General features: G+C 63.8%; 20 protein-coding genes and 1 long non-coding RNA gene across 33 annotated transcripts in view; 14 read left to right on the forward strand and 7 right to left on the reverse strand.

Annotated features, from left to right (window-relative positions):
• Window positions 1–5,568: 5,568 nt before the first annotated feature.
• LOC309593160 (membrane-spanning 4-domains subfamily A member 15-like) lies at window positions 5,569–7,585 on the forward strand (the record flags this gene model as incomplete). The annotated part of the gene is made up of 6 exons (XM_082317315.1): window positions 5,569–5,736; window positions 6,074–6,193; window positions 6,447–6,503; window positions 7,016–7,171; window positions 7,295–7,414; window positions 7,577–7,585. The coding sequence occupies 6 exons, from the start codon at window positions 5,569–5,571 to the stop codon at window positions 7,583–7,585; spliced, it is 630 nt and encodes a 209-aa protein (XP_082173441.1).
• A 530-nt stretch (window positions 7,586–8,115) lies between these two features.
• CCDC86 (coiled-coil domain containing 86) lies at window positions 8,116–11,667 on the forward strand. The gene is made up of 4 exons (XM_082317014.1): window positions 8,116–8,307; window positions 8,775–8,904; window positions 9,511–9,585; window positions 10,306–11,667. The coding sequence occupies exons 1-4, from the start codon at window positions 8,120–8,122 to the stop codon at window positions 10,423–10,425; spliced, it is 513 nt and encodes a 170-aa protein (XP_082173140.1). The 5' UTR covers window positions 8,116–8,119; the 3' UTR covers window positions 10,426–11,667.
• On the forward strand, window positions 10,852–13,931 carry LOC309592964 (acyl-coenzyme A amino acid N-acyltransferase 2-like; the record flags this gene model as incomplete). 2 transcript variants are annotated; one of them, XM_082317013.1, is made up of 4 exons in its annotated part: window positions 10,852–10,932; window positions 12,036–12,505; window positions 12,657–12,859; window positions 13,344–13,931. In XM_082317013.1, the coding sequence occupies exons 2-4, from the start codon at window positions 12,043–12,045 to the stop codon at window positions 13,929–13,931; spliced, it is 1,254 nt and encodes a 417-aa protein (XP_082173139.1). In that variant the 5' UTR covers window positions 10,852–10,932; window positions 12,036–12,042. The 2 variants fall into 2 exon arrangements, with proteins under 2 accessions (XP_082173139.1, XP_082173138.1); XM_082317012.1 differs by lacking the exon at window positions 10,852–10,932 and having other exon boundaries at window positions 11,804–12,505.
• Window positions 13,932–15,536: 1,605 nt separating this feature from the next.
• ZP1 (zona pellucida glycoprotein 1) lies at window positions 15,537–19,367 on the forward strand (the record flags this gene model as incomplete). Its single annotated transcript, XM_082317652.1, has 11 exons — window positions 15,537–15,696; window positions 15,943–16,064; window positions 16,140–17,343; window positions 17,487–17,630; window positions 17,769–17,953; window positions 18,037–18,134; window positions 18,305–18,432; window positions 18,512–18,701; window positions 18,788–18,938; window positions 19,081–19,165; window positions 19,261–19,367. 11 exons carry the CDS (start codon window positions 15,537–15,539, stop codon window positions 19,365–19,367), a joined length of 2,574 nt encoding a protein of 857 aa, XP_082173778.1.
• Window positions 19,368–20,116: 749 nt separating this feature from the next.
• PRPF19 (pre-mRNA processing factor 19) lies at window positions 20,117–25,303 on the reverse strand. Its single transcript, XM_082317633.1, has 16 exons — window positions 25,149–25,303; window positions 24,859–25,008; window positions 23,911–23,987; window positions 23,665–23,806; window positions 23,461–23,534; window positions 23,280–23,342; window positions 23,129–23,170; window positions 22,954–23,028; window positions 22,595–22,670; window positions 22,245–22,354; window positions 21,882–22,037; window positions 21,733–21,802; window positions 21,469–21,554; window positions 20,708–20,878; window positions 20,412–20,517; window positions 20,117–20,253 (listed from the first exon to the last, which is right to left on the reverse strand). Exons 1-16 carry the CDS (start codon window positions 25,165–25,167, stop codon window positions 20,156–20,158), a joined length of 1,515 nt encoding a protein of 504 aa, XP_082173759.1. The 5' UTR covers window positions 25,168–25,303; the 3' UTR covers window positions 20,117–20,155.
• A 111-nt stretch (window positions 25,304–25,414) lies between these two features.
• On the forward strand, window positions 25,415–28,138 carry TMEM109 (transmembrane protein 109). Its single transcript, XM_082317634.1, has 4 exons — window positions 25,415–25,551; window positions 26,562–26,838; window positions 26,937–27,039; window positions 27,150–28,138. The coding sequence occupies exons 2-4, from the start codon at window positions 26,590–26,592 to the stop codon at window positions 27,518–27,520; spliced, it is 723 nt and encodes a 240-aa protein (XP_082173760.1). The 5' UTR covers window positions 25,415–25,551; window positions 26,562–26,589; the 3' UTR covers window positions 27,521–28,138.
• Window positions 28,139–29,392: 1,254 nt separating this feature from the next.
• TMEM132A (transmembrane protein 132A) lies at window positions 29,393–35,809 on the forward strand. The gene is made up of 11 exons (XM_082318612.1): window positions 29,393–29,497; window positions 30,420–30,625; window positions 30,718–30,984; window positions 31,076–31,458; window positions 31,549–31,698; window positions 32,092–32,284; window positions 32,355–32,498; window positions 32,590–32,792; window positions 33,155–33,431; window positions 33,909–34,100; window positions 34,187–35,809. The coding sequence occupies exons 1-11, from the start codon at window positions 29,425–29,427 to the stop codon at window positions 35,306–35,308; spliced, it is 3,210 nt and encodes a 1,069-aa protein (XP_082174738.1). The 5' UTR covers window positions 29,393–29,424; the 3' UTR covers window positions 35,309–35,809.
• Window positions 35,810–36,713: 904 nt separating this feature from the next.
• Window positions 36,714–39,458, reverse strand: SLC15A3 (solute carrier family 15 member 3; the record flags this gene model as incomplete). The annotated part of the gene is made up of 8 exons (XM_082317316.1): window positions 36,714–36,871; window positions 37,002–37,160; window positions 37,289–37,447; window positions 37,526–37,694; window positions 37,825–37,920; window positions 38,007–38,166; window positions 38,242–38,531; window positions 38,922–39,458. 8 exons carry the CDS (start codon window positions 39,456–39,458, stop codon window positions 36,714–36,716), a joined length of 1,728 nt encoding a protein of 575 aa, XP_082173442.1.
• A 1,648-nt stretch (window positions 39,459–41,106) lies between these two features.
• CD6 (CD6 molecule) lies at window positions 41,107–46,640 on the forward strand (the record flags this gene model as incomplete). Its single annotated transcript, XM_082317317.1, has 13 exons — window positions 41,107–41,301; window positions 42,667–42,735; window positions 43,512–43,583; window positions 43,741–44,049; window positions 44,165–44,464; window positions 44,609–44,677; window positions 44,799–44,939; window positions 45,103–45,231; window positions 45,325–45,426; window positions 45,511–45,591; window positions 45,713–45,907; window positions 46,324–46,419; window positions 46,543–46,640. Exons 1-13 carry the CDS (start codon window positions 41,247–41,249, stop codon window positions 46,638–46,640), a joined length of 1,716 nt encoding a protein of 571 aa, XP_082173443.1. The 5' UTR covers window positions 41,107–41,246.
• Window positions 46,641–50,719: 4,079 nt separating this feature from the next.
• Window positions 50,720–57,271, forward strand: CD5 (CD5 molecule). The gene is made up of 10 exons (XM_082318317.1): window positions 50,720–50,858; window positions 52,057–52,095; window positions 52,476–52,769; window positions 52,850–52,912; window positions 53,137–53,445; window positions 54,316–54,600; window positions 54,872–55,003; window positions 55,419–55,472; window positions 55,795–55,917; window positions 56,102–57,271. The coding sequence occupies exons 1-10, from the start codon at window positions 50,807–50,809 to the stop codon at window positions 56,185–56,187; spliced, it is 1,437 nt and encodes a 478-aa protein (XP_082174443.1). The 5' UTR covers window positions 50,720–50,806; the 3' UTR covers window positions 56,188–57,271.
• Window positions 57,272–57,693: 422 nt separating this feature from the next.
• Window positions 57,694–62,701, reverse strand: VPS37C (VPS37C subunit of ESCRT-I). Its single transcript, XM_082318836.1, has 6 exons — window positions 62,616–62,701; window positions 61,713–61,822; window positions 60,730–60,845; window positions 60,459–60,630; window positions 60,011–60,093; window positions 57,694–59,742 (listed from the first exon to the last, which is right to left on the reverse strand). Exons 3-6 carry the CDS (start codon window positions 60,820–60,822, stop codon window positions 58,999–59,001), a joined length of 1,092 nt encoding a protein of 363 aa, XP_082174962.1. The 5' UTR covers window positions 60,823–60,845; window positions 61,713–61,822; window positions 62,616–62,701; the 3' UTR covers window positions 57,694–58,998.
• Window positions 62,702–62,756: 55 nt separating this feature from the next.
• LOC309593113 lies at window positions 62,757–66,328 on the forward strand. The gene is made up of 3 exons (XR_014228721.1): window positions 62,757–63,326; window positions 64,041–64,585; window positions 65,543–66,328. It is a non-coding gene; the product is annotated as an uncharacterized lncRNA (long non-coding RNA).
• Window positions 66,329–72,246: 5,918 nt separating this feature from the next.
• Window positions 72,247–75,370, forward strand: LOC309592868 (pepsin A-like). Its single transcript, XM_082316793.1, has 9 exons — window positions 72,247–72,345; window positions 72,481–72,628; window positions 73,379–73,496; window positions 73,733–73,851; window positions 73,949–74,148; window positions 74,369–74,485; window positions 74,602–74,740; window positions 74,892–74,984; window positions 75,070–75,370. Exons 1-9 carry the CDS (start codon window positions 72,290–72,292, stop codon window positions 75,217–75,219), a joined length of 1,140 nt encoding a protein of 379 aa, XP_082172919.1. The 5' UTR covers window positions 72,247–72,289; the 3' UTR covers window positions 75,220–75,370.
• Window positions 75,371–76,723: 1,353 nt separating this feature from the next.
• On the reverse strand, window positions 76,724–82,906 carry VWCE (von Willebrand factor C and EGF domains; the record flags this gene model as incomplete). The annotated part of the gene is made up of 20 exons (XM_082317535.1): window positions 76,724–77,118; window positions 77,291–77,381; window positions 77,478–77,560; window positions 77,659–77,749; window positions 77,929–78,011; window positions 78,201–78,297; window positions 78,490–78,575; window positions 79,019–79,136; window positions 79,300–79,385; window positions 79,508–79,595; window positions 80,099–80,181; window positions 80,246–80,339; window positions 80,418–80,743; window positions 80,840–80,999; window positions 81,175–81,287; window positions 81,367–81,483; window positions 81,571–81,699; window positions 81,955–82,044; window positions 82,125–82,219; window positions 82,797–82,906. 20 exons carry the CDS (start codon window positions 82,904–82,906, stop codon window positions 76,724–76,726), a joined length of 2,535 nt encoding a protein of 844 aa, XP_082173661.1.
• Window positions 82,907–85,408: 2,502 nt separating this feature from the next.
• On the reverse strand, window positions 85,409–102,602 carry DDB1 (damage specific DNA binding protein 1). Its single transcript, XM_082317894.1, has 27 exons — window positions 102,418–102,602; window positions 101,167–101,315; window positions 100,930–101,046; window positions 99,458–99,679; window positions 95,995–96,109; window positions 95,786–95,883; window positions 94,279–94,437; window positions 93,783–93,866; window positions 93,487–93,603; window positions 93,010–93,112; window positions 92,769–92,844; window positions 92,580–92,688; window positions 92,226–92,404; window positions 91,961–92,124; window positions 91,761–91,868; window positions 91,188–91,395; window positions 90,853–90,948; window positions 90,391–90,502; window positions 89,685–89,808; window positions 89,169–89,333; window positions 88,670–88,764; window positions 88,337–88,507; window positions 87,541–87,650; window positions 87,191–87,360; window positions 86,745–86,847; window positions 86,286–86,409; window positions 85,409–86,118 (listed from the first exon to the last, which is right to left on the reverse strand). The coding sequence occupies exons 1-27, from the start codon at window positions 102,476–102,478 to the stop codon at window positions 86,035–86,037; spliced, it is 3,423 nt and encodes a 1,140-aa protein (XP_082174020.1). The 5' UTR covers window positions 102,479–102,602; the 3' UTR covers window positions 85,409–86,034.
• TKFC (triokinase and FMN cyclase) lies at window positions 102,561–106,982 on the forward strand. Its single transcript, XM_082317895.1, has 18 exons — window positions 102,561–102,676; window positions 103,180–103,370; window positions 103,471–103,660; window positions 103,729–103,839; window positions 103,920–104,101; window positions 104,209–104,287; window positions 104,458–104,547; window positions 104,682–104,716; window positions 104,795–104,879; window positions 104,954–105,043; window positions 105,146–105,262; window positions 105,443–105,562; window positions 105,672–105,809; window positions 106,040–106,146; window positions 106,250–106,353; window positions 106,433–106,466; window positions 106,576–106,665; window positions 106,767–106,982. The coding sequence occupies exons 2-18, from the start codon at window positions 103,365–103,367 to the stop codon at window positions 106,917–106,919; spliced, it is 1,731 nt and encodes a 576-aa protein (XP_082174021.1). The 5' UTR covers window positions 102,561–102,676; window positions 103,180–103,364; the 3' UTR covers window positions 106,920–106,982.
• Window positions 106,983–107,558: 576 nt separating this feature from the next.
• On the reverse strand, window positions 107,559–110,940 carry CYB561A3 (cytochrome b561 family member A3). Of its 4 annotated transcripts, none has more exons than XR_014228870.1 (6): window positions 110,780–110,940; window positions 109,221–109,426; window positions 108,947–109,155; window positions 108,723–108,877; window positions 108,306–108,458; window positions 107,559–108,166 (listed from the first exon to the last, which is right to left on the reverse strand). XR_014228870.1 is itself a non-coding variant. In XM_082318283.1 (6 exons), exons 1-6 carry the CDS (start codon window positions 110,839–110,841, stop codon window positions 108,143–108,145), a joined length of 813 nt encoding a protein of 270 aa, XP_082174409.1. In that variant the 5' UTR covers window positions 110,842–110,940; the 3' UTR covers window positions 107,560–108,142. The 4 variants fall into 4 exon arrangements, 3 of the variants coding, with proteins under 3 accessions (XP_082174409.1, XP_082174410.1, XP_082174411.1); XM_082318283.1 differs by having other exon boundaries at window positions 107,560–108,166; window positions 108,306–108,462; XM_082318284.1 differs by lacking the exon at window positions 110,780–110,940 and adding an exon at window positions 110,557–110,632 and having other exon boundaries at window positions 107,560–108,166; window positions 108,306–108,462.
• Window positions 110,917–113,704, forward strand: TMEM138 (transmembrane protein 138). 2 transcript variants are annotated; one of them, XM_082318286.1, is made up of 5 exons: window positions 110,917–111,003; window positions 112,016–112,245; window positions 112,326–112,497; window positions 113,387–113,462; window positions 113,567–113,704. In XM_082318286.1, the coding sequence occupies exons 2-5, from the start codon at window positions 112,118–112,120 to the stop codon at window positions 113,677–113,679; spliced, it is 489 nt and encodes a 162-aa protein (XP_082174412.1). In that variant the 5' UTR covers window positions 110,917–111,003; window positions 112,016–112,117; the 3' UTR covers window positions 113,680–113,704. The 2 variants fall into 2 exon arrangements, with proteins under 2 accessions (XP_082174412.1, XP_082174413.1); XM_082318287.1 differs by having other exon boundaries at window positions 110,941–111,003; window positions 111,949–112,245.
• A 564-nt stretch (window positions 113,705–114,268) lies between these two features.
• Window positions 114,269–115,491, forward strand: TMEM216 (transmembrane protein 216). Its single transcript, XM_082318288.1, has 5 exons — window positions 114,269–114,355; window positions 114,543–114,644; window positions 114,758–114,850; window positions 115,006–115,207; window positions 115,330–115,491. Exons 1-5 carry the CDS (start codon window positions 114,343–114,345, stop codon window positions 115,343–115,345), a joined length of 426 nt encoding a protein of 141 aa, XP_082174414.1. The 5' UTR covers window positions 114,269–114,342; the 3' UTR covers window positions 115,346–115,491.
• Window positions 115,492–117,231: 1,740 nt separating this feature from the next.
• On the reverse strand, window positions 117,232–127,130 carry CPSF7 (cleavage and polyadenylation specific factor 7). Of its 8 annotated transcripts, none has more exons than XM_082317942.1 (10): window positions 127,101–127,130; window positions 126,295–126,413; window positions 121,416–121,634; window positions 120,724–120,827; window positions 120,233–120,378; window positions 118,270–118,678; window positions 118,064–118,182; window positions 117,810–117,978; window positions 117,505–117,678; window positions 117,232–117,356 (listed from the first exon to the last, which is right to left on the reverse strand). In XM_082317942.1, exons 2-9 carry the CDS (start codon window positions 126,346–126,348, stop codon window positions 117,510–117,512), a joined length of 1,389 nt encoding a protein of 462 aa, XP_082174068.1. In that variant the 5' UTR covers window positions 126,349–126,413; window positions 127,101–127,130; the 3' UTR covers window positions 117,232–117,356; window positions 117,505–117,509. The 8 variants fall into 8 exon arrangements, with proteins under 8 accessions (XP_082174068.1, XP_082174067.1, XP_082174069.1 ...); XM_082317941.1 differs by having other exon boundaries at window positions 127,062–127,125; XM_082317943.1 differs by lacking the exon at window positions 127,101–127,130 and adding an exon at window positions 126,908–127,035.
• Window positions 127,131–127,165: 35 nt separating this feature from the next.
• Window positions 127,166–127,290, forward strand: part of SDHAF2 (succinate dehydrogenase complex assembly factor 2) — a 4,092-nt gene continuing 3,967 nt past the window's right edge. Inside the window, exon 1 of the mRNA XM_082317370.1 lies at window positions 127,166–127,284. Within this exon, the coding sequence (XP_082173496.1) occupies window positions 127,270–127,284 (15 nt within the window). The 5' untranslated portion in view covers window positions 127,166–127,269. The remainder of the gene's footprint in view (window positions 127,285–127,290) is intronic.

The raw sequence follows: 127,290 nt of genomic DNA on the forward strand, positions 1-127,290 counted from the left end.
TAAGCAGTTGGATGAGGTGAGTAAAGGATGGCCTGCTTGCCGGAGAGCTGTTGCTGCAGCAGCGATTTTGATTGAAGAGGCCAGAAAACTGAATTTTGGACAATGTATAACTGTGTTTGTACCCCATGCTGTCGTCTCTCTCCTAGGAAATAAAGGACACCCTTGGATTTCTCCTAGCAGGTTGGGTGAATACCGGGCTGTCTTGCTGGAGTGGGACGATGTCACCCTATCACTATCTACTACCTTAAATCCTGCGACTTTACTGCCAATGTCGGAACAAAATTAATTACAGCATGATTGCTTGACAGCAATGGAACAAGTTTATCCTAGCAGACCAGATTTGCAAGATACTCCTCTTTCGGATTGTGATTTAGAGTTATATACGGATGGGAGTAGTTTTATGTCGGAAGGAAAGCGATGTGCTGGGTATGCAACAGTGACTAAAGACCGTATTCTGCAAGCTGAGTCTTTATCTTACAATACTTTGGTTTTGGGGGATTTGCTGGTGCCTGGTGAGACCCCGGGGAGCCCCGGTTTGGGCAAAGCCCTGGGATGCCTGGCAGGAGGTGGCCCGAGGGCTCACACGTGGCTACTGGGTGGTGTTAATCAGCCTCGGACGTTAACGGGAAGGGCTGGAGGACGCCGTAGCTGATGCCCACCGCGAGCAGAGGCGGCGATGGTCCCCGTTTCCATCCAGCTCAGCTGCTACGCGAGGCTCAGGTGGGAACGGAGCTCCCCTGCCCGCGACATCGCTCCTGGGTCTCCTCTGTGCGTTCGCCCCACCGGGACAGGGCAGGGACCTTCTCAGGACAGAGCTTCCTCGCCCTGCCGAAACCCCGCGGTGCGGCAGTGAAGCCCTGGAGACGCGCTGGAGCTTTTCTGCAGTATCAGGAGTTTTACTGGGAGCGAACCCATCAAAGGCTGGAACGTAGCGGGAAGGGGACGACGGACGCATCTGGGATGGGCTTTAGGAGTGACGCTGCTGCGCCCCAAATGACGGCGCAAACCCCAAAAGCCTTTAGGGTGCTTCGGTGGGGGTTTCAGAGAGCTGGCACGGACGCCGGCTCTGCCTGCGCCACGCGTGGCAGCCCCTCGTTCGAGGGGTTTTCCATGGTGCGCTCCCTGCTCCGAAAGGTTGGCTCGGTTGTGGTTTGAGCTCCCTTCTGGCGATGCATTTCCCTCCCTGTTGTGTTTCCTTGGGGCAGGTGAATTCCCTAAGGTGCCAAAGGGCAGAAATGTCCCACCACGGCTATTCCCACCAGCGCTGGAGCAGCCACCTTGATCAGCCCAGCACCACAAAAAGGGTAAGGACCACCCCAGCAGGCAGCGATGCTCCCCCAGCCTCCCTCCCTGCCGCTGGCTCCAGATTTCCTAAGCCGGGACGGACACCTCGGTGTTTAACGCCCTCAGAGAAGGTTCCCTCCATGGGTTTTTGGGACACAGAGAGGGGACAACACAGACCACAACCCTGGGATTACAGACCAGGGTGTTTGTCTGCAGTGAAAATAGAAGGGTTGGCATCATCACCGCCCAGGGACTGCGACGCCTCCCGGCGAACACGGCACAGATAAAAGCCAGCTGCTTTTTTTAAAAAAAAAACCAACCTGAAACCTGTCCCAGAAAATGTGGCTTTCTCATTCTGGAACCAGTATCGTAACAGCCCTGTGAGAACCAGAAACATTTGGAGGCAAAGCAAAATGTTGACTTTTGGTATTTTTATGGGGATATAAAGTTTTTCACAGGAAGCAGCAACTTTCTGTGAAAAGCATTTCTCCATCGCAATCTATTTTCTTTGGAAAAAAGCAGAGCTTTTTGGGTTGGAAAAAGACTTTCAGTTCCACCAGGCTCGTAAACTTGTCCTGCGCTGGGGGGAGGGGATGCTGGGGGGCTTTTGCTGACACTCCCCCCCCGAATCTGAGCACCCAGACAGGCTTGCCCCATCCGTCCCGTGACATCCTAAGGGACACCGGACCGTTGTACCGAAGCCATCGACGTGGGAGTCCCCAGCCACCAGACCAGGTGCGTTTGCGCTCCTCCAGCCGTGCCGAAAGCCACGCTCGTGGGGCAGACGTCTCACCCAGCCCGTGCGTGAGCGGCTCCTGGAGATTTAAAAGGAAGAATAAGCAGCGAAGAAAAGATTTCCAGCTGTTGGGAGAGCAAAACTCGGCCTAAAAAAAAAAATAAAAATCCAAGGAACGTGTTGTATATATCAGCAAAGCCAGAAATTCCTGCAAATAAAGGGCTGGAAAGCTCCACCGACCAGGCTTGCCACTTCCCCGCATCTGCTCAGCCAGACGCTTAAAAGCTTCACCTCCTCTGGCATCTGTTTCCAAAATAAATCGTAACATCCTACCTTGGGCTCCTGCCATCCCCAGCTGGACCTGGCTTTATTTAGAAAGGGAAGAGCGCTTTTTCCACGGATACCTCGCTCGGAAAGGGGTTTTGCTCAGCCGCGTCAAGCCCGGCTGCTGGGCCGAGGACAGTCACGGCTGTTTCTGGCTGAAAAGCTGAAACTTCAGGAATGCTTTAGGAATCTGAAAAGGCGGATTTGGGAGGAAATCCACCGTAGCAGGCGGTTTCGGCTGGGAACACAAGCCATCGCTTATGCTGGAGGACACCCTGCCTGTATAAAGGCTAAAGAGGGGATCCCAGCATTTCCACGGGTGCTAAAGTGTTCCTTATCCCTCGGGTGCTGCCGAGGCCGGAATGAGATCCCAGCCAGCGCGGGACTCGTTAGCATCGGGGTGTCGAGAGGAGATCTGCCTCCGGAGAGACACGCTGACGAGTTACCAGCAGAAATTAAAGACTAAGAGGCATCGGGAGTGCGATGAACAGGCGCGGTTGAATCTCATCCATCTCCGTGTTTTTCCTGGAAAGCCGTGCCGCCAGTTGCAGCCCTTTACAAGGCCAAGTGCTCGCTCCCCCGTCGGGGCTGCGGGATGGAGGAACGCCATCGGTGGGATGGAGGAACGCCATCGGCACCTCCTCCCCAGCAGGCAGGGGCTGCGAGTACCCGGCGCTGGCGGCAGCAGCTTTTCTCCGCCTGACGTTTTCCACCGTGGGACGGGGGATGCGGGTGGGCTGCGGTGCCCGGTGAGCCCCCCGTGGCTATGGGCAAATCCTCTGGGGCCGGTGCTCAGCCGTGCTCTGGGTTTACCAGCTAAACAACTCCTGCTGCTGTGCTGAAAATCCTTCCGTTCCCCGGTGCGGGCGAGCATGGGGAGGGCAGAGACCGACTGTGCTCCCTCTCGTTAGCCAACGGACAAGGAGCTTGGGAAATGGGCTGTAAGGACCCGAAACGGGACAGGGGAGAGCTGAGACCCCGCAGCCCCAGCTCAGGGTGCCAAGGCTTGCCCGGCGTTCTGCTCCCTCCTCTGCGGCACCACCCTGCTCCCAGGCTTGTGGCCATCGCCCCAGTCAGCCGCTGGTCGGTCCCCTGGCTTCCAGCCCGCGCAGCAGGGATGCAGAGAAAGCCTTCGGAAAAGTCCCCGGAGAAACATAGGGTCTGCGGGGATACGTGGCCAGACAGCTTCACTCCAGTGTCTCTGCAAACTCGAGAGCCAAGGACGTGGCCGTGCTGCTGGTCCCTTTGCTCTCCCGGGAGACACCGAGACGTGGCCACCGCTCAGGTTTGGTACCACGGATCCCCTGGTTTCCCCTGCTCACCCCTCGCTGGGAATCGCGCCCCACTGCTGGCCCCAGCCCTGGAAACCTCTGCCGAGCTCTGGAAGCCGTGTGCCTCCAAACCAGGCATCTCAGCTCCCTCTAGGGCCAAAGGAAAGGAAAAGACACTTCCAAAAGTTGTTCCACCTGCTCCTAAAATCCTCAGCTGGAAGTGGGCTGTGGAGGGTCCTGGCCCTCCCTGGGTCTGCGGTGAGAGACAGGGGCGGCGGGGCCCCTACCGCTGGCGATGCCGGTGGCTGCCAACGTGGTGCGAAGCCGTGGCCAAGCTCAGAGATGCCAGAACCCTGTACCTAAATATTCCTGTTCCACCAAGAAACAGCTCGGGTAAAGCCTCGGGCGGTGGTCAGGCATCCACAGCCTTCAAGGGAGGAAAAAGCCCAAGCCGGGTCCCAGAGCCATGTCCGCCAGTCCTGCTCCCTCCCGGAACGAGACCAGACCATGTCCGGTCTCACGGGTGGCCGTCGAGTCAAACCACGTCCCGTTTGTCCCTTGTCCCCTTCTCCCACACAGCAGCCCCCCAGGAACGAGGGGCTTTGCTCCCTCGTGTGCTCCCCGAGCTCTCTGCAGCGCCCAGTGCTGGGGACTTTACTGAGCACAGGGGAGGATGAGGGTGAGAGGGGCCGGGACCAGCACCCAGCATCCCACCCCACAGCATCCCATCGGACGGCCAGGAAGCCCGGGGGGTCCTCGCAGGCCGGCGTGGAGGACCCCGGCCCTCCTGGCGAGCAGATGGGGATGGTGGCCACGAAGGAAATAGCTGTTTTCTGGCAGACCTGGAGACCGGTGGCCGGTGGAGGGAGGAAGGGGCCTCCGAGGTTGCCCCTCGGGAGCTCCTCGCCATGTGCGGTGGCTCCGTTCCCAGGCTGAGCTCTCATTTCCTATCGGAAACAACCGCATCTCCTTTCCCTTCGGCTCCCGCCGGGCCCGTGCCGGAGCCGTCCGGCACCGCACGCCGTGCTGCCGCCCACCCTGGCTCGCTCCTGCGGGTGGGCTGTCCTCACCGGGGACAGACCCACAGGGTCAAGGCGCTCGTGAAGGAAGGAGAACCCCAAAGTAAATAAAAAACGCAATAAAAGAGCTTCCTTGGGACCTTTATAGACTAACGGAGTTTATGTTTGTGCAGTGTCTTGTTTCACTCATTTTTATTTCCCCCCTGTAAGGGAAATTGCCAGGGCTGGCTGTCTCATAGCGGCCCTAACGAGGGCAGCCAAACGAGCACCTCGTTAGGACCCTGCCAGGGCTGGCACGCTGCTAATTGCGGAGATGATGCCCGGGCAAAGCATCCACAACTGGGGATGGAGAAGACTCGGCCGAGACCGGGCAGCGGGGGGGTCTCCTCCTCGAAGCAACCCAAAGGACAAGCATCCAACCCCTTCCCCAGGCTGCAGTGAAGCCCTCGGAGCAGGTGCCCGCCTCGGGCTTGCGAAGCCCCTCTCCCTGCCTCCCTCTCCCTCCACCTCGTGCGTGCAGGCAGGCGCGTGTGGGGTTTTTTTTGCTCTCTCCCCTCCGTTGGCAAAGCCGCCTCGTTGAGCAAGAGGGGCCTGACGAGATTTCCATGAACAAACTTCCTGCAGGGAGCAAAGGGCAGCGGGACCGCGTCCCTGCCCGACCACCAGCTCCTGGGGAGGTTCGGCCAGTGAAGGGACCACTAACGGCGGCTGTGAGGAGGAGGAGGAGGGCAAGCCCAGGCTGAAGGAGGTACCGGGGTGGGGGGCGAGGTGTGGGGTGCAGGATGGGGTGTGGGACATCCTTGTAAGAGGATGGCAGCGCTTCTTGTGTCACCGCTCACACGGACGCGTCCCATGTGCTGGTCCCTGGGCAGGGTGGGAGCTGGCCTGGTCCTTCGGCTTCGCCGGCTCCCCAGCCCCGTTCTGCCCACAGGCGATGGCAGCCACCACGGTGACCGATTCCAGCGGCGTCAGGATCATCACGGAGGTTATCCCGGCCACAGATCCCCGAGCGGCCCAGCTGGTCTCCAGCTCCAAGCCGTCCGCGTCCGCTGTGTCATTTCAAGTCAGAGGCTTCAGAAAGGCTCAGCCCAAGGCGCTGGGGGTGAGACCGCGGCGTCCCGGGGGGACGGGGCACCTTGGGGACAAAGCGGGGACTGAGTATCCCCTGCTTGAGGTTCTTCTTGGCTGGGGCAGAGGTGACATTCGGGACCAGCTCCCTTTGCTGGCTCGCGCCGCTGCGCCAAGCGCCAGCACGGCCAGCTGTGGCGAGTCCCTTCTCGGCACTGCGGGGCGCAGCCGGGACGCGGTGCGACAGTGGGATCGGGGTGGGACGCGGCTAACGGCAACGGTGATATCCATCCTTTGCCGGTGCTGGTGGACAGGCAGCGCTTTGGGCTAAGAGTGACCGGGGGGGATTCCTCTCCTCCATCCTTCCCCAGACCATCCACATCTTCACCGGGATCATCCACATTTGCTTTGGGATCATCCTGACGGTGTCAGAGTACGAGAACCCTTCCCTCCCTGTGGCCAGCGGGGTCCTCTTCTGGCTCGGGCTCCTGGTAAGCAGGGGCATGCAGGGCCTTCTCCTCCTCGCCGTCTGATGAGGACAGGGGGATCTCAGTGGATCGAGGGCCAGATCCTCTCGTCACCAGAGCCGCCTCTTACACCCAGATCTTGCAGCTGTCCCCTCTGGGGACGGAGGGTGTGTGCGTGCAGCCCTGAACACCGATTTGCAGCCAGAGGGGTGCCGGGATGGGTGACAGGGAGGGGTGCCTTGCTGCTGACACCCTCCTTCCTCTGTTTTTTGAGCAGCTCCTGGTCTCAGGCTCTCTGCTGGTGGAAAGTGAAAAAAGAGATAACATCTTGCTGGTAAGGGGGTTCCCCGCAGCCAGGCTGGGAGGGACAAAGCACCTCCCCATTGCTTCTGCGACTTCTGCCCCTCTCAGCAGCTGGCAGGACCCCTCTGCAGCCTGGATTCACCCCGCGGGGTCTAGAGAGAGGCACCTAAGACCTGTCTCGCCCTTGGGAGGTGTCCAGCTCTCTCCCCATCGACCAGAGGGTGGGCGATCCTTCACGCTTCAGGGCCTCCGCAAGATGCTTGGGGCCTGGTGGAACAAGTCTTGGATGATGGGGAGAAAAGGTGTCACGGAGGGTGGCTGCCCTGGGTGGCTTTTCCAGGAGTTTATTTGACCTGAGTTGAACAATCCAGCTTGGAGGTGCCCCTGGTCAGGCAGCTCAAACAGAAAGCCCCAGGCGGCCGCTCCCTCAGCTCTGTGGCACCTCACCGGGGTCTCTGGCCGGGTGGGCTGTCACCTGCACAGCTCCTGGCAGGAGCAGAAGGGACAAAGCTGCTGCTGGTTGACGCGAGGTGACCCACACAGGTGAAGACCTGCTGCATTGTCAACATGGGGGTCATCCTGAGCACGCTGGTGGCCACTCTCATCCACACCACGGCCATCACTCGTGACATCCCCAGCTGCGAGACCAGCATGCCATACCAGCTGAAAGGCGAGTGGTGCTTCAGAGCTGAGAACAAGGTAGAGCCTCAGGCGGTGGAGCTGAGGACAAGCAAACAGGGCGGCTGCCAGGCAGGGGAGGGGGACGAGGGGCGATGCCAGCGAGCGGGACCCTGCGGGACCCTTCCACTCTCCTCCTCGCAGATGCTGAGCAACGGGCTGGATTCCATAGTCGTCATCTTCTGCCTCCTGGAGTTCTGCGTGGCGGTGGCGGCCCTGGCCTTCGGCCACAACGCCATCAAGCAGCACAACTACAGGCCCATGGTGAGGGAAGACTTGGGGCCAGCTCCCACGTTTTGGTGGGAGCGGGGAGGCATCGCCCACCCCCTTCTTTCCCCTGAGGGGCCTCCCTGGGCCAGTGGCCCATGGTGGGGTCTCTCTGAATAACCCCAAAAGCGGGATTTCCCCCCTTTTTTCCTCTCCCAGGTGCTGTAGCCACAGCCAAGCCCACCGCCAGCCCCTGTTAAGAACCACTGCACGCCCCAGCCCCGCTGCAGCCGAGGTTTTGGAGCCATGGGGGGCCTCCCTGGTTCCTGACGGTGGAGCCGGCCGGAGCCCGAGACCCCTCCGCACCCCGGCCCTGGGCCTGGCCCCGGTGGGGAGGCCGCTCCCCTCCATGGGTTCGGCCCCCAATAAAGGCCTCTCCCCGCTCCCGCCCAGGCCACGCGTGTCTCCGGGGCTCGCTCAGGGGTCGGGGAGGGCCTCCCCGGTCCCTCGCACCGGGTGGGAGTGAGGGGATGGAGAGCCGCCGCGACGACGGGATGATGGGCACCGGTACTCGTCTGCCCGGCACAAACATGGCGGCCTCCGCCGGGCGCCGTTGGGGAGGCGGGAAGTGCTGCCCGACACCAAAATGGCGGCCGGGGGCTCGGCGTCGCCTCGCTTCCTCTCTGAGCGTGCGCGCGGTGCTGGCGCGGCGCCTCTCTGACGTCATCTCACGGCGACATCGGCAAAGGGGACGCGTGGAGCATGGAGGGGGAGAGCGGGGCGGGCCCGGGCCCCGAGGAGCCCAGCGGGGCGGCTCCGACCCCGGCCCCGGCCCCGGCCCCGGCCCGGCGGCGTCGGAAAGCCGCCAAGAAGCGAAAGGAGGCGGCGGCGGCCATCCCGCGGGGCAGGCCCAAGTCGGGGCGGGTGTGGAAGGACCCCGGCAAGAAGCGGTGGGCCCGGGGTGGGGGCGGTTAGGCCTCGGCGGGGATGGTGTCTCCAGGGGGGATCTGTGGTGGAGGCACGGCGGTGTGGGGAGTTTGGGGCTGGGGAGAGGCTTTGGGGGGAGGCTCTGGGGGGGACGGGGCCGTTTTAGGGCTGGGTTGAGCGGGGAGGGACGTGCGGTGGGCAGGGATGCTTTGATGGGGCCATGGGGGTGGTTTGTAGGGGGATTCCGGAGCTACCCATGGAGTTGAGGGAGGACAAAGCTGTTTTGGGGGAGCCCGGAGCTGGGAGGAAGGTTTGGAGGGGATGTCCAGGGGCTGAGGCTGCTGCGGGAGGCTCTGAGCTGGGGGACTGTCACAGAGTTCTGGTCTGAGGAGTTTCTGGAGAGGGGCCCAGCTGTGGGGGGTTTCTGTGAGCCCTGGGGAGCTCGGCTCTGCCTCCTCCGGCTGCTGACCCGGCACGTCTGCCTGCTCAGGTTCTCACACATGATCCAGGACAAGGCCCTTCGCTCCTCCTGGGCGCGGAAGATGAAGGAACGGCAGGAGAGGAAGCTCGTCCAGGACCTGGCGCGGCAGCTACAGGAGGGGAAGCAGAGAGAGCGAGAGGTACCGGGACTCGGGAGCTGGGCCTGGGGCTCAGGACCCTGCAGGCAGCGTCGCCCAGCCCCTCCGTGCCTGCTGTCCCTGTGGGGCAGCGACCGTGCTTGTGACACCGGCACCGCGTGGGGCAGGTTTGCCGGGCAGCCAGGGGCTCTGCCCGCTCCCTTCGCTGGGGCAAGCGTTGCAGAGTCAGGCTGTGATCAGTGGCTTTCCGCTTCTCTCCACACACAACCCTGTGTCTCTGCCCGTATCCTGGGCTTCGGGACCGTGGCATTACTGTGGCAAAGCCCTGCGGGGTGCCTGCTTCACCCTTCTCGCGGGCAGCTGGGACAGTGAATTCCCTGTCGTCCTGCCAAATCCAGGCTGCGACAGTCACATGCTGCAAGTCACTGACTCGGAATAAACTTGCTCGTTCAGTTCAAGCCTCGTGCCGGGGGGGAAAAGAGCTGCTGGCTTGGCTTTGTGCAGCGGATTTCATGCTTGGGCAGGTGTCGCTTGTAGCCGTGCAGCTCCCTGAGTGGTGTCTGTGTCAGCCGCGGGTCGATGCTGGTTTGGTTTGAGCCCGGAGGGAGGGAGGGACCTGCAGGGAACGTTTTGGTGCTGCTCCCACAGGAGAAGAAGCGGCGGCGGGAGGAGAACCTGAAGCGGCGCCTGGAGAATGAGCGGAAAGCGGAGATCGTCCAAGTGGTGAGTGGCAGCCCCGCTCCTGGCTGGGGGCACCGCGGTGGCCTGGCAGACTCGGTGCCCTCCAAACCCCGGACACTGGGCTCCAGTTCTTCTCCCTGGCTCCTTCTTTGAAGGATTCTGTGGGCAGCACTGGGAAGATTGGGGAAATCCAGCCAAACCCAGCTGTACCCGGAGGGTGTCTCCTCTGCTGAGCAGGCAGCCGGTGTCCTGCAGGGTGGGGTGGGGGCACAGCTTCTCTTTCAAGCTTGAGAAGACCTGGGAGGGGGTGACCCTGGGGATCCCTGGCACACGGGGTGATAGAGCAAGGGAAACTCGGCATCGACGGGGATCCAAGCACACTGGGCTTTGTGGTGGGCAAGTCAGGGCTTTTCTGTCTGGAAGAGACCCCGGAGCTCGGGGTGGGAGTGGTGAAGACCTCATGGTGATGGTGAGGATGGAGTTATTGCCTGTCCCCTCTGACACAGGAGCTGGGGCAACTTGGAGATGGTCCCAGGGAGGAGTTTTAGGGTAAATCTGATCAGGAGCCGGACGGCTTCGTGTACAGACTTTGATCATTGCTACGTCCGCTGCTTTGGCAGCGGGAGGAAGAAGATCCCATCCCGCAGCTCCCTGTGGAGGGACCTGGCTCCAGCTGGGGCTGTGCCCTGCCGTGCCCGTCCCTCCCGGCTCCCCCCGGCGCCATCTCTGTGCCTGAAAGCCCCCTCTTCCTCCCCTCCCCAGATCCGGAACCCGCTGAAGCTCAAACGGGCGAAGAAGAAGCAGCTGCGGCGGGTGGAGAAGCGGGACACGCTGGCCCTGCTCCAGAAGACACCCGTGCGGCGCAAAACGGCCACAGATTGAGACGGGAGACGGGGAACCACGATGCCCGGCCCGGGCAGCCGGGATTTCTGCGGGTCCTGCTCCTCTCCAGGGGTGCTTCCTCGGCTCGGCGGGCAGGAGTCGCTGGCCAGGCTCTTGGTGTTGGACAGACAGCGGGACAGAGCTGGGGCGGGTTGCGCAGCGCCGTGACCTGCAGGAACCAGCTGCTGGATCCCCCCTGCCCTGTGAAGTCGGGGTGTTGCTGGGGACTGGAAGGAGAACTGCTTCAGCTGCCCAAATCTGCTTTTTCTTTATAAAAATGAATAGGAACTGACCCAGCCTCGCCTCTAACAGCTCGGGGGGGCTGGTGGCTCCAGCTCGGGGCCTTCTCTCTGCCGAGGCAGATCTCCCTCAGCCTTCCTGGGATTGCAGAGCGCCGTGGCCCCTCACCCCTTCCTCGAAGAGGGGTCTTTTCCCCAGGGAATGAGCCCTGGAGCCTGTCACGAAGGGAGGATAAGCCCTTGCTTGCAGCAGGGAGCCCTGGCATGGGTGGGCATGGTGGAGCTTCATCCTGGGGTGGCAGCTGGAGGGGGGGGACGAGGTTGTGGCCCCAGGATGAGCAGTGGCCATGGGGGGAGCTGGCCCTGTGCCCCCCCCGAGGCAGAGCAAAGCCTGGACGTGGGTTAATCACAGGCTGGGGGCATCTCAGGGGACCCCAATAAGCTCCCTGTTGCCCCCATTGAGTAAGAATTAGGGTGGGGTTCCCACCGACACCCAGGGTAGCCCCTGTTGGGTGCTGCAGGCAAGGGGTGCGGGCCCTGGCAGGAGCTGTGGGGTGCAGCAGGGCGGCTGCCAGCCTGGCTGGGGTCATGGGACGGGAGGGCTTTGCCCTCGTCGCTTCCTGGGTTAATAATTGCTGAGGCAATACGAGAGCCCTGCCTTTCCCATCCACTCCCTCCCCAGAGCTGCAGCACCAGCTTAGCCTTCGCCCCGGCTGGGTAAGAGCGGGGACGTGGAGCCCATCCCCGTGGCTTCAGGGCTTGCAGGTGCCCAGGGTTTTTGGGGGGCTGCTTTTCCGGCAAGGGCGTACGTGGGCGAACTTGGCGTCTCCTCCCAGGGCTGGACCGGGGCCAGCACCTTGCCTGCTGCCGCGGCCTGCCTGGCCGCCCTGCTGCACGGAGGGGAAAACGGGGGCTGCAGGGGACCGGGGGGGGCCCTAGCCCCTGCCCCCAGCTCGCCCCTGTCCCCTGACCCCCTACCCTGGGCCGGGCCCCGGGTGCAGAGGAGGAGGAGGATGGGGAGAGGGAATGGTGGGTGCTGGGGACGCCGGGAGGGGGTGACAGAAGAAAAAGGGGTGTCCCTGCTGCCAGGCAGGTTTGGGGGGGCTGCTGGAGGGGGGCTTGGGGTCGGAGGGTGGGAGGTGCTCATGTCCTTGGGGTGGGGGGGACAGGGACGCAGGAAGGAGGGGGATGCCAGCGGGACCGGCTGGGCTGCAAACCCCATCGTGTGATCGCCAAATCCCGTGGCCCCCTCCTTAGGGTCCCTGGGGACAGTCCCCTGCTGCCAGCCCGCGGTGGGCCACCAAGGAGCCCCCTCCCTGGGCAGGGCGACCGTGGGGGATGCTTGGGGGTGATGCTTATCCCTGTCCCCAGGTGCACCATGGTGGAGGTGACGGTGACACCGCGGTCCTCGCTGGCCGACCGGCCGGTGGAGGTGCAGGTGCGGGGGCTGTCCCCCTCCCAGCTCATCACCCTGCGGGCATCGCTGACGGACGAGCACGGCGAGTGCTTCCAGGCGCGTGCCTTCTTCCGCGCCGACGAGGCGGGCGAGGTGGATCCCGGCCGCCACGCCGCCCTGGGTGGCAGCTACACCGGCGTCTGGCCCATGGGGCTCTTCTGGTTCCTGCAGCCCGACACCCTGTTCCGACGGCTGGTCAAGCGGGACGTGGCCGGCAGCCCCTACCGCGTCCACCTGGAGGTCTTTGATGGCCTCTGCCTGGTCACCGGACCCCAGGACCAGCCGCTGGCCTCCTGCGAGGCTGAGCGGTGGTACGTGGGTCCCGGCATGCAGCGGGTGCCCATCCGGGAGGGCAGGGTCCGCGGGGCCCTCTTCTTGCCACCCGGTGAGTAGCGGGGCACGGGGGACCCCGGGATGCCTGGCCTCGGCCCCCCCCCGGGGACACCCCCAGGGCCAGGCGGGACCCCCGGGGCGTGGGGTGGCAGCGGTGGCTCCTCTGCCCCCGGCAGTGACGGTCTCTCTCTGGCTGCCCGCAGGACCGGGACCCTTCCCGGGGGTGATCGACCTGTTCGGGGGCGCGGGCGGCCTCATTGAGTTTCGTGCGGGGCTGCTGGCCAGCCGGGGCTTTGCGGTGCTGGCGCTGGCCTTCTTCGCCTATGATGACCTGCCCCGCACCCTGACCCAGCTCGACCTGGAGTATTTCGAGGAGGCGGCCGAGCTGCTCCTCCGGCACCCCAAGGTGAGCCCTGCAGCGCAGTGGGTGGCCCCTGCAAGCCAGGGGGGACAACTGGGGACATCCTGGTGAGTGGGAGGTCCTGTTGGCCAGGGACATCCTGATAAGCAAGATGTCCTGGTGACTGAGGACATCCCAGTGTGTAGGACGTCCTGGTGACCAGGGATGTCCTGGTGATCTGGGGAATGTCCTGGCAAGCAGGAATGTACTGGTGACTGGGAACATCCCAGTGAGATGTCCTGGGGACTGAGGACATCCCAGTGAGCAAGATGTCCTGGTGATCAGGGATGTCCCAGTCAGTGGGATGTCCTGGTGATCTGGGGATGTCCTGGCAAGCAAGGATGTCTTGGTGACTGGGGACATCCCAGGGAGCAGGATGTCCTGGTGACCAGGGATGTCCCAGCCAACGGGTTGTCCTCATGACTGGGGACATCCCGGTGACGTCCCGGCGAGCGGTGCTGCCAGCTGGCTCCGTTTCCCCCCGCTGCAGGTGCGAGGTCCCGGCCTGGGCGTCGTCGGCGTCTCCAAAGGAGCAGAGGTGGCCCTGGCCATGGCCAGCTTCCTCCCACAGGTGGTGGCCACAGTGTGGATCAACGGCACGGCCTTCCTCCACGGCAACCCGCTGGTCTACAAAGACCTCCGCATCCCCCCCATCCCCTACCGCACCGAGCGTGTGATCTTCGCAGAGCTGGGGGCCTGGGACAACTCAGCCATCTTCGCCGACCCCCGGGACCCCGCGTACAGCACCTCAGCCATCCCGGCCGAGAAGATCCGGGGAAAAGTCCTCTTTGTGGTGGGGGAGGCCGACCGCAGCTTCAACAGCAAGCTCTTCGCCGAGCTGGCCATGGCACGGATGCCGCCGGAGAACTGCCGCCTCCTTTCCTACCCCGGGGCCGGGCATTTGATCGAGCCCCCCGGCTCCCCGCTCTGCAGCATCTCCAGCATTCGGGGGACCCCCCGGCCGGTGGTGTGGGGAGGTGAAGCCCAAGCCCACGCCAAGGCCCAGGAGCACTCGTGGCAGGAGATCGTCCAGTTTTTGGAGCTCCACTTGGGCCCCACTGCCACCATGAAGCTGTGATGGCTGTGGGGAGGTGAGGGGAAAGGGGCTGGAGCTGCCCCCGGGCTCGTTGCCCCGCTCAATAAAGTGCCCGCTGCCAGTTGGCGCTGCCTGGTCCTGCCTGCATTCATGGGATGGGGGCACCGGGTCCTGGCAACGGCACGCGGGAGGACCCCTATGTGTATATAGGTACATATACAGGCACAGCCACGGCTCAGGGGGTGTTGCTGTAGCTGCTACTGCTCTTTAATGAGGCGGTTAAGGTTTTAGGGGGGGGGCTACGGCCAAACCCTCAGCTCCGTGCGCCTTTTAACCATGAGCCCGGGTTCGGTGCTGTGAGCCGGTGGGAGCTGGGGGTGGGTTTTCCCCTGGGAATGCCGAGGACAGCGGCTCCCACAAGGCAGGAGGGTTTTAAGCACCCAAAACGCTGAGGTTGGCACCTGGGCTCAGCTGGAGGGTGGCAAACAGGCATCTGGGCACGTTCACGCCCAGCATGTGCCGGGGCAGGGTGCAGGAGCCGGCCGTGACCGGCGCCCCGGAGGGTGGGGGTGACTCAGTCTAATCTGCAATAAAGATAAGACCCAGAAGGGAAACTTCTGGTGAGGGAGGCAGAGGGAACCCACAAAACGCTGCGCTCAGCGGCCACCCGAAGGGACCAAGGTTCTTCTGCCCCATCCCGGGGCGCCGGAGAAATCCAGCTCCGGCTTCTTGTTGCATGCCTGCCCATCGCTTGACCGCAGCGGTTGGCCTTCAAGCGGGGACCTCGGGGGACGAGCATCCCATGGCACAGCTGGCGGGACCGCGACCACCCTAGGGTGAAGGCAGCACCCAGCCAGGCATGAGCGGGGTGCCGGGGAGCACCCCAGAGCAGGGGAAGGTGCCGGCTGGGCCGAGGGGCGGCCTGGGGACCCCTGGCCCCGTGCCATGCTCAGGGCGGCAGTCTCGATTGCCTATTTGCTGGAATGGTTTCTCCCGACTCCTCGCCGCCGTGGGACAAAGTGCTCTTTGAAAGGACTTTGGGTTCCCCGTGGCGCTGGCAGCGGGGCAGAGCCGGGGCGTGATTTGGGGACAATTGTCCCCAGACCTCACCGGGGACGTGCCACCGTCCCTCCGCAGGCTCCCAGTCCCACAGCTGCCCTGGCAGTGGGGTGTCCATCGGGGAGCCAGATGCCACCGCTGTCCCCACCGGCTTGTGGCAAACCCTAAGGCTGTGTGGCAAGCGGGGAGGTGGCCACACACTAGCCCCCTCCTCTCGCCCTGATGGCTTGGTCCAGCTGGGCACCCCAGCCGGTGCCATCTCCTTTCCCGGTCACAGGGCCAGTCTCTCCTGCTGCAGGACAAACTGTTTCTTTGAACAGCTTTCGGTTCCTCCCCGGTCACCCTGGCGTGGCCACGGGAGGTGACCACAGGGCTGGGGGCAGCGAGGTCGCTGGTGGCAGGGGAGCGAGGAGCCCTGGGCACAGCTCGTCCCTCCGCCACGGGGCAGGAGGCACCGTCCCGGCACGGCCCCACCGGTCATCTGATCCCCCCCCCACCGCGTCCCAGCCGGCCGGGTATAAATCCGTGGCCTCAGTGCTGATCCACGGAGATCCCCGTGCTCCGGCCTCGCTCACCGCTGCTGCCGCCATGGGCCGGAGCTGCTCCTTCCTCCTGCTGCTGCTCCTCCTGCCCCCGGGGCCGGGAGCCGCCTTCTCGCTCCTGCGGTACCGCTACGATTGCGGGGACTACGGCATGCAGCTGCTGGCGTACCCCACCCGCGGCCGCACCGTCCGCTTCAAAGTCATGGGTGAGTGGGGGGCAGGGCGGGCGCGAGCCCCCCGGCTCTCCTTGTGCCGGATCACCCTGCGGTTACCCCAAAACCCGCGTGCCCCGGGGTGCTGGTGCTTTGATGGGATCAGCCCAATGGCTTGAATGAGCTTTCGGTGCGGGGCCGTGGGGCCGGGGAGGGTTTCTGTGTGCCTGCCTCCCCGGGGAGCATCACGGCACCCGGTTGTGCCACCTCACTTACCCCGTCCCCACGGTGTCACCACAGACGAGTTCGGCACCCGCTTTGACGTGGCCAACTGCTCCATCTGCCTCCACTGGCTCAATGCTGGGGCGGACGGTGCCGTTATCTTCTCCTCCGGCTACGAGGGCTGCCACGTCCTGGTGAAGGTGAGGGTCCCATCCCCACCGCCGTCCCCCCGGCGCCGGCGGCTGGGGGTGACTGTCCCTCCCGCCCTGCCGCAGGAGGACCGCTACGTCCTGAGGGTGCAGCTGGAGGAGATGCTGCTCAGTGGGGTCCTGGCTGCCTCCTACGAAGTCAACATGACCTGCCCGCAGCCAGGGGACTACGAGATCCTCACCGATGGCAACGCACGCACCGAGCACCGGGGCAACAATGTCCACCAGACCCAGACTGACGTCCTTGTCCCCCTGTCCCAGCCTGGCCTCCTGCACCACATGTCCCAGTCCGCTCTCTCCGTCCCGGGACCCCAGCTCTCTCCCCAAGCCCACTCGGAGCAGGTTCACCCCGTGGCTCGGACCCAGCCTGTCCTGGTGCACCCCGGGCTGCAGCCCCAAGCCCAGCCCAGCCTGGTTCGCCCAGGGCTTCAGCCCCAGCCTGGCATGGTTCACCCCATCGCCCAGCCCCAGCGGGGCTTAATACGCCCGGGCATGCAGCCCCCAGCCCAGCCTGGGCTGCTGCACCCCGGAGCTCAGCACCAACCAGGTCTTCTCCGTCCAGGGGTTCAGACCCAAAACCAGCCCGGGTTGGTGCACCCTGGAGCTCAGCACCAACCAGGTCTTCTCCGCCCAGGGGTTCAGACCCAAAACCAGCCCGGGTTGGTGCATCCCGGAGCTCAGCACCAGCCAGGTCTTCTCCGCCCGGGGGTTCAGACCCAAAACCAGCCCGGGTTGGTGCACCCCGGAGCTCAGCACCAGCCAGGTCTTCTCCGTCCAGGGCTTGTGCGCCAAAACCAGCCTGGGCTGGTGCACCCTGGTGTCCAGTCTGGCTTAATGCACGCTGGAGCTCAGACTCAATCAGGCTTTGTACGCCCAGGAGCTCAGCCCCAAAGCCAGCCGGGCTTAGCTCGTCCCAACCTTCAGACCCATTCCCAAGCTGGTCTCCTGCGCCCTGGGCTCCAGAGCCAAGCTGGGCTGCCTCACCCCGGCTCCCAGTCCCAGTCCCAGTCCCAGCCAGGCCTGGTGCGCCCGGCTCTCCAGAGCCAAGCCGGGCTGGTGCATCCCAGCCATCCCCGACCCAGTTTAGTGCACCCAGGACTCCAATCCCGACCGGGTTTGGTACGCCCTGGCCTTCAGGCTCAGCTCCAGCCGGGTCTGGTGCGCCCAGGACTGCAACCCCAAGCCCAGCCTGGCTTGCTGCGTCCTGGGCTTCAATCCCAGCCCAGTCTGCTGCAATCCACGGCTCTCTTCTACCCCTCGGCAGGGGCAGGTAAGCCAACGTGGTGGGATGGAGGGGTGCAGCTGGGGCTGGGTGTTCCCTCGTCCCCGTCACAGCCGTGAGGGGGTGCTCGGGGCGGGCAGGGGGATGCTCAGGGTGGTGCTGAGGGCAGTGTCCCCCCTCTGCCACCCCAGGCACCCAGCTGACACGGGAGCAGTGCCAGGTGGCGGCGGGGAGGATGCCCTGTGTGGCCCCGCAGGGCCGGGAAGCGTGCCTGCAGGCGGGCTGCTGCTACGATGACATGGACCGCATGGCGCCCTGCTATTACGGCAACACGGGTAGGATGCCGGGCGGGGGTCCCTGGGGACCCCCCCATCACTGACCGCCATGGCCGGCACCTTGCTGGGGTGGCGAAGGGGGACCCGCAGGTCCCGGCTGCTCAGGCTGATGGAGTCGCTCGCTCCTTTGTGCCGCAGCCACGGTGCAGTGCCTGCTGGACGGGCACTTTGTCCTGGTGGTGCCGCGGGGCATCGTCACCCAGCCCTACAACCTGGACAGCGTCCGCCTCGCCAGCACCCAGGCCGGCTGCGAACCCGTCAGGGTGACGGAGGCCTTCGTGATGTTCCGCTTCCCCGTCACGCAGTGCGGCACCACTGTCCAAGTAGGGATGTGTCCCCCCGCCTCTCCGAGATCCCCCCCAGATCGCAAGTGGGGACCCTGACCCCATGTGCGTGTCCGCCCCAGGTGATCGAGGACCGGCTGATCTACGAGAACCAACTGATCTCTACCATCGACGTCCAGGGGTCCCCCCGTGGCTCCATCACGCGGGACAGCACTTACATGTAAGGGGAGGGGGGGGAAGCCGGGCAGAGAGGCAGGACCCTCCCTCAGCAAAGCCCACCCAGCTCCCCCTCCGCCTGCTGGGAGTGGGGACCCCGGCGGCACCCACCCCTCCTTGGGCTGGGGGACCTGAGGGCGCGGGGGGCATCCAGCTCCGCTCTGCTCCCCGCAGCCTCCAGGCTCGCTGCATCTACAACGCCAGCGACCTCCTGCCGCTCCGCATGGAGGTGGCCGTGCCCCCCACGGCCGCCCCCATGGCCGTGCTGGGGCCGCTGGGGCTCCAGCTGCGCATCGCCACCGGTGAGCAGCCCATCCGCCGCCCCCCACCCCGCGCCACCCCCGCGCCCTCAGCCCGCTCAGCCTCTCGCCCTTCCCGCAGACGAGAACTACAGCTCCTACCACCCCGACGGCGACTACCCCCTGGTGAGGGTCCTCCGGGACCCCATCTACGTGGAGGTTCGCCTCCTGCAAAAGACGGACCCCAACCTGGTGCTGGTCCTGCACCACTGCTGGGCGTCCCCCAGCACCGACGCGGCGGCCGAGCCCCAGTGGCCCATCCTGGTGGACGGGTGAGCACAGGGGGGACGCAGGAGGATGGAGGGGCTGGCGGGGGGGGCTCACCCGCACCAACCGAGGGTCCCTCTCGCACGCCCAGGTGCCCCTTCGCAGGGGACAACTACAGGACCCAGCTCGTGCCCGTGGGGCCGGCCTCGCCGCAGCTGCCCTTCCCGAGCCACTACCAGCGCTTCGTCATCTCCACCTTCACCTTCGTGGAGCCTCCCTCCATGGCGGTGCTGGAGGGAGAGGTGAGGGGGGCGGCCCCGGGGGTTGGTCGTGGACTTCAGAGGTCCCTTCTGGTCCCCCTGAGCCCCCCCAGTGTTGTCCCAACACCCCCAAACCCACCCCAGCACCGCTGGCCACTGACGCTGGCCCACCGGTGGCTTCCAGGTGTACATCTCGTGCAGCGCTTCCGTGTGCCACCTCGCGCAGCCCGAGCCCTGCCGGCCCTCCTGCCAGCTGGGAGTGCCCTCACGTAAGTCTGGGTGCCACCAGCTCCTGTTCAGTAGCCGGCCGCGGCGGGACCTCCGCTTGCCCCAGCTTTCCACGCCGACCCCCTGCCCCTTCCAGGAGCGCGTCGGTCTCCGGGGGAGAGGAGGACAGCCGGAGCCGTGGGCACCGTCACCTCCCAGGGAGGCATCATCTTCCCAAAGGTCCCCAAGCTGCCGAGAGGCTGAGGCCGAAGGTGCTGGGTGAGTCCCCTCCACTCCCTAAACTGCCCCTTCATCCCAGCTCCAACTAACTCTCCTCCTCTTCCTCCTACGCAGCTCCTGCCTCCAGCCAGATGCCGCCTGTCATCTCCGGGCAAGCTGGAAAAATAAACCAGTGCATAGCACGGCTCAAACTGGAGGCTGTGGTGGTGGTTTGTCCTTAGGGGTCCCCTGTCCCCATCCCGGAGCTGGCAGCACCCACAGCTCCCCCCTCAGCCCCCCGATCCCACCCCACGCTTCTGCCTGCTCGGTCGGAGCCTCCTCTCCTCTGAGCTCCACCCCAGCCCATCGCAGGAGCCTTCCTCACCCCCGGGACGACAGGCGCTGGCACGCACCACTACGGTGAATAGTTCTTTATTTCCATAACGAAACTAGATAACTGCTTACAAAACCTGCACGATCTTCCCCTCCCTCCCTCCTTCCGCACATCCCCGCCACGATCCCGGCCACAACCATCCACCAGCGCCGGGCTTGAAGCCTTTTGTTGCGTCGGTTACAAGCACAGAAAACAGAATCTAAAGCCAGAAAAAGACACACACGAAACTGAAAAAGAAGAAAAACTAAACCAAACAAATCCATAAAGCACAGGGAAGGCGACATCCAACTTCTCCTCTGCCAACAGCTACCGCAGGGGAGCCCGGAGAAGTAACGAACCGCTTGCCTCCCTCCCTCCCTCCCCGCCGCCCCGATATTCCCTCCCGCCCTCCCACCCCGAACCCCAGCACGGCAGCGAGACCTCGGCCCCACGTGCGGGGCTACAGGCTGTAGAACTTCAGGCTCCGGTCCATGCCCGTTGAGGCAATGAACTTGGCGTGGTGGCCAAAAGCCACTCCCGTGGTGAGGCCGCTGTGCTCTGGGGAGGAAAAACGCGGTTACGGCACCGAGCGCCGATGGGGTGGGCGGCGCTTTGCACCCCACGGCTCGCTCTGCAGACCCAGGAGAGCGTTTTCTCTCCCCAAAAAGGGACCTACGCGCCTCCCCTCTCACCTCCGCCCTCCCACAGCCCCTCACCTGTGAAGTGGAGGATTTCCGTCCACTGCTTGCAGATGTAGATCTGGACGTCCGTCCCGCCCAGGGCCAGGTAGGTACCGCTCTGGTCGAAAATGAGAGACTTCACCTGTAGAGGAGAAGGGCAACGAGGCTTCAGACAAGGTCAAGAAAGCTCCAAATGGCTTTTCGGGGTGCTGGCGGGGCAGCACCTCCGCTTCAGGCTCCCCCAAAGCAGAGCATAGGCAGGAGAAGGCCTGGGACAGCGGACGCTGGGAGCGGAGCCTGCCCATCGGGGGAAAAATGGGGCAGTCACGCACCTCAAAGTTATTGTCCAGCTGCAACGTCTTGAAATTCTTGAGCTTACGCAAGTCCCAGAGCTTGACAGAGGAGTCGTCCGCTGCCGTGGCCAGGTAGTAGCCGTTCTCGGAGAAGGCGATGCTGGTGATGGGGCCCGAGTGCCCCGGGAAGTTGGCCACGTTGGTGCGTTCCTGGGGATAAGGGCAGTTAGAGAGAGGCTGCCGGCAGGGAACCGCAGCGCCCTCGCGGCCGGGAGATCCGAGAGCAGATCCTTGCAACCGCAGCTGGGCGGGCAGGCGGCCTATGTGGGTCTGTATCATCAGTCTGCTTCAGAGTTAACAGGCAGATAGGGGAACAGAGACTGAGCTGCTTCCACGCGCTCTTTGCGGCCCTGAACTACAGCTCGACAGGCTGGTGGGGGACGATAGAGCCAACCTGCTGACAGCTGGAGCTGCTCCTGCGCTGCAAATTCACAGCCGTGGGCCTGAGCAAGGCCCACGCACACCCAGCACAGACTCATCCCGCAGCAGCGGCCGGCCTGCGAACCCTCCTGTTCCTCACCGATTCTCTTGGGGATGCAGCAAACGCCCCCTCGTCACAAGATAACGCCCCCCATCACCAGCTACGGCGCCAGAAGCGGCCGCTCTTGAGCTGAAGCTTTGTATTTTTGGGGAAAAACTGCGCCGCGCCTTGGACTGAAGGCTCTGCTGGGCACCAAACCGAGCACACCCCCGCCACGCTGCCTCCCCGTCGCCCCCCACGCACCCAGGGCCAGCCCTACCTTCAGATCCCAAATCTTGATCTGAGAGTCCATCGTCCCTGTTCCAAAAATGAGCCCGTCCGGGTGGAACTGAGCGCAGGTGAGAGCTGCAGAGACACAGGGGGAGAGTTTTGGAGAGTTAGGGAGACTTTCTGACCCTGTTAGCAGGCTCCCCGCAGAGTTCTTCTGAGCTCCAGGAGCCCAGGGACCCACAGGCAGAAAAATCCCTCCTCTCCATGCTCGCAGCGGCCCCGCAGGGTGAGGATACTCAGCCGTAAGCCTTACCACAGCCGGAGCTCTCATCCGTCACCTTGGTGAGGACACGGCCTGTCTGGATATCCGAGAAAGCCCAGTACTGGAAGAGAGGAATGGCACGTTGAGTACAGAGAGAGAAGAAGCAGAGGAGGGGTCTGCGGCCCGGGGCTGGCTCTCACCTGGTCATCAGAAGAGCTGAGGAGGTAGTCGCCGGTCGCGTGGAGGCTCAGCCCCGTGACAGAGCCCTCGTGGGCACGGATGACCTGGACGCACGAGGCGTTGGGCACAGACCAGATCCGGATAGTTGCATCGGGAGAAGCTGAGAACACCAAGTCCTAGCCGAGGAATGGAGAAGGGAAATTAACATCAAAAGAGCTTCGCTTCTCCATCGGAGAAAGGTTTCTACAGGCAAGAACTGGCCCAGCACCAGGCTGCACGAGGCGGAGAGCCCACCAGAACAGAACACCAGAAGACGGCCCAGAAAACCCAATCTGGGGCAGCCTGGCTATGAGGGAAGAGGCTGAACACGGGCCTGTGCGCACCTGAGAGGGGTGGAAGACAACACTGGTAACCTTCTTGGAGTGTCCCTTGAGTGTCGCCAGGATCTGCTCCGAGCTCTTGTCAAAGACGATGACGTTTTTATCAGCCCCACCTGGAAAACAAAGCAGGGAGCGGTGAGAGATGGGAATCTGTGGCCAACCAAGTTCAAATCCACCCACCTTTCCTGGGGACCGCTGTCCTGAGGAGCTCTGCCATCAGGTGAGAGAATCCCTCGTGCCCCTTGCTCCACCTCTATCCCGCAAAAGCACAGAGATAGGGTCCCGCTCCCAGGCAGCTGCGGGCTCTGAGCTGACACCACACAATCCCCAGCAAGCGGAGGAGGCTCCCTTACCGGTGAGGATCTTGTTGGTGTCAGAAGGACAGAGGTCCAAGGCAAGGATCCCTGGGATGCTGGCGCTGTGCAGCCCCTGCGCGAGGTAGGAGGACGCCAGATTAATGCCGCAAGCAAGAAAACGCCCCCAAAGGGAATTAAGAGGCCCTTGAGGGAGGCCAGGGTGTTTCATTCCAACAGCAGGAGCCTGTGCCGCATCTAATCCCTGTGGGCTGCGGCACGGAGAGTCACGGCCCTCTCCTCGCTCTGCCCAGCAGTAAATCCATCGCTCCTTGAGGCTGCGAAGCGGCACAGGAGAGGCCCGCGTGCCCAGCTACACCGGGGAGTTTTGGAGCCCCTGCCCGCATCATGGCACTCACCACATGCGAGGCGACCTGCCGGTACTTGCTGAGTTCCTCCGGCTTCACCAGCTCCTCCGGAACCGTCTTGCCTCTCTGCAAAAGGAAAACGGTGTGGAGATAAACATCGGCCTCGCTCGGAGCACGGCACGTCCTGGCTGCCATGGTATCTTCAGAGGGAAACGGGGCCGCTCACCTTCTTACGCTCCGTGGTCAGCACCGTAGCCTTGTCTTGAAGCTGGAAAAGAAGAGAAGGGTGGTCACAGGCTGACTGGGGCTCCCACGAGGGGAGGCTGGAGAAAAGGTGCTGCCGAAGGCTGCGGCAGCGCAAGTGGGAGACCCTTTACCTTCTGGATGATCTCGGGGGTCATGCCCGCAAGCTCTCCCAGATCCATCGACTCCCCAGCTCCCTGCACGGGACAGAGAAAGGAGCTGGTTACAGCCAGAGGAGGAAGAGAGGGGACAGGAGCGGAGATTGGCAGTGGGGGATCGAGGGGAAAAGCGCCGAGAGGGGCAGCGGGGACTCACCGCCACGTTTGGCTGGGAGGACGGCACCGTCTGGGGCACGATGAGGCCAGCCTGCGGCTTCAGAGTCGCCAAAGCTGCGGAGGCAGAGAACGGCTGTGAGTTTAACAATCGCTCGAAGGGGAAAGGTGACGGCGTCCAGTGCAGCCATCGTTACCCAAACTACCCGCTGCTGGGCCACACGTTGCTCGCCCCACCCCCCGTCACCTTCTCTGGCGGCGGTGACCTCCTTGGTGAGCCGAGCGATGACGCGGCAGGCGGCGTCGTGCTGGTAGAGCGCGTGGGACAGCTCCTGGCGCGTAGTCTGCAGCTGCTGGCGGAGGGTGAAGCTGTGCAGCATGACGGCATCCTAACGGGACGAGGCAGAGTCAGGCAGGCAGGGAAAAGGCGTTAGCCTCAGCGCAGGCAGCTGCCAGCGCTCAGCTCCGTTCCCTGCCGTGCCCCAGTGCTTACCCACTCATCCTGGAGGGCTTTCAGGATGGCTGGGATGCTTGTGGCAGAGGGAGGCTTGGGCCGGATCGGGTGGGCGACTGCCAACGAGACAGCGTGAACACATCAACCGCATCCTCAACGCTCCCGTCAACCCCTTCAGACAACCGCATCGCTGTCTCTGCACCCCCCAGCACCCCGAGCCCCTCGGCTCTGCTTTCCGGCCGCGTCAGGCTGATGGTTTGGCTATTGGGGAGAGCATTGCTGACCAACGGAATCGTAGAATCGTTTAGGTTGGAAAAGACCTTTAAGATCATCGAGTCCAACCGCTAACCCAGCACTGCCAAGTCCACCACTAAACCATATCCCCAAGCACCACATCTCCCCGGCTTTTAAATCCCCCCAGGGATGGGGACTCAGCCCCTGCCCTGGGCAGCCTGGGCCAGGGCCTGACAGCCCTTTGGGGGAAGAAGTTTTTCCTAATACCCACCCCAACCCTGCCCTGGTGCAGCTTGAGGCCGTTCCCTCTCGTCCCATCGCTTGTTCCTGGGGAGCAGAGACCGACCCCCCCGGCTCCAGCCTCCTTTCAGGCCGTTGCAGAGAGCGATGAGGGCTCCCCTCAGCCTCCTCTTCTCCAGGCTGAGCCCCCCCAGCTCCCCCAGCCGCTCCTCCCCAGCCTTGTGCTCCAGCCCCTGCCCCAGCCTCGCTGCCCTGCTCTGGCCACGCTCCAGCCCCTCCATGGCCGCCTTGGGGTGCGGGGCCCAGCGCTGAGCACAGCATTCGAGGGGCGGCCTCCCCAGGGGGGCGACCCCTTCCCTAGCCCACTAGCCACACTATTCCTGATACAAGCCAGGAGGCTACGGGCCTTCTTGACCACCTGGGCTCGTATTCAGCCGGCTGCCGACCAGCTCTCTCCCGGTGCGGGGGGATCCCGCTGCCTCCCCCCCGGGATCACCGGCAGAATGCCGGTACCTTTGATGTCGATGAGCTGCTCCTCGGAGAGGGGTTGGTTGTTAACGGGGTCGGTGCCGTTCTCCGCGATGTACTTCTCGATCAACCGCCGCTCGTAGACGTGGTTGGAGACCGGGGAGACGCAGGGGTGCTCGGGGACCTCGTTGGAAACTGGGAGAACGGGAGGGGAGCGGGTTACGGTACCGAGGAGCCCCCCCCCCCCATCGAGCACCGGGGACGCCACAGCCCGGGGACCCCCCCGGTAACCGCTCCCCCCGCCGCGGGGCCTCCTCCGCGGCCTCCGCACTCACTGGAGCAGATGAGGGCCATGGCGGACACCGGGTGACCGCGACGTTCCGGTTACGAATCTCTCCGGTTCCGGTTCGCGTTTTTCGGTTCTGGTTCCGGTTCCGGGCGGCGCGAGAAGGCCGCCGCGAGCCTCCTAACGGCTCACGCGGGCGCCGCCGTTACCGGAAACGGAAGCGCTCCCGGCATGCACCGCGCCACGCCCTCCCACCGGGAACGGCGCCTCCCGCCACGGCCCCCCCACCCGCGTTGGGGGGCGTTGCCATAGCGACCGGTTCCCGGCATGCAACGGGGCGCGGGGCGGCTCCGGACTACAACTCCCGTCGTGCCCCGCGGCGGCGGGCGGATGTTAGGGCTCGTCCGCGCGCTGCGGCCCGCCTAGCTCCGCAGCGCCCCCGTGCGGTGGCGGTGAGCGCTGCTCCGCCGAGGGGGGACCGGGGGCGGGGGGGGGGACCCCGGGGGGAGACGGCGGGGGGGGGGGGGGCGGGTTTGGGGGGACCCGGGGGGGGAATAGGCGGGAGGGGGGGGCCCGGAGGGGAGGGATCCTGGGAATGGGGATCCGGGGGATGGGGGGGTCTCGGGAATGGGGGGTCCTGGGGATTGGGGGGTCCTGGCGATGGGGGGGGTCCCGCGGGTGGGGGTCCCGGGGATGGGAGATCCCGGGAATAGGAGCGTCCCGGGAATGGGTGGATCCCGGGGGTGGGGGATCCCGGGAATGGGGGTCCTAGGGTGGGGGGTCCCAGGGTGGGGGGTCCCGGGGATGGGGGGGAATCCCTGGAATGGGGATCCAGGGGGTGGGGGGGGTGCTGGGGGTGGGGGGTCCCTGGAATGGGGGGTCCCGAGGGTGGGGGGTCCCGGGGAGATTGGGGTGGGGGCAGTCAGGGGGAGAAGGAGGGAGGGAGGGGGGGTCCTAGGGACCGGGGGGGGGCAAGGGGAGCCCCCCCCCCCCCCTCCCCGGGGTGTGAGGGGTCCCCAGCGAGAGGGGGAACGGGGCACCGGGGACTGGAGAGGGCGCCCGGGGGGGGCCGGGGGGAGTGGGGTGCCCGGGGGGGGGGGGTTGGGGTCTCCTGGGGAGGGACAGCGATGGCTGAGCCCCATCCCCGAGCACCCCGCTCCCTCCGGGGGTGCCGGGGTCCCCCCACCCCGGCCTGTGCCCTTGGGCAGGGCAGGCGCCGCGGCCTCGTCCTAAAGATAGCCGCGGTGGCCCCGGGCCAGCTCAGCCCCGGGGGGGGACGTCCCTCCCGCCCGGGGGACCCCAAAGGCCAGCGGAGGGGACCCCGCTGCCTCCGGCCCCCCCGGCCGTCCCCCGGCGACGGTTCTGGGCCGGTGCCAGCGCTGCCGCTTACGGTTGGCAGCACGGTGGCCCCGGCACGGAGGGGTCCCGCACGGCTCCCACCCCGCTCTCCCTCTCCCCGCAGAGACCCCAGGTCGCAGGCAGGACCCAAAATGGAGGGCGACGCGGGGCGCCGGGCTCTGCTGGCCGTGCTGCTGTGGGTCCCCTTCCTCATGGCGGTGGCGGGGGACCGGGCGGAGGACGGCCAGGACGGCTTTCGTGGCCAGGACGGCTTTCGCGGCCAGGACAGCTTTCGTGGCCATGCCGCTGCCGCCGATGACCTGCTGTCGCGGCTGGGCCGAGCCGCCTGGGAGACCCTGGAGAGCTGGGTGGGCTCCCAGCCCCTGCGGCTGGTGGCCGAGGTGAGGTCTCAGCCATCCCCGGTGTCCCCCTCCTGTCCCACGGGGGCTGCGTCCCACTCACCGGCCGCCAACCCCCCCGGCCCTGTTTCTCCCCGCAGAGCCTCGCCGCCACTCTCTGGGTCGTGTCCTCGGGGATCTCGGTGGCCCTGACCACGCTCTGCAGGATCCTCGGGGATCTCCTGGCCGCCTCTGGCATCAGCGGTGAGCTGGGGGGTCGCGGAGCGGCGGCCCGGCTACGGGACGGGTTTGGCACCCAGCCCCAGCGCCACCGCCGTGGCCGTGCCGCCGGTGACACCCGCCTCCCTTCCCAGGGGACCGGCTGGTGCGTGCGGCGGCGCTGAGCCCCGGCGAGGTGCGGCGGGTGCTGCTGTGGGGGCTGGCCGCCCTGCTGGGCTCCTGGCTACTGTCGTGGCTACGGGGGCTACTGCTGCCCGCGCTCCGCTGGGTGAAGCTCTGCTGTTTTCTGGGTGCCTTCTTCCACGTCGCGGCCTCCCAGGAGAGCCCCACGGTGCAGGCGGGGATGCTGCTGGGGCTGTGGGTGCTCTACGCCCTTCTGGGGCGTCTGGTGGGGTCCCCCAGCCCCAGCACCCAGCTGGATGCTGCCGTTCGCAGCCTGGAGTGGAAGGTGGAGGAGCTGCGGCGACGGCAGAAGTGGGGGGGCCCCCGTAACCGGGAGGAGTGAACCCCCCCCCAGGGGACAGCCCACCCCGCTGCAGCGTCCCCAGCGCACCCTGTCCCCCCCAAGCATGCGTCCTCCCTGCTGAGCCCCCACGTCCCTTCCGCCGCCCCCCACCGCTGCCCCGCTTCTTCCTGGGGGCCCTGCTCCCCTTAGCCCCCTGCCCGGGGGTGGATGCCAGCCTGGGAGCCCCCCCGTCCCACTGGGGGCACAAAGGGCCCCCCCTTCAGTGCAGCACCCCCAAAACTGGAGCCCTGCTCCCACGCCACAGTGCCTTCGTGTGAGCCAAGACTGCCTTCCCCCAGGGAGGGGGTCCCCCCATGGCCCTGGCAGCCCCCAGCCCCAAATCCAGGCCCGCCACGGGGCGGTGGGCGAGCATCCCCGTCCCTCCTTGCCCAGCCTGGTGGCTGCTGTGCCCGTCCAGCTCCGGCGGCGGCGGCAGCTCGGCACAAAGAGGGGAACCCGCTCCCCGTTCCGGGCATCTCCCCAGCCCAAAACGGGGGCTCTGCTCAGGCAGGGGGGGACGCAGCCCCCCTGGGGCCCCGCGCTGTCAGTCCTTGGGTTTTAAGCTGCTTTTTAAACTGTTTTGATATGTGGTTCTGAATAAATACGGTTTTATCCCGGCCTGGCTCGGCTGTTCTCCCCGCAGGGAAGGGGCACGGCGAGCAGGCTGCCCGCTGCGAGCCGGGAGCCTGGGGGCTCCCCTCGGGGGGCTGCCCGGACCCCTGCACCCCACTCGGGCTGGGCAGGCGTGGGGGGCACGCGTGGCTCGTTTCTGGGGCACAGGGAGGGTGCCACACGCTTGCCCTGCGCCTGTCCCTCTCCCTCTGTTTGCCGAGGCCGGTGCCAAGCACGGAGGAGGAGGAGGAGGAGGAGGAGGAGGAAGGGGGGGGTTTATCCGTGCCAGGATCTGGCCCCTTCTCCATGTCCCCATCGCCCTCCAGCCGTCCCCGCTGCCCTGCGGCCGGCTGCTGTACCTCCCTCCTGCCGGCTCCATGCCCCCGGCCACATCTGCCCTCCTCCAGTCCCTCTTGTGTTCCCAGTCCCTCCCAGTGCCCCCCAGTTGCCTTAATTGGGGTGGGACAGGGAAGGATGGGCACCAGGCAGTGTGAGAGCCCCCTCCCTGCTCGGGGGTCTCTCAACACGGCCCATTGTGCCCGGCGCTGTGCCCTGGAGCAGGGAAGGGGACGGGGAGCGGGGATGGGGATGGGAATGGGGAGCAGGGGGGGGTTTGGGGAGCAGGATGGGGAGCAGAGATGGGGATGAGGAGTGGGATGGGGAGCCAGGATGGGGAGCAGGGCTGGGGAGCAGGGACAGGTTTGGGAAGCAGGGATGGGTTTGGGGAGCAGGGATGGGGATAGGGAGCAGGAATGGGGAGCAGGGCTGGGTTTGGGGAGCAGGGACAGGTTTGGGGAGCAGGGCTGGGACTGGGGAGCAGGGCTGGGGAGCGGGGCTGGGTTTGGGGAGCAGGGACAGGTTTGGGGAGCAGGGATGGGTTTGGGGAGCAGGGATGGGGATAGGGAGCAGGAATGGGGAGCGGGGCTGGGTTTGGGGAGCGGGGACAGGTTTGGGGAGCAGGTATAGGGAGCAGGAATGGGGAGCGAGGCTGGGTTTGGGGAGCGGGGACAGGTTTGGGGAGCAGGTACGGGTTTGGGGAGCAGGGATGGGGATAGGGAGCAGGAATGGGGAGCGGGGCTGGGTTTGGGGAGCAGGGCTGGGGCTGGGGAGCGGGGCTGGGGCCGCAGCGGTGCTCGGCGCTGCGCAGGGCGGGCAGGGCCGGGGTTTAGGACCCGGCGGGACGAGGCGGCGCCGGTGCCGGTCCCGCCCCGGCCCCATTGTCTGGGCGCGGAGGCGGAGGGACGGGAGCGGCGGCGGCGCTCGCACGGACGCGCCGCGGAGCCCTCCCGGCCATGGCCCCCGCACCGGCCCCGGCCCCGGGGCCCCGGCTGGCGCTGCTGGCCGCCGCCCTGCTCTGCGCCTCAGGTGAGCGCACCGGCACCGGCACCGGCACCGGCACCGGCACCGCCGGCGGCCCCGAGCCCGGCTCCGCACCCGATCGCGGGGGATCCCCCGTGGAGCCGCTCCCGACGGGATCCCGCATTCGGGATCGCCGGGATCCGCGACCCCCCCACCCCGCCGCCGCGACCCCCTCCACCGCGCGGGATCCCCCCGCGATCCGGAGGGGATCCCCCAAGGATCCGCCGTGATCTCGGCGGGGGGGGGGGGGAGGAATCTCCGCCGCGTCCACCCGGGATCCCTGCAGTCCGAGGGGATCCGCTTCCCGGCCCACGGGAACCCGGGATCTGCCTCGGTCCTCTCCCCGCTCACCGGATCCCCCGGGATCTGCCCCGGGGATCTGCCCCTGCCCATGCCCACAGGGAGCTGTGGATCGGGTGGGATCTGTCCCCGGGCTCGTGGGTGAGCCCTGCCCGGGCATCCTGGCGGGATCTGTTCCGCGAGCACGGGGATCCCGGTGATCCGGATGCCCTGATCCTGGATCCCACCCTGCGGGACCAACCAGGGGAGCGGATCCCCGCGCCGCTGGCAGAGCGGGGCAGCCTGACGAACGCCGCTTCGTTAGTGGGGAGCAGCCAAGCCTGGGGGGAACCGTGCTGGCACCCGTGCCGGACCCCCAGCGCTGGCCCTGGCTCTGCTGGGGTGCCTGGGGGGCACAGGGGGCCGTGAGGGGGCCACATCACCCAAGGGACAACCTCCGGGGACGCGGGGGTGACCCTGTCCCCGAGGAGGGCTGCGTGGTGCCGCGGCAGCGCCGAAGCCGGCTTTCTTCTGGAGGCACCAAGCCTCAGAGCCGGAGGTGGGCACCGAGACCCCCGCTCAGCCACCCCGGGGCAGCCCTTTCCCTCCGTGGCCACCGAGGCCGGTGACACAGCCCCTGTCCCCGCAGCGAGGGACCCCCCCGACCCCGTCTACCTGCCGGCGGACCTGGAGGTGCTCGGCGTGCCCGAGTACTACCGGCTGCAGCGGGCAGACCAGGACCTGCCCGCCAACGCCTCCCTGCACGCCCGCACTGAGACCTTCCTGCTGCTGCGGCACGGCTCTGCCGCGCAGCCCCTCTTCCAGGCCACCTACCCGCCCTTCAGCACCCGGCAGGTAAAATGGCCCTCGCCACCCCTGCCGCCCGGTTGTGGGTGCCCCCCACCGTCCCCTGGGCCCCCCCTGCCACCATCCCTGTCTCTTTGCAGGAGGTGCCCACCGAGAACCCTCCGGGGAGGGACGGTTCGGCAGCCTGGGCCATCCGTGCCGTCTCCCTCGAGAGCGCCGTGTCCCCAACCGAGCCCTTCGCCCGCGTCCTCTTCCACCTGCAGGGTCCCGACTGGCTGCCTGGGCAGCGGGACCACCCCGGGGAGCGGGACCACCCCGGGCAGCGGGACCACCCTGGGGAGCTGCCCTGCGTCACCCTCCACGCACACCACCGGGGCCGGGTGGCCCGTGGGACGTGCCGCCTGCAGGTCAGTGCCACCCACCGGGGATGGAGCCCTCCCCGCTGGGGGGTCACCCCACTTGGCCCCCCCTGAGCTGGGGCCCTGCTCTCCCCTCCAGGCACCCCTGGGCGTCTGCGTGGTGGAGCTGGAGATCCCCCCGCGCTGGTTCTCCCCGGCATCCCCAGCCTCACGCAGCCGCCGCCGGGCGGCCGAGGCCCCCGGGCACCCTGAGCCCCCCGAGCCGGCCGAGCTGCACTACGGTGTGGTGGGACCGGCAGAGTGCGGCCGCGCCGGGGGCCGGGAGCGGAGCCGCGGTGGGGAGGCACCATGGTACTTGGGCACACTGGAGCTGCGGGCGGCCGAGCCGGCGCGGCGGCAGGAGGTACGGCTGGATGACAAGGTGCTGCTGCGGGTGCCCGATGCCACGCTACGCCCGGGACAGCGTTTCACTGCCACCCTCGCCGTACGGCACAACTTCACCGCCGACCAGCTGACGCTTCGGTGAGACCCCCCCCGGGCGGGCAGGGGACCCCCGCGGAGGGTGGCGGGTGCTGGGAGGGGGACGCTGTGTGACGGGAGTCCCGCTGGCAGGATCAAGGCGAAGAAGGGGCTGCAAGTGGTGGGCGCCCGCCCTGGGTCCCCCACCTCCTGGACCGCCCAGCTGGAGCGCAGCCGGGGTCCCAAGCACTCGACGGCCGTGGTGACCTGCCGGCGGAGCGGGGACGCCCGCGGCGGCTGGAGGTAGCTGCCCTGGTCCTTGGGGACCCCCGGTATGGGAGGGGGCTTCTGCATGGGGGCCCAGTGCAGCCCAGTAGTGCCCAGTCAGAGCAAAGGGGACCTGTGCATGACACTGCCCCCATCCCAGTATGACCTGGTTGGAGCAGGGGGACCTGTACATTGCATCACCCCTGTCCCAGTATGGCCCAGTTGGAGCAGGGGGACCTGTGCGTTGCACCACTCCCATCCCAGTATGGCCCAGTCAGAGTAGGGGGACTTTGGTGTTACACTGCTCCCATCCCCGTATGGCGCAGTCAGAGCAGGGGGACCTGTGCATTGCACCACTCCCATCCCAGTATGCCCCAGTGGGAGGGCTGGGGGGCACGGGGCAGCCCCGACCCCCGTGCGGTGGCACAGGGCGGCCGACTCCGCCGCGTTCCTGCACCTGGACCTGGCGGTGGAGAACGGGACCGGGGGGCTGGCGCCGGCGCGGCCCCTCACCTGGCAGGTGGAGTACCCCGGCCAGGACCCTGAGGCCCAGAAGGACAAACTGGTGTGGGAGATCCAGGTGTCGGAGCGGGACGTCCGTGCCCTCGTTCCCCTGGTGCAGGTGGGTGCCCCCCACCCCGGCTCCCCCCGGCCCCACGGGGCCATGTGCTGAGCCCCGCTCTGCCCCGCAGGAGCTGGAAATCTTGAACACGGCCCCGCTGACTGGGGTCCCCCGTGCCATACCGGTGAAGCTGGTGGCGGTGGAGGCGGGAGGCGGCGTGGCCGAGCTCACCGAGCCGCCGGGCTGCGAGTCGGCCGACAAGCAGGTGCTACAGGTGAGTGGGGCCCCAGTGTCCCCCCGGTGTCCTCCCTACCCTGCCCGGGGGCTGCCCGCTCCCCCTGCTCCTCTCCGTGCCCCCCACCCAGGTCTCGGATGCCTGTGACGCTGTGTTCGTGGGGGGCAAGGAGAGCCGGGGGGCACGGGGGGCACGGGTGGACTTCTGGTCCCGGCGCCTGCACGCCTCGCTGCGCTTCACCGTCTGGGCACCGCTGCTGCCCCTGCGCGTCCAACTGGGCGACACCGCGCTGGAGCAAGTGCGGGGCTGGCGCCTGCCCGGCGGCCCCGAGAGGTGAGCCCAGTGCCCCGGGGGGTCCCTGCCACCGCGGCGGCGGGTGAGGAGGGAGCCGGCAGTGGGTACTGAGCCCCACTGCGCTCGTGACGTGTGCCACCGCTCCGCTGAACTGGCGTTCCAGTGTGCATCCCTGCCCCGCTAGCCCCGTGGCACCCATGAGATGCACCCCTGCCCTGCTGAGCCCCACGGTACTCGTGACACATGTCCCTGCCCCACTGATCCCCACCATGCTTGGGGTGGGCACTGCTGCCCCCGCTGAGCCCCCACGCATTCGTGACACATCCCCCCGTGGCACACACCCCAGAAGCCCCACTGAGCCCTGCAGGTCCGGTGACACCGGTGTCCCCGTCACCCCGCAGCGCCCCGGCAGAGGCGGAGGAGCCCGGGGAGGAGGCTGAGCGGCGGGCGCGGGGCTGCCGGCCCCAGTACCAGCGGACGGCGGTGAGGGTCCTGGCACACTTCGTGGCCCACCCGCTCGACGGTGGCCATCACCTCGCTTACCTGCCCGGCCCCGACTGGCTCCTGGATGTCACCCACCTGGTGGCCGACCGGACCCGGGTGCAGGACCCTCGCGTGGCTTCGCTGGAGGGGGGCACCGTGGTGGTCGGCCGGGAGCCTGGCGTCACCTCCGTGGAGGTAGGCTTGGGGGCTCGTCTTTTGGGGGGAGATGCAGGGGGTGGAGGGGTGTCCTAGGGGCAGAGGGGAGCTGGGGGGTCCTGGGGGGAGTTGGGAGGGTGCGGGGGCAGAGGGAGGGAGATGAGAGGGGCTGGAGGGGGTCCTGGGGGCAGAGGGAGGGAGATGAGGGGGCTGGAGGGGGTCCTGGGGGCAGAGGGAGGGAGATGAGGGGGCTGGAGGGGGTCCTGGGGCAGAGGGAGGGAGATGGGGAGCTCTGGAGGGGTTCCTGGGGGCAGAGAAGAGATGGGGGGATGCAGGGGAAGGATGGAGGGAAGTGGGGGGCTGGAAGGGGTCCCAGGGGGAGCTGAGGGATGCAGGGGCTGGAGAGAGGGAAAAGCAGGGCGGGGGGGCAAAGACAGGGCAGGTAGAGGACAGAGGCATGGAGGCCATGAAGTTTGGGGGCTCACAAGGTCTCTCCGGTGCCCCCCGTGCCCGCAGGTCCGCTCCCCGCTCTCGGACTCCATCCTGGGGGAGCAGATGCTGGTGGTGTCGGAGGAGAAGGTGACGGTGACGGAGCTGCACGCCCAGGTGGTGTCAGAGCTGTCCCTGACGCTGCGGGCAGAGCCGGGCCACCCCAGCGTGGTCACCGCCACCGCCCAAGGGACGGGCACCCTGCGTGCCCCCAAGCAGGTGAGAGGGGTGCGGGGGGCTGATCCTGGGTGCTTGGGGGGGTGCCCAGTCCCCCCCAGTGCCATCTTGCCCGGCATCCTTGACAGGAGGCGACGCTGTCCGTCTGGCTGTCCTTCTCCGACCACACGCTGGCCCCGCTGGAGCTGTACGGTTGGCAGGACGCGGCGTTGACCGTGACCTCGCTGGACCCCACCGTGGCCACCGTCGGGGGCTCGCCCCGTGTCCCCGCTGCTCGCCCGTGGGTGGTGGCGGAGGGGCTGGGGCGGGGGGCTCTGCTGCAGCTCAGCCTGCACCCCCCAGACGCCTGCCGCCGGGGCCGGCACCGGGCAGCCGCGCTGGCCACTGGCACCGCCTGGCTTGAGGTGGGGTCTGGCCGGCGTGCCCCTACCCCTGGTAGCCCCCGGCCCCGCGGTGGCCGCCTCCGGCCCAGCTCACCCTTCCCACGGGCCGAGGGGGCCATGTCGGGGGAGGCGGTGACGGCGGCCAGCGAGCCGCGGCGGAGAGACCCTGCTGGCGTAGGACCTGCCTCCACCAAGCTCCAGGGGCTGGGGTCTTCCTCAGAGGAGGAGGAGGAAGGCTATGGCCACAACCGCGCTGGCAGGGACGAAGAGGAGGAGGATGAGATGGTGAAGGCTCCTGAGCGGGTGACTGACCTGGAGATCGGCATGTACGTCCTGCTGGGCGTCTTCTGCCTGGCCATCTTCATCTTCCTCGTCAACTGCATCTTCTTCGTCCTGCGGTACCAGCAGAAGGAGCTGCCGGACGCCGGCGCGGCCCCCTCGGCTCCGCAGCCCCACAACTGGGTCTGGCTGGGCACCGACCAGGAGGAGCTGAGCCGGCAACTGGACCGCCAGCAGCCCGAGCCACCGGCCCCCGAGGCAGGCACTGAGGCCAAGCGCTGCTGCTGTGGGGTGCCACCGGGCACCGCGCCGGGCTCCGACGCTGGGGGTCCCCCCAGCACCCCAACACCCGGGGGTCCCCTGCCCCGCAAGGAGAGGGGTACGCCGGGGGGCGGCCGGAGGAAGCGGGTGGAATTTGTCACCTTCGCGCCCCCCCGGGTCCCCGAGGAGCCCCCCCAGCCCGCCCCCAACGTCCAATCCATCCTGGTGGCCAGCGAGGATGACATCCGCTGGGTGTGCGAGGACATGGGGCTGCGGGACCCCGAGGAGCTCAGGAGCTACATGGAGAGGATCCGGGGCAGCTCCTGACCCCGGGGGGCGGCCCCCGGCCCCCCAGCCCCGGGCAAACCAGTAAGGGACCGACCTTCTCCCCGTGCCACCCTGGGGGGACATGTCCCCCCTTCCCCTGCCTGTGGCGGGCTGTGCTGCTCCCGGGGACCACTGCTTGTCCCTCCTGGTGGCCTGAGCCCTGCCCCAGCGGGGCCACCCAAGGGACCAGCCCCAGATGCCCACAGAGGGGGGGTCTCCACCCAGCTCAGAGCATCCCCCTCCTGGGGGTCCGTGGCAACCCCCCCGCCTCAGTGGCACTGGGGAGGAAGCCGGGGTGCCCTTACTGCTTTGGGTCTCATTACGACATTGTGTTCATAGTGATGATGATGATGAGTCCTGTGGTCTGATCCCAGGGAGGGTCCCGTACCCCCCACCCCACCCGCGCCACGGGGAGGAGGGGGGCGCGCGCCCTCCCCACCTTCACCCTGGCCACGCATCCGTTTTGTACGACTGGCATTTTCTACCTGTACCGCCCCGGGAAAGGGGCTGCTGTGAGGGGCTGTTATTTATGGAAGATTTTTAATTCTGACGTTGTTACAAAAATAAAATATTTAAAAAAGCTGGGCAGCCCCCACGCCATGGTGTCTGCTCCCACCGCCGGGTACCGGCAGGTCGCATCGTGCCGCCGTTGGGCGGGGGCGGCAGGGATGGCGGAGGGATGGAGGATGGAGGCATCACGGCGGTGTTGCCAGCAGGGACCAGCTCTGCCAGGCACGGCCGAGCCCGCTGGGCTTCTGGGGACGGGCACATGCCCTTGACGTTGGTTCCACATGGGGACGAACGTGGGAGCTGGTCACGGGAAGGGCTCGGGGGCCGGTCCTGGCCCTAGCCCAGCTGGGTGACCTTGGAGGAAGGAGATCCCTCACGCCCTGTCCTGCCATGGGGAAGGGGCTGCCGCCTTCCTCCTCCTCGGCCCGTCCAGCACCCAGGACCAGGGAGCAGCCCGTCCCTGCCTGGTCCTGCGTGTCCCCCCCGCAACGGCTTTGTCCCCCCAAAGTGTCCCTCCTGCAATTGCAGCCACAGGCAATGGGCCAGCAGGTCCCTTTATTCAGGGATGCCATGGGGATTTCCACCCCTCCACTACCCCCCTAGCCCCCCAATCTGTCCCGAGAGACCCCTAAATCACCCTGGGTGACAGCAGGAGACACCCCTCCCTCTGTCACCCTGCTCCCGGCTGGGCTGGCACCCACCCAACCTTCCCCCTCCCTCTGCCCCACACCAGGGCTTGAGCCATCCCCGCAGCTCCCCAAAAACCCGTGGGGCCACAGAGATGGGGTGACCGCTCCTGGCTGCCTGGAGTCCTGCCTGGCCAGCACTGGGACCAGCATCCCTGTCCCCAGGGAAGAGGGGTGATGCTCTGTCACCCCCGCCCCGTGACACCATGTCAGTCCTCCTCCGGCTCCGTGCAGAGGTGGGGGGCACCTGGCCACGGCGGCTGGCTCTGGTAGCGCCTGGAGATCCAGGTGAAGAGCAGGCAGGTGACCGACTGGATCCCCGCCAGCAGGAAGAAGTAGTTATCCATGCGGCAACTGTTGATGCTCCCTGCCAGCAGGAGGGTGGTCAGAGCCGGGGGGTGGCCCTCAGGACACCCCCGTGTCCTGCACCCCATCCCCGCTGGCCACAACGGCACCCAAGCAGGAGGTGACACCCGTGTCCCCATGCCAGCGCTCACCGTAGTCCTCTGGGCAGCGCATCCACCTGCGGGCGGGCAGCGAGAGCAGGGTCAGCAGCCCTGAGCCCAGCAGCGAGCCCACCCCGGAGATGAAGAAGAAGAGACCCATGATGGCTCCTTTCATGGATTTGGGGGCCTCGGTGTAGGCGAACTCCAGGCCTGCGGGAAAGCAGAGAGAACATGGGGAATGTCTTGAACCCTTCGGAGATCCTCCGACAAACCCACCCGCTGCGGCGGAGGGGCTGCGGTGGATGCCCCGGGGCCAGGGAGGGGTGGGCACAGCTCACCGGGGATGCTGGCAAAGAGCTCGCTGATGCCGATGAGCAGGTACTGGGGGACCTGCCACCAGATGGGCAGCGTGGCAGCCAGGTAGCGGTCCTTGCCGATGAGCTGTGACACCGTCTGGTTGCGGCGCACGTACTGCAGCCGCTCCCGCTCCAGGATGCCTGCGGGATGCGGGCAGGGGGCTGAGTACCCACCGAGTCCCTGCCCGCGGCAGCATCCCACCCCAGCCCGGGTCCTACCTGCCGCGAGGATGGAGGCGAGGCTGAAGAACATGCCCAGGGCCATCCGCTTGAGTGCCGAGGGCAGTAGCCTCCGCCTGGCTAGGAAGGGGTCGATGACGTGGTCCTTCAGAGGCACCAAGGCCAGCAAGACCACCACGTTGGCCAGGAGCAGCCAGGCATCCGGGAACTGCAGGGCAGAGGCAGGTCAAGCCCCAGCCCTTGCCCGCGGCGGGGAGTTCAGCATCTCATGGGATGCCCCGGCTCCCACCGCAGCCTTCACCCATCAGGTCCACGCAGGTGCCGGCCCCATCCCTCACCGTGTAGCCCTGGAGGGTGCTGGCGCGGTCCTGGCTGTGCTGGAAAATGCTGGGGATGTGGAGGTGCAGACCTTGAAGGTAATACGTCGACTGCATCTGAAAGGCAGCGGGATGGTGGCTCCTGGATAGACCTGCCACCACCGATGGTCCCTGCCTGATGCAGAGCCCACCCCGCACCTCACCTGGAAGTAGACCATCCAGTAAGGGATGAAGGTCAACATCACGGGCAGGATCCGGGCCAGCACCTGGAAGTTGGCAAGGTCCTCCTCGGGCGAAGGGGCTCCAGGCTGGGCTCTGCTCTTGGGGAGAGGGTCCCCGGACTCCCACCGGTGAGCGCTCAGCCTGGGGAGAGGGACAGCTTGGGAAAAGCCAGGGCTGGGAGGGTTCAGCCCCCCGCAGACCCCCCATCCTTCTCACCTGGCCCCAGTGCCCGCCAGCCAGGAGCAGCCGCAGCTCTGCAGGGCCAGCTTGATCATGGCAGAGACCTGGCTGCCCGTGGGGGGCTTGGTGATGAAGGTAGGGGTGGCCAGGAGGAAGATGAGGAGTGCCAAGGCCAGGCAGGCAACGGGGATGAGGTAACCAGCCAGAAAGCTGATATTCTGCTGGATGAAGGCCACCACCAGGAGGGAGAAGACAGCCCCGATGTTGATGCTCCAGTAGAACCAGTTGAAGAAGCGCCGCGTGGCGTCACCGCCGCGGTCCCTCACCTGCCAGCGCAGAGGGATGGGCCCCGGGGCCGGCTGTCAGCCCCGGCAGCGCCGAACCTCAGCCCTGAACGCAGGGCTTCTGCTTCATCCCCTGTCCCCCCACCCTCCCGCGTCCCCCCATACCCCATCCCACCACCCTCCCATGCCCCGTCCCACCCCTCACCTCCCGGCTTCCCTCCCTCCTTCCCCCAGCAAGGATGTCCCAGGGGTCTCGGAGGGTTTGGAGGTGATCTACGGGGTGCAACCACATCTCCTCCACCCCGTGGGAGACCCTACCCCTCTTGGCTTGGCAGAAGGGGAAGGGAGACCCACAGGTCCTTGGCACCCGGCCGGGAGGAGCCGGTTGGGAAGGGGCAGGGGGAGAAGGATGCCGCCGGCTGCCGCGCTCACCTGGTCGGCGCCGAAGGAGGTGAGGTTGGCTCTGACGGAGCTGACACCCAGCGCCAAGACCAGGAGGCCGGTGTAGATGGTGGGGGCACAGTACTGCTCGGGGGGCTGGCCCCGGCACGTCCCACCGCGGTGCCAAGAGCAGTTTCGGATGGTGGCGGCAGGCAGCTGCCCACACACTGAAAGGCGTCCGTCCGGCGATGTGGTGATGGGCAGCAGGCACGCCGCCAGCAGGTACAGCAAGAAGCTGAGGACCACGGTGCCGTAGCGGCCCAGGTAGACGTCAGCCAGCCAGCCGCCGATGGGCGAGAGCAGGTAGGAAGCCCCCAGGAAGAACAGGCAGGCGCGGGATGCCTGGGTGCCCCCCCAGCCGAAGGTGCCGCTGGTGAGGTAGAGCACCAGGTTGGCCGTGATGCCGAAAAAAGCCACCCGCTCCAGACCTTCCACCGCCAGCACGGCCGCGCACGCCGCCCCGCGCCCCTTGAGGGGTGTCCCCCCCAGCAAGGAGCTCCGCTCCCCGCCGTCCCCCGTCCTGGCCATGCCCTGCCCCGCAGCACCGCGGTGTCGGCTCTGCTGCCCTTCACCGCCCCGAGCTGGCAGCGCAGCCAGGGGTCCCCGTCCTGCCCCGGCCCCTTCTCCGTCCCCCTTGGCCCCTCTCCGGGCTGCCCCCCTCGCCGGGTGGGCGTCCTCCGCTCCTGTCCCTCCCCAGCTCCCAGTTCCCCATTCCTGCTGAACAGACACATCATATGACGACAGTTTAGAAACGAAAATCCCCGTCAGCCAGCGCGGCTTCTCCTTCCTGGGGGCTTTCCTCGTGCCCCACCACCACCACTGCTCTGTTGGGTCCTGGGCACCAAAGCCCCTTGCTGAAGCTGGGGTCCCCCCCCCTGCTATGGGGGTCTCCGAGCCCCACGTGTGCCGGGGGATGTCGTGCACCCACCAGCACCCACCGGAGCCTCCCAGGGCCAGCACAAAGCCGAGCTCAGGGCTACCGCACCGGCTCCCCCCCGGCGTGCGCACATACGCACCCAAAATCCCGGACCCAGGGGTTTATTTTGCAGCCTGATTTCCTAAGGAAATGGGGCTCGGGGGGGCTGCGTGTGCCTTTTTGCCTCTTGCACTCTGATATTTTCCACCGGACTCAGCAGCGAGACAAACAGCGCAAAGCTTTTACGTTTCAGTGAGTTTAAAAAAAAAAAAAAAAGTAAAAAATTAGTAGCTGAGAAAGGCAGGAAGCTCAGGGGTGAGAGCCAACGGGCACGCAGCCTCCCAGCCCTCCGCACCCCCAAACTCCCACCCTGACCACAGGAGTTTCCAGCCCCTTGCAGCATCCTCCAGCTCCTCCGTGCCCTTGAACCCCCTCCTGCCCCAACAAGCCCCTCTGGGCTCCCCGGGGCAGGGGGAGAGCCCAAAGGCAGCGCTCCCCAGCCCGCAGCCATTGCTCCCGGCATCCCCACGGCCCCCAGCCACCTAGCAGAGGGACGAGCTCTCCAGGACAGGGTTTTGATGAGCTCTGTGATGGCCAGCAGCTGGGCAAGGAGCCTTGAATCCATGTTTTTGGCTGGGGAGGGATCCAGTACAGCCCAGCTTGTTCGTATCATCCACCTACCTGCCGCCGACCTCCCTCCTGCCAGGGCTCGTCGGGCAGGGGAGCTGGGTGACACATCTTTGGGGTCACCATGAAGGTCTCTCGTGCCACGGGGTGGAGCAGGGTGTGAAGGACCCTCCAGAAGGCAGCACCGAAAGGCGCCGGCCATGTCACACCAGCCTGTGGCCTTGCAAGCATCCTCCTGCCCACCTCAGCCCTGGAAAATGGGGGAGAAAGAGGGAGCCCCCCACACTCTGCTCCATCCATCCATGGAGGTCCCAGAGTGTGGGGGAGCCTGAGTCCCACCGGTGATGCTGTCCCAGGCCCCTGACATGATGACACACCATGTGGCTCCTGCAAGATCCATGTTCCCCGGGGGCTGAGGGCGACCTGGGGTGGGACCGCCAGGTCCCCGTGGCTCCCGTGCCCCCGAGGGATGCTGCAGGCGCATGGTGTGGTCCCCGAGCGGAGCCCACCTCTGCCCAAACCCCCGCTTCCCCCCCCGCCAGCGTACAGGATAGAGCCACCCCATCGTGCTCCTCCGCCCCACGGCGCTGAGCTGGCTTCCTGCAGCCCTCGACCACAAGCCGGGAGCAGAGAGCACGTGAACAGCAGGCAGCGAACGGGGCCGCATCCAAACCATGTCCCCGAGCCGCTGAGAGAGACGGTGGGAGGACAGGACCACCCCGATCCCTGGTTCCACCACCGCCATGGGGCTGCCCCACAACCACTGAGGAGGAATGGAGGGGCTCTGCCTGCTCTTGGCGGCTCTCTCCGCCGCGGCGCCCGGACAAGGTACGTCAGCATCCCCACCCTCTCCCTTCCCGTCCCTCTCCGTCTGCTGGGACCCCGGGGCGATGGCTTTGCTGATTTCAGAGCCGGGTACCTGCCGTCTCCCCGGGCTGGGTCCTGCTGGGGCAGAGGGTGCTGGTGCGTGCACACGGATGTTACTGGTGCTGAGCGAGGATGCTCTGCAGGCAGCTCTGCAAAGTCGAGCTCTTCTCCTTCCCGAGGTGCTCGGCACAGCCGGTCCAACCTCTGCCCCTCCTCGACGTGCCCGATGGGAGCGAGGGAAAGGGGTCCCTGCTCGGGGGCTGGTGACTCTGGGGACCCTAAAAGGTCTCTCCGGGCCATCCCACCCGCCAGCTCCCGGCTCCGCAGGGACAGGGTGATGCTCTCCTGGTTTTGGTAGGTACAGGCCAAAACTCATTCCATGGCTCATGTCACCAGCATCACCCCAGGACGGTTTTTGGGGATAATGCCACCTTCTCCCCCCAGCCCAGCAGGGTTTAGGGTGGTTTCACATCCCAAATGGCTGCCAGAAGCAGCCTCGATGCCTCTGATCAACTGGGGAACGGTCGCCATCGCTCTCGTTTCCGCTAACAGCTCCTTCCCACACCTTCGCCGACGTGCTGCCGGCTGCCTGCACCCTGCCTGCGGGCTCGAAGCACGGTGCTGCCCAACACCAGGACCCCACGGCGCAGCTTTTCCCACCACGTCCCCCTCTCCTGCGCTCATCCCTTACCTTTTCCTCTCATATTTTTAACGCCAAGCCAGAGCCCTCCGGCTGAGGTGGTGGCTTCCCACGGAGCCCACCCGATGCACCCCATCAGCCCCCCCCCAAATACCTATAGATGCCTCTTGCAGCGATCGATGAGCGAAGGTGGGAGCGAGCTCTAGCAGCACAGCGGGCCGACGGAGCGGTTGCAAAAAGTGCCCTTTTTTGGTCAGAAATCATTATTGCAATAACTGCATTATCGCGCCCCGTGCAGTCAGGCTACAGAGAAAGCCACAATTTCGGCGGTGATGACGGCAAACGCACCTCGCCTCGCCTGTGGGGGTGAACCCTTCGCCCCAGAGGAGCCGAACGGCGAATTTTTCCGGCAATAACCGTGGGAGCCCGGCAAGCGGCTCGGCTGCGGTGGGCTGCTGATGGGTGTTGAGGGAAAGGGACGGGAGAGAGGGGACGGGGAGGATAGGGTCAAGCCCTGCACCTGAAATGATGCCGTGCTCTTGGGGTGCCCAGGGAGAGGGGAAAAAACTAAAATGAGACCACGCTGGCAGCAGCATCCGCTCCCCTGCGGCACCGACTCGCGGGGGGCCGCGCTGGGGGTGCGGGCAGGCAGGTACAGGCAGCAGGCAGACCCTCTCTGTCGGCAGGAGCGGCGAGCCAGAAGGCGGCAGCGGCCCGGGAGCGTGATGGCACCCCACGCTTTGGCTTTCCCACCGGTGAGTCGTGTCCCAATATCGCCATATTTAGGGTCAGATTCTGCCTCCCCCAGCCTGCGAGCAGACCCCATGCCAGGATTTGGCCCTGGAGCACGTTCCCCCTGCCCCAAGGGCTGATCTGAGGATGTGGGGATTGACTTTTAGGGGTGCAAGAGAGCCGTGCTCATGTGGCCAGGGCTTGAGGGGGCTCCAGACGGTGCCACCCATTTTGTGGCAGCCTGGAGATGCCATTTTGGCCATCCTTCCCCAGAGCAGCATCGCTTTTTGGTGGGCCGGGGTGCACATTCCTGCACCCTCTCTGTCTGCCCCCCACCCTCCCCGTCTGCCCCCCGCCCTCCCCACGGCTGCGTGCCAGCATGGCAGCAGTGCCACATCCCTCTGGTTTGCCATCTGCGAGCCGCCGAGCGCCCAGCAGCCGGCACAGGAGCGGCGAGGCGTCCGCTTTGCCTCCAGCACTGGTGGCAGCCAGTCCGTCTGCTCCTCACCGCGTCCTCGCTCCTTGCCAGGAGAGCCGGGGCTGAGCCAAAAGAGGGGGGATTGGCCCCCCGATACCCACTGACCTCAATCCTGCTTTTGCCTTGGTGGCTGCCAGCTCTCAGCGGGGCTCTGGTGTGCATCTGTCCGGCGGCACATCCGTCTGTCCTGCAGCCGTCAGCCCTGTTCTCTCACCGTGCCACCTCCTGCCGTGCTCAGAGGGGCCGTCCAGCCCCGGGCAGGGAGATGGGGGGTCCCGGCGGGCTCAGCCCCTCACATCCTCTGCCCCTTCCTCCTTGCAGCCCCCGCGGAGTCGATGGGACCTCCCAGCACCCCGGCAGGCAGCACGGCTGGAAACGCCTCGGTGGCACCAGGTGGGCGCAGGAGGGCCAGGGACCTCCTCGCACCCGCATTTCGGTGGGGAGGGTGGTGGCATCCCATTCCACTGCTGCTGCTGCCACGGGGAGCCGGCGGTGGCATGGGGGACAGCGCCAGGGCCACCCCTATCCCCTTCCCCTCCGTCTCGCCCAGGTCCCGGCGCGCTACGGCTGGCTGGCGGCCGGAGCCGGTGCGAGGGCCGGGTGGAGATGGAGCAGGCGGGTGCCTGGGGCACGGTGTGCGATGATGCCTGGGACCTGGCCGACGCCAACGTCGTGTGCCGGCAACTGCGGTGTGGCTGGGCCATGCGTGTCCATGGCAATGCCACCTTCGGCCGGGGCAGCGGCCCCATCCTCCGGGACGAGGTGGGCTGCAAGGGGCATGAGGAGCATCTCTGGGACTGCCCGGCCGTGCTGGAGCATGACTGCAGCCACAAGGAAGACGCCGGCGTGGTATGCTCAGGTGGGTCTGGCATGTGCCGGGTCCAGCAGACATCGAGCAGGGTTTGGGCTCCGGTAGGCAGAGGTATCAGGCAGGGTGCAGGCAGCACATCCCCGGCTCCACTCTCTGCCCGCAGAGCACCAGGAGTGGCGTCTCTCCGGCGGCCAGGACGGCTGCGCCGGCCGGGTCGAGGTCTTCTTCCGCGGCATGTGGAGCACGGTGTGTGACAGCACGTGGTACAAGCTGGAGGCCAGCGTGCTGTGCCACACGCTGGGTTGCGGCGAGCCCATCCGGCAGCTCAACTTCAGCCACACGCTGCCGGGCAGGATGCTCTACCAGTGCGAGAGCCAGCAGCCATCGCTGGCCCACTGCCAGTGGACCTTCAATAAATCGGCTCCTTGCCACCAGTCCCGGGCGGCCGGCGTGGTCTGCAACGGTATGGGACCCCCCCCGGCTGGCCCCGTGGGTGTGGGGGGCCGACAGCCTGCTTGCGGCCATGGGGGTCCCCTGCAGATAAGCTGCAACCCAGCTTATTCTGCCTTCCCCCCACCCCACCCCGTCCCTGTCCCCCTCCTGCCAGGCTCCCAGGGCTTGCAGTTGCCAACCCCGATGGCCACGGTGACACCCAGCAATGTCACGCTCCTGAGAGGTGAGTGACCTGCAGAGTTTCAGCCGTGACCTGGGTCCGGGAGGGCTGCGGGGAGCACCCAGCTCACCCCCCTTACCTGGGGAGAGGATGTGTCACGAGCTGTGTCCGTTCTCTGTGTCAGCTGAGGAGGGGTCCCTGGCTGCGGGGGCACAGTCCCCTCTGCACATGCCCCTCTTCGTCCTCTGCCTGGTCCTGGCAGCTCTGCTCCTGCTCACCGTGCTGGCCTTCACCACCGCCCTGCTGAGGATGAAGAAGATGAGCGGTAAGGAGCCCCCGCGGGGGCATGGCAGGCTCTGACCATGGAGGGGGTGACACTGCCAGCCCAGCCAGGGTCACCCCACTTCCTAGGCTCAGCTCAGCCGCGGGAGCGGGGCCGGCTGTGCCATGGAGCAGCTGAGCGGGTGCAACCCCCCTTGTCCCCACAGCCCACACCGTGTCCTCCCTCGGGCTAGCCGGGCCGGTCCTGGTGACCCACAGCAACCAGAGCCCCGACGTGCCCTCTGGGACCTCCAACGACTACAGGGAGATGCCAGTCAGCCTTCCCAAAGGACCAGGTAGGTCTGGCAGGTCACCAACCCACCCCGGGGGGCTGTGGGGCAGGAGGTCCCGGCTGGAGATGGCTGCCCCATCCCCATCTCATCCCCCAGACGCACCGGTCACAGCCCTTCCCGCTGCCAAGGACTCCGACTCTGACTACGAACACTACGACTTCAGCAGCAAGCCGCCCGTGGCTCTCTCCACCTTCTACAGTGAGCATCCCACCCAGCCCCGGGACCCCCACCGCCCTGCCCCAGGGTGCCCCCGCTGATGCCCCCTCCCTGCCCTCCCCACAGACTCCCTGCGCCGGCAGCCCGGGGACCAGCTGCTCCCACTGATGGCCAGCCAGAACGGGATGGAGCCATTCCGCACGGAGGGTAGGACACGAAGGGTGTCTGTCCCTCTGTCCTGCAGCACTGGCTGTCTGCCCGTCCCGTCTGTGGGTGGGCGAGGGGCCGCCCTGCAGCCTGGGGCTGATGTGAGCCCTGTGTCCCGCAGTGCCGGCCAGGCTGGGCCCCCCATCCCGCAGCAGGGCGAGCAGCTCCTCCACCTCCTCTTCCTCCTCCACCGAGCCCTATTGCAATGACAGCGTTCCCCCCCAGCACGCCTGGGTCTGCCCGCCGCCCCCCGCCGATGGCACCCACCAGCATGCAGCACCCACCACCCACGGCTACACCGACTACCCTGGCACAGGTGGGCACTGCCAGTGGGCTGCGTGGTCCCAGGGACCAGACCGGGGATGGGGACAGCCCTGGGGATGGGAGCAGGGATGGGGACAGCCCTGGGGATGGGAGCAGGGATGGAGATACCCCAAGGATGGGAGCAGGGATGGGGACAGCCCTGGGGATGGGAGGAGGGATGGAGAGACCCCAAAGACAGGAGCAGGGATGGGGACAGCCCTGGGGACAGGAGCAGGGATGGAGAGACCCCAAGGATGGAAGCAGGAATGGGGACAACTCCAGGGAGGGAATGGAAGTGGGGGACACCAGGGGATAGGAGCAGGGATGGAAGGTGCCAGTAAAAGCCCCTGTTTCTCCCAGCTCCTCCAGCAATGCCCTGTGTGCCCACCCCAGTGCTCTCCCACCCCTGGGTACCTGTGTCTTCAGCAGACCCCGATCCCGCTGACAGCTCCAGCACCTCCTCGGGGGAGTGGTACGAGAACGTGCAGGGCATGGAGCCACCCGGGGACCCGTCCCCGCACCCCGGTGAGGACCCCGTGCTGGCAGGGCAGGAGCAGGGTGGCATGGAGGGGTGCAGGGCTCCTCTGCCCCCGCAGCATCCTCTTCCCGCTCCCTGCCCGGCTCTGCCTGACGGGGTGTCCCTTGCAGGCTGGCCGGCTCCGTCCTGCCCCACGGCGGGACACGCACAGGACTCCGACTCCTCTGAGGGCAGCGACTACGATGACATCCAGGGCTCTGCCTACTGAGGCTGCCCAACCGCCATGGACAGAGTGGCATGGCGGGGGGGGACCTGGCACTGCGTGCAGCCGAGGACTTGCCGTCCCGCTGCCGACGTCTCCTCTGGACTTCTCCAGCCGTCTCCTCCGCGCCGAGGCGCGGGCATCGGTCCCAACGGCACCCGGGGGACGCTCAGCGCAGGCGAGCTGTGCCGGGCTGTGTGATGTGATTAAAAGCTTTTCCCAGCAGGTCACCGTGTCCCTCGGCCACAGGGGTGGCTGGGTCACCTACCTCTCCCAAGGGCTTCCAGTTGCCCACGGGGCAGTAAGGGACAAGTGACCCAAAGATGTCCCTTCCTGCAGTCCCCTGCCAGGCTGGTGACAGCCACGGTGAGCAGCATTGCCCAGGACGTGCCCGAGCTGAGCAGGGCAGGAGCAGCCAGACGTCCCGTCCCCAGCCCGTGGCAGGCAGGGCCTGATCCAGCCCCATAGCACTGGGGGTGGCGATCAGTCCCCAGGGCTGGCCCTGGAGGGAGGCAGGTGGTGGGGACGTGGGGTGGCGGTGGCCCACAGCCATCCCCGACACTCTATGGCAACACAGTGATGGATACAGAGGCCCCCCCCAAGCTTCCCCGCACCCCGCCGGGCCACGATCCTCCCCATCCCAGGGACACACTGGCCACCATGCCCATAAACCCCGGCCGGGGGGCTCGAGGGATGCTGGCAGGGAAGGCACTGGGGTCCCAGCCCAAGCACGCCGGACGGTGCTGGGGGTCCTGGACCCTTCTCACCCCAGCCAGGGGCTGCAGGGCAGATACCAAGGTGAGAAGTAGGACATAGCCAGCTTCCAGCCCAGGGTGGATTTTTCCCCCTCGCCCAGAGCTGAGGGGGTGGGATACAGCCCCCGAGGGAGGGATAACCCGTGCCGCAGTGAAAGCTGGGGCATCCCACGGTCCACCCGAGCAAAACAGCATCACCCTGTGCCAGGCGCAGCTTGGGAACAGGGACACCGGTGGGCTCGGGGGGCTGCACCCAGCCGAGCCAGGCACAGCACCCAGCCATCACCCCTGGGGCTGGGACCCCTCCGTCTCCCCACCCCGAGGGGCTTCCCTGTGCCCCGCGTGGCTCTTTCCGCCGGCAAACCGAACCCCCCGGCGCGTCTCCCGCCCTGGCACCCGCCGGCGGGTTTCCATCTCCGAGGTGGAGCCTCGGCGGAGGTTGGGGTTCAGACCCACCCCCGTGGAAAATTTGCCCCCTGCCACATCCTTCAGCTGTTTACCGAGGCGAGAGGCTCCGGCGGCCCCGAACAAAGGGGCCACACCGCAACAACGGAGGAAGCACCAAAATAGCAACAAAGCCCCAGACAAAGGGGAAAGGAGCGAGGCGAGAGCAGGGAGATGGCTGCTCTGCGAGCAGAGCGGGGCCGGGAGCGGGCACGGGGGGTGCCCCCAGCCACACTCGTGGCTCCCCGTGCCAGGGGAGGAGATGGCGGCACCTTCGCAAGGGTGGTTGTTGGGACCGCTTGGACCGCGGCATGGCCGGGCAGCGACCTGGGGGATGCCGATGCCCTGGGGGGGGGGAATAACCCCGTTCCCGTTGGGGCATGGGGCAAAGGGCCCACGTGTCACCTCCAGCCACAGGACAGGTACATCAGTGCCAACCATTTATTGTCGCTGCTGCTCCTGCACGCGGTGACAGGCGCTGGGAAATGCCACCTCCACCACCGTGAAGATAACAGCAGCGTGCTGACAGCCAACAAGCTCATTCCTGCTCGCGCCAAAGGCAGCTCCTGCCTCTTAAAAGGCTTCTCACGGACAGGTAGCATGTCAGCACGTCCCAGCTCTCCCCCTCAACTCCTCCGGAAAGATATTATAATCATCTTTATCTGTCACAGCATGCAGACGATGCTGAGCTGACTTGCATCGCCGGCAGCAAGCGGGGATGCTCTAACCGAGCCGTGGTGCAAACCCTGCCCGTGATATCTCAGAGCCTCCAGACACAGCCACGGCTCGGAGGGGAGGTCTGGACCCCAGGCACCCCACGTCCATGGGGGTCAGGCAGCCTTGGATGATGGGGAGAGGTGGACCTTCCCTAGAGGCGAAGCGCCCTGGGATGCTCGGGGTGAATCATCGACCTCAGGTCGATTTGGGGTGAGAGGGGCTCAGCTCCCCCCCGCAGACCCCCAGGGCCGGCCCCGGTGCAGCCCCAGCTGAGTCCCGTGGGAAGGGTTGGCCCAGGTCTGGGTCTTGCACCCCTTTCCCAGTGCATTGCCAAAGCCGTGCCAGCCCAGAGCCCGTGGGTGGGTGGGGGGCAGCACCAGGACCCCCAGTGCCCTGTGGGACACCCTGGCAGGATTTGCTCCCATCACAGCCCCAGCCTGGTGTTGGGGGCCAGCAGGACCCCCAGGATGACCGGGAGGGGATGAGAACAAGCGGGGGCTGCGGGGAGCAGCCCACAGCCCTGCACCGCAGGGGCTCACCCCTGCCCCGCGCAGGCAGGGGCAGGCAGCAGCCCCGCTCTGCCTGGCCAAGGGGATGTGGAGGCTGCAAGAAGCCAAAGGAGCTGGGAGGGGATTGCCGAGCTGCATTACCTCCAGGGATAGCAGGGCCTGGCTGGAGACGGCGTGCTCGTGCTGCCAGCATCGCCTGGCATCGCTGCCCAATCTCCCTGAGCGTCTCTGCCTGGCCTTGCCTGCGCCTGGCAGCCCACGGCCGCCTTGCCACCCACCGCACCGCAGCAAGCTTCCTGTGGAGTCATGGAAAATCTTCAACCCGGAAAGTTTTGGGGCACGAAACTCCCAGGGGAGCCGAGCCCCCGCTGCAGGGTTGCAGACCAGAGCATCCTACAGCTCCAGGCAGCAGCCCAGAGCGGTGGCAGCAGGAGGGGACGGGAGCTCTCCCTAACCCCACCAAGCTGCCCAGGAAACTCAGTCCCCCCAGCACTATTCCCCAGGCACCAGCTGGGTACTCTCCTTTCAGCAGAAACACCATCGGGTCAATGGAAAACAGCTGCCTTCGTTAGCATGCATGACCTGGATTTGGAGGAATTAATTAGGGTACAATCAATTAACGGCTCTCCCTTCCCCTGTCCGTCACTGCCTGTGCCCCACGTGCCCTTGCAGAGCTATATGGCATCCCTGGGGTGCCAGCAACTGGGAGAAGCAGGGACATGCCTGCATGAAACCTCCCCAATCCCCATCCCGTGGGGCCATCACGGTGCTTCGGGTGCTGCCGTGGCCCACGGGGCACGTGGCGGCTCGGTGAGGCACGGCACGGCGTGGCAGGGCACGGCACGGCGTGCATCAGCTCCTTTGCAGGAGCTGGTGGCATGGCCAGCACCACGGCATGTTTCCTGCGCCAGTGCAGCGGTGCCGCTCGCCTCGACCGGTGACCGCAGGCGGCGGTGAGGGTGGTGGTGCAGCTGGGGCAGAGCTGGAGCAAGGTGGCGAGGAGGAGGAGGGAAGCAGCCGCCGGCACGGGGAGGCTATTTTTGGCAGGGATTGGTGTTACGTGAGAGCGGTCGTAGGTCTCCCCGCAGCAGCAAGGGTGGGATCCGGCCCTCGTGGGAGCTTGGGCTGTTGGGTTTAGTGGCCGTCACTGGTTTTCCCCGCTGCAATCCAGCCTGCTGGCTCCTGAAACAGCTTACCAGCACCAGGGAGCTGCTGCCGGGGCTGGGATTTCCCCCGGTGAATGCCGCTGGCTCCGACCACCCAGAAACCCCCTGCACCCCCTGGCTCATTCCCCCCAGCTCTCCTTTGGGTGCCAGCTCTGGGTGCCCCGGGCTCTCGCCTTCCAGCCACTGGCAGCTTTGTGGGGACCCAAGGGAGAGCTGGGGTCCCCCTGACCCCTCAGCACTGGGTATGTTCACCATCCCTCCAGGCTCACACCCTCTGCAGAGATGGGGGACTGATGGGGGGACGCCGGGATAGGGATGGGGTGGGGGCCAAGCCACCCGGGTTTCTCTTCCCTTTGCTCTTGCTCTCATGCTCAGCGGGACCTGGGGAGGTAGCTGCCGGATTGAGACTTCAAACGAGCATAGATGTGACGCAGAAAACCACAGAGGGAGGAAAAACAGCCTGTTCCTGCCCGTCCCCCCTCGCCTGCCTTCCCCAGGCCGGGTAGCAGAGGCGGCCGTGCCCCCGGCAGCCTCCGGCTCAGCCGCCAGCGCCGGGGTGGAGGAGGCGGCCGGCCGTGCCGATGGCAGCCCGGCTGCCCGCCCTGCGTCTGCTGCTCTTGCTGGGGATGTGGGGTGAGTACGGTGCGGGGCTCGGCCCGGCGGGCAGGCTGGGGGTGCTGGGTGTTTTACCAGGGAGCACCCGCCGTGCCGACAGCTCCGGTGCAGGCGATGCCCAGGGAGACCCAGCCTTGCTGCAGCGTGGGATGCCTGAAATCCCATGGCAAAACCCCCCGGCTTTCCTGCTGCCGGGCAGCCGGGCATGTTTTGGGCTTGCCCATGGGCTCAGCGGGGTGCCCGTCTCGGCTCACCCATGGCACCATGCCGGGTGTCCCATGTGCCCACCCTGGGCAAGCCCCAAGCACGGGGGCTCGGGCCAGGCAAGGGGAGAGGGGCTAGTGACCAGCGGCGGGGCTGCCGAGCCCACACCGAGCACGGGCACGCCTCGGCTGGGGCCACGCGGGTCCGGTCCCCCCAGCCCCGGGGGTCCCCAGGATGCTCGTCACACCCCGGGAGCGAGCCTACAAGTGCTGGGGGACAGCCAGCTGTCCCCCTGTCCTCATTCCCTGCCAGCTCCTGCCATCCCCAGCCACCCCTGGATCCACATGGCACGGCGGGCAGCCTCAGGCATCGTGCTGCTCCGGCTCACCGCGGTGATGGTGGCACCATCCACTGCTGCTCGGCCGTACCTTCCTAGCCGTAGTGATGCTAGCTAGTTAGCGGTAATTAGCAGGTGCCCTTGTCTGTCTTTTTTCAGCCATAATTATCCACCGGCAGACGGACGGGCGGCCTGGCAGGCAGGCGATGGCCAGTTGCATGAGGCCGTTCGTATTTATTTATTTGAATTAAAGGTGTGAGGAGGAGGAGTGAGAGCAAATCCACCGCGAAAGCCAGAAAATGCTCTTCTATTGCCGAAGAAAAAGCCAGCACGACCCAGCCTCCTCCTCTGGCCCCCGGTGCCGGAGGGGCACGTGGCCAGCCCGGGGCTCTGTCCCCACCGCTGAGCTTTGGGGACAGAGGTGTCCCCCCAGCATTACAGCCGGGTCAGCGCAGAGTACGGCATGGCCGGGGATCTCCTGGCCGCCATCGGCTCCTTTCCACTGGCAGCATCTTTGCCCTGGCGAAAAGTCGACCCGAGCCCCCAAAATCGCCTTTCTCCCCCAAAATAACCGGCAACAGGCCAAGAGCCGGGAGCCGCTGCCGCAGCCTGCGGGTTCTCGCCTCCCCCGGGGCGAGGAGCAGGACTGACGCCCCGTCCCCCTCTCTCTTGCAGCCATCGCCGGCCATGGAAGAGCCGCCCCGAGCCCTGGAGGTGAGCGTGCGTGGGGGCAGCGCCTCGGGGACCGCGCCGCGGCTTCGTTAGCGGCTCCTCGGCCGCGGCTTCGTTAGCGTGGCAGCTACCTCAGCCGGGAAGTTGGCTCCACCGCATCGTGGGCTTCTTGCAGCCGGATCCCCTGGCTCAGCCCCACGGTGCCCGCGCCTCCCGAGCCCCCCGCCTGCCCGTGCACCCCCCAACGCTCCGTTTCCTTCCTGCCCCACTTTGTGAGAAGCCCCGGCTGCCATCGCGGGGCACGCCGGTGCCGAGCGGCACGCCTGGCTGCGGCAACGAGCTGGCAAGGGCTTTTCCAGCCCCATGTGGAAAATGCACTGCGAAGGGAAGGAAAGCCCCTAACGCCTGTGTTTTCCCCGCAGAGCCCAGCCTGCAGCTCATCGGCGGCGGCTGCCGCTGCGTCGGGATGCTGGAGGTGAAGTGGGAGGGCAGTTGGAGCCGTGTGTGCCGGGACAGCGAGAGCAAGGCCAGTGCGGATGGCATCTGCCAGCGGCTGGGCTGCGGCCCCCCCATTGCCGAGCCCCTCCAGTTCATCTTCACCGGTGGGAAGGAGCCACGCACGAAGCCACTGCGGTGTCTGAGGCAGGCAGCCTCCATGGCAGGGTGCCGCTGGGTGCCGAAAAACTGCACGGAGCATGCTGTCCTCGCCTGCAGCGGTCAGCCTAGACCCCCACCCTGGCCACCCCTGTCCCTGGGGACCAGCCACCCCGACCTGGCCCCTCTCTTCTCATTTCAGAGCCGGTGAAAACCACACCTGAGCCCCCGCCGGCACCCCCGCTCACCACCCCGGAGCCCACCGGTAAGAGCCTCATCCCTGCCCGGGCACAGAGCGGCAACGGCCAAACCGGGGGGCAGGCACAGCAAAGCAAACTGCTCCCCACTTTGCGAGATCGCCTGATTTCATTAATAGCATTTGCAGCATCGATGGGGCAATTAAGCTTCAGACATGGCGGGGGACTTTCTGCTCAGGAAATGTCGTGCCAGTCTGTAACGAGATGCTTTTTTTCCCCCATCCCTCACCAGGACCCGCCAGGCTGCGGCTGGTGGATGGGGACTTCGGCTGCTCGGGCTTCGTGGAGCTGCACAGGCAGGGGCTGTGGGGGGCCGTGGCGAGCAGCCCGGGCACCCAGATGGAGCTGGCCACCCGCGTCTGCCAGGATCTCAGCTGCGGCACCGCCATCGACGGCCATGACCGCGTCAAGCCAGAGCAGGGAAGCCACTTGCCGGTGCGGTGGGAGATGGTGGAGTCCTGCGAGAGCCGTCGGCTCCTCGACTGCTTCAACAGGACCAGCGCCCAGCAGGAGAAAGTGCCCGCCTTCATCATCTGCTCCGGTGAGAGCTCACCCCGGCACAGCCCCGCTCCTTCCCCCGGACCCCCCGCTTGCCCCGGCCGGCCGGCTGGGCTGCCCGCGGCGCGTTCCGGGCCCGTGGGCTGCTTTCCCCGCTGCGGAGGTGGGAAGAGCTCCGGGGTGGGGTGGGGATCAGGGCAGCTGAAGCCCCGAGCAGGGCAACAGCCCCATCCCCGTCTGCCCCACGCACCCCGTCCCCCCGCTCCTGCTCTTCCTCTCCGGCGTGCGAAGGCAAAACAGGAAATCTCCCCGGCGTGCTCGGTTCCCGGCAGCGGCACCCCCAGCTCTGAGCTTCGAACGCAGCAGCGCTGCAAGTCAGAAAAGCTGGGGAGCGAGCGCAGCGCACAGCAAGCGCCATGTTAGCACCCCGAAACGCAATACGGGCGTGCGGGATATCCCGGCAGAGCCCAGCACCGTGCTCGTCCGCACCGCTCAGGTGCTTGCCGTGAGCATCTCCCTGCGGAGCGGCTTGGTGCTGGTGCCGCGGCACGGAGAGCCAAGCCGCCGGGCGAGGAGCAGGCTCGCTCCAGGTCCTGCCATCTGCCCGAGCTTAGAAGCCTGCCTGTGGGATTTGGGGGTTTAAGGGGCTGCACCGCAGCAGCTGGCAGAGCGGGCTTCCCCGCTGCGTTTCCCACGGGGACAGCTCGAAGCTCCTCAACGTATGGCCCTGATCCGGCTCGCACGCATCCCCCAGTCCCCGTGGCACAAGGGGAAGCCAAGACGCCGTGAGCATCCCTGTGCCGAGAGCCGGTCCCGGTGGAAGGAGGAGCGCACGCCGGCGGGATGCCGAGCCCCATCAGCCGGCAGCGATGTCTCCCCGTGGGTTTGACCCCTCTCTGCCTCTCTCCCGCAGGCTCCCAGCCCCAGGCCCTGCGGAGGCTGGCGGCCGGCCCCACGCCTTGCGAAGGGGACATGGAGGTCTTTCACGAGGGGCAATGGCAGGTGCTGTGTGACAACAGGGCGCAGCGAGTCAAGTGGGGCAGGCAGCTGTGCCAGGAGCTGCGCTGTGGGAACCTCTCCTCCAGCACCGAGGTCCGGGAGCCCCCCTCGATGGGTGTCACCTGTGAGGTCCCCACCCTGCACCTCTGCCCCCTCAGCCTCGGGGCCCCCCGGACCTGCTCCCGGACCAGAGTCGTGTGTAAGCTGCCGTGCCGGGCTTGATCCCGTGGGACCATGGGGTACGGGCAGTGCTGCCTGCAGCACCCGGTGCCAGGCATCCCCAGCTGATGCTGGGAGCTGGGATTTCCGTGTATGAACACCCAGGGAATGGGCAGAGGGTGCGAGCTCGGGGAAAGCCTTGCCGGGGCTCCCTGCAGCCCTCCCGGCAGGGTGGTGGGTGCTCAAGCTCCCGGCATCAGCCTCTGCCTGGGCGCAAGGGTCTGGTCCGGTGACACCCGTTCTCTCCCCAGGCCAGGATTCGAAGCCGCGTCCCACCGGCATGGCGGCCGGCACCATCGTGAGCATCTGCCTGGCCCTGCTTCTCTTCGGCATCCTCTTGCTCATCTGCGGCCCTCCTGCCTACAGGAGGCTGATGAAGAGAAGTAGGTGACAAGCGCTGGATCTTCTCCTCCTCCTCCTCTTCCTCCTCCCGCTCTGCCTCCCTCAGCCCTGCCATGGCCACGTGGCAGCTCAGGGCTGGCAGCTCCCTGCATCCATCCCTGCCTCTTCCCCGCCAGCTCCTTGGGGGGAAGGTTTGGGAAACGCACGTGCCGCTCGGCCCCGCAAATCCCCTCCCTGCCCCATTGTCCCCAAGCCTGCCCCATGCCGCGCAGGCACAAAAGAGCAGGCGGAGGGTCTCACGGGGTGGCGGGGGGATTACCGGGAAGGGGAGATTATTCGGGATGGCATATGGGGCCGGCGGGGGGGAGGCAGCCGGAGGAAGCGAAGCTTGGGGTAGGGACATCAGCCAGGTTCCTCAGAGAGATCCCCTTCTCACCGCCCGCCTCTGCCTTCCAGTCTCTAAAAAGAAGCAGCGCCAGTGGATCGGCCCCACGGGACTCAACCAGACGGGTGAGGAGCAGCGCGACGGCGGCCCCCGCCGCGGGGCTGGGTTTGGGGCTGGTTCAAGGGGCCGCTCGCCCCCGGACCGCAGCAGGCGCCGGCGGGCGGAGGTGTGAGCGGGCTCACGCCCAGCCCCGGCTCTCGCTTCCTGCCGCCGCGTTGACTCATCGGCGCGATATTAACTCAACCGGGAGAGCCGAGCCCCGGTTCGCGGTGCGGGAGCGGGTCCCGCTTTTACTCAGCCCCCTTCCCCTCCTGGGTGGTGGGGAACCTGCTGCTGCAGCCCCCAAAACGCCCCCAATCTTGACTCCTCTCCCACCATCTCTTCCAGTCTCCTTCCACCGCAACAGCACCGTCGCCCTGAGGCCGCGGGCAGAGGGGCAGCGGGTGCAGAGTGGGGACAACGACTACGCTCAGCCCCCCCAAAAGAGCTCCTACCTCTCGGCTTACCCAGGTAAGCGCAGGAGGATGCCGGGAATGGCTCCTCCGTTCCCCCTTCCCGCCTGCGCCGGTGGGGATGAACCCCCCGGGCGAGACCGTGACGGCAAGACTTTTGCCGACGCGGGGCGAGGGGCTGCGCCGGGGCAGGGGTGCACCCCCAGGCGCCGAAATGAGCCGCATCCATTCCCCTCCCGCAGCACTGGAAGGTGCGTGGAGAGCTTCCAACCCTCCGGACAACTCCTCCGACAGCGACTACGACCTGCACTCTGCCCGCAGAGTGTGACCCCCTGCCTCGCCAGAGCCGGGACCCCCTCGGGCCACCCCGGTCCCCAGCCGAGCCACCCCCCCCCGTCACCCACCGCCCAGCGCTGGCCCAGGGTGGTCGCGCCCGCGGCGGCAAAGCTGTGCAACTGCTGAATTAGCGGCTTTTCTTGCATTTTTTGGCAAGCCACCTCGTTTCCTTCGCCGGCCACCTTCCCGCCCTGCAGGCAGAGGTGGGATGCAGCACAAGAAAGGTAAATTTTGGGCAACCCCATCTAGCAAAAGACGTCCCTGCCCGTGGCAGGGGGGTTGAACAAGACGATCTTTGAAGGTCCTTTCCAATCCAAACCCTTCTGCGATTCAACGATGAACTGAACGAAGCCGACGGAAGAGATGACGAATACCTGCACTGCTCACCTCGGAAAAAAAAAAGCCTGCCCGCATCCCCCCAAAGGCGAGGGGAGATGTTTGGGGCCACGTCCCCCCAAGCCCCTGCCAGACTCGGAGCCAAAATCCACCCATGCTCCTCCGTACCTGCTCACGCCGGGCACCAGGCGCGCATCACTCAGCTCTAACCCAGCCTCGCCTGGCTTCGGCGGCGCCCCGGTACCCGAGCACCTTTCCGAGAAAGCTTCCTCTTGCTTTTGAGCCTCCCTTGCGGGAAAGCGCAAAGTGGGGTTTTTTGGTTTGTTTTTTTTTTAAGCTATTTGTATGAGTCTAAGAGGCAGCTGGGTTGCAGCAGGCCTCATACCCGCACCGAGAGCGGAGCGGCCGCGCTCGCGGCCGTTCGGAGGGGGTTTGGTGGCTTCTCCGTCTCTCAAAACCGGGATAACCACACTCCTCCTCCCACCCAGGCTGGGCTGAAAGCGAAATCGGCTGCCGTCTGCCAGACGCTCCGATACCGGGGTGCTGAGCTTCGCCAGAAAAACGGCGAGACCCGCGGCTGCCGGGTTCCCGGGGGAGCTGCGAAGCCACGCGCTTGGCTGCGTCGGCGTGGGACGGCGCGAGATTTGGGCAGATGCCTAAAGCAAAGCAAGGATGCGAGGAGCACAGGGAGGGTAGAAATACTGAGAACAAGCCTGAGATATTTAAGAAGTGATAACTGTTGTAATAAAATTGTTTTTTCTAGTAATTACGTCTTGTTCTCTTCCTTCCAACGCTACCAGTGCCGTTCCTTAGACCATCAACCTCCCAGTCAGGGGGGGGAAATGCGGGACAGCGCCAGCACAGGGGACGAGGGAGAAACGGTGCCAGAGGAGGGGAGAGACGGGCTGACGCAGAAGAGTCCCACGCAAACGGGAAAGATGAAAAGCAAGCAGGAAAGAGGAGTTCGAAGAAGCTGGTCCTGCGAGAGGGCGAAAGGTTTTATTGACAAAAATGCAGAGGAAGTTGGTGTAAGGACGCCAGGAGGGCATAAAAAGATCAATAGAAAGCGTCGGCTGGATGCGTCGCCATTTCCGAAAGCAACCACTGCCGTGACCCCGCGTGCAATTCATCAAATTTTATTACTGTAATTAACCACAGATATGGAATTGTTTCCATCGAACCCCACAAGCGTTTGCCTTGTTCTAGTCCATTAGTAATCTCTCCTTATAAATAACTTACAGGGATACAGGCAGGATTTGTAGTATAAAGTGCTGAGCAAAGCAAATCCCATCTCCATTAACATTAACGCGTCGCTCCCTCCGTTACCTAGTGTTTCCTGAGAAGGGGGGCGGGAGGAAGGCTCGAGCCTGCAGCACCCCAAATAACCGCCCCGCTCCCCCGGGGTGCCGCAGGAGAGGCCGGGGATGCAGGAGGCTGCCGAACCCCAGCGTTTCACAGAGCTGGGCGGGAGGCACCGACTCCCGCTCCTCCCCGTGACCCGAGGCACGTGTCCCCAAAGCAGCAGCAGCCCGAGATGTCGTGCCAGCCCAGTTTACTTCAAAAACGCAGATAATATCCACGCCTTGAGCTCTGGGGAGCTACGAGAACCTTCACGCCCGCTGGTGAGACAGCGCACAGCCGGCACGGGCTGGGAAAGGCTCCTGTGCTGGACAGAAGCAGCAGCAGTAGAGGTTTTTGCTCCCCGGTGAGCTGGAAGCACCTGAACGCAACAGAACAGCCTCTGCTTTGGAGCAAACGTACTCACCGCGCAGGCGGAGAGAGGGCTGGGGGAAGCCCGACCTCACAGCCGGGCGGGAAAGGCTCGAGCAGAGCCTAAACACGTAAAACCACAGCGAGATCTCCAGGTCTGGCCCACCCAAGGGGCGAGCTCGCTGCGTCTCCCTGCTGCAATCAGTTCCGAATCGCCTGCGAGCCGGGCCGGCTCTGCCTCTCACTTCCAGGAAGGTCCTTGGAAAGCAGTGAGTATTTTGTGTCAGAAATACTGTCAGAGATTCCCAGCGTGTCTTTCGAACACCTGCGAAAAGGCTTAAAATGACGATACTACATCTGTTACCCCCGCAGCAAGGGACAGGCGTACACGGAGCAGTCTCTCGCGCTCACCCACGCACGCTCGCAGACAGACACACAGACGAGGGGGTCCGGCTCTCGGCGCCTGCCATCAGTGCACATCGTACCCCAACCCAGTACCTAGATGACGACCTGGCTTTCACGCCAGAGCCTGGACGAGCCGATTTGGAAGCCAACGCTTCAGCCCACCAGCCATCGTCACAAACCCAATCCAGAAATGCAGCCCCCGGGGCCGGCGGCAGCCCGGAGCCATTAGTCTCTTATCCTGCGTAATGCTTTCGCACCGACGGGTCGAAGAGCAATGCTCTCGGCTTGCTCTTCTTCCTCAGTCCACAAAAAGAGGAGGGAGCAGCAGAGGATGCTCCCCACGAGTCCTGATTTAGTAACCAGGCCAAGCAGGGCGCTGAGGGTTTGGAGGTGGGGGGTACCCAAAGGGTGGAGGGGGTCCAGGAGGACAGGGAGGCTGCGGGGGGATTGGGAAATTAGGGAGAGGCGGCTGGGTCGGGTAGGGGCACTGCGGTCTCGCTGCGCTGGGGGGGAAGTAGGGAGGGTACCCGGGTCTGGGCGGCGGCGGAGAGGGGTGAGAGCCAGGAAACGTTGGGGGCTGAGGGGGGCCCCTGGACGGAGACCAGGAATAGCCCGGAGCTGGGGACGAGCCTCCCGAAGGGGGTTTGGGATACACCGGCGCGGCGTCGGCAGCCTGCGCTGGCGGGTATCCGGGACCCGGAGGAGGTTTATAGGGAAACGCGGGCTGGGTGCTCGGCTGAGAGGAAGCGACGTGTCCCACAGTGACCGGGGAGCCCGAGAAAGGAGCGGGAGGGAGAGCTCCACGGGCTGTGGGGCCGACGGGCATGCTCGGGGCTGGGCTGTAGGGCAGAGGGAAGGAAGGAGCCCCCGAAGGGAAGGGCTGTGGCTTCGGCGGGTCCGCGGGCCCAGGTACGTGAGGAGGCGGTTGCTGCTGAGAGTCCCTGCCGGGCTCCTGCGACGCTTCTGACTTCCTCAGTATCTCCTGCAGCTTTTCAACTCTGACCCGGCGCAAGTGGGATAACTTCCTCATCACGGAAAACTGCTCGAGAAATGTCTCCAGGGGCACCTCACCCTCCAGGAACTTCTCGGCCATTTTCTGGAAGAGAAGACAAACTCGGGTTTAGCGCTGCATCCCTCTACTCTTCTGCCCCGAGCCCAGCTCAGGATTTACGTCTCTGTCGGAGACACAGAGGGGAACACTGCACCACACGCAAGCAAACAAAGGGCAATCCAATTTTTTGGAGCAACAATGCCAAACTACAAAGGGATAATCCTTGATTTAAGGGATTAGGCTTGGGAGCGTAACTGCAAGTCTTCGAGGACTAATCGCTTGAATTGCTAAGGGATTTAAACCTTGAGCTCACCTCAGACTCCTCTTCGATTTTCTGGCTTTCCACCTGCAGGAGATCCAGCAAGGTCTGAGGATGCATGGCTGCTGAAAATTTCTCTGGGGAAACAGAGAGCACAGCAGAGCAAAACGTTAAACACAAAAGAAGGAAAAATCATTAGCACACAGCTCTGTTGCACTCTCACAGGAGCGCCTTCCTGCCTTGGAAACTCTTGGTGCAAGGAGAAAATGTGAAGAGGAAAGAACTTTAGCCACTGCTGCACTAGAAAAGTTTTTTGCTGGGACCCAGTTTGACCAAGAAACAGGAGAATACAGATCTTACACACAGCAGAGTCCTTTCTGCCACCACCCTGAAGAGTTTCTCTGCTCGGTATGGCCAAGGTAGAAGCAAAAGGGAAGGATGTTGCGCTAGCTACAGCCCACGTGACTCCATCGGAAAGGGTGCAAGGTTTGCAAACGCTCACCCAGTTTTGCCTTTTGCTCTTTACACCGCTCAGCCAGCTTCTGCAGCTCTTCGTATTTGTTAGAGAGGTCGGTGCGCCCCGTCTCCAGCGGCGCCTGGAACTTCAGGTTCTGCTCGGCCAAGCTCCGGTTGGAGGCGAGGGCCATCTCCCTTTCCAGCTGCAGCTCCTGAACCTGCGGAAGGAGACGTGAAAGTCACCGCGGGCGAGGTGGTAACGAAGCCCAGCCCGCTCCTTGCCGGCCTCACGCCGTCCGCACGCCGTCCGCACGCACCTCCTGGGACTCCAGGGCCAGGCGCTCGATCTCCTCTGCATTTTCCTGCAGCTCCTGGAGCTCCTCCACCGTCCGGTTCCTCAGGGTGTCCATCCTCCCAGAGGAGCTGCAGACTCCTAGGATGGGGAAAGGAAGTCAAATAAAGACGAGGTTTTCTAAAGCCAACTGCAAATAGGTACTAATCCTATTAGGGATTTAAAACCAGCTTTGCTAAACTGCTTGAAACAGCTACACTGGAGAGGTTCCCCTGTGTTATAAAGAATCAGCGAGGCTGAGGGCAGAGTGAGAAGGAAAACAGAGAGTATCTACTCCTTCCAGCTTTGGCAACCGACTTTTTTTTCCTTTTCACAGCGTATTTGGAAGGATTACTTGTGTGTGCCAGACGGTTTTGTCAAGGGAACGCCTACTCACAGCCACTCGATAGCAGAGCGACGTCACCCTGACTCTCAAACTCCAGCTGGCTCTCACCGCACCGTCCCGTTCCAGATTCCCGTTCTGCCGAGCAAACCTCCTGGATCTGCTCGCATCCGACCATGCCCACGGCCACCGGTGGGGCCACCGGTGCCACCCGTGTCTTCCCGTACCTCACCACCTCCCCAGTTCCTCGCCTCCCATCTCATTCGATGCGTTTTCTTTCTACGTGTTTTCCTTTCTAGCTACGTGATGCCATCATTTCCCTCACTTATTGCTGCTACCCTTAGAAAACATTAAGTGATGGCGTTGTTTATACGTGGTGAACTAGATCCAACACTTGCGATTGTAAAAATTGGTGAAATATTACTAAAATCAGGGAAATAATGGATTTTCTGCACAACGTCCATGACTTATTCCAAATAATCCGGGCTGCCTGATAATATTTAGCAAATATCAGATGTTCACGTCGCAGGTTTTAAGATGTGGGATGTAATAATGCGGGAATGCACTAAAAAACAGGAGAGAAACACGGGAGCGGTGCACTCCTGCTGAGAGGGAAAGGGCCGTACCGAGCAGCCGATGGGGATTTCGGCGTCGTTCCTAATTGCTTGTGGTCCTTCTACCTTTCAGCCGGGTGAAACATCCCGACGATATCGCTCTGGGAAGGTTGCGTCAGCCTCTGCACGTAACACAGAAAGAGGAGGTAAGGCTCAGGGTTACCAAACCTCCTCACCCAGGATCCAGCCAAACCCGTTCGAGTAACAACCCCATAAAAGCTGGGAAACGAGCTCCCTTACGACATATATACGTACGGAACTTCATCGCTCTGCAAAGAGAAATAAACTTATGGTGGGGTTTTTTGTTGTTATCGAGGTTCACAGAGTGTAAGAGGGAAAAATGAGGAATAGTGGGAAGTGGAAAGCTCGATCCCCGGCGCAGTGCGGGCGTGGAGGTCACGGGTGGTCTGTGGGAATCATCCGAACGGCCCCCGGGAGGGGGAACGGGAAGAGCCGGGCACCAGCACCGGGCAGGGGCTCCCGCCTCACGGACCCCACCGGATTTTAGCAGCGTTTCGGTAAGACACAACCAGCCAGGGGACATTTTGTCTCTCTGAGGGGCAACGACCGGGCCCCCGCCGCTCGGAAAGGCCGAGGGCACCGGCGAGGGGCTGCTGCCCCCCGGCCACCGCCTCGGTGCTTTGTCCCCGGTTAGGGAAAGCCCCCCCACACCGCTGCCACCCCGGGGGTGCCCGCCCAAGGCCTCCGCCTCGCACCGCCCTGGGGGAGCGCAGAGCCAGGCCCGCCCGGCGCCAACCGGGACACGGCGGAGGCTGCTCCGCCACCGCCCGGCCTGGGCGGCGGGGGGAACGGCAACTGGGAGGCTGCAGCCTGAGGCTTCCCCCGCGGCTCCCGGTGCAAGGCCTGGCCCGGCTGAGCCCCCCCCGTTACCGGCTCCGCCGCCCCGGGACTCACCGCCGCGCAACCGGGACCCCCCCTCCGCTGCGCGCTTCCGGCTTCCGGCGTGGGAGCGGAAGTGGACGGTGCCACCGGGAGGGCGGGGCGGGGGGGGCGGAGCGGCTCCCCCTCCAGGAGGGGAGGAGGAGGCCGGTGGTACATCCCGCCGCCGCCATCTTGTGGGGGCGCGGCGGGCGGGGGGCCGGGCCCTGGGCCTCTGTCAGGGCCGCCGTGCCCGTATTTTATAAATATTATGTCCTTTTTTAAATAAAGACTATGTCTTTGTCTTCCAGCGTCGCTCTCCTCGCGCTATGGCCTGTTTGAGCCTTCACATCCTACACGTCTGTGTCACGCAGGGCCTGCCCTGACACTCTGGTCCCTTTCCCCCAGCTGCCTCCCTGCGAACTGGCTCTTAATTAAGTTGATCTTTTACGCCTTCCTGGAAGAATTGTCAGCCTGCTGAATTATTTTGTGTTATTATTGATGCATCCTGAGTCTAGTCTTCAACACCGTAGCAATTAACCCGGGTACGGCCGGCAGCGTTGCCCGACTCCAGCGTGAGCTTGAGCACCGCAAGCAACGGATTTGCAGCTTCACCCGTCAGCCCAGGGACGGTAAAGCCGGAGCTTTAGAACAGGAGCTTTAAAACAGGACCGTTCCCCTGCTCACCCCGCCTGCCATCCAGGCCGTCGAGGTGCGGAGCGGTGAGGGAAGCTCTACGGATCGTCCGTACGTTGGTGTAAAGTCTCCACGTGAGCCCTGAGCAGCAGCTGCTGCGTGGCCACTTTTTGTTTTCGCCGGCTCGTTCAGAAAAGCAGAAAGCTATAGAGCCACAGCCAAAGATTGGGCAGGATTAATCGTTCTGACAAGAGTTAAAAGGAGAGCATTACAGCAAAGCTTAGCATCGCGTACGGAGCAGGCAGCTGGTTGAAGTTCAGGCGCAGCGGGTTCGGGTTGGATTTACGGGGAGGTTTGCAGCAGTTTCTGCCTTGTCACGACCTCATCAGCGCCTCGCGACGGGCAGCCTCCTCCACAGTTCGTGTTTTGGGGAGGTCTAAGAGCCGCTGCGAAGTCATGTTGTTTGCAGGTCACCGCATGCGGAGTAGCGGCTGGTGTTACAAGCACTCAAAACGCCTGTTGGTTCGGGTGACTTGGAATTCTGTTGGCCCTAAGCCTGAGAAGTCCAGCCCTGTGAGAAACGAAAATCAAATTAAAACTCGCTTGACGGGTAAAGGGATGGAGGGAGAGTGAGCGTGGAGAGGTAAGTGGTAGTAAAGGTGTAGCAGAGCTGGAGATAAGGGATGAGGGTTGATGGAAGTGCAGGAAAAGAGAGGACAGAGAAGCAGAGGAGGGGAGATGAGGGAGTGCTTCTCACTGCGCCGAGCCGGTACGTACAGACCTCAGCAATGTGCCAAAAATTCATATAATGGCATTTTTTTCCAGGTGGCATAGCTGGAATCAAGAGATAAAAGCGAATCCCTCCCGGATACCTGCGTTAGCTCTTCCTCGCCTGAAACAGGAAGGTTCCTGAGCAGCGTGAGCCGGAGGAAGCTCTGATCCCGTCACCCTCTACACGAAGCCAGCCTCCGCTTTTCCACCCGGACTTCCGCATTCCCGCAGCCGTGAGCGGGGCTAAGGGTTGCGTTGGGACGGGGAAAAGCTCCGCGTTGCCGGATGAGCCGTGCTCGAGGCGCTGAGGGGAGAGGAACGGGAAGGAGACTGCAGACGGCCGGGCAAGGTCACCCAGCTGTTAGAGAAGCGCCGCGATCCAGGCACACGTCTCAGGAAAGTCACCTCTCGTCCCTGCCGGAGACCTGCACCGCGTGAAGCCTGTTGTATAATAAATATGAGTCATATGAATCCGAATAAGCACCCTGCGGTTCAATCAAGGGCAATTTGTTCGTAGCGTGGCTGATAACCAGGTCAAAACCCGATGTTATTGCAAGAAAGGGGGCTTGACTTTCCAAAGGGAGCTCGATATTTTCAAGGTTTGTTTGAGAAGGAGTCTCCGCGGACATGGAAGGGCTGGAGCAGAGTTAGTTAACAATTTATATTAAACTGTAAGGACCGAGTAGAGGATAAACTAAGTTGTGTTCACATTTGTTGTTTTGCAATGAAGGAAGAAACAGAAAAGTAGCCAGTTAAGTGATAAAGTGTTATCCAGCAATCAAAAATGTGAGAAATTGGTATTTTCTGGTTAGCACTGCCCGTTATCTGTTCACGAGCGTCCTTAATTTGTGTAAGGGATGGTGTCAGCTGGTCATTACGATATGTCACACACTTACTTTATGAGGTGAAAGACTCAAAGGCCGATACCTAATCCGCACCGTGAGCGAAAAATGACTGAAAATGGGTAAGTGTTCGAATTACACCAAGCACCAAATTGCAAGTGGGCGCACCAGCGGAGCTGTTCTGGCTCAGCAGAGCGCTCGCGGCCTAGGACAGAGCTGGCAGAAAGGAGTAAAGCATTTTTGGTAAGGAGCGTTCGGCTACGGAGCCAGCTTCTGAAGCAGCTTAGGTCACTTTGGAGTCTTACTCCCCTGAGGAAATGAAGCTGTAATCCAGAAAGTGGTTTGGAGTGAAATGGAAACTTTCCGGAGTCCGTTATCGATGCAGGACCTCGTTAGCGCAGCTGATGTTGTTTGCAGCTCCTTGGGCTCCGGAGTGGAGGGTGGCAGCGTAAGACAAGAGAGCAAGGTTAAAAAACAAAACCCTCGTGCAAAATTGATGTCAGCAATCCTGATTCTTTGTCAAATTTCACCTTTTGTTTATTATCTGGCCAAGTTCTTTTGTGGTTTTGGTTGAGTGTTCCTTCTGAGCCCAGGAGTCAAATGAAATTTGGAGCGTTGCTCAATAAAAGGAAAAAAAAAAATTGGTAGTGCTGTTCTTTTTTTTAACGTGATGCTGTTTGTTTTCAAGACAATATTGCCTGTGTTCCTCAACAGGGAAGGATTCAGAAGAGCCTTTTTCAGAATCCCACCCATCTTTTAACCAGGAGTTTATCAGAAAGCACCGTTTCTCTCGGCTCTCCTCAGCACCACGTCGCAGACGTGCCTCCGGCCGTCTGTCGGCTCGCTGCCGCTCGCCCGAGCGAGCCGCAATCAAACCAGTTCCCTTTCTGCGCTTGCCCTTCTACAACTAGGAAGCTTTGTGGTCCACGTGGTCAAGCCACTGTCTAGGCAGCCCGGTCGGAGAATAACATTCACTGATTTAGCAGCCGCAGACCGAGGCCACCAAAAGTGTTAAGTCACTGGCCGGGGTGGCCTGCAGCAAGCAGAGAGCTGGCCAGACCAGCCCAAGCTCCTACCCCAGCAGAAGTCCACCCACCGCCGGCTCAGCAAGGCTCAGCCTACAGCTCTGGAGGCTTCCTTGATAACTTAATCAAATATTTTTACATCAAATCAGAGGAGTTTGACGCTTCAGGAGCCTCAGACCTCCCTCCTCTCTGCCTTCCTGGCTTTCATCTGAGGGTTCTGATCAAGCAGCCGTGACGTACGATAACGCCTTTATGGGAGGGGCGGGAAAGACCAGGAACAGGGACTGGAAAACAAGTTTGCTTCCTTAATCTGCAGTTGCTAAGATAAGGTATATCTCAATAAGGTGCTTTTTTTTCCAGCTGAGCTTTTCAAGCCCGCACAGATAAAGTTAAGGCAGTCCCTGAGCTTACTCAGCAAAGTCCTTTGCCATACAGAAAGCCTGAAAATTCGTATACGGTCCTGTTCGGCGCAGGGGGGGGGAGCCCTATAGCAGTTAAATGCATCCCAAATGTTGTTGCCTCATCCCGTACAGTTCCCGTTGAGACTTTTCAGGCACCTGGCCATCAGGATCGATCGTATAATTTGCAGCAATCACCCGGCCTCGCGGCCATTGCATTCCTGCCAGGGATCCACACCCAGGGATTGATTTATTTGCCACTCACGCCCGTCTTAGAGCCAAGGCAGCTTTTGGAGGTGCCCGTCTCCTGCTGTTCCTGGCCTAGATCGCTCAGGGAATGCTCCGAGTTACCTCCAGCGCATCTCACGAAGCCTTCGGAGGGGCTGTCTCGTCACGCACAGCTTGCTGCCGATCACTAGGAGCAGCAAAGCGTAAAACGTTCCCCTGGCCGGTCCTGCGCCGCCGCCGCGGCCCATCTCTGCACGGGGGGAGGTCAAGGTCACCCCTCAACTCCTCTGCCTTTGCCATCAACTGCAACCACTTCACCCACCAGCTGTCCCCCACCCACCAACCAGCCCATCTGGGGCTGCCGGGTGCTTTATTTTAGTGCTCCATATGAGTTATTTAATGCTTCTGCAGAGCCCGAGCTCATGGTGAGCTCAGGTAGAGCCTCGGCACGCAGGGAGTCAAATCCAGCCTTACTCAGACATCAAAAATCTGATATTTTTCTGGAAACAAGCATAACTCTTTGGGGATTTTATTGAGCGGGGATCCTAACCCAGCCACAGCTGCATCAGGAACAGGCAAACCAGAACTAAAAGCCTCCAGATCCCTCCCTCCAGCTGGTCTTCATCTGGTTTTGGAGAACACAGCAGAGATCTCCGCATCGTTTGGTGCCCTCTGCCGCCAAGCAGAGCTACAACAGAGCGGCCACCTTCAGCCACCCTCGGGCACCCAGCCCGGGCACCCAGCACCCAGCCTGCGCCCCGCCGTGTGCCGCAGGCACTGCCCGCTCCCTGCCCTCCCCTACCACCGTGGGGATGCAGCAAAGTTGTGTTTTGAGCTTTTCACAGCTCGGTTTTGAGTTTCCTCAGGGTTCCCTGCTCCCTTTGGGTGCAAAGGGCAGTTTTTTCCAGAATCCAGCTTGTCTTGTTCCTTCCATTTCTCTCCCAAGGTTGGAAACATCCAGGTCAGCAACCGTCGGCCTGAGCCTGGCTCCTTTTTGTGCTACACCCCTTTGGACGGCACCCGGAGCCTGGCCACCCCAGCATCGCTCCCTCCGCGGCCGTCCCCGTCTTTACCGACGCGATGAACCCACCGGGCTGTTTGCGCTGCCGATTTTCCTCTCCCATCCCAGGGCGCGAGGCTGGAAGGATGCTAAGCGATAGATGGGTCGCGCCACATCTACCTCCAAACTCCAAGGGTCTGACGTTCCCCAGAGGGCTCTGAAAACCGTAATAATAAAGACTGAAGGGAGCCTGGGTGGAAAGGGCTTGGGAAAGAGGCGTAGACACGGAGTCACGCTGTCACCAGCGCAGGGAATGTGCAATAGGAGAGGGCTGAAATCCGCTGTCCCGCCGTTGCAGTGGACCTGCCCCAGCGGATCAGGTCCTGGAGGGAGAGGAGCCTTATTTCTGGAGCCATCAGCATGACCTGCTTCCAGCCAGGAAAGACCAAACCCATATATTTCTCCAGCAAAATCCTTCCCCTAGGAATTAACCATCAAGAGGGAAGGGAACGACGATGCCAAATCCGTGTGAGAGCTGCGCGGTGCCCAGGCAGGGCGCTGGCTGAGCTGCTTTCAACCTGCCCTTCGCTCATCAGATGCGCTTCAGGGTTTCTCACCCGAGAAAGTGTCTCTGCAGCCCTATTGGAAAGTCATTTCGCACCCAAAAAGTGATTATTTTCCATCCTCCCCCATTTCTTTTGTTCGGGACTTTCATGGTGTTAAATATTTGTTCTGAGATTTTTCTGGTGTTGAATTCCCCAACTTCTTCATTCTGCGTCTAATGATACATCCAAAAATCAATACCTGTCTGAAAACACAGTTTTTTCCTTGGCTCCTGGTGATGGGATCTAGTGACAGAAGAATGAGCTTATTCTAAAACTTCCCATATTTTGACAAATTATTTCTTTCCACTGAAAAAAAAAAATGAACCCCTGATCCTCAGTGATGACAACTTCGCACGTGGAGCTCTGTTTTGGCAACTATTGCGTGCAGTAAGGGGCCTGCAGTAAAAGATAAGAAAATTGCTTTGAGTCTTCACTACATGATACAATCTCCGAATTTGGGATCGGGTTTGGGTGTTCGGAAGAGCCCAGCTCGCCCAGAGCCCCGTGTATCAGCACGGAAACCCAGCGTGTACCTTTTTATCCCAACGGAGCAGGCATCCAGCTGCGGCAGCTTCTCTGGTCCCTTTGCTGCTCTGGGCAATGGAGCTTTAGTTGCTGGCAAACCCATCCCTGCCAGGGTGAATTTACAGAATAAACCAAGTTATATTTCCCTAACATTACGAAACAAGTTACATTTCACTAAAATACTGGTCCTGAGCATGAGGCTTTTCCAGTTTGTTTTTTAAATACAAGGAGAGGATTGACCCCAAACATCCTCTTTGCCCAGATTGCCATGAGAGCACAGGTTACTCCCTGCCTTCTGTGCCCAGAGAGGTTTATGTTATGTCTGAATGTGCCGGCTGTTTGGCAAAAAAAAAAGAACTAAATTGATAAACAGCTCTTGACAAACTTGTCATTTTTGTTTCCTCTAATGTTCTGGCAAAAAAAAAGAAAGGCAAAACTTAGCAGCCCCATCGGCAAGGGAGAGCAGGTTGAAGTGAGGTGTGACAGCGAGTCCAGACCTCGGTCCCCAAAGCCCAACTCACCAACTTGCTCTGAAGGAAGAGTTTAGCACTTGAAATGTTACTGCCCTTCAGCTTTCCGTTTCTCAGAGAGGTTTCCCTGCTCGTTACCAAAATCAGTGCAGGAGGAGCGCCGGCGCAGAAGGGCAGCTTGGAGGCAGCTCACCCCTGCATCGCCCCACCCTGAGCAGATCTCTCCGGCTGAACGACTGTCCCAGCTAACACCTTTCCCACAAATAGAGGGAAATCCACCCCGGCATCACCGGGACCTCCATCCCTGCCTGAGGAGCGGGGGTATTCACCTCCCTGCTCCCCCACCGCATGGCTCCTTGCCCACACCCACCAGTTACCTCCCATTCCTGCTGTGGGGCTGGACCGCGGACCATTTCCACCTTCCAGCAGGATCTTCCTCTTCATCACAGGCTCTCTGATGCAGGAGCCACACTGACACATGCCCATGGCTACTGGCTTTGCAGAGCTCCAGCCACCCCCTCCCGCAGCCCGTACCGGCTCCTGTGGACCTCCTATGGCGTTACCTGCTCCGGCACAGGGCACACGCTGAGCCCAGCACCTCCTGAGCAGCTTTCCCGGAGGAAGCCCCGGGTCTCAGTCCTTGGAGGATGAACGGGCCCAAACTGCTCCCCAAAAAGCACTGCCATGGAGGGGCCAGGCTCTGCAGGCACAGCCTCTGCCTTCCACCAGCACCGAGGTGCAAGGAAGCTTGCAAAAGGCTCCCAGCACAGCGCAGTCAAGCAAGAACCAGGCAAACCAGTAAGCCCCAGCTCTGAATCTCCCTTATATACCATCGGGGTTTGCAGCAGCTGTTCCTAATACCTGCAGCAGCCCAGGCAAATCACCCTGAGCCGTGAAACCCCCTGTGTGCTGCAGAAGAAGAGGCTTTACCCAGCAGGAGCAACCTCTTCCCTGCATGAAGATCCCCAGTGTGTTGGGGGAAAGAAATGCAATCTAAAAGCCCGTCGGAGCAGTCCCAGGGCAGCTGGCTACAGCAGCTTCCCCGCCGAGGGATGCGTCCTCCAGCGCTCTGCTCCGATAACCTTCTACAAATTAATGTTTTCCACGCGTAGCACAGCAAGGACGCGTTTGCGGCAAACCGGCCCCTTTGCTAGGGCTGCTCCTTAGCTGAGCTCGTGTTCATCGAAACGCGCTGCTGCCTTGCGCGGGGCCGGGGGAGCGAAGGGTGATGTAGATGCTGTTGTCTAATCTCTGATTTTCTTTGTAGTTTACGGCTGCCTGCAGGCACAGACTGGCTCACGAGGCCAGTGAGGAACACGATGCCAAGGCTCCGTGCAGGGTTTTTCAAGCTGTGGCCTCCTGCCAGGTCCAGACTTTCCATTTTGGGGGTCAGCCAAGACCTTCTCCTTTCCAGGCCCCCACCCCCAAACTGAACACATCACATCTTCCCTTTCGCTCAAGGAGAATTAGACGTTTCATCCTTTTTCTCCCAACATCACCCATCAAATCCTACCAGGTTCTTATTCATTTCATTCCTCCAGTACAATTTAGCGTCTATCCTCAATTCTTTTATTATTCAGAGCTGGATCGAAACTGGTACGGCGGGAGGAAAGCCAGCTTCAGCCCATCTGGTGCCTCTGGGCGGGCTGGCCCCCAGCGCGTTGGCGCAGGGTCTGGCTTTGTTTTTCCCCAAGCGCAGGACAAGGTGACCGTGCCAGCAGCCACGTGTCACGCATGTGGTGCTCTGATGGAGGCTGGGATGCCTGGTCCAGCGTCGGGCTCCTCTGACCTTGGCATCGTTCAACCAGCAGCATCCTGAGCTGGTCTTTCCCCCAAGCTGGTCCCCGTTTTACCCCCCAGCTGGTCCCAGTTCTGCAGGAAGCCCTAGGACAGATGGAGGCGGATGAAGCCTCAGCGTAAGAAAGACATGGACCTGCTCAAGCGGGTCTGGAGAAGGGCCACGAAGATGATCAGGGAGCTGGAGCACCTCCCCATGAGGAAAGGCTGAGAGAGTTGGAGTTGTTGAGCCTGGAGAAGACTCTGGGGAGACCTTCCAGTTCTTAATGGGGGGCTACTGGAAAGATGGGGAGGGAGTCTTTATCAGGGAGCGTAGTGATAGGATGACGGGTAACGGTTTTAAACTGAAAGAGGGTAGATTTGGATTAGATATTAGGAAGAAATTCTTGACTTTGATGGTGGTGAGGCACTGCAACAGGTTGCCCAGAGAAGCTGTGGCTGCCCCATCCCTGGAAACGTTCAAGGCCAGGTTGGATGGGGCTTGGAGCAACCTGGGCTGGTGGAAGGTGTCCCTGCCCAGGGCAGGGGGTTGGACTGGATGATGTTTAGGGTCCCTTCCCACCCAAACCGTATCATCTACGATTCTAAGCCGGACCCCAGCAGCGCAGCTCCTCCGCCGCGCTCTGCCCAGGGCTCCCACCTCCCCGCCCAGAGCCCCGGGGCAGGCGGACAGAGACGCGCTGCGTTGAGCTAACAGGAGCCAGCATCCGTAACAGGTAAAGCCGGTGAGGAACGACCATCTTTGCCTGCTGGATGTAGGTGTAAGATTAAGCAAATTTACCCCGGTGTTGCTACCAAGCCGCTGGTGCTGGCGTTTGGTTGAGCCCATGTGCAAACCCCTGTGTCTGCCGCAGGGTTACGGCCAGCAGTGGGGCAAGGATGGTCCTGAGGAGCCCCAGGACCCTTTGTACCGCAGCTCCCCTGGGGCTGGGGAAAATGTCAGCCCCTGCGGTGGCAGTGGCTACCCCGGCCAGCTAGAGCCAACTGGAAAATAAGTGCTTTTATCTAGCGGCTTGCATAATGCCCAGGTAGTCAAACGGGGGGGGGGGGGGAAAATGCCCAGAAATGGCCACAGCCAGCCCCGTGTCCCCCTCACCAGCCCCCCTGCCCCCCAGTGCCTCTCCTTCGGGACGCAGAGTAACCGGAGGGTGCTTCTCTCCCAGCCCCAGCCTTCTGCAAGCATCCCTGCGCCCCGACCGTGGCATTTGACCCCAGTGAAGATGGAGAGCCCTCACCTTGACATTCCCCTCTTCTCCCTTAAGGTCATTGTGATAACTCCCCCCCCGAGCCGTTTGCCTTTCTTATCGGGGACGCTGGCCAAACAAGCGTGGTCGGGATATAAGGAGCCGGGCTGGAGCCGGTGGCACACTCGGTGTGTCTCTTCGCCTTGATCACCGCCTGTTGGTAACCACCATGAAGCTGCTCCTGCTCCTCGGCTTGGTGGCCCTGGCCCAGTGCCTCGTCCACAGGTGAGCAGCGGGGTGTCGGGGTGCCGTGGGACGAGGGGCAGGGCGAGCGCATGGCGGGGGAGCCCGCCGCCCCCCGAGGCACTTCCCTGCCCAGCTCCCGCTGACGGATCGGCTCCCCTCTCCCCTGCGCCCCAGGGTCCCTCTGAGGAAGACGAAGTCCCTGCGGCAGGCCCTGCAGGAGCGCGGCTTGCTGGAGCGCTACCTGAAGGACCACCCCTACAACCCGGCCGCCAAGTACTTCCCCACCAGCTTCGCCGTCGAGCCCCTGCAGAACTACCTGAACGTGAGCACGGCGGGGCAGAGGGGCTGGCACCAGCGGGGCAGCCCACGGGGCCACTGGCCTTTTACCTATCACCCTAGCCTCTTACCTGACCCACTAGCCCCTTACCCGTCCCCCTAGCCCCTTACCTGACCCACTAGCTCCTTACCCGTCCCCCTAACCCCTTACCCGATCCACTAGCCCCTTACCCATCCCTCTAATCCCTTACCCGACCCCCTAGCCCCTTACTCGTCTCCCTAACCCCTTGCCTGACCCACTAGCCCCTTACCCATCCTGTTAGCCCCTTACCTGACCTGCTAGCTCCCTACCTATCCCTCTAACCCCTTACCTGACCCACTAGCCCCATACCCATCCTGCTAGCCCCTTACCCATCCCACTAGCCCATTATCCATCCTGCTATCCTCTTACCCATCCCACTATCCCATGATCCCATTATCCATCCTGCTAGCCCCTTATCCATCCCACTAGCCCCTTACCCATCCCGTTAGCCCCTTACCTGACCCACTAGCCCCTTACCCGTCCCCCTAACCCCTTGCCTGACCCACAAGCCCCTTACCCATCCCATTAGCTCCTTACCTGACCCACAAGCCCCTTACCCATCCCATTAGCTCCTTACCTGACCCACTATCCCCTTGCCCATCCCGTTAGCACCTTATTTGACCCACTAGCCCCTTACCCATCTCTCTAACCCGTTACCTGACCCACTAGCCCCTTACCCATCCTGCTAGCCCCTTACCCATCCCGCTTTGACAGAATGAGTACTACGGCACCATCTCCATCGGTACACCACGCCAGGAGTTCACCGTTATCTTTGACACCGGCTCCTCCAACCTGTGGGTGCCCTCGGTGTACTGCTCCAGCCCGGCCTGCGGTAGGTGTCTGGCAGCCCCATGGCCAGCTGGGCAAGGGGTGAAGGCTATGGAAGCCCCAGGCTTGGCCAGTCCCCTGCCCTGCCTGGCTCCGGGACCCTCTGGGCGGGCTGCGAGCTGAGAACGGCTCTGCCCTGTCTCTCCCAAGGGACATTGGGCGATGGGGGAGGCACTGGAGGGTCATCCTTGGTCCCTAGGGACAGGATGGACCGTGACCGTCTCCCTCCTGTCCCCGCAGGCAACCACAAGCGCTTCAACCCAGCGGACTCCTCCACCTTCGTCAGCACCAGCGACAGCCTCTCCATCGCCTACGGCACTGGCAGCATGACCGGCATCCTGGGCTACGATACCGTCAGAGTAAGGCAAAGCGCACCGGCCCCCCAGTCCCACGGGAGTGGGAACACTGGGGCGCTGCCCGCTCAAACCAAGCCCCTCTCCCCATCTCCCCAACCAGGTTTCAGGCATCGATGTCATCAACCAGATCTTCGGGCTGTCTGAGACTGAGCCCGGCTATTTCTTCTACTACGCCCCCTTCGATGGCATCCTGGGGCTGGCTTACCCCAGCATCGCCTCCTCCGGAGCCACCCCTGTCTTTGACAACATGATGTCGGAAGGCCTCGTGTCCCGCGACCTCTTCTCCGTCTACCTGAGCAAGTAAGCCCTGACCGGAGCTGCCCAGCCCTTGCCGAGGATTTTTCTCCCGTTTCCCTCCCACCGGGGCTGGCTCGGGCACCGTTCCCCGGTGGCGTGATGCCCCGTGGCTCCTGGGGGACATGGCTCACTGCTCCTGGCATCGGCACCGGGGGATGGCACTGCCGGTGGGCTGGTGGTGGTGGTGGGGTGGGACCCGCACCTGATGCCTCCCCCCTTGCAGGAACGAGCAGAGCGGTAGCTTTGTCCTCTTCGGCGGCATCGACCACTCCTACACCACCAACGGCATCACCTGGATCCCCCTCTCTGCTGAAACCTACTGGCAGATCACCATGGAGAGGTAGTCCTGGCACAGCCCGCAGGCTTGATGGCTCCCCTTCCTCCCCAGCCAGTGTTTTGGGTGGTGCAGCCCCTCATCCCGCACCCGGGAGGCTCACCCCGTACCCCTCTCCCCAGCGTCTCCGTCGGTGGGGAGATCGTCGCCTGCTCCGCCGGCTGCCAGGCCATCGTGGACACGGGCACCTCGCTGCTGGCCATGCCCAACCGAGCCCTCGGCAAAATCCTGAGCGCCCTCGGTGCCGGCTCCAATGGCCAGGTGAGGCCCCAGAGGACCTTTGGGGCTCTGCGGGGTGCCCAGCCGGACCCCGGGGCTGCTCCATGGTGCACTGGTCCCCATCGCTCCCTGGGGCACGTGGTCCCTCTTGGGGTGGCCGCTGATGCTCACCTTCCACCGTGTCCCCCCCCAGATCAGCTGCAATGCCATCAGCAGCCTGCCCAATGTCGTCTTCAACATCAACGGCAATGCCTTCCCCGTGCCGCCCAGCGCCTACGTGATTCAGGTGAGCACCCCACCGGGGAGAGGACTGGGGGGGCTTGGGGGGTCCGGCAGCTGGTAACCACCATCCACCGTGTCCTTGGCTGCAGAGCAACGGGTACTGCAGCCTCGGCTTCGAAGGCATGAACGTCCCCACCGAGTCGGGCGAGCTCTGGATCCTGGGGGATGTCTTCATCCGCGAGTACTACGTCATCTTCGACAGGGCCAACAACATGGTGGGGCTGTCCCCGCTGCCCTGAGCGCACTTCTGCGCTGGGGACGGGGACAGGCAGCACACCCCGCTTGGGTGTCCCCCCCTTGCCCAGCGCTCCTGTCTCCTCCTGCCATGGCCGCTGGGCAGAATAAAGCCATGAAAAAGCACCCCTGTGCCGTGTCTCTCTGGGAAGGGCTGCCGCGGCGCTGCCACCGCGTCCCCGGGCATGGACACCGGTGGGTGGGCAGGCGGGGTGCCACCCCAGGGCTCGGGCATGCCTCCGCGCAGCCCCACGTAAAAGTGGGTGCCCAAGGGCCACTGCTTTCCGTCCCCACGCCGCCACGGGGCACGCCGTGAGGTGGCTGTGGCTGCGGGGCTGGCGGTGGCCAGGTGGGATGGGGAAAGTAGGGGGGACCCCAAGGGACCAGGATGGGAGCACGGCTGCAGCTCTGCCCCCGCCAGCATCCGATGCCATCGTTGAGGGCTGGGGGGACCGTGCCTGCCGCGGCGCTGGGTCCCATCCTGGTGCTGGCGGTGCTTTGTGCCGCTAATCGCCATCTCTCCTTGCTGGACACCGCCTGGATAACCCCCGTGAAGCTCCCAGGAGCCACGGACCTGGCTTTTCACCATCTCCCTGGGTAGAGCCGTGCTCTGGGAGCCCTTTCGCAGGGACAGCACCAGCCTCAGCACCTTGCAAACATTTCCCAGGTCAAGCCCCTGGAAAGTTATGACCAGGAGCAGCCAAAATCTGGTGCCAGCCCCCCGAAACCCCTCTCCCCCCGCTCCGCTCCCTCAGGGTCAGCCAGCAGAGGCCCCGGCCGGCCACGATGAAGTCCCCAGCCACGCTCCTGCCGCAGGGGCAGAGCCTGTCCCTCCTGTCCCCAAAGCCCACTCAGGGTGGGATGAAGACCTCCAGCACTGCCCTCTTCATCCCAGGAGGGGCCACTCACCCCAAAACCCCCCCGAGGGAAAGCCCCATGGCTGGGTTCAGCGTGCCAGCGGGTGCAAGCAGGAGCAGGGGGACGGGGCATAAATACCAGGGTGACTTTATTGGTGGCAGGGAGGGCAGCTCGCCCCCTCCCCACGCCAGGAGCCGGAGGGCAGTGCCCACCCCAGGGGTGCGTGGCACGGTTGGGGGCTGGCGCGGGGCACCCCAGCCCGGCCAGGAGCCGCTCCCAGCCCCTCATCCTGCACCCAGAGGGCTGGGGGGGCTGGTCCTGCCCCACGGTCCTGCCTCAGTGGGGCGGTGAGGGGCTGGGGGACCCCGGCACCCCTGGGCAGATGCCTCTGCCTGAGAGAGAGGCAGTGCCCGTGCACCCATGGGAGCGGGGATGCACCCATGGAAGCGGGGATGCACCCCTGGAAGCGGGGATGCTGTTGCCCACCCTGTCTGCTTGGCACCCCCTCCCCAGCCACCCACCACCCCGGGGGGCCTGTTGGGCCAGGCCTGCTGGTCCTGCAGACCCCCTCCTCCTCCTCCTCTCCTTCATCCTCCTCCTCTTCATCCTCCTCCTGCTCACGCCGCGCCAGGCACGCGTGGCACCTGGGCCCTAGGGAGCCACGTGCCCGCCGGGGCTCTCCCCGCTGGCTGGTGGCACGGCAGAGGGGTCCGTGTCCCCGGGGGGTCCCTGAGCCTCGGCGCTCAAGCTGGGGCTGCCTGTGGGAGCTGGGGGGGCTGCGGCGTCAGAGGGGGTGTCGGGGGGCAGAGCGGCTGTTGATGGGTGCCCGGGGGGGCTCAGCGTGGTCGGAGGGGGGTCCCCGGCTCCCGCACCCCCCGGAGCGGGGCCGAGGGGAGCTGTGTTGGGGAGCAGGAGCTGGGCCAGGCGGTGACGGGGGGAGCGGGTTGATGCGGGGGGATGCGGGGTGCCAGCGGGCGAGTCCTCATGGGTTGGGGACAGGGACGGGGACGGGTCGCTGCTCTGCAGCGGGAGCCGGACATCCGTGGCTAACGGAGAGATGCTTTTGGTTAGCACCCACCTCTCCCCCGGGACCCCCCAGCCCACACGGGGGGCACCCAACCGCCCCGGGGTGCCGCAGCACGGCTGCATCCTACAGGGCAGGGGGGTCCCAAACCAGACCCTGCCGCCGGCACCCCGGAGCCCGGGCGTCCCCGTTACCTTGGCAGGGCGGGCAGCAGGCAGCGGGCAGCGCGGCGGGCTCTGCGCAGGAGCGGGGACACAGCCTCTTCTCGCAGCTCACCTCCCCGAGCTGGCAGCGAGGGGCGAAGGTGGGGGTCAGCCATCCCCGTCCCCTCTGCCACCGGCATGGGCACCCCAGGGGCATGGGCACGGGCACCCTGCTCACCTGGCAGGTACAGCGGGTGCAGGGCTGTCCCTCGGGGGTGAAGGTCTGGCCGTTCACCACCTTCCTACCCTGGTAGTTGCAGTCTGCAGGGAGCGAGGCCGCGCTCAGCATGTGGCGGGGGGTTCACCGGGTGGGGAGACGGGGGTCCCCTGCTTCCCCCCGCCACCTCCCCGGCTCCTACCGTTACAGACGGGGCAGCACTCGCCCTCGGGGTGGAAGGGGTAGGTGCAGAAGATGGCACAGTCCACGGGCGAACAGGCCACCGAGCCCAGCTGCGAGAGACGGGAGAGACGCGCGAGGGCCGGGCGTTAGCACGAGCCGGGGTGGGCTGGGGAAAAGGGGGCAGCCCCGAAACGCCCGGGAGCTTTTTCCTGCAATGGAGGAAAAAACTGGGGCTCAGCCCATGGGGCAGGAGCCAAAAACATCTTGTGGTCCCCGGCGCAGCCCTCACCAGGCAGATGCAGCTGAGGCAGGGGTCCAGGATGGAGGGGAAGGTCTCGTTGTTGTAGAAGATCCTTCCCATGTAGGTGCAGCCTGCGGGGAGGAGAGGGACGCTTGGGGTCCCCAGGTGGCTCAGGGACACCCGGGAGACCTCTCTGCTTAAACCCAGGCTTGCTGGGTCTGGTCCTGCCCAGGATTGCAGGCAGGGGATGCAGAAGGGGATGCAGAAGGGGATGGAGCGGAGCCAGCGCCCCTCCAACAAGCACCCACCACCCCCATCACCTGCCGAGCAGTCGGGGCAGCACTGCCCGGGGATGCGGATGGGGTAGGGACAGGTCTCCACGCAGTCCGTCCGCTTGCAGCTCACCGAGCCGTCTGCCTGCAAGGGAGAAGCACTTGACAGAGACCTTGGGCTGCCCAAAACCGTGGGGTTTAAGGTCCGTGAAGGCGGGGAGCTGCTGGGGACCACGGCCACGAGCAGCCCGGCATCCCAAGGGAAGGAGGGGGACAGGAGCCGTGCGCCGGGGCAGGGGCAGGTAGGAGGAGTGAAGCAGAGCAGGTTCTCATTCACCTGGCAGATGCATAACTCACAGGGATCGCCCGGAGACCAGATCTGTCCGATGGGAAACTCCACCCCGTTGTCATCCACGAAGCAACCTTGGGGGGGACACAGGGGGACAGGGGCACCCCCAGCCCGTCACCCTCCCGATGCACCCTCGGGCCTGTGTGTGCACTGCTGGACACGGGTGCAATTCCCATCCTGTGCCCACTCCCCACCTCCAACCCCCATGGTTGTGCAGCCCCCCAAATACCCTGCCGGTCCCCGTGCACCCCCACACCCAGCTCCCCCACTTTCCCCTGCCCTCCCCATCCCCAGCTGTCCCCTACATCCCGTCCTCCTTGTCCCCAGCTGTCCCCTACATCCCACCCTCCCTGTGCCCAGCTATTCCCCACATCCCACCCTCCCCATCCCCAGCGTCCCCCCACATCCCGCCCTGCTCATCCCCAGACGTCCCCTGCATCCCATCCTCACTGTCCCCCCCTCCCATCCCCCCCATCCCGCCCTGCCCGTCCCCAGGTGCCCCCCAGCATGGGCTCACCGGCGGGGGCCGGGGGGTCCCGGCAGGTGAAGCAGCACTGCCCGGGGCCCAGGTGCCGCTGGTGCTGTGGGCAGTCCAGCACGGGGCAGGGGGCAAAGGAGCACTCCACCTCGCCGCCCTGGGGACACGGGGACACGTCACCCGCTGGCTCCACAGCCAGACCCAGCCCAGTGCCCACCCATCCTGCCTCAGCCCCGAGCAAAGGCTGGATCCCCCCAGCAGGACGGCGCGGGGAAGCCCTGGAGCATCCCTGGGGACCCCCCCAGCCCCCCAGGACCTACCCGGCAGACGCAGGTGGTGCAGTCGTCCCCATCCAGGCTGAAGCGGGCGCCATGTGCGTACGTGCGACCCCGAAAACTGCACTTTGCTGGGGATGAGAGCGGCAGCGGGGCCGGGGTTGGGGTCAGGGAGTGAACTCCCATCCCCAGCAGAGCCCTGGGCTCCCCCTGCCCTGCACGCCCCAGGGGCTGGGGGTCGCGGGGGACCCACCTGGCTGGCAGGAGCAGCAGTCAGCCGGCGAGGCGCTGGGGCAGGAGCCCGGGGGGCACTCGGGGGAGATGCAGGAGACGTTACCAGCCTGCGGAGGAGAGCGCGGGGCTGTCACGAGGTGGCCGAGCGGTGATGAGCCCCATCCCCACCATGGGGGGCATCATCCGCCCCAGCGCATCCCACTCCATCACCCCAGAGGTGCATCCCCAGGGATGCAGGAGGATGCTCCCATCCCCATCCCATCCAACTCCATCACCCCAGAGGTGCATCCCCAGGGATGCAGGAGGATGCTCCGATCCCCATCCCATCCCACTCCATCACCCCAGAGGTGCATCCCCAGGGATGCAGGAGGATGCTCCCATCCCCAATCCCATCCCACTCCATCACCCCAGAGGTGCATCCCCAGGGATGCAGGAGGATGCTCCGATCCCCATCCCATCCCACTCCATCACCCCAGAGGTGCATCCCCAGGGATGCAGGAGGATGCTCCCATCCCCAATCCCATCCCACTCCATCACCCCAGAGGTGCATCCCCAGGGATGCAGGAGGATGCTCCCATCCCCATCCCACCCCGGGATGATGCGGGCTCACCAAGCAGACGCAGATGGTGCAATTCCAGTCGGATGGGGAGAAGACGTCGCCCTCGGCCCGGGCCACCCCCTCGTGCAGGCAGCCTGCAAGGCAGGCGGGTCAGGGGGGGCCGCCCCGGGCAGCGGGGCCGGGGGGACCAGGGCTCACCTGCGCAGCTGGGGCAGCAGCCCCCGGCCGGGGCGGGCAGCGGGTGGGAGCAAGCCACGGGGCAGCTCACGGCCTCGCAGACCACTCGTCCCCCCTGCAAGGGCACAATCCGGCTCAGCCCAGTATCGGGCTGGTACGGCAGGGAGCGGCGTGGGGAAGATGGGGTGCTTACCTGGCAGGTGCAGCTCCGGCACCCCGGCTCTGTCCAGCGGGCACCGGGCTCCCGGGGGGCCCCCCGGTACCAACAGCGAGGGGCCGATGGAGCGGAGGTACCGGGGGCTCCCACGGCACGCGGGGATGGCTCGGTGGCCAGGGACGCCGGGGCGGGAGAGGAGGAAGGGAGTTGGGTACCAGGAGCTGCAGCAGGGAGGTGGGATGAGGGGGAGCCCCTGGGGACCAGAAGGGGTCCCCCAGAGCCGGGAGGGAGCAGGACGAGGGTGGGTGGATGCTGCAGGGACTGCAGGATGGGTGACGGGGCAAGGATGGATTTGGGGTAGCCTAGGAAGGAAGGAAGAGACGTCACTTGGGGCAGGCAGGGAGCCGGGGGCATCCCGCTCCGCTCCCCTGCCCCGGCCCGGAGAAGGAGACGGATACCTTCACAGGAGACCCTGTCGCCGCTGAGCCGGTACCCGGGGCGGCAGGAGCAGAGGTAGCTGCCCGGCGTGTTGTGGCAGGCGTGCTGGCAGGCTCGGCGCTCTCCCGGCCGCCGGCATTCGTTGACATCTGGGGGACAAGAGGACTCGTCAGTGCCGGGGCAGGAGGTGCTTCCACCCCGGGAAACAGCTCAGGAGCGAGCCTGGTGCGCCGAGCTGTCCCCTCCAGCATGGCCCACGCAAGGACGAGGACAAGGTGGCTCAACAGCCGCCTCTGTCCCCTGGGCTTGGTGGCACGGAGAGGGAAGAGGGGGCCGGCGCGCGGCGCTCACCCACGCAGGAGTGCCGGTTCCCGTGGAGGTGGTAGCCGGGCCGGCAGGAGCAGCGGTAGCTGCCGATGCTGTTCTTGCAGCGGTGCTGGCACGGCGTGGCCAGGCACTCGTCCGTATCTGGGGGGCAGAGGCTGGGGGTCAGCAGCCCCGGCTGGCCCCCGCTTGCCCCCCACCCAGTCCCCCGGCCCCCCAGCACCCTGGCAGCTGTGGCGGTCGGCGGAGAGCTGCATGCCGGGGCCGCACTCGCAGACGAAGCCGCCCTCGGTGTTGACGCAGAGACCCTCGCAGGCAGCGCTCAGGCACTCATCGATGTCTGGGGGCGAGAGGGGAGAGCTGGAGATGGGGGACCACCGCTGCCGGGACCCCGCAGTCCCACCGGGACCTCTCCATCTCAGCTCACCGGTGCAGCGGACGCCATTGGCCGTCTCCACCATGGAGAAGCCGAGGGGGCAGACGCGGGCCACCTCCTGGCACCCACCGTGGTTACAGGAGAGGTCGCAGCCGTACTCCCCGCACATCCCCGGCGGCTCTGAAACACGGACGGGGGGGCTCCGCAGGGCACCGATGCCACCCCAGCGCCCACCCCCCCTCCCACCCCAGCCCTGTGCTGTGGCACCCGCTCTCTGCATCCCCCAAGGTCTGCACCCTGTCCTGGGAGCACCCCTAGCCCTGGGACGGGGACCATGCCGGGGGATGCTGCAGGGAGAGGTGACAAGGAGCAACGTGCTCTGCCAGGAAAGCCCAGCGGTCCCGGCTTTCGGCACGAGCGGGAGCGGGTGAGTACCTGGGCAGGTGATGCCCTGCTCGCCATCCGGGCACGAGCAGAGGTTGGGGGCGATGCACAAGCCGCTGCCGCAGCCGAAGGAGCAGAGTGCTGCGGGGAGCGGGGACAAAGTGGCCGTCAGGAGGGCAGGGACCCCCACCCGCCTCCGCGTCCCCAGGGCCCGTACTCACGCAGGGTGCACTGCCCGCTGCCCGGAGACAGCATCCACCCGGGGCAACATCCGCTGCCGAAGCCCGAGAAGCAGACGTGGGGCCCCACGCGGCGCCTGCGCGACGGACGAGAGGCTGAGGCCACCCTGCCCCGAGCCCCCAGGGCAGAGAGCAAAGGTCCTGGGGGAGCTCCTCCAGCCGGCGGGGAGCCCTCCGCCCCGGGGACATGGGGACACACGGGAGCCGTCACGACGTGCCCACGGCCACCCCATCCTGGTGGCAGACGACGGCATGGATCCAGCGGAAGGCAGGCACTGGGGTGCAGTGTGACCCCAAAACAAGGTGGGACAGAGGGAGAGGACCATGCCCTAGCTAGCCCAAACACCCCAGCACACGGTACCGGGGGGAAACGTCCCCCAAAAGGACACGGGGAGCAAGACACGGACACGGGGAGCGGGACATGGATGCAGGGAGCGGGACTCCCGCTCCCCTGGTCCCGGCCACCCCCGGGCAGAGGGAGGGAGGCGCGGGGTGCCAGCCCCTCCGGCTGGGATGGGAGGCGCAGCCGGAGCCCCGAAGGCAGCCGAGGGGGCGGATGGCCGGAGCTCGGCACGGCATGGCACGCCGCCGTCCCCAGGTGTAGCTGGGAGAGAGAGAAGGAAAAAAAAAAAAAAAAGAGGGAAACCCGGCTACCTCTCTACGGCAAAGCTGGCCGGCTTCTTCCTCCCCGGGTACACCCTGCCCTGGCCGCCCGGGAGGAACAGGGACACACAGGCAGCCTGGAAGAGCAGCTCGACCAACATGACAGGCGGCTCCAGCCAGCGGCACGCTCCCAAGCGCCTGCCTTCCTGCCTGCCTTCCTGCCTGCCTCGGCGGCACGGGCGCCTACCGCATGCTGGCCCTTGGCCCTGCTCCTCCTCCCGCCCGCCGGGCCGGGAACAATGCGGGGGGTGGAGGGAGGCGAGAGCGGGGAGCGCTGCGGGGGGAAAACCATCGACACCCGGCTCTCCACCCACCCACCCACCCCGGCACGGGGGAAGGCGCTGGCCCGGGGATGCTCGCCCCGAGGCTGGTTCGCTTGGCCGAAGCGAAGGGCTCCATCCCGGCCACGAGCGTGGCGGCTGTAGGACAGGGAAGGGGGGGGTCCCCGACGCGGCGGGAAGCAGCAGCGAAAGCGTCCCCCCTTCTCTCCTTTCCCACATCTGGCAAAGCTCCGGCATGGCCTCTCCCCACCCCTCCTCCTCCTCCTCCTGGCGGCACTGGGCCGCCTTCCCAGCCCTGCACAGGGACCCACCAAAGAGGAGCACGCAGCAGATAAAGGGGCCAAAGTGGAGCCGGGACGGTGGGGTGCACCCGGCGGGGAGAGGGGCGCGGGATGCTGCCGGACAGCGGCGTCACCCCGCTCCGAGACACCGGGGTCACCCCCCAGCCAAATCCCCCCGGCCCCTCAACCCTTCCCGAGGCTGAAGCGAAGGTCGCGGGCAGGTAAATGATTTATACCAGGGAGCAAAGGGCTGGCGCTGCTGGCCCCTGCTTAGCGCGGAGATGGGGTCGATACCTGCAGCCTCGCCGGAGGGGGACCGACCCGCAGCCTCCGGCTCCCCACCCGGTGCGGATTTCCCCCAAAACTACGTCCCTGCCCAAGGGTTGGGGTCACCCAGCCCAGCCTGCGGCAGGACCACAGCATCGCCCCCAGCACGGTCACCCCTGCATGCTTCAAAACTCAAGTTACAGGGAGATGGGGGGGGGGAAAAGCCAGGTTTAGGGGTGCAGGACCCCCACTGCGGCCACGGCTCGGGGGGACGTGACCGCAGCCCCGGCCCGGGGAGGCGGCCGCACGAACACGGCTGGAGCGTGGCCAGCAGCACGGGATGAACACCGGGCCCTGCCCCGGCCAGCAGCGTTTCAAACCCGGCCGCAGGAGGCTGTTTGCACAAAAGAAAAACCCCAGAGAGGAGGCTGCCAGCATCGCGTCGGCACCAGCATCCCCAGTTTCGCTGGGGAAGGATAGCGCATACGGGAGCCGTGCGGAGCCAAGCGTGCCGGTCTCCGCAGGCTGGCGTGCTCCCTGGGACTCCCCAGTTTTGGTGAGGGGCCAAGGAAAGAAGTGGCTCCGGGCAGAGGAACGCAGAGCCCGAAGACCTGAGCTAATAAAAACCCCGTCTGCTCGCAGCCAGCGCGAACACGGAGCCCAGGCTCGTCGCAAAGGGTCACAGTCCGCTTCCCCCAGTCCTAAAGAGCCTCTCCGGGCAGAGAGATGTCCAAATATAGCCTTCTCCCTGCGACCTCCTCGAAGGAACCGCGGCTTGCCCAACAGTTAAGAGATGTTAGTGGGAGCCTGAGGCTGCTTTCGGGACGCCGTCCGCCTCTCGCTGCTGCAGGGAGGGAAGGATTTGGGGGAAACCTGTGCTGACGCGAACGGGCCCAGGATGGAACTAGGGGGGCTGACGGGACCTTAATGCGGTGGGTTACGGACGGGGATCGCACGGCGGGTGAGATCCAGCCTGGCTCGGGCGGGGAGAGGCACGGAGAGGCCCAGGAGGAGGAGGAGGAGGGCAACTGGGGACAACTCTGCCACCCTCACGTGCGTTTTGGCAGTAACCCATAGGCGAGGGCAGCAGCGAGGCAGGGCAGCCCCTGGCTTGGACAATTTCCAGCATAAATAGACAAACGGAGAGCGGGAGGATAATTATTAACCCGTAGGTTACGCACAGAGAACCGCTGCCCACGGGGGAGCGAATCGCTCCCTTGTGCACCCACGCTGGCGCTGGCGGAGGGCGCGTCGGGAGCCAGGGGTCCCCTCAGCGCGATCCCCCGCGCAGGGAGCCCAGGCCCTGCGCGGCACCGGCAGAACTGAGCATCGTTAGTGCTAATCGATGCTTGAGGAGGACCAGCCGGAGAAGCATCCATCTCAAAAATTCAGCCAAGGCTGCGCCTCCCCGTCAGAAGCAGTCGGCATCGCCGCTGCCAACCTGCCTGCGCTGGGCGGCATCGAGAGGCGAAACGAAAATTTCTTGGAAGTCAAAAGAAAAAAAGCCATAAAAACGCATCTGGAAAACAGACACCCGCAGATTGATGCGCTGAGCCTGCTGCCCCCCGCGCTGCTCTCGCCGACACCGAGCGCGGGACGGCGTTTCAGCGTGGGGAATACCTCCAGAAACCGCCTTGGCGTGGGAAGGGGGGGGTCACTCCGGCCGGCCGAGGCCGCGGCTCCGCACGGCGGGCACCACCCCCGCAGGCGCGACGAGGAGCTCGGCGCCAGGAGACAGACCTTTCCTCTCGGACTACTTTATTTGGTAAAACTCAGAAACCAACAACCGATTGAGCTTCTCAGAACTTCCCTCCCCGAGCGAGGCATAGATCCTGCAGAGAGAGAGGAGCGCGCCGTCCCGCTCAGCTCCGTCACCCAGATGTAAAGAAATCCTCCCCCTCCGCGCCCGCACGGCTCGCCAGCCCCCGATGACCCCTCCAGCCCTCGCCCTCGAGGCAGCTTTGCTTCCTCTTCTGAAAAAAAAAAAAAACAAACCACAAGGAATCAAAAAGAATCAAAAACGAAACCGAAAGAAAAAAAAAAAAATAAAAATACTAAAGACAACAGTGAAGAGTGAATCCAGGCAAGGGCGTCGCGTCAGCCAAGCGCTACCGGTCGCTCACCCCACCGAGAGCGACCGGCGAAGCCCAGTTCTGGGTCAGCAGCCGAGTCCGCAGGATTCGTGAATCCAAGCAGGCGATGACGTGGTGCCTGACCACCACCCCCCCAAAATCCCTAGCAAGCCGGCTCCCCTTCAGAGACTCCTTCCCCCACGTCCCCTCGGGCAAGGGCCACCACCGCTGGTGTTCAGCGCAGCCGGCCAGGGGTCCCCAAGGTGGGGAAAAGACTCCCTTGCTCTACGTGGAGGAGGAAGGTGCTAGGGAACGACCCCGAATCCTGCTAATGGATCCGGGTCAGCTCCTCCACGATCTTGATCAGGTCGTCTACGGTGGCTTCCCTCTTCATGCCGCTGCCATCATCAATCTGCAAGGACAGAAAAGGCGTCAGAGCGTGGAGACAGCAGCAGACGTTGAAGAACACTCCCAAATCGTCGCCTTGTAGGAAAGCACGCATTCAGGATTTACTGATTTGCTGCAGGCCGGGTTCCTGAGCTAATTTTGAAGGGCCTAAGCTCATATCACCGATCTCACCTGCAAGTTTGCCACCACCTCCTGCATCTTGGGCCTGCTGATGTCCAGGAAGCTTTCAATCAGGTCACCATCAATGAATCCCGTAGCCGGTTCCGTCTTGCGTTCGGTGTGAAATGATCTCCAGGTGCCACCGTCAAGGAGCCGAATCCCACACAGAGTAACACCAGCCCCGGATTATGGGTGCACGCAGCGGCAGGAGGATCACCGAATTTATGCCACGATTTTTAGGGCTACCGCAAAGCCAGATTCATCCTCAAACCCTGCAAGATAGACTCCTCTCTACCGCAGGCACCTTCTCTTCGAGCACAAAGCCCGTGGCACCTGGCAAACACGCTCCCATCAGCGTCCCGACAGAAATAAACCTCCGACGCCCCACCCCGCGCCTGGCTCAGCCCAGATTCACGTGCCAGCCCCCAGCGCTGACTGGCCCAGGCTCCCGACTGAACGGCGAAAGGATATAAGGAGTGCTCGATCTTGCCCACGCTCTTGATGACCTTATTCAGCCTGTTCTGCATGTCCAGGAGGAGGTTGTACCAGCTCTCCGACAGCGAGGTCACCAGTCCTGCAAAGGGTAAGATGGAGATGAAGGTTCAGGGCTCACCCCAGGGCATCCCGGCAGCTCCCAGTAGGCAGGGATTGGCAGGCTGCTGGGACTGGAGTTGTGCTGGAAGCTGGTGCCTGGGAGGGCTGGGACAAGGAAGGAGTTTCAAAGAAAGCCAGAGCGCTTTCCTCTCCTGGAAGGAATCCAGAGGGAAAAGCCGGTTTCTGAGGGGGGTACGGCACAGAGCGTCACTTGACCGCGGAACAGAGAAGAACGGAGACACGAGGAAACCCCAGCCCAGGTTCAGCAGCAGGGAAGGGGACCTGTCACCCTCCCGCTCGGGCTGGGGAACCCCGACCCTTACCAATCATGCCGTTGACTGTGCCGAAGAGAACCGAGCCCTGCGTTGGCGTGGACGTCTCCCCCAGGTTCTGCATGACCAGAGACCCGTGACAGAAGACATTGACGAACTCTCCTAGGTGGGACAGCCCCACCTCCTGCAAGTGCTGACGCTCCTCATCCGTCGTGGCCGCGCTGAAATCCAAAGCGCCCTGCTCAGTCCGTGCTGGGGTGACATAAAAGCTTCCCCTGCTCCCACCCTGCTGCTCCCAGCTTTCCTGCCTGACATGCGTGCATCTGCAGCTGCAACGTGGAGGAGACCAGAAGGTCCTATCACCCCATCCCTCCCGTCACGCATTGCCACAGCCAGCTCACCTGTCCTTCTGGCACACAAACAAATTGAAAGCGTTCTCTGCTCCCAAGAAATTGTCGTCGTCCAGGATCTCCACGGCACTCATCCAGTTTGGATTAAAGTCCCGGGCAATCTGGAAGGGAACAAGAGGAGAGGCAGCGTGCACAGATGGCAGCTTCATTCCTCTTCACCCAACGCCAACATTCAGGAGCAAGGTGGGATCCAGTCTGTCCCTCTCTGTCGCAGCTGAGCGCGAAAGGCACCAAGTGCCTTCTGGAGATGGCCCCGGCCCCAGCGGCGCTCGGGCAATGCCAGGGCGCTCCCCGGGCAAACGCAGAGCGGCCCGTGCCAAAGCCATGCCCAGAGCCGTCCTAACAACTGAGGCGCACAGACCGTCTCAGCGCCTGGTCCAGCCCCCAGCTACGCTGCATTTGCTGACGGAGACGCAGCTACGGTCACACTGAGCCATTCCAACTGTACAACAGGCAGTCCAGATGGCAGCTCCCCTCCCCTGGCAGGCAGCAATCGCGCACCCAAAGCCTGCTCTTCTCAAGGCTGCTGATTCACTGCCCAGTTTCCTGGAAGCGCAGGGATCCGTCCCTCCAGAAACCACAGGGATCTGTCTAAAAGCGCGCCCAGGTGACGCTGCTCTCATTGCACAGCCCTACAGCCTTGTCTTCAAAGGGCTAGCGAGGTGGGGTCAGCCAGGCACCTCCTTTTATCACCTTAAACACCGTTCTCTCTGCCCAGAGCCTGTTGGAAGAGGCACCGCAGGCTCCCAGCACGCCTTCGACCAAGGCTATTTAACAGCATTGATACCTCCTCGAAGTTTCCTTCCATGGGCTTGTACGCAAGGAGGAGGACGGACCGCATCAGATCTCCCACAAGGATGAAGTCTCCCTTGGTCTTCAGGTAGAGCGCCATGATGTTGTTGTAATGGTTGCACTCTGTGCGCAGCTCTTTCTCTGCTGTCCACTCATACAGGCGCACCTGAAGGAAGGGAGACAGCTCTGAGCCGGCACAGACACCCGCGCCAGCCAAAACACGTTCCCCAACAGAAACTGGGGACCTGGCTGACTTTTGCACAGCTGGAGAAGCTTCCAGCACTGAAACACACTCCTCAAACAAGTCAGGGTCTTGCGAGAGCCCTACCGTGCTGTTGATGCTGGCTAACAGCTTCCCATTGAACTCCACCATGGAATACACAGCTCCCTTGACCTCCTTCTCAGCCAGGCTCTGCAGCTTCCCTGGAATAAATCCAGGCACCGCCCGGTTATTTGCCCTGCACTCCCAAGGGTGGAAAGCCCAGATGAGCTGCTCTAAACATTGCTTTCCCTAGAAACTGTCTCAGAGGATCCGTGGGCAAGTAGCGCAGGAGTGATGTGACAGCAGGGGTGGACATGCCACAAACAAATCCCAGAATCCAGTTCTGGTGAGGGATTCTTGGGCTTCTCTGGGAGATGGGGGGAAAGGGAACATGCTGTGATGGCCTGCAGCAGAGTAACAGCACCTACAGATCCCGTCTGTGGGCAGCTGACAGAAAAACCTCTCTGCCTGCTCCTGGGACGTGAGCTCTCTCAGGCCTGAGGAGCTCATCTCTGATCTCCCTCAAGCAGCTGGACTCGGCCACGCGAGAAGAACTCGCTCTTACCGTCAGAGTAGTGGAAGACAACGATGCGGCCCTGTTTGGGCTCTGCCTCCTCGGGATATACCATGGCGGTGCCCACGATGAAGTAGGTGTTTGGATCCTTGCCAAGCTTGCAGGAGACCAAGCTGAGGGCGTACTCGTTTTGCAGAAACTGGTGAGCATGAAGCACTGTGCAAAGAGGGAAAGGCAGAAGCAACTGGGTCCCCCGGGTCACGGCAGGCAGTACCTCCACGTGTGGGTAGAGCAGCTGAAAACTTAAGACATGTCCCAGATGGCTGCCTGGAAATCCCCTCTCCTATTCCCCACCACCACCTTGTGCCATCAAAAAACCACTATGCCTTAAACCTATGCCCTGTGGCTGATGCTCCTCCAGAAAAAAAAACGCTTTGGCTGATGGAAATGTGCAAGATCACAGATCTTCACAAGTCTGTGAAGATCACAAGTCTCAGCCACACGCTGATGGGCTTGTCCTGGAGGAGAAAACTGGACTAGGGCATGGCCAGCATTTGGGACTGGTACCTTCGAAGGTGTGCTGGTCTATGATGAGCAGGTTGTGCACCTCCACCTCCTCTCCAAAGGACGTCTCGTGCGGTGCCGTGCTGCTGGAGAACAGCTTGCTGGTGCTGACGCTGCTGGACAGGGCCTAGGACACAGTAATAGCGGTCACATCCTTGTGCTACTCGGCACGTCCTCACGCTGCTCCACGTGGGCTGAGGCAACTGGGAACCAGAAGGAGTGGGAGAGAAGGGGAAGCAAGGAGCAACCTGGACCTGAGTAAAGGGACACGCTCCCTGCGCCAGCAGAGATGTGTGACGTGGATGGCAGAGGCAGCGCTGCTGAGCAGCAGCATTAATAGAAGAGTTTATGCGGTGTTGTGGCTTTCACCAGAGCTACTGCCTAACGGGGACTTGTGCCTGCATCCCTGGGAGAAGGAAACCACTTGAGACTGAACAAAAGCCTGTACGGGAGACTGACGGAGCAGCACCCAAACCCAAAGGTGATCTGACAGAACGGTGAGCATGCCAAGGCTGCCAGAGAGCAGCACAGAGAGCCCTTCTCACCACCACGGAGAGATCTTACCACCCCATCTCCTCCCAGGCTGCCAAGGGAGAGCTTGCACTCAGAGCTTTGGAAGAGAAGATTGTCAAGGAAAATCTGCATCACGGTTTGGCCCGAGGAACTACGATACCCAGAGCCCAGAGCCGATCTAGCAGCTACCCCTCACCTGGGTGCTGGCGCTGGGTCTGAGCGCAGTGGTGCCCCCGCTGGCATCCTGCACCTCGATACGACTCGAGAGCACGCCGAAACACTGCGATACCTCTTGGTAGCAGATCTTCCTGCAGGACAAAGAGCTGTGTGGGCAGGAGAGCCAGGACAGGCGACTCCAAGGAGAGCACAAAGGCTCTGGAGACAAGAGGCAGAGCTGCTCACTTGCTCAGACCGCTCTCGGCACAAGCTACCAATTCAGTCTGCGTGCTAACTGAGCCCACAACAGGAATGCTGACTGCAAAGTCTCCCCCCGACCTCGTCCCACGCAGCAAAGCACAGGCCCTCAAGCCGGGCTCCCTCAAAAGCCGGGCTCCCTCAAAAGCCGGGCTCCCTCAAAAGCCGGGCTCCCTCAAAAGCCGGGCTCCCTCAAAAGCCGGGCTCCCTCAAAAGCCGGGCTCCCTCCCACTGCTCAGCTCACCTGGGTGATTCGTAGAGGGGAACCGTGCGGATGTGCAGCTTCTGGATCTCATCAATGGTGCCGATTGTCAGGGTGCTGTTATTGGCCAACGCCAAGCTGTATTGGAAAAAAAAAACCCAAAACCAAACCATGAGCAATGGTGCTTATAAGGTGGGTGGCACAGCAAAAAACTTCCTCTCCTCCACACCCCTCAAAACTGCTGGCCCCAGGATCCCCTTTGCTGGCCCCAGGATCCCCTTTGCTGGCCCCAGGATCCCCTTTGCTGGCCCCAGGATCCCACTGCAGAGTCCAAACCTCGCCCCCCCCGTGTCACACAGGGCAAGGTGCAGGCTGACCTGTCGGGATACCCATCCGAGTTGAGGGGACACATGTAGTTCACCTCCTTCAGGTTGACGTTGGAGAAGACCAGCTTGTGGTTACTGCTGTAGATGACGGTGGGGCGGTCAGAGCAGGCAAAGACGTTGGTGGTGGACAGAGAGCGGAAAGTCCTCAGGACGGTGGGCTGGGTGCCAAGGGTGACTTTCTTTCGGTCACTCAGCAAGCCTGCAGAAAAGGAGCACCGGTGTTGGGAGCTGCTGCAACGGAGCTCGCAAGAGCAGGACGGCAGAGTGCAACGCGGCTGCAACACCTCGGGAAGAAACGAGCGCGGGTAAATGCATCCTGCTGTCGGCACAGGGCAGCAAAGGAACGGATGTGAGCATCGATCTCCTTTCTCCAGACTCCGCTGGAGAAATCCACCAGCTCCCAGTGCCCCCAGCCAGTCCCGCCTGAGCACGACCCCGTCACGGGGAGACAGCAAGAAAAAGAGAGGTCTCTCCAGGATGAAAGGAAGCATGTCAAGCACGTAAGAGGGCATGAGACCAGCCACCCTCTCCAGCAGCCCGCTCGGTGCTAGGCCCTGTAGTCACCTGTCTCGAGGCTGAGCCCGAAGTAGAAGAGAGCTCCGTCCCCCAGGGCGCACAGAAGGTAATGGCTGCTCTCAAAGGTCGTCATCAGGATGGAGCGAGGGATAATTTCTGCAGGGAGCAGAAGAGAAGGCTGATGTCACTCCCAACTCGGGCAGGTCAGTGACCGCTGCCACCACCCAGCAGCCCCAGGAGAGCCCTACCTCCTCCCAGCATCTCTTTGTGCAGCAGTTCAAACGAAGGCAGCTTTAGGATGCGGGCAGAGATGTCAGTCCAGAGCCCGATGGCACACAGCGGGGACATGCCGTTAGTGTCCCCCAAAGGGGTGATGTCCAGGCAGGCAACTTCATGCTCCATTTCTGTGCAGCTGGCAAGAAGGAGGAAGCAGACAGCAGTGTCAGTCTTGAGCCCGAAGACAGAGAGCAGGGGCCGCGAGCCTTTGGGCCAGGATGAGAGACGTGCACCCACCTGATCTGCCTGAGCTCCTGGGGCCGGATCTCCAGGTAGTACAGGGCTCGTCCCACAGCCACCACTACCTGGTTACTGTTACAGGAAGCCACGCTGATGTTCTTTCCGTTGGGCTCTTTCCACTCACTCACCAGCGCTTTGGGCTCCTGACTAACCAGTCTCACAGAGGCAGAGGTGATCTGGGGAGAGAGAGAATGCCTCTGCTCAGAGCCAGAACACCACCTCCCTTCCAACGTTGGCCCAGGGAAGGACTGCAAACCCTGCCCCTGATAAGCAGGGCAGATCTAGGTTAGCCCCGCAATCAGTAAGGGCTGTAGGGTCACCATATCTGCATTTCCCTAGAGCTGGCATTACCTGGATCAATTGCTGATGTGCCACATTGCCGCAGAAGAAAGTCTGCTGATCATCCACAAACCCTGTGAGCTCCGTCTCTTCTACTTCTTCTCCATTTAACATAAGAACCCTGAACAGGAAAGGGAATGCCTGTTATATCACGCTCCAACATGTGGCTGAGAGCCTGGCTCAGCGTTAACCCCAGCTTACCTGGTCTGGCCAACAAAGGATAGCACCAACGTATTGTCCGTTTCACGATGCGAGTCCGACCTCAGGGGCCACAAGCCTGCGACAAAGAGAGGCCACATTTGCTCAGAGTGAATATTCCAAAAGCTGGTGGGTGGCAAGCCCCCTGCCCCACACCCCAACCTCCGTCTGCGCACACGATGTCCCCCCACCGGGCCCTCTCAGGCCGCGGGTTGTGTTTGACAGCACTGAACAGCTCACGCACCTTTAATCCCCGGCAAGTCAATGCTGGCGTGCTCATGAATCCCAATGCCGTTCCGGATGATCCGCAGTGAACCCTCTTTAAACGCGCCCGAGCACGTGACCAGCTGGAGGAAAACCAGATGATCTTTACCAACCATAGCTGGGAAGCTTCCCCACTCCTCCTTGTAGCGATGGGTTCAGGGGAAGACGGGATACCCATCTTCTCCACTTCTCAGAGGAAGTTTTTTAGCACCTGATCCTTCCCCATTGCACAAAGGCAACCCCTTCCTCATGAACCCCTTCCTCATGCAAGAATTAGCGTCCCCGCTCACACCACTCTTCGGTGTAAGACCTCAATACCATCCCTGCAGCTAGATAAGACTTTGAGATCCTCCAATAAATGGTTTGTAGTCTTTTCCTTCCATGGACAACCCACACATACGTTTGGCCGGCCCAGACATCCCCAGCACTAAGAAAAGAAAAGCAGAATCAACGTTACCTGCCCTTGGCCTTGCCTTTCCAGGTCTACCACACACATGTCGACGATGGGACCGAGGTTGGTGAAGGTCTCCATAGCCACTACGTAGGAGCCCTGCTCGTTGCTGTCCACGTTGAGCTGTGAATAAACAAATCATCGGCTTTCAACAAGCGAGACCAAGCGAGCGGAAAGGGTGTAGGGCAGGCAAGAAGAAAGGAAAATTTATCCATGTACACCTCTCGAGGCCCTGATGAAAATAAATACGTACAAAATCCTGTCTGAACACACAACTAAGCCAGAAGAGAGCTGCCACGTACCTTCACAAGCTGGGAATCCCCAAGCCGAGAACCGACAAACACCACTCCATTGTCCAGGTAGGTCAAGCACTCTGCGATGGATGTCTGGGAATTGAGAAGACGCAGATGAACCAGCACTAGCATGAAAAGGACCCTGTCGCAGCCCGCACGCACCACATCTGAGCTGCAGCCCAACAGGAAGACCCTGGGCACAGGAGGGGAATTTAATCCCTTTACAAAATGCACAGAGAGTCCAAACTTCTCCCAGGAACAGCACACAAGCGCTAGGCAAAAACCTGGGAAGACGATGTAAACTTTCAAGTGCTGAGACAGGGAATTGCCCAGCAACCGACGGTTCAGAGCTGTGACAACTGCGAAACTTCACCCCACCCCGGGCTCCAAAAGAGAGGCCGTTCCTGCCACTCGGTCCTCAGCGGAGCATTTCCAGCCTGCAGAGCCTCCCAGCCCCGCGGTGAGAAGCAACAGGGAGAGCAGACGTGACGTGGCCGAGTCCTACCTCGCCGAGCAGTTCCACACGAAGGTCCTTCAAGGTGACAGTGCCATCCATCTGTTCTTCCTTCTCCAGGAGCAGCATGAAGAGGCGTCCTTCCATGTCCCCCAGCAAATAACGGGACCCATTGGGATCCACACGGTTGTGGCACACAATCGTACTTTGCTGCACGCAAAGGAGGAGGGAATTTTTAGGAACCCGTTGAAACAGCCCCAAACAGGCATCTAGCAAGGATCACCTCTGGACACGCCAGAAGGGAACAACCACATCCACAGCGCACCAGCTGCTGGCTGTAACCACGGCAGAGTCCCACGCCTCCTGCGCGGAGGGAGGGGGCTGGATTCCAATAAACCGTATCAGCAAACACAACCAGAATCTGTGGTCAAACAGTCACTAAGAACCACTTCACGTTCCTAAATTAAATGTCGCTAGCTTGTTCACAGCCCAGGAAAGATGCCATCAGAAAGGCTGTTTTCCTAACGCTGAGCCTTCCACAGATGCAGGGATGCTATCTGGGACCTGCAGAGCTCCAAGCTGCATCTCCGGACCCGAGCTCCGCAGACGTTTTGCTCTGTTGGTGGATGCTGCCTGGCCTCTTGTCAACATATTTGGTTTTGGGTTAAAAATCCTGATCTTGCAGATCTTTATTGTATGCAAACATCGCACTGGCCTTGAGTATAGACGCGCCTGCACTCTGCTTGCAGGTCAAGGCCCAGATCTGTTTGTCAGCAGAGCACAGGCAACTTGCTCTGCCTGCTCCAATATAACAGAGCCTCAGCAGCAGTCTGAGAGCCTGCAGGCATTCGGGCAACAATATTAGTATCTCTTTACCCAAGATTTATAGCTCTTTTATAGCCTGTCATTATTTTCAGCTTAAAAGGACCTTTTGATCATAGCTCAAGCCCTCTTTCAGCCCCGAGCGGCACCTCAGCCGTGCCATTTGTGCTTCCTGCACCATTTAAATGTGGGAACTGTCCCGTCCGTCCGACAAAAACCACAAACTCAACTTCTGTCACGAACTCTAGAAGTCTTTTTTTTTTTCCTTTGAACAAGTGCCCCAATCATACACCGGTGGACTCAAGTCTCCAAGGGGCTCATTCATATCTTTTGCTGCCTGAAATGAAACCAGGCTCTGGCCTGGACCCGTGCCCAAACCATGCACTACCTCCTAATTAATCCCTTTCTCTGGGGCCTGAACAAGATTTCAGCTTTACTGCACCATTTCCAAGCACTCCACAGAGAGCAGAGCCACACGCTGCAGTGCAAGTACACACTGCCACCCGTACAAGGTTCATGTACGTCCCTCAGTCCCCAAAAACACAGACCGGGGATCGTGTGAAACAGCCACACTCGCCAAACTGCTGGGAGTAAGTAGCCCTGTTAGACTACACCCGGAGAGAAGAGTTTAAATTCTTGACTACAAGTAGCCCAACAGCCCACCAGCACCCTGAGAGTCGCCTGGGAATGGAGGAATTACACGGCAATGCATTTCTAGATCTCAGTAGTCACTCACCTTGATGATAGGTGGAGCTATAGCTAGATATTTGTCGCCGTTGTGATAGGTGATAGACTCCTGCCCAATGATGATCGCGCCTCCAAAAGGCTCTGGCACTGTGCAGGGAAAAAGGCAAATGTCTGATTAGAAAACCTGTGCAGCAGGACTGAGGCATTCAGCCCTGAGAAAGAAACGGGAGGGAAGATCTTTTACAAAGAAGGACCAACCTGCGATGACCATGGAGGCTTCAGCCTCTACGTTCTCCTGCTTCCAAGGACCTTTGTTAAACTCCTTCTCGCGCAGGGACACCTCGTACGTCTTGACGTGGCGCCCCTGAGGGTCCTGCAAGAGAAGCCACAAACGATGACGTACACCGACGACGGCCTCGCGTGCACAGCAACGGAGGCTCCAGAAGCAGAGCCGGCTAGGAACCTGCGAAGCAAGGAGACTCCACCTCACCTCCTGCAAGAGCACCGTCACCAGCGAGCTGCTGAGGCTTCCCACCCTGCCCACCTCCTCGTCAGTCTCCCTCAAACCGCACACGTGTCTGAACATACACACGCTAACGTTCTCCCTAGCTTTAGCCATATGTTGAACAACCTTTGAATAAATCCCTGTGCCAAAAAAGACTGAAAACTATTTTTGCATTTTTAGACAAGCGATTTTCTGGGACTCATATTCATCTGACGCAAAGCTCTACAAATCTGGGCATGAGTGGCACTACGCAATATCGCCACCGCCTCCAGCTCCAGCAAGGCATTCAGGAATTCAGCTCTGCTGTGGCGACGCAGGTGCCAGAGCAGCTGAGCTCCCATCTCGATGCTCCTCAAGCCTCTCAGCCTGGTTTCCTGAGGAAACATAATCTGCTTGCCGAATAATCCCCCGGCAGCTCTGCCATTCCAGTAATTCCTAGCCCAGTGGGTAATTTCAACCAAACCTGACGCGCACAGACGTCTCCGAGGCAGTGAGTCCACGCAGGCTTCACCAAAATACAGGGTGGGTGGAGAAGAGGCCCCCAAATCAGCACCCCGCAACGGGAAAGGTGGTCTACGCTAACAAGCGCTTGGGAACCCACATGGGGAAAAGACGTCTGAGCACTCAAAGCACAGAGAGGGCTTTGAACATAACCCACTGACCAATTTCACGTCTCAAAAGCTGAGACAAGGCTCTAAATCACACGGAGCCAGGTTTCCTTAGTCACGTTGTTCACAGAACTACTTAAAAAGAGCTGTTCATCTTTTTTGTTATGCCTTGCCTCTTCCCAGATGTGAGTAAAAGCGTTTTTTTCCTCCCTGTAGCCATCAGCTCTGTAAACAAACACTCGCAGGGAAGCTGGGCACCTCCTGGCTCACCCCACGCAGCCTCTGCCTCTTGGCAAACACCCTCACCGACGGCGCTCCGGAGCCCGAGGTCCTGGCGAGAGCCAGCGGTGCAGCACCGAGGGAAGCAAAGAGCAGTACTGGCTGATAGAAAAGGGGAAGCCAGGAGGAGAAATAGCTCTGTGGGGAGGAAAAAGTTGAAGTGGGGCTGTTAAAATGGCAGAGGAGTCATTAATGAAACTTTTTGACGTTTCTAGACCTTTTCACTCCACGCCACAGCAGCTCTCAAGCCTTTTTTTATTTTTATGAACTTCCCCTTTTGAGGTATCTTTCTCCGGTTTCAGAACTACACAAAAATTCTCTCAGACACTGCTCTTCTATTCAGTCCAAATCCTGTGATAATGATTAATAAATTGAGAAGGAATCAAAGCAGCAGCTTGGAAACGTTCCCCTCTCCACACACAAGCAAGTCAGACACCCAGGGAGCGAAACAAAGCCAGAGTTTTACGTAAGGCCTAATGAGTCAGACAAAACTTACATCTCGCTTCTGCTGCAAGGATAAAATTCATATTAAGCGTGTTAGACGTGGAGCAAGCTATTAATTTGCTCTTTATTCACATAATACCTGTTTATAACGAATGAACCGTTAACAGATTTGCTCTGATTTCATCATGTCAAGAGCTCCAGATAGGAGCTTTTATACTTGCTGACTACACAGGGTGACCAAGCTCCTCCTTTACGATGCTTTTGAGCACCGAGTGGAAACTGGCACGCTCCTGCCCAAACCCTGACACCGAGTTTAAGAATTTGTCCAAATCAGCACCCCGTGACGGTGCTGCCTCAGTTTCCCCACCCCTCTCTGCCTCAGTTTCCCCATGACGCAACAGCAACGGTACTGATCAACCCACGGGTACGCTCAGCACTCTTCGGAGCAGCACACAGCCGCTGCTAGGCTTCCTGGCTTTGGGGAAGCCACCCAGGCAGCGAGCGAAAACCAGAAATCCACAATAAGCCAGCCACCCTTAGTGCGTATTTCTAGGGAAAAGACTGGCTACGAGCTTCCCTTCTGACACCGGGTTTTAAAGGCAGCGCGGCTGCGCGGGATAAAAACACGGCCCCCACATACACTCCCCAGTCACACAGAAACAAGGTGGCCACGTGTTGTGAAAGCGTGCACGACGCAGCCCTGCGGGTCAGGCTCCGCTCTGTTGTACAAGGGATCATGACTCTCTTCTCCCTTAAGCAGGAGACGAACGGCAGTGCTTTTTGTAAGAAAACAGTGCTTGTTCCTATGCATTAGCAGAAAATCCTTTGCTTTTTCAGGTAGAGCCTCCTAACCAACCCCCTCCCTGTTTTCTTCCTTTTTTTGCGCCCACCGTTAAATCATCACGCAAGCGTCTGCGAGGTGGGAAGGATACGCGACGGCTGGGGACGCTTCCCAGCAAGGCTGAAGGGAGCACGCAGACGTTTAGGTGACGAGGGAGAGCACCAGTTACCCACAGGGCAGGGGAAGAGCACTGTCCTGACACGGGGGAATCCGGGCTGCCCTCCCAACCCCTAGTTACATGACGACAAAGTGATTTCTGCCCCGTGCCTTTACTCAGTAACTCGTAGGAGGGTTCAACAGCACCCAGATAGGGAATAATCAAGTCACTGCTGCCACAATTAGTGGCTCTTGTAAGTTTGCCACTAAGAACTATGCCGAAGCTGAACTCATTTCACAGCAGATCCTATGTGCTGCCATCCCAGGAACCTTCAGCTAGGCCCAGGCTAGCCCAAAATTTGACAAAGCAAAGATAATCCCTCGCCCAGTCAGCACAGCAAAGGCTCTGTGGTTCAAAATAAGCATTTGGAGAAGGGCCTATAAACACTGCCTCTGTGAGGACCCAGGCGACAGGAGAGGTTACAGCCCCTCTTTACACTCCTGGAGCGGCCTCCCAAACACCAAACAAGACATACTGCCTTTTTTTTTTTTAAGGGGAAGGCCCAAGTCTCACAGCAGTGCCTATAGGAAACAACTGACTCTGGCTCTAATCCACCTGCTCAGCACCTGCTGGAAAGACCCATGCTCTCCTCCCGAGCGTTTAACACGGAAAGGGGCCCATCCGAAGCATCCGCTGCGCAGCTCTCCTGTGGGAGAGCGAGGCTTCCTCTCTCCAAGAAATGGAAAAAAGCAGCACAGAGGAACACGGACTTTCCTCGGCTACACAATGAGCCTGCAGGAGCCAGAACGGTCTCTCGCTCTGTCCAAAGCACTGCTTTCCGTTGGCTCCAGGACACCGCTGCTGCTTGGAGCGCTTTGGAGACCTTGGCTGGTGCCCCAGCAATCTCCAGCACCCTCCGCCTGAGTCACCAATCGAGAACAAGGTACCTGGTAGACGAAGCAGATGGTGGGAGCCTGACAGCCATAGAGAAACTTCACATCGATGACTTGGAGCTCTTCCAGGCGGATGTTAAAAGCCTTTAACTCCTTGTTCTCCCGGTCCAGGGGAATGACCTTGAAAAGACCATCGTAGAGCCGCAGGCCGATCATTCGGCACTCCGGGTCAATGATGCCAATTATGCCGGTCTCTGAGGGACGACCGATGCGATCCTGAGCGAGAGAACCGCGGACAGGGGAAGAGAAAGGGTGATTAGCGTTAGAAAAAGATCCCCGTGTGGGACTTGAGAATAGTAGGAGCAAGAGTTACCACCCTTCGACTGAAAAAGGACTCCCTGCACACCTCCCAGCAGGCTTTAAAATACCATCTGGGAAGCCAAAGGCGATTCGGGCTTCTCCTGCCTGAAGCAGCAGGTCCTTTCCACCCAAGAGCCTGGCAGAACTCCCACAGCACACACTTTCTCTCTCCCGGGAACCGGGCCCTCCAGGAGCAGACCCTGCAACCGGTTTTCTAATCCCAACTCTCTACTGAATGACCTCAGAGAAGCCACACCGCCGTCCTGCGCCTCTGCTTTCTACCGCTGACGGAGAGCAATGCTCTCCGCTGCTGTGAAGTGCTTTGATATCCATGACCGAAAAGTTACCCTCCAGAAATCCAGCCCTGTTATCAGCCTCCACAGACCCCTCAGCATTACTCGGCGGGGGTTGATATCAGCATCTCCACATGTCACGAGGCAGAACCGTGGCACGGGAAGATTAAGCGCTTTTCCCCCAAACACACTAACACGTTACCGACAGGACATGCCCACCTACAGCTCCTGCCTGTAACCCCCTGCTCAGCTCCGCCAACAGTAAGTCAGTGGAAGCTCAGCGCCTGGAAACAGATGGAAAATATTTTGGCTTGACAGCTGATGAAAATCATTTGGCTAACGACTAACAAAAAGCCAGAGAGACATGTGGATTTCTGACCTGCTCAAAAAGCGTGATTTTAATCCACATACAACAGAACAACGGAGAACATCTGCAATTATTAACAATGTTGTATGGCTATGATGGTAAGAGTAACTTCAGCAGCCATGCTTCTGGTATGCAGCGTGTAGAGACCGGCCATGAAATACCAGGAGTCATTTCCCAGGGAAAATTCTGCCTTACATTGAGTTTTGAGCACTAATTCTCTTTACGGTAGGAGTATCTCAAATTAACCTTGTTATTCTGCAGGCTACCCCGAGAACACAGTTGTAGCCGTGTTCTCAGTCGCTGAGCCCGAGACTGACTCACTGCAGAATAAAAACCTCTGGAAACACCAGTGGCAGCAGGTGAACCATACCAGAGTCAGCGGTAGGCAAAGAATCATAAATAAAAGGCAGAAACCCATCACCTCGGTGCACTCTCATCACCGGCAAAGTAAAACCATCCCTAAGGAAGAGAATTCGCCTCGCTGAAGGTGCTGCAGCTTCACTCACCTGCACGTTGCCATGGGCACGGGTTATAATATCAATGCTGTCCCCGTTCTGCTTGTACTCGAGGATGCAGGCGTTATACTTGGCCGTCAGGATGAACAACAAATCCTTGCTCTCCCCCTGCGAAAGCAGAGCGGCAGCGTGCCTTCAGGAGGGTGTCAGAGCCAGCGGCCGCGGTGTGCCCGCGCCTGCCCTCCCCAGCTGGCGGGCAGCCCCCTCCCCTCCCCGCAGCGCACCCACCTTGGGGCGGAAGAGCTCCATGACGGCGATCTTGCCGTACATCCCCACCTCCTTGACGGGCCGCAGCCCCTCCGCTGTCACCACATAGATCTCCAGTCGTGTATTCTTGGCGATCAGCAGGTTCAAATCCTCCGCCGAGGTGAAGTGTCCTGGAAAACGGCGAGAAGAAATCACTGTTGAGCCGCAAAGAAGCGACGAGGTGGCACCTTGGGGTGCTCTCACTGAACAGCATGCAGGAGGCTGCTGATCCTGGGGAGGCTGGCCCACAGCCTCAGACCAAGCACCAGCCTCCCTGCAGCACCCCCCGAGCTGTGGCATCCCGAAACCCCAGCCCCTTCCTTCCTCCCACAACACCTGGCTCCCTCAGCGACTGCCTTCCCTGAGCTCTGACTTCTCACCTTTCCCCAGGGAACCTCATTCCTGGGGGCCCTTTCCACCACACCCCCTCTCCAGAATACACTGCAACACCCCAAAACACCTCGCGATAAGGCAAGACACAGAGACAGGCATCACCACCGCCTCTCCCCACAGCACCCCAATCCTCTGCTGCTCTCTAACCACCCCCCAAGAACCCCACTTCACCCCAGATGCCAAAACCCTGCTGAGCTCTCAGAAACCTCAAGCCTGGCCCAGATCCCCCAGAAACCCCCCCCAGCATCCCCAGTGCAACCCCGGTACCCACCACCACCTCCATGAACCTCAACGTGCCCCCACTGCCCCACAGCACCCCCCTAAAAACCTCAAGACACTCCCAGCTTCCTCAGTGCCCCACAGCACCCCAACAGACCTTAAGGCCCCCCCGCCTACCCCCGGTACCCCCCAACACGCCTATAAACCTCAGGGCACCCCCAGGGCCCCTCAGTGCTCCCGCAGCCCCCCCACACACCTCAGCACACCCCAAGGCACCACAGTGCACTCACCGCCACCCCACAGACCTCAGGGAACCCCCTGGCTCCCCCCGCAGTGCCCCACACACACCCCCCAGTGTCCTACAGCCCCCCCAGGAGCCTCAGGACCCCCTCAAGGGCCTCAGGACCCCCCCAAGGGCCTCAGGATCCCCCAGCCCCGCGGTGCCCCGCTGACCCCCGGGAACCTCAATGTCCCTCCAGCCCCTCAGGCACCTCCGTGCCCACCAAGCCCCTCAGTGTCCCGCAGCCCCCCCCACCCCCGTCGCCCCCAAGGCCGCACAGGCCCCGCCGCCGCCACCGTTAGGCCGAGGGTCCTAGCACCGCCTCCCCCCTCCGCCGGTACCTGTGACGCAGCCGTTCACGGCCGTCGGCTTCTGCGCCGTTACGACGTAGTTGTAGGACATGGCGGCGGCGGGCGGGGGTCGGTAGGCCGGAGCGGGACCGGGGCAGGACGCAACGCGCACCGGGAGCGGGGCCTGGCGCGGCCTCTCCGCCGCCGCCACCGCCCCTTCCGCCCGCCGCCGCCTGGACGTCAGCGGAAGGGGCCGTGCGGGGCCGCTCTAGGCCGCTGGGAGGACTTGGAGGAGCAGACGAGAGGGCAGGTGGGGATGCTCGGGGGTCCCTGCTTGCGGGGGGGGATCTCCATTTGGGGGTGCACCCCTGGACCCCCCCACCCCGAGAGGGGTCCCCGCTGAGGAAAGGGTGCATCCACCCAGGTCCCACGGTGGGAGGTGGTCCCTGATGGTGGGGTGCACCCACCCTGGTTCCCCCCCCCACCCCAGGAAGGGGGTCCCTGATGGGGGGGTGCACCCACCCTGGTTACCCCCCCACCCCAGGATGGGGTCCCTGCTCAGGGGGTGCTCCCACCTTGGTCCCCCTCACCCCAGAAGGGGGTCCCTGTTTGCGGGGAGTGCCCCCATCTTAGTCCCCCCCCCCCCTCCCCAGGATGGGGTCCCTGCTTACAGGGTGCACCCACCCTGCTCCCCCACCCCATGAGGGGGTCCCTGCAGTGGGGGTTGTCCCACCCCAGTCCCCCCGCCCTGACACCCCAGGAGGGGGTCCGCATTTGGGGACGACACTGAACCCAGCTCCCCGCTCTGATCAGGCAACCCCATATCCCAGCCCGTCCCCCTCCTGCCGTCCCCGCGGGACCCCTGGCTGGGACGGGGGCCTGTCCCTGCCGGCGGCGGACCTTGCCCCCCTTCAGCCCTCGCTGCCTCCCGACAGAATTTGGACTTGGAGCTGACGGCTGCGCGGGATCCTCCGCTGCGTCCCCACCGCACCGCCGGCATGGAGGTGAGCCCGGGGCGGCGGGGAGCCCCCTGCTCCCCCCCACCCCCGTGGGGTTGGGGTGCCGTCCCCGTGCCCCGCCACCGTCACCCCTTTGTGCCGCCAGGTCCCCAAGAAGCTGGTGAACTCCGTGGCGAGCTGCGCCGATGACGCGCTGGCGGGGCTGGTGGCCTGCAACCCCGGCCTCCGGCTCCTGCAGGGACACCGGGTGGTCCTGCGCTCCGACTTGGTGGCCATCCAGGGGCGGGTGGCCCTGCTCTCCGGGGGGGGCTCTGGCCACGAGCCCGCCCACGCAGGTGAGCCCCCCGCCACCGCGGGCCGGCTGCCCCCGGCACGGCCCCAAGCACCCCATCCCGCTCCACAGGGTACGTCGGGAAGGGCATGCTGACTGGTGTGGTGGCCGGCGCCGTCTTCACCTCTCCGGCCGTGGGCAGCATCCTGGCGGCCATCCGGGCGGTGACGCAGGCTGGCGCAGGTAGGGTGGCACGGCGGGGCGCGGGTCGGGGCTTCACCCCCTGCTGTGGCTTCACCCCTTGCCTTGCCGTCCCCCCGCAGCCGGGACCCTCCTGATTGTGAAGAATTACACCGGGGACCGGCTCAACTTCGGGCTGGCGCTGGAGCGGGCACGGGCGGAGGGGGCTGACGTGCGGATGGTGGTGGTAGGGGACGACAGCGCCTTTGCCGCCCCGAAGAAAGCCGGGCGCCGCGGGCTGTGCGGCACCGTCCTCATACACAAGGTGCGTAGGGTGCTGCTGGTGCCCAGGGCCCCACCGCATCCCTGTGGGGATGTGGGATTTTGGGGAACGGGGCCCGGCGGTCCCTCACCCACTGCTGCCCTTTGCAGGTGGCGGGGGCCCTGGCCGAGGCAGGGGCGAGCTTGAACGAGATCGTCGAGAAGGTGTCGGCAGCTGCCAAAGCCATGGGTACGCACACGGGGCTCCTTGCTGCCCTGTGGGGACCCCCAGGGGTGCTGTGCCTTGGCCCCCAGCCCCGTCCCCCCCATCCCTCTTGGCAGTTTGCCCTCGGGGACAAATCAGAGCCCCCCCCCGCCCCAAATCCTTTAGGCTTAACCCCGTCTTCCCTCCCCACGCAGGTACCCTGGGTCTCAGCCTGTCCCCCTGCAGCGTCCCGGGCTCCAAGCCCACCTTCCAGCTGGCTGACGATGAGATGGAGCTGGGCCTGGGTGAGGAGCCGCCTCCCTGTGTCCCCACCATTGCCCCAGCAGGGGCTGTGTCCCCCCCATGTCCCCCGTGGGGCAGGCGTCGCCCGGTGCGGGAGGTGCCCGCAGCACGGGGTGATGCCACCCCATCTCCACAGGGATCCACGGCGAGGCGGGCGTGCGCAGGATGAAGGTGAGTGGGGCCCTGCTGTCCCCCCCACACCTCCCACTCCCCCCAGCTCTGCCCTCACGGCCCCCCTGTGCCCCCCAGGTGCTGCTGGCGGACGAGGCGGTGGAGACGATGCTGGCACACATGACGGACCCCTCCAATGCCTCCCGCCTGCCCCTGAGCCCCGGTGAGCCCCCCTGGCCCTCCGTGGCCCCCCCGGACCCCCTGGGCGGGGGTCTCATTCTGCTCCGTACCCTGCAGGAGCCTCTGTGGTGCTGGTGGTGAACAACCTAGGTGGGCTGTCCTGCCTGGAGCTGGGCATCGTGGCTGGTGCGGCCGTGCGCCGTCTGGGTGAGTGCGGAGGGGGTCTTGGGGCACTATTCCCTGCCTCTGGCCCTTCTCCTCCTTCCTGCAACCCCCTCCTCACTCACGGACCCCCCGCCGCGCCCACAGAGAGCCGAGGCATCCACGTTGCCCGGGCTTTGGTGGGTTCCTTCATGACGGCACTGGAGATGGCCGGGGTCTCCCTCACCCTCATGCTGGTGGATGAGGAGCTCGTGGGGTTGATCGGTGAGTGCCCACCGTCAGGGATGCGACACGGGGACAGCCAGGACACCGGGACAGCGAGGTGTCCCGAGGTGCTGGCTGCCTGGCTGCCTGTGCAGGCAGCGCTGCCGGACATTTTGGCAAGGATCCGGCAGGGTTCTGCTGAGCTAGCACTCACTTCTTTCTCACCTCTTGCTGCTCCAGATGCCAAGACCACGGCCATGGCTTGGCCCAACCTGGCCGCGGCACCTGCCACGAGCCAGAGACAGGAGGTGCCGGCACCGAAGGAGGGACCAGGGACCGCGCAGCATGAGACCAGCACGGGTACGGGCAGCCGCGGGGAGCTCGAATCCCCCAGGCGCTGTCACCTCCCCGTGCCTCGGTTTCCCTGTCTCCCCCGGGGATGGGCAGGGGTGACGTGTCCTCCCCCCAGGGCCTGACGCAGTGCGGGTGCAGCTGATCCTGGAGCGGGTGTGCAGCACCCTGCTCGACATGCAGGACAAGCTGAACGAGCTGGACCGCTCGGCGGGTGACGGGGACTGCGGCCATACGCATGCCCGGGCTGCCCGAGGTGGGTGCTGGCACCCTGCGGAGTGCCATCGGCAGGGGACTTGTGGGGAGAGGGCACCCCAGCCATCCCCTCCCAGAGCGGGGGCTTCCCGGGGCCGTTCCTTCTCAGGGAGCTGGGAACCCCGAGCTGCCCTGGGTCCCCGGCTGCCCCCAGGGGAGGTGGGGGTCCCCAGGACCCCGTGGGTCAGCCGAGGGAAGCATCCCAGCCCGTTCTCGCCTCCATCCCCGCAGCCATCCAGGAGTGGGTGCGTGCCCGGCCGCCGCCGGCAGCCCCGGCCCAGCTCCTCTCCGCCTTGGCTGACCTGCTGCTGGAGAAGATGGGTGGCTCCTCCGGCGCGGTGAGCGCGGGGCGAGAGGAAGGGGTGTGGGTCTGGTTTGTCACCCCGTGGGACCCTGGCTGTGCCACCACCGCGGGTGGTGACGGGGATGGTGTCCCGGCAGCTCTATGGGCTGTTCCTGACGGCGGCCGCCCGGCCCCTGCTCAACCGCAACGACCTTCCGACGTGGGCTGATGCCATGGATGCTGGCATCGAAGCCATGCAGCGGTGAGTGCCGCGGGCTGCGGGACCCCCAGGACCCCCAATCCCTCTGCAGGACCCTGACCACCCCCTGCACCCCACGCAGGTACGGAGGAGCTGCGCCAGGGGACAGGACCATGGTGAGTGCTGGCATCCCGAGGGACGGGGAGCAGAGCCACCCCACTGCCCACAAGCCACAGGGGCTACCGGCCTGGCCACAGCCCCGGCTCTTAGCCCCATCTTTCCCAGCTGGACTCGCTGTGCGCTGCGGCGCAGGCTCTGCACGCCCTGCGCAGCCCCGGTGCCGACCTGCTGCCGGTGTTGGCCGCCGCCGTGGAGGTACGGAGCAGGCAGACCCAGAGCTGGGCTGGCAGGGGACGGGGTGGGAATCACCGGCTGTCCCGGCCGCGTCCTGAGCGCATCCCATTTTTCCCCGGCAGAGCGCGGAGGCCGCAGCGGAGGCCACCAGGCAGATGGAGGCCGGGGCGGGCAGAGCCAGCTACATCAGCTCGGCTCAGCTGCTGCAGCCCGACCCCGGAGCAGTGGCGGTGGCGGCCGTGCTGCGGGCAGTGCTGGAGGGGCTGCGGAGCTGAGGCACGGCCAGCCCACCCCCCAGAGCTCCGGCGGTGACGGGGGATTTGGCAGCACGCCCCACATGGCCCCAATAAACCTTTGTGGTCCCCCTAATCTGGCCCAGAGCATCCATCCCCATAAAAGGGACGGGATAGTGGGGATTGGGGCTGGTGGGGATGCACACAGTTCATCCAGGACACGTCCCCAAGCGAAGGGGGACAGGAGCAGAGATCCAGCTGGTCCTGCGCTCCAGCGTGAGCATGACTGCTCGGGAGGAAGGAAGCTTCTGGGCCAGCCACGAGCCTTCCCCAGCGGGTGCTGAGAGGGGAAACCACAGGGCTCACATGGCTCCAGGCACGGGGCCTGGAGGAGGCCCTGGGAAGAGCACAGGGGATGGGACAGAGCCTTCCCTGGAGCACGGGGTGGCTCCGAGCTGGGGCCAGGGCGTGGGGTGAGCAGGGGGACCGGCCAGCGTGCGCCCAGGCTGCCAGGGGAGGTGGTGGAGGGGAGGGTAGGAGCCAGCGCGGACAAGCCAGGCCCTCAGAGGGGACCCGGCCCCCAGGCAGCATGGCTGGGCTCAGCCAGCACCGGGATCTGCTCCCCAGGCACCCACCTCTCCTACCCCAGCTTCTGGGGTCCCCCTTGTCCCCAAGGACGTGGCTGCAGGAGCGCTGCAGAAGCCAGCGGTTTATTACGTATCCAAGAGGGCCCCAGGAGACCGCTCGGCTGGTCCCACCACCCGGGGCGGAGGGAGAGGTACAGGCAGCCCGACGAAGGGCAAGGCACGGTGCGAGGATCGCCCCTGTCCCCCGCACGGGAGAGGGTCCTGGGGCAGGGGCAGCAGCGCTGCCAGGCACAGCGGGGCTCCTCCGGTGGCTTCTGACCCAACGAGGCTCTGACAGCTCCGGCCGCTGCCTTGAGGGATGGCGCTGCGGGGTCCGGGGAGGGCTCGAGGGCAGCCAGTTTGGCACGGACCGAGGTCCAGGCGCAAGAGGCCAGCTGGACCCAGCGGGAACTGGCAAGCAGAGGCCCAAGGATGCAGGCAGGAGCATCACGACAACACCAGGGCGCAAAAGAGGCAAAGAGATGTCCTCACCGCAGCGACATCTGCCTTAAGGGAGCTGAGCCCGTTCCTCCTGCGGGCAGATGAGCGTCAGGTGCAGGCAGCGGGAGCCCCGGTGAGGGCAAGGCGACGGGCCGAGAGCAGGGCAGGCAGGGAAACGACGGGGCTGCTGTGCAGGCGTCAGCGCTCGGCGGTGAGCAGGGGCTGTGGGGAAAGCGTGGGTGAGCTGGGTGCCTGCAGCCCCCTGCCCGGCCCCCCGGGGCTGCGGTGGGAGGCAGGTCCCCCAGCTCAGCTCCCCAAAGGCACCCTGCGACCCGGCGGGTCCCCGCAGCGGAGCTGGTACCTGGCAAGAGTCCGGGGAGTCGGCGTCAGGGCGCTTCCAGCTCGGTCTGGCCAGGGCACCCAGCACCAGCACCCCAAAAAGGAGGATCAGGAGCCCCAGCGTGTTGGCAAAGACAGCCTCAGCGGGCAGGCGCTTGTACTCTGTCGTCCCGTTCTTCCTTGGGAGAAGAGGGGCCAAGAGCTTTCCTGGATGTGCCCAGCCTTCCCCTAAGCCCACGCAAGCCTGTACCCACCCTGCAGCAGGGCGTTGTGCAGGTTAACCGCGCACCTGAGGAGGGAATGGCTCGCTTCCCTTCGCCACCCTGTGCTCGGTTTCACTCGATGCCACTTCTGGCACCGAGAGACAACCACCAGCCCCAAACCCCCCCTAAGCCTCCCTCCCTGCAAGGGCTCTCCCCACGCCCGCCGCGATGCTCACAGGCTGAAGAAAAGCTTCTCGTTGATGCCTGACACGCACGAGGCCACGGACAGCATGAGGATGGTGGAGCCGAAGAAGACGTGGACGGGTTTGTAGAGGGCACGGAGCCAGGCAGGAGCCCAGGGCAGCAGGAAGGCACAGAAGCCGGCCAGCCACTGCAGGGAGGGGAGGTGAGGGCGAGGGGGACGGGGAAATGGGGTGCAGGGGGCCGGGGCAGCACCCACCTGGCAGGAGAAGAGCAGCACGGTGGCCAACCCCAGCCAGCTGTGCAAGGAGTACATGTTGGGCGTCCCGTGGTCGTTGTGGAAGCGAAAAACGGCCGCCAGCCCCAGCACGGCCAGGATGAAGGCTGCCAAGGCCAGGGCGCCGTGCAGCACCTTCCAGGGGAGCTTGGGGCCGCTCCAGGTGGCGGGCAGGCGGTACACCAGGGCCACTGTTGGGTGAGAGGGTCAGGCAGGAGCCGCGCCGGGGTCACGCCGCGCCTCACGCCCCGCTCACCTGCGCCGTACAGCACCACCATGCCCATCACCATCAGCACCGGGTGCCAGTTGAACATCTGGGCGCTGCCGTCCAAGGCGAAGCCGCCGCGCCAATGCTGGCACCAGGCGGTCACGAAGGCCACGCATATGAAGCCCAGGCCGCCCAGGAGGACGCAGAAGGGCATGAAAGGCAAATCCAGCATCTCCGCGACGTGATGACGGTGCCTGGGGGAGAACGAGACGTCCGCTCAGCCTCTGCCGGGGCTCTCTGCCTGCGCCGGCTCTCGCCTGCGTGCAGACACCCCCAGGGAGGAGCCAGACTGAAAGGGGAACCAGGCACCCTGAGGAGGAGCAGCCCTGGACCAGCTGCTGCCTGACTGGGGAAGGATGCCAGGGCTGGAGCCAGCCAGCTGGGGACATGTAGGGTGAAACCGGCCCCTGCAGAGCCAGGTCTTTGGGCAGCACCCCAATGTGCCGCCCCGGCTCGCTGCACCCCAGCGCCATGCCCAGGGAACAGCAGCAAGGGCGTCCTGGTGCCTCCTGTAACCCTGCACCCCCCCCACAGGCCCCCCAGCACCCACAGCCCCCTCTACATCGTCCCCAAGAACCCACTCTCATCCCTTCCCTCCCTCTCATGCGTATTTACGCTTTCTCCATCCCCCCAGCACCCTCAAACCTGCACCCCAGCCCCCCTTCCACCTCCCCACTGGCACCTGCACTCCCTCACCACCCCCCTGGCACCTTGTGCCCCTCCAGCTGCACCCACAGCACTGGGCTCACCCCAGCTGGGTGTGAGGAGGCACCCCTATACCCTCCTCACCTGCACCCTGGCAGCCCCAGTACAGCTGCTCCCTCCTGCCTGCTCTGGGCCAGCCCTCGGGGGTTGCCACCGGGGTTGGGGGGGAAACCGCAGGCAACAGCCCCACAACCCTGCCTGGGCTGGGCAGCGGAACAGGCAGGGCCCTGTCCTCGCTGATGCCCTCAGCCCACGAGGCTCGAGCAGGTGACTGGCAGCACCGGGGCTGCGCTCATTTCCCTAATAATTTGCATCTGCCTCCAGAAATAGAGGCAGAAATAGATGGCCCTGTCCCCACCCAGATCAGCCACCCCGTGGGACCGTGAGGCAGGAGGTGGGTGGGATGTGGCCCTGGTGCAGTACGGGGATCACGAGCTTGGCCACCCACTCGCTTTGAGACCTTGCAATGCTCGCCACGACGCTGAGCGGCCCCACGGCTCCCCCGGGCCTGGCCCCACGGCTCCCCCAAAGCCTGGGCCCCACAGCTCCCCCAAAGCCTGGGCCCCATGGCTTCCCCGGGCCTGGGGACACAGGGCCTGGCCCCACAGCTCCCCCAGACCTGGTGACACAGAGCCTGGCACTATGGTTGCCGCAACACCGAGAACACAGGGCCCAGCCCTTCGGCTTCCCCGGGTCTGGGGACACAGGGCCCGGCCCCGAGGCTCCCCCGAACCCGGAACACAGGGCCCCGCGGCTCCTCCCGGTCCCGGGAACACGGAGCCGGCCCCACAGCTCCCCCGGTCCCGGGGGAAGCGGGGCCCGGCCTGGTGCCGGGGCCGTACCTCAGCCCCGCCCGCCGCCCGCCGGGCCCCGCCGCCCCCTCGGCCTCGCCGGGCGCCTCCATGTTGGACGGCGCCGCTCTGGCCGCTCGCCTCGATGGTGGCTCCTGTCCAACCCACCCGGGCCAGCGACCAACGAGAGCGGAGGCCAGAGCGGCCCCCCCGCGCTTCCGCCCCCGCCTCGGTGGTTGCGCCGTTGCCGTGGAGACGGAAGATGGCGGCCGCAGGTCAGCGCTCGGCCGCTCCCGGGGTGCGGAGGGTGGGACACGGCGGGGATCACCGGCACCGACAGCCCCGGGGGGGGTCGGGATGGGTGCGAGAGCCGGGGGTGGGGGGCACAGCGGCCTACGGGAGCGACTGGTCGAGGCGGGGGGGGCCGTTGGTGCTGCGGCCTCCTTAGGACCTGGGGTCGGGGGCTCGATGGGGACCCAAGAGGGGACGCAGAGGACATCGGCGTGGTGGCTGTGTGCAGGGGGGTGCTGTGGGACCTGGGGGTGCGGGGAGCTGCCCCCTTCCCCCCCCCCCCCCCCCCCCCGCCCGCCCTGTCCAGCCCTGTGGCTCCCTTTCAGAGAAGGGAGACCTCAGCGCAGCACCCTCCTGCCAGGATACGGGGGAGCCCCGCTTCTCCTGGACCCCCCAGTCCCTCCCAGCACCACCTTACCTCTCTCTGTGTCACGTCCCCAGGCAGCGCAGGCCCCGGGCTGGCTGTCAGCGGTGGGAGAAACGGGCAGGAGGGCCCTGCCTCCTCCCTTGGCCCCAGACTGTGCCCTCGTCCCCTGCCTGACCCGTGCCCAGGGTGGGGCGAATGAGAGCGATGCTGGGCCACGGCGTGCCCAAACCTGCCCCCGTAGCGTGGCCTGACGGAGCCGTCGGCAGCTTTAGGGTTTGTCCGGCGTAAGAGGTGTAATAACCTGCCTGGACGCTGCTCCCCGGGGACTCACACGTCTCCCTCGTCCCTGAATTTCTTCCCCTCTGTTTCCCAAGACTGGGGCAGCTGTGAGGGTGGGAGGGAGAGACCGAACCTGAGCCCGCTGCATGGTGAGAAGAGAGGGGAGACGGCTTATTCGTGAGAGCCCAGCCCACAGAGCGGGGCAGAGCACGGCTCCGAATCGATGTGCTAGAAGCTGGCAGGAGCTGCCGCTGATTTGACCTTCCGTTGGGTTTCCTGGCAGAGGAAGTTTGCGAGGTGCAGGGGGGTGCATCCCACTCTGCCGAATGAAACCTCCGCTCCCCCTCCAGGTCCCGGCTGTAGGGAGCGGCGACGCTGAGCCCCTCGGCTCCAAACCATGAGCTGGCTTTGCCACTGCTGGGGCTGAGGGCTCCAACCCCCGGAGAAGAAAAATGCTCCAGACCAGCAACTACAGCCTGGTGCTGTTCCTGCAGTTCCTCCTGCTTTTCTACGACCTCTTCGTCAACTCCTTCTCGGAGCTGCTCCGCACGGCGCCCGCCGTCCAGCTCGTTCTCTTCATGTGAGTGCCAGGCGGGCGTAGCGGGTGGCGCGGTGGGGCAGGAAGGCTGGGAGTTTCACCACCTCTCTCTCCTCCTGCAGCATCCAGGACATCGCTATTCTCTTCAACGTCATCATCATCTTCCTCATGTTCTTCAACACCTTCGTTTTCCAGGCCGGATTGGTCAACCTCCTCTTCCACAAGTTCAAGGGGACCATCCTGCTCTCGGGGGCCTACCTGGCGCTCAGCATCTCCTTCCACGTCTGGGTTATGGTAGGCTGGGGCGGGCTCGGGGCTGCCGGCTTCTCCCGAGGGCGGGCAGCGCAGGCAGCACGGGCAGCGGTCTGCTTGCTTTGCTGGCCACAACCCCCTGCTCCCCTGAGAGGAAGGCCACGATCTACCACCCCAGGGACAGTTCGGTGTCCCCCTGCGATTCCTTTTCCCGTAGGGATCAGGCTGGAAGGGAGCTGCCCCATCCCAACCCCATCCCTAAGGGCCACGACCTGCCGGAAAATCCTCTTTCCCCGGGGGAAGCCCCGCAGCTCCAGCTCCGTGCTGGCACAGAAGCCCGCGCTGGGGTAATCCCCGCCGAAGTCCGTGACAGCGGCTCCTGATTTACCTGGGATTAATCCCAGCAAACGCCAGCGCTCAGAGCCTGGGGGCAGCGCCCTCCCCGCTGGCGTCGAGGCACCGAGGGCTCAGGGGTCCCGGCTCTGTCCTGGCAGCGTCTTCCCCTTCTCTCCCCCTGACTAAACTCCCTCCTGTCCCCTCTCCCAGCCCCCAGACCCCCAAGGAGCAGCCCACCCGCCCGCCCCACCCTCCTCCATCAGGATCTCGCCCCCCTTCCCGGCGCTTAGAGCTGGGCCGGGGGCTGCCCCACACCAGGGTGCCGGAGCGGGCAGCCGTGCCGGTGCTGCCCGCGCCGTCCGGGCGAGGGATTGACGGGGATTTGCAAGGATCTGAAGTCTGAAGCTAGAATAGGTCCCGGCTCGCTGGCTAAATCCCCTGAGCCGCTTAATCTTTGGGGTGGGGGGCTGCTCCCCCAGCCGGCAGCGTCGCCCCACGCCCGTGCGCAGCCTCGGAGTCGGCAACGCACCCGTGCTGCCTCCAAACTAACTCACGGGTTATTCCCGGCTCCCGTCTGTCTGTCCGTCTGCCTCAGAACCTGCGGTGGCGGGATTCCAGCCGTTTCGTCTGGACCGAAGGCCTGCAGACCCTTTTTGTTTTCCAGCGGCTGGGTAAGGCCTGGTGGTCGCAGGGTCCCTGGCGGGGTCCTGCCCTTTTCGGGGAGCCTGCGGGGGCGAAAGCGGGGGGCCCACCCTCACCCCCTTCCCTCCCGCAGCGGCCGTGCTCTACTGTTACTTCTACAAGAGGACGGCGGTGCACCTGGGCGATCCCCTCTTCTACCAGGACTCCCTCTGGCTCCGCAAGGAATTCGCCCAATTCCGCGGCTGACGGCTCCCCTCGGGCTCTGGATCCCCCCGTCGGCTCGCCGGCAGCTCCTGCCGTCTCTCTGCGCCCCACAAGACCCCGTTGGGGACAGCTCCGGCTTGGCCACCTTCCTCCTCTTCCTCCTGGGGACCAGCCCTTCCGCCGGCGCCGGCACAGCTCCTGCGGATGCCGGGAGGCTCGCCGTGCGTCCCGGCTGCGTGGCGGGAATGTCCCTCCCGGCGCCACAGCCCCTGTTGGGACTCGAGTGGTTTTGTAAACAGTAAAGAAATAAATTGGCTGTGTTTTCCAGCGGCTGCCCGGTGTCTGCGCGCCCCGGCCGCCCCCGGCTCTTCCCTTCCTCCCGGTGACGGCGGCCGCCATCCTGGCAGCCTTACCCACGCCTTGCCTCAGTTCAGCGCTGCGCTTGCTGCTGCAGAACAGGGCTATTCCCACCTTGCAGCGTGGGACTCTCGGTCCAACGTAGGAACGGAGTTAGAACCGGAGGGCAAGCGGGGCTCCCAGCCTGGTCGCCCCCGCAGCCGCTAGGGCGGGGGCACCGGGACTCGAACCGGCGGCTCGGCGGCTCAGTCCTCCAGAACCATAGAGAGGGAGGAGAGAGCGGCCGGGCGCCTTCCCGCCTAGCGCTCCCGCGAGCGAGGGCGGCGGCGGTTCCCATGGAGATGGAAGATGGCGCCCAGGAGTGAGTGCGGGGCCGCGACCGGTGGCAGGGCCAGGACCGGGGAGGCTGGGGGGGAGCAGCGGGGCGTAGGGTGGGACCGGGAGCCGGCCAAGGCACGGCGGGGCCGGGAGCGGGGTTCAGCGGGGCCGGGAGCGGGGCTGGGGCCGGGCCGGGCCGCCCCCCGCCCACAGCCGCCTCACACCCGTAGGCCGCCAGCGCTCCTCGGCTCCGCTGCAGGTCCTGCTTTTCCTCAACGGCTGGTACAGCGCTACCTACTTCCTCCTGGAGGCCTTCATCTTCGTGTACAAGGGTGAGCCCCCCCGCCCCGGCCCTCCCCCGGCTCCCCCAGGGCAGCACCCCCCCGGGCCGCGGCCCAGGGCGGGCTGTGGGTGCAGGCCCTGAGGGCGGCGGCTGTGCCCGCAGTGCTGCTGCTGCCGTACCCCTTCACCAACCTGGTGCTGGACGTGGTGCTGCTCTTCCTCTACCTCGGCACTGAGGCCACCCGCATCTTTTTCGGTAAGTCCTGGGGACGGCGGTGGCATCCTCCTGAGGTGACACTGGGCTCCAGAGCCCCCCTGGGGACCGTGGCGGTGCCGTTTACCGCATCCCCGCCACTGCAGAGCCCTGGGGGGTCCCAGGAGGGGGACACCCCGTAACCACGTACCCCGCAGGGTCCAAGGGCAACCTGTGCCAGCGGAAGGTGCCGCTCTCCATCAGCCTGGCCCTGACCGTCCCGGCGGCCGTGATGGCGACCTATTACCTGCTGCTGCAGACCTACGCCCTGCGCCTGGAAGCCATCCTCAACGCCATCCTCTTGCTTTTCTACGCCCTGGAGCTGCTGCTGGGCGTCCTCGCGCTGGTCTCCTTCTCCAGGTACCGCTGCCCGGCCACGCCGTGCGGGGAGCCGGGTAACAGCCGGGGCGCCGCAGGAGCCGGCGCGGTGAGCTGCCAGGCCGATTCGGCGCTGATACATCCCCGTCTTTCCTCCTTCGCAGTGTGGATTCGTACTGAGACCCCGCGCCACGCCAAAGGACCGGGCACAGAGCGGCACAGGTACGCGAGGCGGCAGAGAACCGGCGGCCCCGGTGCCGGTTCCACCTCCCAGCCCGCAGCACGGGGCCATGCGTGCGCCGGTGCCCGCAGGCAGCCCCGGGCAGGAGAGGTCTCCGCCCTGCCTGCAACCTGCCGAGCAGCACCAACCCGCTGCCACCCGGGATGCCGAGATCACTTCGAGGTACGGAGAATTTTTTTTTTTTTTCTACAGCCTTCTCAGAAAAATTCACTATTTTCCAATAAATATTTATTTTTACCTGGTGCCTGGGCACGTGGCTTCCCCCGGGGCAGCGGGAAGCACTCGGGAGCTTCCAGCACCGCACCGCTGCCCCACAGCGCTGCCCTGAGCCGGTCTGGGGGTGCAGAGGAGCCCCCCAGAAGTGTCAGAGGATGGTGAGGGTCAGGGACAGCAAACACAGAGGCACCAAGAATCCCCAAGCGCCGCTTTTCCACACAGCAACCCTAAAACACTCCCACCCGTTACCTAAAAGACCGTCGTAGGGAAGAACCGCGACAGAAAAGCCCTACAGCGCCGTATAAAAGATTGACAACGTCATCAAGTTTATTACACAATTTCCAACCTATCAGAAAGACAAACAAATCTAGTCACTGCGAGCAGGAGGGGCAGCGCCTCGCTGGGTGGTTAATAGGGGTTTGCTCTGCACTTTTTTTTCCCCCACTATTTGGAAAGAAACTAAAAATTTGTGTCGTTAAGTAAAAAAACAGAACTCTCCCACCGAGCGCTCCCCCCGGCACTCACCCGCTGAGCCGGCGCCTTGTGGTACTTTACAAGATGGGGTTTTTTTTTGTTTGTTTGTGTCATTTCAACCTAAAAAAAAACCTCTGGGGCCGGATTTCTCCTGTCCAGCAACAGTTCAGAGGGCGATGCCGCCCGGCTGGCACCCGCCCTGGAAGTCACCTCGTGTCTCCTCAGCTCACCCCGAGCCTCCTGGGCTCTCCCTCTCCCGCCGGAGCGGCCCGGAGGGGCGCGGGGTTGGGGGGCTCCTGCCTGGCTGCCCCCCCGCCACGTTCCCACCACCCCACGATACAGCCGAGCCGCTTGTTAGGGCGGCCGAGGGACGCGGGTGGGAGAGGGGGAGCACCCACGGGGGACAGGCGGCCCCCCGAAGGCAGCCGGATCGGGGGGGTCGCAGCCTGCCCCACCGCGCTCTGCCTCCTCCGCTTCCTCTAAAACAAGGAAGGCGCCGCGGGAGAAGCCGGCTCCGCGCAGGGCCCCGCCGGCGCTCGGCAGTTTGGGAGACGAGTGCGGAGGTGGCGACGCCGTTGTGGCGAGCCGGTGGGGAACGTCGGGGCGGAGGGAGGGGGTGACCCCCCCGGCCCAGCTCCGGCCCCCCTCTCCCCAGAACGGAGAGGGCGAGGGGAGAGCGGGCGCGTGGAGGGGATCGGAGATGTTTCCCCCTGTCGGAGCCGGGAAAGGAGCGTGGCGCAGCATCCCGCGCTGGGGACAGGAGTGTCCCCAGACGAGGCGAGAGGATGGTACGTGGCAGAAGGCCCCGTACCGCTTCCGGCAAACCCAGGCGCGGGGTTTGGGAGCCGTGCGCCTCCAAGTCCCTGCGCTGCACAGCACGGGGAGGGATCCGTCCCTTCCAGCCACCCTGGGAGAGGAAAGGGCTCACAAACCTCCCTCCATGGAACAACAACAAAAAAAAGCACCATTTCTCTTTGGGTCCGAGTGTCCACGGAGCGGAGCAGGGTGGCCCGGGCGCAGGCGTTTCCCGCCTCTCCCTGGGAAGCAGCAGTAGCGGTGAGCGCGGGCAAGGGCGCAGGCCCCAAGGCCACGAGGTGTGGGTGGGAGTCCCGCCGGGGCGCGGCACGGCTTTCCTCGGGCGCCCGGAGAGAGCTGGGGGTGGCGGGGAAGGGGCGGTGGGGGTGGAGCGGCCTCGGTCACGTAGTCCTGGTCGAGGTGAGGAGATACGAGTCCATTAAAAACCACTTACTGCCAAAACTCCTGCGGGGAAGAGACGAGAGGAGCCGTCAGAGCAGCGCCGAGCACCCTTTCCACCACCTCGGCCCTCGCTCCTCGAGGGAGACCCCCCCCCCCCCCCCCACCCCGAGACCCCGCACCGCGGCACGGCGGCGCCCCGGCACTGGCTCACCTGCCTCAGTGGTGCCGGTCCCTCTCTCTGTCCCTGTCCCGATGTCGCTCGTGCTCCCGGTTTCGCTCTTGGAAATAGTCCTCGTGCCGATCCTCGCTGTGAAGGAGATCCCGGTGTCGCCGGCTGCTTTCGCGGGACCGGCTGGGAGAGCGCTCCCGAGATCGGTGTCTTTTCCTGGGGGGGGGGGGGAATAAACAAAAAGCTTTCGGTCACCGCCGGGGATGATCTTGCCGGGCTGGGGACAGAGTCGGTGAGCAAAGCCCCAAACCAGGGTGCAACGGAGCCACCCGCAGCGCCGTCGGTACCTGGAGGAGCTGCTGCTGGCGCCGGTGCTGTAGGACTTGGCTTCGATGCCGTGCAGACAGTCTTTGAGGGAGGAGAGGAGGACGCGGCACCGCTCGTCGTTGGCGACGCGGGACTGCTTGATGACGGCGATGGCCGTGAGGAGGGTCTCGATGGCGTCGCTGTAATCGCCTGGGGGGAGCGGAGCGGGGCTGAGGGATGCGGACCCGCCGCGGGATGGGGTTGGGGGAGGACGCGGGGACGCCGTCGCCGTTACCTGCGCTGGCGCCGGACACTGCCTTGGAAATGGCGCTGCTGGAGATCGCCCGGTTCCTGTTCATGATCTCCTCAAACTCCACTTCGCTCACGGGGGGAGGTGGCGGCCCGAGCTCCCGGCTGCACAGCAGACACAGGCGGGGTGGTGAGTGTAGCCCCCTCCCCAAATTTGTCAGCACGCGGCCCCCCGCCTCCGCCCCGCCTCACCTGCTGTGGTTGTAGGGGGCCATGGCCTTGCCGTAGGTGTCCGGTGGAGGACCCAGGGCCGCGTTGGGTGGGGGGAAGAAGGCGGGATTGAGGTGCAGGGCAGGGGGGACAGCCCCCGGGGGCGGCACGGCCAGGTGAGGGGGCAGTCGAGGCGGTGGGGGCATGAGATGCTGGTAGTGGATGCCGGGCGGAGGCGGGGGGACGCCGAAGCCGGAGGAGAGGGGCGGCGGGGGCGGCATGGGCGGCGGAGGCAGCCCCATGAGGGGCAGGGCAGCGGGGGGGCGGTTGAAAAAAGGCAGGACAGAAGGGGGTTTCTCCACGCGGGCGGGCGGCAAGGCGTTCTCCGTCGGCGTGGCACGGCCGTCCACCGAATCCACGGAGTCTCGGGAGTGGGCCCTCGGTGGCACACCTGCAAGCGGTACAGGAAAGAGCCATGAGTCGCCGCCGGAGGGCCTTCAGGTCTCGGAGACCTCCTCCTCCTCTTCCTCCCCACCCGCAATGACCAGCGTGAGGACCGTCCTCTCCCGCAGCCCCGTGAGGTCCGGCCTCGGGAGAGCTCGAGGTGCCCAGAGAAAGATCCAGCCAGCCAAACGTAGCCTCCGTTTCCATGTGCCTCGAAGAGGGTACCAGCTCTCCAGCAAGACCCCGGCTGCCCGCACGGCGCCCCAGGGGACGCTCGCTCTCGGCCAGCGTGGCTCTGCGGAAGCCGCCGAGCAAGCAGGTTACAGGGACAGAAGCGAAAAGCCACGAGAAATGGCGAGAGGTCCCCAGCAGAGAGGTCGCTGGGTCCCGAGACCCCGAAGACGTTCAAACGACCCAGAGAGCCTACGATCCGCACACGCGCTCAGAAAGTCCCGAGCATGGAGGAACACGAGGGGACAGAACCCAAGTGCCGACAGCGACGGAGGTGCTGGAGGAAGGAAAATTCGGTGCCTGTCTGCCCTCAAAGAGACGGACGGGAACCCCTGCTGCGTCCAAAGAGGCTTCGAGGATGAGACAGGAGAGGTACGACGGAGGACGCTGCCTCTGCCCGAGCCCCGCGGGGGAGCCACGGCTCCCCGCCGGGCCTCGCCGCTCTGACGGCCATCAAGCAGAGCGCCGTTTGGGCGCCGGCAGCGAGGGTTCACGCGAGCTCAGCCGTGCCGGTGGCAAGGCCCCTGGGAAGAGGCCGAAACTCAGGCTCCCCGTGCCCGGCGAAGCGAGGGGTGGGAGAAGGGAACACGCCCTGCTCCACCGAAACGCGAGGGCAGGTCGGGACGCGGTCTAACAGCGCGTGGCGCTGCCAAGCAGCCGATGACTGCGGGCACTGGAGCTGAAGGGAGGGTGCGAAGGTCACAGCTACCCCACTGCAACTCGGCCAGGGCGCTTCGAAAGAAGGGCTTTCCTTGCGTGAAACGAGCCACGGGATCTACAATGGCCACAGCTGGCCAAGACCTCCTCGGACACGCTCCTGCCAAGACCGTCCCTGCGGCTCCGCAGAGCCCCCCGGCACGGGGCTGGGGCGTCACATCGCTGCGGAGTGAGGCGAGGACCACCTATTGCCATTGTAGAAAGCCCACGGCCAGGCCCCAGCTGGAATACTGTGTCCAGTGTTGGGCACCTTACCTCCGCAGGGATGGACAAATTCTGGAGGAGATCCAGAGAAGAGCTACTAATAGATATGGAGGGTCTTAGCTATGTTGATAGGCTGAAGAGCTTAAGCCCATTCAGTTTGGAGAGGAGGAGGAGGAGGCTACGAGGGATCTTCGCAGTGTGTGAGCACCTAAAAGGGGATCATAAAGACTCGGGTCAGGATCTACTCAGACTCAGCAGCAACAGGAAACAACCCCCAGAGTCTCCTGGCAGCGTCCCCCCCACCCCGAGGTCTCGGTGGGTTCGGCCTGACAGCTCTGCTGGGGATCTGCGGGGCCCAGCGCGCAGCACGGAGGCCCTCCCACCCTCGCCGTGCCTTCGCCTCACTCACGTTTGCGAGCCTGCGCCTCGAACTGTGACAGGTTCTGCCGGGTTGCCAGCCTCACCTCCACCTTGTCCCCGTTGAGGATTTTGCCGGGCAGGAGCTCCAGGAGTTTGTGGACCGAGTTCTCGGAGGCGACCACCACCTCTGCGTACCTGCGGGAAAGCCCGGCGGTCAGCCAGCCCCGAGCGATTCACCCCCTGGCAGGGGACAGGGACCCGCTGCCAAACCCCCCGGGGCTCCATCCGTCCTCGCTGGCAGAGACCACCCAGCACCACCTCCCGCTGCCTCCCCTGGCAGCTCAACCCGGCCTGGTGTTATATGACCGCCCCCATCCCTTTCCCACACTGTTTGGGAGTCTCCACTTTACCGTCCCGGCTCCAGGCAGGCTGTGCATCACCTGTGCCGGCCAGGAATAGCACCGGCTGCCCCCTCGCTCTCCCCAGCACAGAGGACGTGGCCGCGAGGGCCTGGCTCCCCCATTTCCCCTCGGCTCTCACCCTTTCGACTGGCCATTGGCTCGGTTCTCCGCGAATTTCAGCTCTACTACGTCGTAGACGCCAACCGAGCGGATGGTCTGGATCAGCTGCTGGTCAGTCGTCCACTGGGGGGAAGAGGGGAGAGGCCAGTGTCAGCTCCCGCAGCCCTTCGCAGGCCCCGGTGCCCCCCGGCTAACCCAGGCTCAGGGGGCTGGGGCACGGCACTTGAGTGCAGACACCCTCAGAGCCCCTACAGGGAGTTTAAAAATCAACCTCCAGTCTGAAACAAGCCCTGGCCATGGCTACCAGGGGTCTCTCTGTTCTCTGGACAAGACAGAGCCTTCCCAGAACCATCCCCGTATCCGTCAACAGGAGAAGGGGACTCGCCCGCGCAGCCCCTAGGAAGGCAGAGCCAGGCGGGGGCAGCGGCCGGTGCGAGGGAGGCACTACAGCCACCAGTCACTCGCCCCAGACTGGATCTGAAGCCCCTCAAGGCTACGAAACCCTTTTCCCTGAGGATCGCAAGGTCAAGCCCAGCTTGGGACACTGGGTCAGCGTGGCTTGAGGAGGAACAGCACCCCCAAAGAGCCCCGCAGCCCCTCGGGGGTTTCTCTGGAGGACCCCCACCTGCGTACACGCCACAGGAGACCCAAACTACCCACGCAGGCGCTCTGGAGACCCCCTGGGCAGGCAAGCGCAGCGATTCCACTCACCCAGGAGAAGCTGCCCACGTAGACGGCGGCTCTCTTGTTGCGCAGCCCGCTGTACGTGTACAGGATGGCGGGAGATTTGCTGTTGGGCTTGGGGGACGGCTCCTGGCGGATCTCCGGGGGTGGCTCCGAGCTGCTGGTGCGGCTTTCGGGGGGCTGCGAGCTGGCTGCTAACACGTCGTCGTACAGATCCATCTGATCAGCATTACTGAACTCAGAGTCCTGCGAGGGGAGACACCGTGAGTACCACCGCAGAGGGGAGACCCCGGGGGTGAAACCGCAGCTCGGAAAGGGATCTGTTAAGAGCCTAAACGGGGTTCTGGAGGACTACCCCGTTCTGCTGGAGTCCTCCAACACCCCTCAGCACTGACCGTCCAGCAGAAGCCAAACACCAACCACCACAGGAGATGCTTAAAAGTCATCTCACCGTGCCCTGCCGTGCCGGGGGCTGCGGATGAACGATGCAGGAGGTTAGGAAACCTCCTTCACAGGTCGCAAACCAGTCATCCCAGTTCACCGGCAGCCAGCGCACGCGCTCTCTTTTGATGCAGCACAAGCCGAGTCCAAAGGTTTAGCACCCAAACCCCTCGCCTTGGGTCTGTTCGCAGCTAGAAGGTGGTGAATCACTGCCACGGATGAAGCTACGGCAAACAGATCCGGTGCCTGTTACCTCTCACGAGCCAGCTCCTCTTGCCCGGAGCCCTGTCCCCTCCCCTCGGTGGCATGCCGCCGTGGCGTAACCCCTTTCAGCACTTCATTTTTGCAAGGACAACCCCCCGCGCTTCCCCCCCCGGCCCGGCAGACCCCTCTCAGCACCGTCCTCACCCCACTACTCCACCGCCTTGTAAAAACACGCCGTGCCCCACGCTTACGACAACCCCTCGCTCGTGCAATCCACCACAGCGTCTGCTCTTCTTCCTGGGCAACGTGGAAATAAATCCCTCTTGCACATCTCCAGTCCAGCTGCCCAGCTCTCCGACCGGCCAAGCATTAACACAAGCCTCACCGCAACGGGATCGACATCTCCTTTCCCCAGCAACGAGGATCACCGGTGCCCCAAAGACAGGGCGACGGGCTCTGCTTTGCCATAACCCTGGAGCACTTTTTACACGTGAGGAGGTGGAGAAGGGAGGAATACTCCAGGAAGCAGAACCACGAGGCTTTACTCCACCGGCAACCTGCGCTGGCTTGATTTTCCTCCCCCTAAATTCAACTACAAGCCTTTTGCTTTGCCGTCCACTCCTCCGCCGAGCTCCAGCACACGCCCCGCACGAGCGGACTGGCTTGCTAGGATGTCAGCCGTCCCGAGCAACGGGGCAAGACCCAACTTGCCGCTCTGGGAGGCTACCAGGAAGCAGCTTACCTTTCGTAAGCGCGCGAGGGCAAGGGTTCAGCGGCGGAAAACCAAACGCCCTCGACGGACGAGCCTCTCGCTCCTTGGCAGGCACGCGCTTCCCGACAAGCCCAGCCTGCGGACACAACCCTGCTCGCCTCGGATACGCCACCGCAAGCTCGCTCGTCCTCAGGCCAGCAGAACCCTCCTCAGGGTAGGAGCTACGCACGCCGTCTGCACACACAGATGCACGCACGGTCTCCCCTCCCCTCGGCAGCGCAGCCTTTCACGGCGCGAACCAGCCGCCGAGGAAGCTTCTGAGCTGCGAACTCAAGTGTCCTAGATCTGCCTTCCAATTCCCACTCTGTTCCAGGCTATATTTAATTTGGAGCGTACAGCGAGTGCTGTGTTTACTACGGATCTTCAGACTAATTGCTCACCCGGATTCAGCGTGCGCCGAGCATCGTTTATCCTACAAATTACTACGTTGGTATCTGTCCCACGGGAGCAACGCATAGGTCCCATGCAGCACAAAAACCAGAGGCTCTGCTCCCAAATTTTTAATTCCAGGACTTCAAAGGCAGTTGGGACAACATCTTTTGCCAGAGAGAGCGCGAGGCGGTTAAATCCCCTACGCCGCGACGGTCAGGGAACCGCACGCATACAACACAGCCCTTTGCGAGCTCAGGGGAGAGACGGGGAAGGGTGCTCAGCGCATGGCTTTCAAAGGGTCACGGAAACATAAAAATCAAACCATCTTCCCTCTTCTTGACAGCAACGTCCATTTCTAAAGCAAGTTGTAACTTTTGCATCCGGCTATTTCAGCTGCAGAGCTGATAAAAAGGTTACAAGAATTTCAACAGGGAGCAGTATTTTTGTACTCATTCTCAAAACAGCTCAACTGTTTGTTTAATCCACCTCCCACACTCCTACCCCCACCAAGCGCCTTTGGACATGGCCCAAGGCTGGAAGATTTCTGCCCGAAAGTTTCAGAAAGTCGAGAACAAAAATAGGGGGCTAGAGGAGAAATCGCTCTGACGCCCTCAGTTATGCTACTTAGGGGATGCTTCAGCTTGGGAATTTTTAGAGATCCTCTGGGTCCGTTCCATTTTTGACGCTCTCCTTTAAAAACTAACAGCCTGCTGGGGAGATGGCGCTGAAGTACTCACAGCCCGAGCGCTCCCAGTCCGCTCCGCTGCTCTCCGCCCTTGCCGTCGCACTGGATTTGCAGACCGTCGCTCAAAACGCGCGGTAGCGCGACGCTTCTTGCGTCACCCCGCCAGCTAACACCTTCACCGCCATTCAAACCCCGACACGGCAAACGCGCTCTGAACCCGCGCACGATGCCTTGCGAGGTGTGCGGGGATGAAGCCGGGCACCGTCGGCGGTAATTACGGTAATTACCACGTCTGCGGCGGGATTTGGAACCCCGCCGGCGTCCCTGGTTTGCCACAGGGACCACGGGGCAGCCAGGGCACCTTCCCACCGCGCGTTGATCCCATGCGCGGCATCGTGCACAGATTAACTCCGGGTTTCTTCCTGCTGCCGCACAGCCCGAGGCGAGCGAGATGCTGGAGTTGGCGGTCTCGATAATCACTTCCAGCTTTAAGAAGCCTCCATCTACTTGGCCGTGTCAAAGATCTTTTGTGTCCTGTCCCCCAAAACCCTCCAGTTAAATCATTCCACGCTGTTTCCCGCTGCGCAGCCAGGCTTGCTCCATCCTCCTCTCAACGCTGCTCAACTTCTTTACTCCCCAAAATCCCCGAAATGCGCCCGAGAACAGACCTGACCCAGCAGAGACCCTCTCGCCTCCCCAGCAGACTTTCCCACGTCAACTCAAGCCACCGCTTTTGCCACCCTTTCTGCTCCAGGCCTCCTGGGGACCGAGCCTTCACGGGAAAGCCCACCTGCAGGCACAGGCAGGACAGGCAGCGCCGGACCGTCTCCGCAGAGCGCCCGTGAAGCGGCGGCAGAGTTCTCCTGTTAAGTCCTCCCACCTGTTTGTTGTTCATCGGTTGTCCTCCGAGACGTTACAGCCTTCCCAACTCACACCCGCCAACGTCGCGGTTCTTCTCCGGGCAGTAGCTACCACGTCCGCTTTCGCTGCTTCCCTTCGGCGTTCAGCGTAATTGCCATAAAAAAAGTTTCCTGGTTATTCTGCGCACTTCTAAACTCCAGCCCAGAGACCTCCACGCATTTTCTTAATCTGCGCCTTCCATCCTTATTCCCGCAGCTATCCAGCTCTCCCTTCCGCTCCTAAGTCCAGGTACACCTATTTCCCCGATTCTGTTAAAAGCGAATTGCATAAAAACATACAAATTGAGGCCATTCCTAAGCCAGACCAGTTCCGTTCGGTCCCAGCATTGTTTAATACACGGGGAATCGGGTTTATTCCGGAATTTTTTCAGGAAGGATGCAGGAAGCGGTATTTCAGAGTCGGAGGGTGTCCCAGCAGCGCTGCCCGGCTGTAACAAGCAGCACAGACGTTTGCTTTGCGACTCACCTTTCCAACAAAGCTCCCGTTATTTTGGCAATATCAGAGCCAGCTTGGACCCTGCCCTTCTCCAAGGCTCTCAGCGGAGAACTCCTGCTTCTTCCCAGGTGGCCGGAAAGCCCCCCGCAGCCCCCTCGGCTCCGAGGTCGTTCGCACCGGTTCCGCTCTTCCCTGACAGTCTAACCCACGGCGTATTCTCACCTGATAACCTCCCGCCTCCTCCGAACAAAGGGTTTATCACCCCCAGCTCCTCTCCAGCCCTCTGGGAGCTCACAGCCATTTTTTCCTCCGCGTGTTTTGTTTCCACTTTGCGCAGCTTGCCCTCTAACGCAGACCAACTTTCCTCCGCGGGCTTTCCACGGCCGTTTTGAATCTTCAAACATCTGCGTTCGCACCCGCTCTCCCGGATCCCCGAACGCTCCAAAATCTGCGGCTCTAACAGCTACGCGCACCCCCCTTTCTCTATCATTTCTTCCTGCGAGTCCCAAACAGCCCCGGGGTGGGAGAGGCGGCACACGGGCACCTCTGCGACCGCAGCGAGTCTCTGTCACAACTTCCTGGCCTCGGTGGTCCGGCGGATTCGGCGCTCTGGGTCCATTCACCATGCATTTCCCTGCCAGTGCCTCTTCCAGTTTGGATTTCTCATTTCTCCAACCAGGCTACAACTATCCCCTTCGATCCCCGCTCATCACTGCCCTGCCAAAACGTTCTGGTGCAAACCCTGCCTCCCCCTCCTCAACATTTTGTGCCCATCCACGTGTTGAACCTCCGCTAAAACCCATGGAAAGACCCTTCATTCTCCGCTCGAGACAACAGCCGCAGGGATTTAGGAACGGTCCCAGCCCTCTGGTCCCCGCAGGGACTCCCCGGCGCTGTACCCGGCCACTCCGGTCGCATCCTCCGCCTCCGCTCAATCTACACGCACCAGCCGGCAGCACGTCCACGCCGACCGCTCCGTCGCCTCGCTAACAACTTAGCCGACGCCGCTTACGGTGCTCTCCCCCAGAAAAGGGGGTTCTGCTCCCCCCAACCCTGCGGCCGGACGCGCCGCTCACCTGATTGAACTCCTCGTCGGCGTAGATATCGATCAGATCCACCCCCTCGGACATATTTCCAGAGACGGGAGCAGGAGCCCGGGCTGGGACCGGGGCGAAGCAGGCAGACGATAGGTGCTCTATAGTGGGGTGAGGGGGCAAAAAGGGGGTCAGCGAGGCGCTGGGGACCCACCGTGCCTGTCCCCCCTACCTCCCCCTACAGGACTGTGGCCACTAGCCACCCCCCCCAGAGTGGTCCACAGCCCCAGCCCAGCCCCACCCGGGGGCCACGGCACCCCGTCACTGGCTGGGACCCCCCCCTCACCGAGGGCCACCCTCGGGGGCAACGTAGCCCCGTTTCCCCCAGCCCTGACCGACCCCTGAGGGCAACAACCCTCCCTCAGGGGGCAACAAACCCCCCCCCCGGGGGGGCAACCAACCCCCCCTCAGGGGGGCAACCACAACCTGACCCCCCCCGCCCCGTTCCCGTTCCCTCCGGAGCCCACAACCCCCCCCGGACCCCCCCCAACCCAAACCCAGGGGCACCGACGCCCCCTCGCCGGGGCAGCGCCGCGGCCGCCGCCCCCCGCCCCAGACCGACACCTCCACACACCCCCCCCCCCGCCCGTCGCACCGGGGGCGAGACCGCCATATCGGCCCGGCGCGGCCCGCCCCTCCCGAGCGGCGGAGCCCGGGGGTGGACGAGGGGAGGGGGCGGCGGGTCCCGGTCCCCGGTCCCGGTGCCCGTCCCCGTCCCCCCCCGGTCCGGTCGGGCCCCGGCCCGTTACCGCCAGCAGGCCCCGAGCGCGCGCGCCAACCGCGCTCACCGCCACCGCCAGCGCCGCCGCGCCACGCCCCTTCCGGTTAGGGCCACGCCCCTTCCGGCCCGCCCCGCTTGGCTATCTCGCCCTCCCATCTTCTCCCCACCGCCATAGAGTCGGGCCGCCCGCTGTCACAGAGCGGCCCGGACGGAGGCTAGAGGGGCAGCGTCGGGCTATGGCGGCGGCCAGGGTGAGG

Source organism: Platalea leucorodia (genome assembly GCF_965183815.1).
Source record: "Platalea leucorodia genome assembly, chromosome: 7".
NCBI lineage: Eukaryota > Metazoa > Chordata > Aves > Pelecaniformes > Threskiornithidae > Platalea > Platalea leucorodia.

What these genes read in the sequence shown, in the direction of transcription:
- VPS37C (XM_082318836.1), bottom strand. Translation starts at nt 60,822, where the DNA reads ATGGACACCCTGAGGAACCGGACGGTGGAGGAGCTCCAGGAGCTGCAG. An exon ending in TGGCCCTGGAGTCCCAGGAG is followed by an intron (nt 60,631 to 60,729) that starts GTGCGTGCGGAC and finishes CTCCTTCCGCAG; the next exon opens with GTTCAGGAGCTGCAGCTGGA. An exon ending in AAATCGAAGAGGAGTCTGAG is followed by an intron (nt 59,743 to 60,010) that starts GTGAGCTCAAGG and finishes CTTCTCTTCCAG; the next exon opens with AAAATGGCCGAGAAGTTCCT.
- TMEM216 (XM_082318288.1), top strand. An exon ending in CTTCATCTTCGTGTACAAGG is followed by an intron (nt 114,645 to 114,757) that starts GTGAGCCCCCCC and finishes CTGTGCCCGCAG; the next exon opens with TGCTGCTGCTGCCGTACCCC. An exon ending in GGCCACCCGCATCTTTTTCG is followed by an intron (nt 114,851 to 115,005) that starts GTAAGTCCTGGG and finishes CGTACCCCGCAG; the next exon opens with GGTCCAAGGGCAACCTGTGC.
- CYB561A3 (XM_082318283.1), bottom strand. Translation starts at nt 110,841, where the DNA reads ATGGAGGCGCCCGGCGAGGCCGAGGGGGCGGCGGGGCCCGGCGGGCGG. An exon ending in GGGCGGCGGGCGGGGCTGAG is followed by an intron (nt 109,427 to 110,779) that starts GTACGGCCCCGG and finishes GTTCTCCCCCAG; the next exon opens with GCACCGTCATCACGTCGCGG. An exon ending in TGCTGCTCTTCTCCTGCCAG is followed by an intron (nt 108,878 to 108,946) that starts GTGGGTGCTGCC and finishes CCCTCCCTGCAG; the next exon opens with TGGCTGGCCGGCTTCTGTGC.
- TMEM138 (XM_082318286.1), top strand. Translation starts at nt 112,118, where the DNA reads ATGCTCCAGACCAGCAACTACAGCCTGGTGCTGTTCCTGCAGTTCCTC. An exon ending in GTCCAGCTCGTTCTCTTCAT is followed by an intron (nt 112,246 to 112,325) that starts GTGAGTGCCAGG and finishes CTCCTCCTGCAG; the next exon opens with CATCCAGGACATCGCTATTC. An exon ending in TTTTGTTTTCCAGCGGCTGG is followed by an intron (nt 113,463 to 113,566) that starts GTAAGGCCTGGT and finishes TCCCTCCCGCAG; the next exon opens with CGGCCGTGCTCTACTGTTAC.
- CPSF7 (XM_082317942.1), bottom strand. Translation starts at nt 126,348, where the DNA reads ATGTCCGAGGGGGTGGATCTGATCGATATCTACGCCGACGAGGAGTTC. An exon ending in CGAGGCGCAGGCTCGCAAAC is followed by an intron (nt 118,679 to 120,232) that starts GTGAGTGAGGCG and finishes TACCGCTTGCAG; the next exon opens with GTGTGCCACCGAGGGCCCAC. An exon ending in GCCCCCTACAACCACAGCAG is followed by an intron (nt 118,183 to 118,269) that starts GTGAGGCGGGGC and finishes TCTGCTGTGCAG; the next exon opens with CCGGGAGCTCGGGCCGCCAC.
- TKFC (XM_082317895.1), top strand. An exon ending in GGAGCTCGTGGGGTTGATCG is followed by an intron (nt 105,263 to 105,442) that starts GTGAGTGCCCAC and finishes TTGCTGCTCCAG; the next exon opens with ATGCCAAGACCACGGCCATG. An exon ending in TGGGTGGCTCCTCCGGCGCG is followed by an intron (nt 106,147 to 106,249) that starts GTGAGCGCGGGG and finishes GTGTCCCGGCAG; the next exon opens with CTCTATGGGCTGTTCCTGAC.
- CD5 (XM_082318317.1), top strand. Translation starts at nt 50,807, where the DNA reads ATGGCAGCCCGGCTGCCCGCCCTGCGTCTGCTGCTCTTGCTGGGGATG. An exon ending in CGCCTTCATCATCTGCTCCG is followed by an intron (nt 53,446 to 54,315) that starts GTGAGAGCTCAC and finishes TCTCTCCCGCAG; the next exon opens with GCTCCCAGCCCCAGGCCCTG. An exon ending in CTACCTCTCGGCTTACCCAG is followed by an intron (nt 55,918 to 56,101) that starts GTAAGCGCAGGA and finishes CCCCTCCCGCAG; the next exon opens with CACTGGAAGGTGCGTGGAGA.
- DDB1 (XM_082317894.1), bottom strand. Translation starts at nt 102,478, where the DNA reads ATGTCCTACAACTACGTCGTAACGGCGCAGAAGCCGACGGCCGTGAAC. An exon ending in TGACTTGCCGGGGATTAAAG is followed by an intron (nt 92,845 to 93,009) that starts GTGCGTGAGCTG and finishes TCTTTGTCGCAG; the next exon opens with GCTTGTGGCCCCTGAGGTCG. An exon ending in TCGGATGGGTATCCCGACAG is followed by an intron (nt 90,949 to 91,187) that starts GTCAGCCTGCAC and finishes TTTCCAATACAG; the next exon opens with CTTGGCGTTGGCCAATAACA.
- TMEM132A (XM_082318612.1), top strand. Translation starts at nt 29,425, where the DNA reads ATGGCCCCCGCACCGGCCCCGGCCCCGGGGCCCCGGCTGGCGCTGCTG. An exon ending in CGCCCTTCAGCACCCGGCAG is followed by an intron (nt 30,626 to 30,717) that starts GTAAAATGGCCC and finishes GTCTCTTTGCAG; the next exon opens with GAGGTGCCCACCGAGAACCC. An exon ending in GTGGGACGTGCCGCCTGCAG is followed by an intron (nt 30,985 to 31,075) that starts GTCAGTGCCACC and finishes TCTCCCCTCCAG; the next exon opens with GCACCCCTGGGCGTCTGCGT.
- PRPF19 (XM_082317633.1), bottom strand. An exon ending in GGTCACCGCCGCCAGAGAAG is followed by an intron (nt 23,535 to 23,664) that starts GTGACGGGGGGT and finishes CTGCCTCCGCAG; the next exon opens with CTTTGGCGACTCTGAAGCCG. An exon ending in GGATGAGAGCTCCGGCTGTG is followed by an intron (nt 21,555 to 21,732) that starts GTAAGGCTTACG and finishes GTGTCTCTGCAG; the next exon opens with CTCTCACCTGCGCTCAGTTC.
- LOC309592868 (XM_082316793.1), top strand. Translation starts at nt 72,290, where the DNA reads ATGAAGCTGCTCCTGCTCCTCGGCTTGGTGGCCCTGGCCCAGTGCCTC. An exon ending in TGGGCTACGATACCGTCAGA is followed by an intron (nt 73,852 to 73,948) that starts GTAAGGCAAAGC and finishes CTCCCCAACCAG; the next exon opens with GTTTCAGGCATCGATGTCAT. An exon ending in CCAGCGCCTACGTGATTCAG is followed by an intron (nt 74,985 to 75,069) that starts GTGAGCACCCCA and finishes CCTTGGCTGCAG; the next exon opens with AGCAACGGGTACTGCAGCCT.
- CCDC86 (XM_082317014.1), top strand. Translation starts at nt 8,120, where the DNA reads ATGGAGGGGGAGAGCGGGGCGGGCCCGGGCCCCGAGGAGCCCAGCGGG. An exon ending in AAGGACCCCGGCAAGAAGCG is followed by an intron (nt 8,308 to 8,774) that starts GTGGGCCCGGGG and finishes CTGCCTGCTCAG; the next exon opens with GTTCTCACACATGATCCAGG. An exon ending in AAGCGGAGATCGTCCAAGTG is followed by an intron (nt 9,586 to 10,305) that starts GTGAGTGGCAGC and finishes TCCCCTCCCCAG; the next exon opens with ATCCGGAACCCGCTGAAGCT.
- TMEM109 (XM_082317634.1), top strand. Translation starts at nt 26,590, where the DNA reads ATGGAGGGCGACGCGGGGCGCCGGGCTCTGCTGGCCGTGCTGCTGTGG. An exon ending in CCCTGCGGCTGGTGGCCGAG is followed by an intron (nt 26,839 to 26,936) that starts GTGAGGTCTCAG and finishes TTCTCCCCGCAG; the next exon opens with AGCCTCGCCGCCACTCTCTG. An exon ending in GGCCGCCTCTGGCATCAGCG is followed by an intron (nt 27,040 to 27,149) that starts GTGAGCTGGGGG and finishes CTCCCTTCCCAG; the next exon opens with GGGACCGGCTGGTGCGTGCG.